This window comes from Cucumis melo, chromosome 6, assembly GCF_025177605.1.
Source record: "Cucumis melo cultivar AY chromosome 6, USDA_Cmelo_AY_1.0, whole genome shotgun sequence".
In the NCBI taxonomy this organism is placed as follows: domain Eukaryota; kingdom Viridiplantae; phylum Streptophyta; class Magnoliopsida; order Cucurbitales; family Cucurbitaceae; genus Cucumis; species Cucumis melo.
The window spans coordinates 28659618-28791803 of record NC_066862.1 but is presented as its reverse complement, the minus strand read 5'-3'; the positions used below and the strand labels follow the sequence as shown (position 1 = coordinate 28791803).

The following is a 132186-nucleotide window of genomic DNA, read 5'->3' as shown; positions in this document are numbered from 1 at the left end:
TACGAACAAAGAGTTTAGAAGTTCAAATATGATATTTGCATACAAGCTAAAAAGTGAGACTAAATTTCAATATATTACGAGACAATAATATAAAAACTGAAAATACAAATTTATGACATAGGATATAAGAATTTGAACATCTGATTTTTAAGTTAAAAAGACATAGTATTGTTATTTATAAGCTTAATTAAAAGTATTATCTTAATTAGGTTTAGCTAAATATTCTCGTAGTACAACTAATTAGGTGAGAAATTGATCCATATTTTTGTTTTCTATTAGTGCTTTCTTGTTGGCTATATTTGTTTGTGGCCATGTTCCTCTCATCTTGTCCTATGTGATGTTACACAAGATGTGTCTCGCCCATCACTTGATGTTATTTATGTTTGGAGAAATACTTTTATATAGTTTTGTTCCTTACCTCTACGTGTTTCATGAACACATAGAGATACGTTCTCGGAGTTATTTAACTTTTACGTGTGTCTTGGTGTAAGAAAGAGTTTGTCACTCGATATGAGCGTATATTAAAAGAAACTATATTTTTATTTATGTGTATTCATATGGAGAATTATTAAATATGGTAACTTTTTTTTAATTTTGTTTTGGTTATTAAATGCTCAATGTCATTTTGAGATAAATGCTAATGTTAGTATTATTTTCAAATTCGTAAAAATTAGCAATTTCGAATTTTTAGCCACTTGAAAAAACTTTTCATAGGAGGCACAATGCCAAAACCACAAAAAAAAAAAAAAAAGAAGAAATTTTTACGACCTTCACATTCCCTCTTCTTCGTCCAAAAGTCTAACTTCCATAGTCACTATTTCTTTTAGTCTTTATCTCTTCTTAAAAAAAAAAAAAAGAAAAGCAAAAAACAAAACATCCACAACATTCATTTTCTTTTCTCTTCTAAAAAACTCCTAATATCTTCACCGTTCTTTAAAAAACTATCTACAATGCCAAAAGTCCAACACATAAGAAAAACTCTAACTTAGTTAGAGGTATATGGTCTAACTTAGGTCCCAATGATCCACACTTCAAATAACAAAAGAGTTGGATGTTTTGGATTTAGACATTTTTTATTTTTCCCTTTTTAGTTATTGTTTTTCTTATTTTCTTTGTTTTACATTTATTTTCTTTATTATCTCTTGAGCTTCCATTTTATATATAACGTTTTTCAATCATACATATTTGTTTGTTATTTATATTTTTTTGTTATTATTTCTTTTCTTTTGTTAATTTATTCTTAAATTTTATTCTTTATATATTTATCTTTAATTTTTTTATAATTAGCATTTTATGTTTAATTTTTTTTCCTTCTTCATAACATAACATTGATTATTGTTTATTTAGTATTTTCTCATTTTTATATGTTATTTAATATTATATTTTTTTTCTCCATATTTAGTTATTTTTCTTGTTCTTATTTCTCCATTTTTCTTCTCTTATAATTATTTCTTTATTGTTTTATTTCTATATTTTCATTTCCCTTGTAATATATTTATTTGTTTACGTATATTGTTTCGTATCTTGTTTATCCTGGTTTATTCTTTATTTGTTCTTACCTTCTTTTTTCTTTTTCTAGTAATTTTGTTTCCTATTTTATTTTACTTATAGATTATTATTATTTTTTATTTTTATTCTTGTACATACGCTTATTTAAACGCTGTAGGTTTGCTTTATGGTTCACTTAATATATTCTTGCTAATGATTGTCTAATTTTTTTTAACATTTTTAATTAATTTTCTTTAAAAGAACGTTACGAAGAAATCTAGAAAAATTGGAAGTCCAATTTTCTAGAATTCTTATGATGAGGAAATCGATTATTTCGAAATCTGAGATCGATCTCCAATATATTTTAATTAAAATCTTAATATGTTAATTTATGTTTGTTTAATTTGTTATGATGCTTCTTACTCTTGTTTTACTTATCTAATTTTTCTATTAAGTCTCATTTTCTGTTCTATTTAAAATTTAGAACTCTTTCTATTTAAAAATTTTCGATGTTTTGAAATCTTTACAATTTAGTTTTAAAATAAAACTCCTTTTTTAATTCTTTAGAAAATTTGTCCCTAATGTTATAAATTAATTTTTTTATGCTTTTCAAACTTTCAAAATTTAATCTATGATTTTATAATTAGATTTCCTAATCAATCTCTTCTAATAATTTATAATGTTTTTCTTAAACAAAATCCTACCATAGAATCTAGAAAATTTGAGAGTTTGATTTCTTAGAATTCTTGAGGTGATGAATCACATTTTTTAGAGTCCAATATTTGATATAAAAAAAAAGTTTTTGATTAATGTTTTTTTGAGAAATAGCTAGTACCAATTTCTCACTTTCTTGAGGTGAGAATTTTTTTTCCAATATAGTCTAATTGATGAAATATTCTTTACTTATTTTGTGAGAGACCATTGCTTCAAATATTGGGGTAATGAGGGGTAAAATAATACATTAGTTTTAAAAGAAAAATTAAAGAATATTTTTACTTCAAGATTTAAAATTTGGTCACCGTTTTTTACACGGGTGTTTTGTGGGGTGCTAAGACCTTTTTCATATATAAATGACTCTCAAACTCAATTTTAGGTTTTTCTATTTTTTTATAATTTTATTTAAAAATTATTTACTTTATTTTGGTATCCAATCACATTGTAAAAAAAAAATTGATGGCATCTTTTTTATTTTATTTTAAAACTAAACCAATTAAAGTCGTCGGTTGCTCCATGTCGTCTCAAATACGCGGCGACCATATATCTTAACTTAAAATCTTTCCCATCCACATTCTAAAAAAGAATATATATTTTTTTTATAAAAAATCCACATGATATTGTTAAACTTTAAAAGACCATAAATGTGGTGAGTTTTTAATACGAGGCATCTTAATCCTTGAAATGGCTTATTCTCTATCACTATATATTAATAATACTCTATGTATAGGATTTCAATTGTAATTATAAACTTAAAAATGTCTCAAACAAGAAAATAAATAAGGTTGACAAGTTGACTAAAACTCTACGCTTTATTGAACCACAAAGAGACCCACACGAAATCTAAGGAAAAATAAAAACAAAATGTTTAAAATTACCAATTCTAGTCCTTATAGTTTATACTAATTTGTACTTAGGCCTTTGCACTTTCAAAATTTCTAATTTAGCCATATTTATTAGTTGGTTTTAGTTCCATTTCTTCTAGAAAAGATCATTTAGAGTGCCAATTTAAACTTGAGATCTCTTATCATCTAGAACGTATAGACGTCGAGATGCCAGTTAGCTAAACTCATGTTTGCGCCTGTTCTAATTTTATGATCTCTATCTTTTGAAACTTTTCATTTCCTCTTATATTAATTTTTGGTTTAAATTTTAATAGTATTGTTTTAATTTAAAATTTTTGTTTACCCTATTATTAAAATGTTATTTCAAATAGATCTTTAGTTAGTAATCCAAAATATTGAGGGCAAGGTTTGAATGATTTTGGAAGGTATAAAAATGTATTTTTAAATGAATATTTTTAAATAATCATATATTTTTTAATAAAAAGTCATTGTTTTTTTTTTTTTTTAACTCTATTTGAAGTATACTTATTATATATCCCAAGAAAAAAAAATTAAACATTTGGTAGTACATTTATTATAAAACAAAGTTGAATTATTAGATACAAATTAAAGTTAGAAGTGCAATGAAACATATAGCAAACATTAAAATATCGAGAATGATAATATTCAAGACACAAACTCTTAAAGTTTAGAGATATATTTAGATCATTTATTTATTTTTAAATACTTAAGAAAGAATTAAGATTATTAGACACCATCAAATAATTAGGGACCAAATTAACCATTAATTGAGACAAAAATTATTAAAATTTCGAGGAGATAATTTTTTGAAATAAAATGTGATGCAACCGTAAGGACATCCATATATGTTTGTTTTAACTCGTCGAGTATTTAAGTTTGAAAAAAATTTGATATAATTGAAAGTACTCAAAATAGCTTTTGATGAAACACTCTTAAAGGTTTTTTTTTTTAATTAAAAATAACTTCTATTTAGATTTGATAGAATCGTGAAACTTAGTGACAAAAAAAAAAAAAGAGAAAATAAAGGGAAAAAAATATGGCATGAAGGAACAAATAGATTTAAAGAATTAAGGGTAATGACATGTTTGATAATTAAATAAAGTTAAAAGGGAAATAATCTATTTCTTTTTTTTTTTTTTTGGTATAATTAATAGCACCCTTTATTACTTTAAATAACATATTTATATGAAGAAATAAATAAATTAATTAACACAATAAATGTGGAAAGGTAAGACCTAATGAAACTGTAGTTTGGTAATTAGAAAAAATGACCCAAAATTGATTGGAAACTAATTTTGATTTTCTTTTTCCTATAAAGATAAAATATTTTTGACATGTGTACTTAGAAATGACCTAAGATTATAATATCAATCTATATGAAGATTTCAATTTTATGGATAAAATAATAAAATATATCGATATCAACCATTTTTTTTCTGTCAACAAAGAAATTTATGAAGATTATTTGAATTAATGATTAAGTTACTCTTCATTCCTTTGTCTAAATTTTATTAATATTCTTATTCCATATAAAAAATAGCAGAAATTAATATGTTATATTTTCTTGAATTAAGAGATACGAACGGAGTTAGTAGATGCATTTGAGAATATCTCTATCAGGTGGGTACCATTTTAAGATTAAGAGAAAGCATTAACATTAAGAGGTATATAAGCTGGAGTGTAATCGTCGAATCGTTTTAAGACCAACAATCAATGAGCTCGATAACGATGTCCTCCCAAATGTTGATGACACTGGTATGTCTATTGTTCAAAATTCGGTTGTTTCGCTCGAGCCAAACAGACAAAAGTGTTGCTGTAGAAGCATTAAACAAAATCAACGCTCATTTTTATTAGACAAATTTATGGAGCAAATTTTGTAACAAAGTGAATCAATATCTTATTGTATATTTATAGAAGTCCATAAAGTTGTTATATTTTATATGCATTATATTTATAAAAGATATCATACATGCTAACTATTTTTTTAACATCAATATCAAACCTTCTTATTTAAAGATATAATCACACATCGAAATTTTAATCCTACAAATAATATAAATTAAACACCACACATTAATTTTATTAGTATGGAAAAATAATAGTTTGAGTGGTTGTCGATTTGGTATGATTATGATAAAAGTGTATATTAAAAAATAACACCCATTAAGAATTTCAATTCAATTACATTCAATATTTATGATATGTTACCAATAATTGATGTGTATTTTCTTCTTCCAATCACTTTTTTTTAAGTAAGAAGTTTTAAATTTTCTTAGTTCCAATCACTTCTCACTTATTAACCAAAAGATTAACATCTTAAAAATGAATTTATCTTCTACATAATAATAATTATTGTTCTAAAAAAATTAATAAAATACATACACCAATAGTTGAAAACTAAAATAAAATTACTATCAAATAGATCGATCATTAATAAACTAAAAATCTAGAAAATAAAAAATAAATAAAAACATGACTTAAATTAATTAGATCAACTAGGCCAAATTGACAAATATTAAAAAATTAATGAATTGCTCAGAGATCTAGCTATGTGATCTATGGAAAAATAAGCCACATATCTTTTATTTCAAAAAAAAAAATAAAAAATAAAAAATAAGTCACATGAAAAATAATGAAAACTAAACTAAGTCAAATGGTTTTATAAGTCATTAAATATACTCTAAAACTTAGGTCAAGAATTAATGAACAATTAACCAGAAAAATGACTACTCATTTTATTTCTATTTATTCATTATTCGTCATACAAAAATATTATTATTATTCTACATGTATAATTTCATTTTTTTTTTACTTTGGATAAGGTAAAATGTTTCCTTTTGATAATACATTTAACTTTTGGTTTTTAAAATTTGAAACTAATCCTATTTCTACTCATACAAAAATAATACAACAATACAAGAAATTATTTACAAAATTTTTGTTGTTGTTGTTGTTATTATTTATTATACAAGAAAATTTGAAAAATAAATGACAAAAAAAGTGATGGAAAAAAATATTTCATAAATTTTTTGATCGGTATCAAAATTTACGTAGAACTTAAATTTTTCAAAATTTAAAATTATACAACCTCGAACTCAAATAAGTGCATTCTAAAATTCATTTATAATTTTTATGAAAAAGAAATCTCATATGCTTTCAATGTATTATATATAAATTATTTTATATGCACAAACATATAAAATTGATAAAATTTCAGGTATAATAATTTTTGGAAAGGTTTGTGAGTTTTGGAAAAATTCTTAAAGGGTTAAATCGAAGGTTGATCATATTCGAATTTGTGCTTTTTTGGAAGAATTCATAAAACTTTATACCATTTGATTTTTTTTTACCCAAAATAAATAGAAATAAGTATCCAAACAGATGTTAACATGAGCATGAAATTCCTAGACCTAATTAAGGTCATATATTCGATCGATTCCCTACTTTACAAATGGTTAAAAAGGAAAAGAAAACAAAAGTGGATAGGTTATTATGGATTCTAATCCTAAGCTGTTATAATATATACCATATCTTTAAGTCAATTAAAGCTTAACTAACTCGATAAGATATATACTAGTTTATTATTTTAAATATTGATGGTTAATTCGATTATTTTGATATATAAAACATATAACATATGTAAATATAATTCAAAGTTTAAGGTTATAATAATGTCTAATTTTCTTTCTACATTTTCATTTGATATTTACTAAAATGATTAAAATTTTTTTAATATAAATTTTTTTTGAAAGGTCAAAATGTACCTTCGACGTTTATATCTATCTTGATCGAATGAAATATATAACTTTTTCATGTAATACCACTGGTAACATATATTTACAAAATCATACCATATAAATTATTTAATGGCTAATATATAATATTTAATTGTGCACTTAATGAGTTAAAAATCTTGGATTATTATAATAAGACAAGTTGTGTAATGTTGAGGCATTTTTGTGTGGAACAATAACAATCTTGTAAAGTGGTTGCATGTTATGATTTCTCCCCATCTTTTCCAAAAAGCATTTGAGATTTGTCTTACATATATATATATATTAGGTTTATAAACAAAAAAAATATTTATTTAATCTTAAAAAGTTGACAAAAACCTAACAAAAAATATGAACAATATTAAGATCATAATGTGCATGCTAATTGGTCTAATCCAATAGTGTGATAATGATTACTTCCACAAATATGTCTATATGATAAATTCAAAAAGCCAGTCAAAATTAGTTTACTTATTAATTTGCTACAATAAGATATGCTTTTTAGGTTTTTGAGTTTGACACTTTCAACTTCTATTCTTTCTTCCTCTTTCTAAATTATTTATTAGCCAATATATGTGTGTAGAATTAGGTTAAAATCCCATTTGTCTCAATATTATTAAGAATTTATTTTTAGTAATTATATTTTCAATAAATTTCAAATTTAATCTTGAACTGTTTCTTATTGTTTTCTAATATATAATTTTTTCTTTTTAATCTATTAGCATTTTTTGCTATCCACATATTATATATATCTCTTTTACAAAAAAATTATTATTATCTAATCAATTTTGTTAAAATATAGCTTTGAAGAATTAAATTTAAAATACAAGAAATAAATTAGACACTTCAAAGTATAAATATATATATAGTCTAAAATTGGACCAACTTAACTAATTTTGTAGTTTAATATTCATATAATTTTATTATTTAAGTTTTACTATATAACTATTTAGTCTTTGAAAACCATATATTTGTTTTATTATATTTTTTTATAAAAGAATTCATTTTTTAAAAAAATATTTGAATTCTTAACTAAATTTTGAAAAGGAAAATGGCACTATTATACTAGTTGAGTATAAAAAAAATCATCAAAGACTTTTAACTTTAAAAATTACTTCCCTCAAATGTAGATAACAAAAACAAAAAATTTTAGACTAAAATTTAAGAAATTAGAAGGATGCATGGTTTGAAATCTTTAATTTTTTAAAAATTAAATACCAGAAGTTAAATGGTTATCCAAAGAAACGACAAAGATATTTTTAAAATTGATTCTATCATAGGTTAAATTTTAGAATTTCTAAAGAAGAAATAATAATGAAGAAGACAAAAAAAATAAAATATTTTTTTCAATTTTGAGAATAGAAGTCATAGCTATAATAATAGTGTGCATTAAACTATATATTAAATAGAAAAACTTGAAACTAATTATTTTATTTTATTTTTCATCCAAAGCTAAACCACTTTTAGCACCAAATTGCTATTGTATTTTACATTGATTTGGAGATTTTTTTTTGAGTTTTTGTACTTCGTTCCATCTTTCTTTTTTTTTTCTCGTGATTCGTCTTGCTCCTGTTATTTCTTTTCTTGTCTTCCTCGTGCGATTTCGTCTTTTTTTTTTTTTCTGCAATTTCTTTCCATCATCTTTCTTATTTTTCAATTCTTTATTTACGTCGTTTAATCTTTCCATCGTTTTTCTTCTTTTCCTATTTTTTTTTCGTTTTTCCATCATCTTTCTACTTTTCCTCTTCTTCTTTTTTTTTTTTTCCACTGCGATTTCTTTCCATCGTCTTCCTTCTTTTTCTTTTTTTTACATCGTATAAAAAATAGCAAAATCTAAAAGATTGTGTATAAAGAATTTTGGAAAGAATTCATTTAGATTGGAGTAGCCAAATTTAAACTATCGTGTAAAAACGTACACAATCGTGTAAAAAAATATCGTGTACAAAAGAATCTTAAAAAAAATCATTTAGATTAGAATAGTGAAATGTAAACGATTGTGTAAAAAAGTAAATAAAAAAAATAAAAGATTGTGTATAAAGAATCTTGAAAAAAAATCATTTAGATTGGAGTAGCTAATGTAAACAATCGTTTAAAAAAGTAAACGATCGTGTAAAAAAATAAAGGTCGTGTATAAAGAATCTTGAAAAAAAATCATTTGGATTGGAGTAGCTAATTGTAAACGATAGTGTAAAAAAAAGTAAACGATCGTGTAAAAAAGTAAACAATCGTATAAAGAAATCTAAACGATGTGTAGCAAAAGAATTAAAGAAATTGTATACCAAATTTTGAAAAAAAATCATATCTAAACGATTGCATATCAAATAATAACCAAATCTAAACGATCGCAAATATATTATGCGCGTTGTTGACGAGGCATTTTTTGTATTTTACGTGGTGAGTCTATGAATTTTTTTTCTATTTTTAGAATTATTTTATAGAGTGTAAATATTTTGCCGCTTTTTTATATTATTGAAGAGACTACTATGTTTAATTAGTTTTTAGTTTTACATTGTTTATATATCTCCTCCTCGTTTAGGTTTTTTAAAAAATATTTTTTAAAATATATAAATATATAAATGTACAGATTGATTTTTGCGACAAATTTTTATAAAGTTTAAAAATTCAAGAAAAGACATTTATATATATATATATATATATATATATATATATATATATATATATATATTCTTGTTTGAGTTTATGTTTTTCTTTTTTAAAATCAAATTTTGAATGAGTGAGATTAATCTTTTTTATATTAAAGAAAATTTTATTTTCAATAAATTTTTATGACATCGAAAAGTTTAATTGTAATATTTTTTTAATAATATTTTTAATTGAAGTATGTTTTTTCATAAGTATTAAAGAACTCATTCTCCTGCGGAAAATTCTCATTATCGTCTTTACCTTAAACTTTTGAGGAATGAGAATAGAGATGGAGACAAATTTCCCTTAGGAGGAGAACATGAAATTTTCCCGAGTCAACCTGACTCGATCTCATCCAATTGCCAATTTGGTAGAAAACTAGTAATTATATTCAATATTCTAAATAAAAAACTTGATAATGAGAAAATGAGAGAGATGAAAATTAAAATCTAAAGAATTAAACGATATTTATTTTCTTAAAGCTAAGAAAACCTAAAGTAAATTTGCAATTGCTTTTCTTTCTTTTTTTTTTGGTTATTCGTAACATACTTTGTTTTCCTCTAAAATATAAATTTTAAAATTATTTCCACTCACCCATACATTGGTAAACATATAAAGAAAAATTCATAGAAAATTATATTTTTATTAAAATAATTGCAACATATTTTCAAAAATATATACCAATTATTGAGCATACTAAAAAAAAAAAGCTTACTAGTTGCATTAAATACGTTGTTAACTCTAAAGTGTAACTTAGAATGAGAACGATGATAAAAGGCTTAAAGAAACGAATATAGATCTTTTAAAAAATAAAATTTTTAAAAACAAATCATTATCGAGCTAGACTTTAGTTAGTTTCTTTTTTGAAAAAGAAAAGATTAAAAAAGTAAATAGGAATATTAAAAGGGTTAGTGAATAATGGGGATGAAGTTTATATATATATATAATTGTGGGTTGGTAAGAAAACAAAAACCTAACATTTTATGATGGGTGAAAAGTGATTGCACGTATTTCTTGTCCAAACACTGCCTTATCAAACCCCAATATCATTACACCCAACAAATTGGTTTTGTGGATTTTGTTACGTATGCATGCACCCAACAAACCCTATTTTTCTCCCACAAAATCTTTTCTAAACAAATATAATATAACTATATTAATATTTAATATCTTTGAACATTTTAATACTTTTTCTTTTTATAACTTAAGACAGAAAGCTAAAAGAGGAACAAATTTCCCTCCTTTTTTGCACTATTGGCCCTATTTCACTAGTGGTGAATTTACGAGTTGAATTTTGAGGGTTTCTTTTATCTTAATCGTAAAAATTTAGATTCGATGATTTTTCAATTTGATTAGTTTTGCTTAAGAGGGTCGGAACGTTACTAAATTTATAAACTTTTTGGTCACGTTCATAGATCTTTTATTGAGAAAATGCAAATTTGAAATGAGAACGATGATGACAACATGCAAAGGACCTGGATGAAGGAGATGCTTTCCTAGCAAGTATGAATAACATTGTTGTTTGTGTTGTCAAAGGACACGTTGTTATTGCAATACATGCGGTGTGAAGAGATGACACTCTAAAAAAATATGCACGTCATTTGAACTTAAAAAGAATTGAATCAAACAAATATTTATTGTAATCCAACTTGGGATCAGATTTTTTAAAATAATTAGGTTTGAACAAATACCCCTTATCCTATCTACATTATTTTTTCATTAACCAAATCTAGAAAAAAATCAATCCTAATTGAAAAGTGGGTTAAGAGACTTGTTCATAATATTATATCCATTTGATCAAGTTTTTTATATATATATTTTTATTTTAAAAGGGTTTATTTTCCTTGCATTTTTAAATATGCTTATTTTGGATTAATTATCACTTTACTTTTCTCTCCTATCCTATATACCTATTATTGCATATGTTTGCATATACGAGTCAGATTCCATTAAGTTAATTCTTTTCGATCCAAAGAAAAAGAAATTAAAGAAAGAAAAATGTCAGTGTCCTGACCAAACTTAATGGAAGCATCATGAATAATAAGAAATGTACATTATTAGAAAAAAAATGAATTGACATATTTTTTAATTTTTTGGTTCAACCTTTCAAGTAGTATACACACACTTGCTAAACTTCAATTGGTTTTTGATTGATCATTGTGAAAAAAGAAGACAAAAAAGAGAAGTTAAAAAGAGGATATGTAACAAAAGATGCTGTTTTCCATATTCTATCTCACTTATCACTTCTGTGAAAGGTTGTTCTGAAAACCAATCAGAAAAATTTAACCTTTCTTTTTTTTCCTCAACCCATTATTTGAATGAGAGGTGGATATCATGGAACAAGAAAAAAAGTCAAGAAAATAGATCACTTTATGATAAAATGTTAAAAAGAAAATTATGATGCTGCATGATGGATTATTGTCCTACAAGTTTTTGGGCTTTATATTCTAAGTTTACGGTGGGAGAAAAATTTAAGTTTGTTGTGACTAATTAAAGTTGAGAGGTTGAGCTAGTTAGTGCTATTAGGTTTAACTAGTTCGATAGTTTCTTTCGGTTCATCTCTGGAAAACTATGTCATTTGTGAAGTGAAAAAATCTTAAGTTTATTCTGGTAGATGAGAAAGGTTGAGCCACAGGTCTAAAATCGATGTCAAATATAACTTTTCTTAAGACTCAATTTTTAAAATTAACGAGGAACATTTAAAACGTGAGAAACTTATAAATTTATTATTATTGCACGTAAATGGAAAGATCAAATTTAATAGACTAATTCTAATTAAAAACGTTTTCCGTGTTTTGAATTTCTTTGTTCTCTATAATTGTAATCTTGATATGCATTTCTTCACCACTACTAGTGGCTTTTTTGAAATAATTTTTCATAGATAATTTGATTTTTCTGCTTGACGTAATTTTTTCAGTTTAAATACTATTTAAATAAAATATCCATTCTTGGTTCTCCTAGTTTTAAAATATTCATTTGGTTTTTGTACTTTTGAGATTTGTTTTTTTTTAATCTTTGTATTTTCAAAACATCTATTAACAAAATTCCTAAATTTGTGAAAGAATAACCATTTAATTTCTTTTGTTTCAATCTTTCTCATTTCTTTCAATCAAAATTTTAGCATGACTTGCTTACATAGTATATAACCATAAATTTGTAATAAAGTCGAGAATTTTTCCTTTTTATATAAAACTAGTGCTAAATTTTTGGTGAGAGAGATCAAAATGGTCATTTTTTAAGAACTAAACCGAACGTTTTGAAAGTATAAAAACTAGAATAAACAAAAGTTAAAATTATAACAGACGTAAATGGTATTTAAACGCGTTTGTTTTTTCTTTTTATTGATTTTTGCCTTATTTTGATTTTTTTCCCATAAGATACAAAGGATTAAGAAAATTCTTTTAAGTAAGAAATCAATTACAAGGTAGGTGAGTTTTATCTCCTACAATCCTTAAATAGCCACACCACTAGCATTTGACCCTATAAAAGATCTCTTTCAAATTGCATCATATGAACTTTTTCATATATCAAATTTCTATAATGAATTTGAGTCACCATATTTTATTACATATCAATCTTTTTAATGGTCAAAAGAAGGTCTCAACCATGCCTTGCACGTAACAAATAACACTTTAGCAAGATTCAAAATTTAAAAGAAATCTTTGAGTACATTTCTAAACTTTTAAAAATGTATGTCTAACAAATCTATGAATATTTTGGTATTCATGTAATGTTTAAACTCTAAAAAGTATTTAATATGTTTCTACACTCTTTCTTTTCACGTGTCTAATAAATTTACAAATTTTCAATTTTGTATTGAATAAGATATAAATCCAACAAATTAGAAAAAAAACAAATTCCACCAATACGAGAAGATATATGTTATGTTCTTTGGCCGCTCTTTGGTGTACAAAATCTTTAGAATATTCTTATTTGCATTGAACTTTGAGCTTAGCCAAAGCGTAATGATAATGCAGAAGGATGTGTTAACTTAATTGAGATGCTTTGATATACCTCTATATCTTTCAAACCCCTCGATACCAACAGATTTTTTTAATAGTTCAAAATTAATGAATAATCAAAGATTTGTTATATACAAAATTGAAAGTTTAATAACTATAAAAACACAAACCTAGAAGTTTAAATGAGACTAAAGGTATAATTTTACTATAAAAGATAATAATATAAAAAGAAGTACAATAATGAGTGATGAAAGCTTTTGTTATGGTAGACATAGACCTTTCTATTCCTCCTCTAGTTGGAGGAAACAAACATCATACATGCTTGTCCCCATTGGGGTATATATATATATATATATTTCTTTTCACATTTAGGTCATTCCACAAATTAATAAGCCTACTTTGGCAACTATATATATATTATCTCTAGAAAGGTATGATTGGTATACTCTTGGCCATATCACTTTGGCTCATCTTCATATGTCTTTTTTCCATAATATATGCTTCACCATGTATTTTTAAGATTAGCCTTATATAGAACCGACAAAAATATATGTTTATTAAAGGCCCTTTTTTTTTTTATTTTCTCAATCAATGCAATACTGTTTTGAGATTATTGGTTTTGAGTTATAATTCACATCTTTATTTTTAAACCAATGAAAAAAAAAATACAATGATTCAAACTTTGAGTACTTAGATGAAATAGATCATGTAAGGTTAGTCTATTTTTAAGTACTTAAACTTCTGAAAATATCGATAAGAATCGATCTCTTGACGTTAATACATTCATAAAGTTATAAAGAAAAATAACAATACTATAGTATATATTTATAATTATATATGTTGTTGATAATCTCTAACACACTATTATTATTATTATATGAAATTTCGAGAAGAAATATTACGTATTATACACATATATCAATATCAAATCTTTTATCGAAAGAAATATTTTTGTTCGATGATTGCGACAAAAGGAGTCGATGCAATAATAATATAAATAGCTATATATTTTAAATTGTGGTTACAAATTCCTTACCATAGGATTAAAACACACATTGAAAAAGACAGTTGCTTCTTGTTAATTATGCTAAATTATATGAACGATGCATCCAAATTAGTAGTGGAAGGAACTACTTTTCTCTATTTTATTTTATTTATTCATAATATATTCTTTATTCAAAATTGTCAAACATTTGTTGAGGTAAGAGGAAGAAGCTGTTCATCTCTCTTCAAAGGAGCTTTCTTTTCATATAGATATCAGTTAGGTCATCCCACAAAAGATCATATTCAATTTCTTTCTAAAGTTGTAAAATCACATGTGTATGTGTTTGATATTGTGTGTCTGTCCTAGCTATACACTCCTATATCATCATTAGTCTTTTCAAAAGTCACATTAAGAGAGAAATCATATGTGAACGCAATGGGATCAACTTTATTTGTGTATGTATTACAGATGCTAAACAATTTTTTTCCCTTAGGGATATTGCATATTGCACGTTTAGGGAGGTAGATTTTGACTATTGATCTTTTAAATAAAACAAAATAGAGATGCATGCCTTTAATTACCATACACCTATGGGAGAAAAATTTCTAGATTTTAATGTCCTTGGCCTCAAAACTTCAAATATCGTTACGTGACAGTTGCAAGTATATATATAACAATTAGATTAAAAATATTAGTATATATAGTAAAAATTTTAAAAAATTATAAATATAGTAAAATCTGTCAAAGTCTATCGTTGATAGATCAAATTGTAAATATTAGTCTATCATCAATAGATTATAAGAGTATATCAACGATAAAAATCTATCAATGTCGATAGAATTTGCTATGTTTTGAATTTTTTTTTAAATGATTTGCGGATGTTGTTGGACGGAGATGTAACGAGATTAAAGAAAAAGGGAGAAAAAATTCACATCCAAAATTTACCATAAACAAAATATTCACAAAAATTTCGAATTTAGTTGGTCTCCCATATCAAAATATTTATAATTAAAAAGAAGTGAAAAAGTGAGTATTTAGTATGTATAGTGTTCATATCTTTACTTTTGTAATTTAAATCTTTTTAGTCTTCGAGTCTTGATTGATCTACTAATTTCATCAAAATTAACATAGTATATTTAATTTTTAAATTTTGAATTTAGTTTCAATTTAGTCCAAAATGATATCTTTTATCTTTGAAATTTAAGTATTTTGTTTATTTGTAAAATTTATATTTTCCACCTCAAATTTTGACTAACTTCCAATTTTTCATCATTATTGTCTAAACCTATTAATTAATTTAAATAAATTAAGTTTCAATGCTAATTTTCATCACTTTTAAAATTAAATTAAAAGTTTCATTTCATAGTCCATTTTAAATCAATTAACAAGCATTAATTCATTGGTAGAAAGTCATTATTTAATTAAAAAACCGATTCTAGCTTGAAACCTAAGGACCCAATTGCAGCTAAATTAAAAATTTCAATGGTAAAATTGTCACATTTTCAAATTTAAAAAAGGAGTTATTTTAATCTAATACATACATACATATATATACATACATACATACATATATATACATACATACATACATATATATATATATATATATATATATATATATATATATATATATATATATATATATATAGACACTTTTGGTTGTATTAAGTGGATGGTTTATAAGTAGTGTTGCTTGTGGGCTGAAGAATTATGAAATGGACCATACAAAAATTAACGGGCTACACCATCCTCCTTAGAGGAATTTGGAGTATGTGCCAAACTTTTAAATGGTTGCATTTGAAAATCTAAGATACGTAGTTTAGTTTAGTGACAATTTTAGGAATAATTATGTTGTGTATAATATTTTATTTAAACATTTTCTTTAAGAGGAGTTAGCTTAATTGACATGCAAACATTCAATTTAATTATATAGAAAGTTCAATATGCCCATGTAATTGGTGTATCAAACCTTCTCTTTTTAGCTATTAGTCAAACAAAAAATTTAAAGCACATTAATTGAAGATCATCCATCATTCTCATCCCAAACTAAAATAAAGAAATATAATTTAATATTGTTTCTCAAATTTCAACCTTATAGAATTTAAAATTAATTAATGAACTTTCATTTCCTTCCAAACGCATAAAATAGCATTCGTGATTCGCAATATAACCCAAACTTTAAATACGATTAAAATAATTTTGAAACATACCTTTTGTTAAACTAGCAAACAACGCGTGCGATGTACGTGAAAATCACACACGAAAAAATTATAGTTTTAACTTAACTTTATAAAATTAGAACAGTCATTTCAATATTTTCATCATTTTTATATTCACATCGTAATACATGGAAAATGAATAATAGATTTAGAAATATCATAATATACTATCTCAAAATTTATAATAGCTTTAATAAAAAAAAATTAAACGAAGAAAAAAACATAAGCAAGATTCCCAAGGTTACATTAAAAAAGATTCTCAATATTACATAATTTAAATATAAAAAGCATATATATATATATATATATCTACATATCAATTAGTACAAAGTTGGTAGTTCAAGTTTCCCCAACTTCTGTTGAGTACTAAAAAGAAACCTATAAATGAAAGAATATATACAAGCATACTTCTATATAAAAAATAGACAAAATAGAAAAAAAAATATATAGAAGAGAATAGAAAAGCATAATTTGATTTGCTTTTCTTCTTCACTCCTAGCATTTTGTTGTGACTTGTGAACTTGTGAACATAAGTGAAAATGAAAACAAATAATGAGATATTTATACCTAAAGATTTGAGAAGGAAGAATTTGAGAAGTTGAAAGAGATAAGAAAGAGTTAATATGAGATAAGAGAGTGTGAATAGTTGAGAGATAGATGATAAAAGGATAGAAAGGAATATGAATGGATTTGGATAAATTTAAATGACATAATTAATTGGAGAGAAAATTTTAAATTGTCGAGAAAAGTTATAATAAGAAGATGAAAAGTTTAGGAAATGTAACTTCTATTCTTGTTGACGTGAAAATGACCATAAATATTAAAACTATGCGAATGACAAAATTACCACTAAAACAAAACAAAAAGAAAGTTATAATGAAAGGGTAAAATGAGACTAAAAAATCCCTACTTTCATCATTTTATATATAGTATAGATAATACTGAAACCATTCATAAATTTAGCTAAAAAAATTGTCGGTTAGCTTTTCATTATCAACAACAATAATAATAACATACATGTGGACAATAGAAAGTTGTATTGAGTTAAGTATTATCAAAAGCAAAGGTGGTTTCAAGTGGAGAAATATATATATATAAAAGTGGAGTCGATGATAAATTGGTTGTTGATTGTTTGTTTGTGTGGGTTTTGTTTTAGGGGTTGAAAAAAAGGATAAATAATAAATAATAGGATAAATTGTGAAACATAGCTAAAGCAGGGTTTCGATTAGAGTTACATGATCTCAAACTTATCCAAATGTTAAAATTAAAACTTTCAAAATTTACATAATTATATAAATTGTATTGATATTATATATATGAGTTTGAAGATTCGATTTTTATCACTTGTGGATCTAATTTTTATAATTAATTATAAATTCGAGGATCCAATTTCAACACTTTTAAAAGTTTAGAGACTAAAATAGAAAGCATGAATGTGTAATTGGAGCTACCACTTAAAAGAATCTTTACAATTTGTATGTAATCAACTCAACTGTTTTTTTTTTCTTTGTTTAGAAAAACTATTTACAAATTAAAATTTAATTGTTACCAATAAAAAAATATTGCTGATTAACATTTCTCTCAATTTGGAAACATGTGATGACCTTTAATTTAATAATGCAATCATATGACGAGAGAATCTAACACAAAAGACAATATATACATATATATATATAATTTTCTCTTTTAAAAATATACACAGATTAATAGAACATTAGACATCTCTATTTAGATCGACATCATTCGTTGGTATCTTTATCATATCCTAAGACCAACAATGATTCATTTATCGATGAGATGGTACAAAGCGGATGTATAAATTCAAACTTTTCAACTAAAAATTGTTTAAAATAAAATTCAAAAGTTGTTTTAAAATGGTTACAGAACATTCTAATTATTTATTTCAAAATGACTTATTTTTAAATTAAACACGTGAATATGAATCCTCCATTTCTATTTTTCTTTTTTGTTTCATACATCTTTATTTTTATTTTTTTATTTTTTTTTTGTCAAAATTGAAGAATAAAAATAAAGACTTTACAATGTCTTAGCTCAAACATGGTTGAAACCATTAATATATTACCTAATGACGTCATACCGGTGAATGTATATATAATTGATGTAATCCTTATCTAGCCGGCCAATAAGGTGCTTTGGACACCTTTCTAATATAAATATTATAATTTCCCTAAAGAAGAAAGATTGATTGGCTAGTTTTTCTTTTTTTAATCAAAGACAAGACTAAATTATACAAAATACTTCTCAACTTTACATTTTATATCAAAAATATTTATAAACATTTTAAGGTTTCAAAAATACTCTCAAACTTTAAAAAATGGGTCAAAACTAGCCTTACCGTGAGTTTTAGATGAAATCGTTAAAGTTTTGTCTCAAAAAATACCCTTGAACTTAAAGAAAATTTAAAAAATTACTCTCACAATTAGTATATGAACTGAACATGCATCTCATTGCAAAACTAATTCTAAATTAAAAATTTTTATATTGTTAGTATATTGATAAATTTATTTAAAGTTGTTAGGTTCTATCAGAGATTGACAATATTTGTTTTATGGCTTTAGAAATTGGAAATGTCATTGCATTGTTGTTGTTTAGAAAATGGATGGTTTACGTACGTAAATGCTAATTTGTAAGATACTTTCCTTACTTTACTGTGGTATTGTACATCTTTCTTTATTCATTGCTCAATTGTTATGGAAGTTGGGGACGCTCATTTGATTCCATTGTGCATATTTAAAGGATTGGTCCTTTAGTTAGATTTGATTGTTCAGTTTGTTTTAAGAGCAACATTTGTTATCTTGATATAGTTTTTTCGACTTGTGTTAGAAGAAGGAAACATTATATGTATTGGAGACATATACTCCATTCTTCTTACTACGGTGCATTGTGATTCATTGAGAAAAAAATTATCTAAGCTTATGAGGAGCCCAAGTCATTTAAATGAAGAGGTTTTTGTTCAACGGAAAGATACGATACTGTAAGAGGGAGTCTCACAAACATGAGGGAAGCCCAGGTTCTTTAGAAAGGGAATGTCTGTCTTAGAGGGAGCTAAGACCATCTTCACTTAAAAATAGATAACAAATAAAAAAAAATTGGAGATAAAAAAGTAGCTTCAATAGGCTTTTTTTTTTTAAAAAAAAAAAACTTAAAACCAAATCGTTAACAAATAATTAAGGCCAATATAATTTATTATTAAATTGATTCTTTTCGGACAAAGACAACTTCAAAAAAATTTATCACTGTACTAATGATATAGATATTTTTGATATAAAGTTATTTTCGCAGTGAGATATTAATAATTTCATTTCATATACAAATTGTGAGAGCAGTTTTTTAAATATTTTTTATGTTTAATGGTATTTTTGAAACTTTTCAATAGTCAATTGTGTATTTTTTTTTACTTTTTTTTTTTAAATTAAGGGCATTTTTGAAACTTTTTGAAAGTTTAAAAGTATTTTTGGAATAGAAAGTCAACGGATATTTCTTATAATTTAACCGAAAAAAATAACAATAAAAGGAGTAACATGGCAGGTAGGAAAATGAGAGATTCAACACCAAGGATAATTACTTATAATATACTTATGAAAATATAAGAGAGATGAGCAATAAAAAATAATAGAATTGTGAATAAAGCCAAAAGATTACTTATGAAAAAAATATAATAAAAGGAATACGTAACATGGCAAGTAGCTAGGAGTGAAAGATTCAACACCAAGAGATAATTACATTATAATATACTAATTAGGAAAATATAAGAGAGATGAGCAATAAAAAAATGTAGAATTATGAATAAAGCCAAAAAAATATGTTGATATAAAAAGCAAAGGTGTGTTGAAGTGGGGAAATATCAAAAAGATGGAGTTGGTGATAAATTGGTTGTTGTTGATTGTTCCTTTTGTGGGTTTTGTTTTAGGGTTTGGGGTTTTGAAGAGATTGAATAATTTGTATTATGCATTGAAATTAGGGAAGAAATGGGATGAACTTCCTCCTGGTGATCTTTCTTGGCCACTTGTTGGTTCTACTCTATCCTTTCTCAAATATTTCACTTTTGGTCCTCCGGAAAGTTTCATTGCTGACTTCTCAAGAAGGTATATCTCACTGATCTTTTGCATCCATCCAAATTCTAAGCATATATCTTAGAGACAAGTAATGATTTTCAAATAAATTTTCCCAATTCTAGTTGATTTGAAAACTTTCTTTTAAATTAGTTCTCTTCTTTAAATTCACGAATTCATGCATGTGTGTGTATTATACTTTGGTGTGACATCAAGTATGTGTAATAACCTAGTTTTGGAATATGATAAGGGTGCTACGTACGAAGGTGTCAATTTAGTTGAATGCACCTCTTGATTTCGTTCTATTTCGTTTAAAAAATATTTTAAAGTTAAAGATTCAATTCTTCACTGTCAAAATTATATATATATATAAGAAATCTACTCAATTACTGCTGCAAAACACTTTGGGTTGCCAACCCAACCAACAAAAAATATAGGTTAGTTGGGTTGGGAATACTATTTGGGTTGCCAACCCAACCAACAAAAAATATAGGTTAGTTGGGTTGGAATGTCCCCTAATCCAACCCAACCCAACCGGTTTACACCCCTAGCTAAAAGTTAAGCCAAAATTTGAGATGTCTCGATGTCAACCTTTAACTTATATCAATGCATTTTTGAACTAAGGTACCATGAGGGGACTTAGAAGGTGTGTCAATTGTCACCTATAGCTGAAATGTCGAATACATCCATTGATCCTTCGATCTTAATACTTTCTAAAAATATAAAGTTAAGTCAAAATTCGAAAACTTAAATTCAAGTCAGTAAATATAACCAAAGTTTTTCAAAATCAAATAATTATCTAAGAGAACATTGAGTAGAAGAGATCGTGGAATCTAGCGTCAAAAGAAAAAAATTGTAATAGTTAGTCAACCCTTTAGCAACATTGTTATTTGGTTTTGGAGATTTGAAAATTTTGTTTATGTTTTCTCACAATTCTTCTTTTGTCATCATAATTTTTCATCTTTCTCAAGCATATTCTTTATCATATTCTAACAGCCAAATCCCCAACTAATAGTTTATTTCTTTTCATAGTAATTTTTAGTTCTCGAAACATATGATTTTGATTTTGGAAACATCTGCAAAACAAATACATCAAAAAGCAACTCATAGCCAAATTGATGTAATTGACATGATATTAAATAATAAAATTCTTTTTGAGGGACTATTTTACAAAATAAATAAATTAATTAATTAATTAAACTAGCAAACAAACTCTCTTTTTCTTTCTCTATTTTTTAAGCAATTAATAGTAGATTCATTTTAAGTAATAATTTACTAATGATGCTTGAATATGGAAAGAAAAAAAAAAACATTGAAATTAAACTTTCAAGATTTTAAAAAACAATTATATACATAAAGGTATCAATATCTATCATTTATAGAAATTATTCTAATATTTTTAAGAGTTTTGTCATTTGCAATAACTTTGTTTACATTTTTCTAAATATAATTTTCAAACACTCCAACACATAATGGAAAAAAAATAGTTATCTTCTTATATTGAACTTAATTTTTTTTTATAAACGTTTGAAAACATTAAAATAAAAAAGTTGTTACACTATAAAATAAAATTATAGAATATTGATTAGATGTTAAAAATATTGTATGTTTTGGTTCTTTTAAATTAAAACCAGGAGATTTGAAAGTATTTCAAGTAGTTACTTACCAAAGTTACTAATTTTCATTTTCCTTTTCTTCTTCCTTGGTTAGATATGGGAAACTTGATATGTACAAGACTCACATATTTGGAAAACCAACTATAATTGTCTGCAAACCTGAAATATGTCGTCAAGTATTATTAACGGAAGAAGCCAAGTTCATTCCAGGTTATCCCATAACCATGACAACCATATTTGGTAGAAAATCACTACATCAAGTCCCGAAGGAGGAGCATAGGAAGCTTCGACGGCTGACAACAGCACCGATCAGCGGCCACGCAGCGCTCGAGATGTACATTGATCATATTGAACACACTGTGATTAGTGGGTTGGAGGAATGGTCAAGAACGGAGAAGCCATTGGAGTTATTAACAACGATAAAGCATCTTACCCTCAAAGTTATTTGGAACATTTTTATGGGTTCAACTCCAATAAAAAGCACTTCTATAAGAGAAATGGAGAATTTGAATGAGGATATTGCACTTGCGTTCTTCACTCTGCCAATCAACTTTCCTGGCTTTCCCTTCCATAAAGCACTCATGGAAAGAACAAAAATAATTTCTAATACAAATGCGACAAAAGTCTCGACAACTTTTATTATATATATGACACATGTTTTCAATTAATCTACTTTACAATAATCATGATAACGAAAAGAAATGTATAAATAATATGTAGAGTAGAAAAAGATTGAATGAAATACTTCAATCAATTTTGGATGAGAAGAGAATGGTGAAGAAAAGCAAAGGGGAAAATTGGAAAGCAAAAGATATGATGGATTTGTTGATGGAAGTGAGAGATGAAGATGGTGAAGGATTTGATGATGAGACCATCACAGAGATGATTTTTAGTATGCTATTCGGAGGCCAAGAGACTTCAGCTTTCACTACAATGTGGGCAGTTTTGTTTCTTACAGACAATCCACATATATTCCAAAAGGCCAAGGTTAGACTCTTCTTTAATTTCCTAACTCATTGTTTAAATTGCGTAATAATGCATATGAGATATAAATGAAACTTAATTAAGATATATATGATCAAGGTTTTGACTACAGATATCAACGTTTAAGGTATGCTATTTTGATTTCGAGATACATTGATAAGAATGTTATAGATGTGTTAACCTAGTTGAGATATCCTGGTGTATCTACTTATTCTCATTCTGGTGTTTTTTCGAAAAAAAAAAGGAAAGGGATAGTTGTATTGGTTGTTTGAAAAAAAATATCAATATCAACGAAAATATCGAAACGTTACTTTTGTAAAAAATATGAATGAAAGCGTATCGTAAAATGTCGATGTTGATGGACATTTTAAAAAAAATTATAAAAGCAAAAAATAAAAAATAAATTTAAATTAGTAAATAAACGTACTCTGATTTTTAAACCAGATCAGTAACCATGTTTATTATTATTTGTATTATATTGAACGAAAGTTGTGACATGTTATTATTTATTTTCTTACCTTCTATCATTCTACAATATATAATGAAAATATTAATTTACCTCTCATGTCGATGTCGAACTCATTGAAATGTAAAAATATCAACATGTCGACAGAACGATCGAAAATTTAATTCTATATATGGACATACATATGATCACATCATGAATAACATAGTAATCTCTAGTTTTTTTTAAAAAAAATATAATATTAATTTTATTATCATGAAAAAATTTATTATTTTGATGGTTAAGTTTAAGATTGGTTTTAGGAAGAACAAGAAGATATCGTTAGAAGAAGAGCCTCAACACAAAAGGGTGTAAGCCTTTCCGAGATTAAACAAATGAAATATCTTTCTCAGGTATTTTTATTTTAATTAATCATCTTTGCATATTCCTTTGATTTGATCTTTTTTAGACACAAAATCATATATTAGCTTTAGTATGTTCTAGATCACAATGCTGGTTATATTGTTGTTTCTTTTAATTTTGAATAAACACCATCAACAAGTATCTAAATATAGTAACTAGCATGCATTGCTACTGTATCACTCAACTAGGAAAGATTTTTTTTGTAATCTCTTATATAGCTCTGTGAGCTTCTCTCTAGTATGTTTTGTTCCTTTTCATCGATCAATGATATCACTTTTGGTATTGAGACGTGATGAGGGGTGCTATAGAGACGTCAATTTAGGTGAGATGTCTAAATGCACCCCTTATCACATCTTGCCTTGTATATATTTTCAAATATATAGTAATATTGAATTAGAACTTATAATTCTATATATTTTGTATAATATCCAGGTTATAGATGAGACACTTCGCCTAGGTAGTATTGCATTTGCTACTTTTCGTGAGGCAACAACTGATGTTGAAATTAACGGTTAGTCGACAAATAAGAGAATTGATCTCGACCACTATATTTTTCTTATTCATTCCAAATTATAGGTCTCAAACCCTAACTCTACAAAGGGTTTGTGTAATATCCTTCTACCTAAAGAAGGTAAGATTAATATTTTCCCTATATATATATTGAATGATCGTAATAACTTCGTATTATTTTGATTTTTTTTAGGTAAAATAATACCAAAGGGATGGAAAGTCATACTTTGGCTTCGAGAGCTTTACATGGACGAAAAACTACATCCCTCCCCTCAACAGTTCAATCCTTCAAGATGGGATGTATGCATTTATTAAATACTCTTCTTATTTATATGCATATTCTTCTATTTTCTATTTATGTTTTCAATTTTTTCAACCTCTAATCTTTAATTAGATGCAAAATATAAATGGACTAATTTTAGCATGTCTCCTAAAAAGAAATATATATATATATATATATATTAGTCCTAAGTTTTGAATATAATTTTAGTGGAGTTAGTTTACATTTATTTACTGTGATATAGATTGATAGATTAAATTTGAACTCGAGATTTTTTGTTCTCGAAAATATACATATGTCAATTAACTTAAGCTCATGTTGGTAATTACTGTCAATTTCTATCAGTGATAGAAGATAGTACTTTATTAGGGGTTTATCACTGATAAATAATAACATTTTGTTATATTTATAAATATTTTGATTTATTTTGTTATATTTAAAAACAATGTTTTTCTTACTTTTTTTAAACAGAATTTTACGGGAAGTTCAGGTGCTTTCACTCCCTTTGGACTAGGAGTTAGGATGTGCCCAGGACGTGATCTTGCCAGAATCGAGATCTCAATTTTCCTTCACTATTTTGTCCTCAATTATAAGTGAGTTTCATCTAACTTTTTATCTTCTTTAAACTTTTGACACAAAATAAACATAAATTTGTCAGGTTCAAGATGTGTTTGTTTTCTTAAATAAATAGAAATGTATTTCTAAAAAATGAAAACGCGATCAATCACGTCGAGTAACTAAATTTATTTAATAGAGAATTTGATAACAAGAGATTCAATAAAAAAAATAGAATTATTATATTTAATGTTTTGATTGATAAATATACGTGTCGGGTAAATGCAGGGTAGAGCGACTTAATGCTGAATGCGAGTTGAATTACTTGCCCATTGCTTATCCTAAAGACAAATGCTTGGCAAGAGTGATAAAAGCTCCATCAAAAATTCACTAAAAAGTCATCCCTCGTAACCTTTTCTTTGGTCCAACAAGTGTGTGAACTTTATGGTTATTGTATTAAGCTTCTAAATATATATGACATGTACTTGTGTGTGTATATATATGTATGAATTTTAATTCACCCATCAAATAAAATAAATACTTTATTATCGTTATGATAACCATTTTATTTTTCTATGACGTTCTTGAATCATATTTTAATTTAATTTTCAAAAATCAATTCAATTATTATGTCAAGAAAAAAGTTTTCAATTAAATAGTTATTAATTCACTATGAATCCTCATTTAGGTCAATTTTATTTTTTCTAGAGGAATTTGACTTAATCGGTTACAATTTTATGAATAATAATTAAAAATTTTTTTAGAGAAGACCTAATCTAACTACAATTTTACACAAATGTTTTAAATTCTCGATTAATTTCAATAATAATAAGATTGGACTAATTTTATGGACAAATTTAACCTTATCGTTAAATTTAAATATTACATATAAACGAAAGTTGATATAATTTTTTTTCATAAATATTTTATACTACTACATTTATTAAGTTGGTTCACTTTTTTAAATTTGGATTTTTTCCTTCAAAGCTGGCTAATTCCCGGAATTGGTCTCAACCTCAACTTTACTTTAGATAAGTTAATTGGAGATTTTGAAGCTAGCTATTATTGCGTATTAATTAAGCTATTTGAAATTTCTTCGTCTATTGGAAAATTTTGACGGAAAATTTTGAAATTTGTTCTCCTATATAGGCTTTGTCTATTAGAAAACACAGATAGGATTTAACGTAAGAGATTCTACTACTCCCTTCAAACTATTTACGGTTATACATTTATGGTAGCTAAGATGCGCAATGCGATGCTATATAGATATTATGTTCATGATATGACTGATATACTTATGATGTTTATGATACATGATATTGTAACGACCCAACTCCTTATACTGAGTCGAAGCCATTACTAAATGTAAATAACGTAGACAAAGTTATAAAGTTTGGCTAAAACGAACAAAACCTCAAAATCTTATTTACTTTAAAAAAACCAAATTAGGGTAATGCGCGAAATGTAAACAAATATTAAAATCCTACTCGGGCCCTATCTACTTTTAAAGAAACGAAACAATAAATAAAGAATAATAAAAATTCAAATACTAAAAGTTTAAACTAGGGTGTAAAGCGGAAGCAGGGATCCCTATGGCTCGCCACGGTCACTTCTGATCGCCCGCCAGCTTGCCCTTGCCCTTACTTCTGCCTCTACCTGAAAAATATGACATGGAAAGAGTGAGTATAAAATACTCAGTAAGGGACCCACTACTAGTCCCACTAGGTGCCTGTTAACTTCCTATTAGAGTCCTGAAAATAGTACCCAATAACTGGCACGATCCCGAACACGTGCAACATGCGCTCCCGTAGGAACAGAATCTGGTCTTCGATGTCCCGAGGGAACACCTAGGACATACTAGTCTGTAGCGTACCCGGAGGAAACACTAAGATAATTGGGTTGCGAGGATCCCGTCGAATCACTCGAATCATATCTATATCTATGTCAAACTGGCAGTTCCATCGAACTACGCAGTCCTAAATAGGTGGTGGTCCCGAAAGACACCCATGCAGGTACGACTCTAATAGGCTAAGCTAACAGGTACCCTAACCATAGCATACATATAACATAGCATCATCACGTAATCATATCAGTCTAGTCATCATGTCGCATCTCATCATAATGTCAAAACATAATGTCATTACGAGCCACGTCATCACATTAATACCATGTCATCGTATCAAATCACACCATCAGCCACATCATACCCTCATTAATTAACATGTCGTTAACTAAGGATGTATGCGATCTCGTAATTCTAGTCGTAGAGCTAGTAGTAGAAATCTCTTACCTGGAGATTTGCTCAATCGAATTCTAACAGCAAGAAAATGCGTTTTCCAAGCAGCGAGGCCCTAAATGATTAATAACGCCAATTTTCATAACTTGAACATTAAACGACCAAGGACTCAAGGATTTAGTTGGAATAACTTACTCGTGGTCGGGTTACAAGGAGGTGGTCCTTAACTGAAGAAGTCTTTCACTCTACAATTCAATTGGTCCAAGCTACCTTTTTAAGAGAGATAAATCAGTTTAATCCAAATAAATTATTTAGGTTTAAAAATCTTAAGTCCTTGCTGGGTGTGCCAAAAACCCAATTAACTTACCAAAATAGGTGCAAAGGACCAGAGCAGGCTGACGGCTCAAGGACAGGCAAATTGGCTCTACTAGAAAAGCAGGAATCAGCTCGGCTTGAAGGCTGGAGTCGGCTCGGCTTACGGCAGAAGGCGCGGCTCACGCGGGCGTGCGGGCGCGGCGCGCCTGCGAGTTGCAATTGTAGGCGCAGTGGCGTTCGGCTCATAGAGAGGGGCGCGGGTCGAATCGATCATCATGCGGCTGTTCGGGTCGACTGCGGTCGCGAGTGGCGTTCGACTCGCTCGGGACTACTCGGCTGGGGATAGACGATGTTGCTCGGCTGTGCGACGGAAGCAGCGACGAGCGGCTGGCGGCGCGGGCTTCGCAAACCTCAACTCGAACACGGCGGAAAAGCTCGGGCGGACGTCGGATCGGTGCAGACGATGTGTCGGGGCTGAGCGGGCAGCTTGGAGACTCGGCTGCGATCCGCGCGTGACGGCTGGAGCTCGGCGGCGTGGTGGTCGACGGTAAAGGTGGCGGCGGCTAGGGTTCCCTCTTTTGGGTTTGGTTGAAGAGGAAGATGAATAGTGCAATGTATTTAATGCCACAATAATAATTCTTTATCATTATTATTATCTTTTCTTTTCCCCAAAAATCTCATACTCTCTTTCTTCAATTAAATCCATCAAAATCTCCCTCCTTAAAAATTCAAATTCAACCAATCACACCAATCCCTTCTCTTTCTTTTTCTTTTTCCAAATAATATCACCATTACCTTTAACTAAAAAAAATTCAATTCTCTCTCTCCTCAACCCAAATATCTTTATCTTCAACATATAACTCTACCAATTTTATTATCCAAATCAAAATAATTATATAACTCTAAATCTTAATTAATTTCACAATCAAAAATATAAGTAACCAAGTTTCCTCAAATACATCCAAAATTTCAATAACCACACTTAAGGAAAAAAAATGAAAATCTAAATTGTTGGGGCGTTACAGATATATTAATCATATGCTTGAGAACATTATGCTTAATATTCATGTCATGTTTATGACGTTTATAATGATATTACATGCTTCTGGGTTCTGGGTTGTGGTGTGTCTGTTAACTTTGACTTGAATTACCTACTACATTACAGTGTACACATGTACACAACTAGGGGTGTTCCCACAAGATCACCTACACGATTTAGGGGTGTTCATACGATCACTCACCCAAGTGTGCTCCACGAGATCACCCACACGATTTCATGGTGTTCATACGATCACTCACCCAGATGTACTCCATTAGAAACACGACACTCTTTTCTATGTTTTAATATTTCAGGCTAAGGTAGAGAATTTGGAAAAAGGCGGCAAGCAAGAATCCGTAACATGCCATATGGGAAACAATTCAGCTCCGGAGTCTGTTAATATGTTTTTTTTTTTCTCCGTATTTTAAATTTTAGACATTTTTTAAGATTTTGTCTTATTTATTTATTTATTTTTCTTTAAAATTGTTAGAACCAGACTCATGCTTTTAAATTTGCAAATTTTATCTTTTACAAAGAATTATTGATATTAATTTTATAAAGATTTTAGTTATTCTCTTATGAAAAAAGTATCTTTTCATTTTTATCTTTTGAGTAATGATCTTAGCTCAGTTTAAAAGTTTGGATCGTTCAGTCCGCTATTTTAAACTCCCCTACATTTAACTAAAAGAAATTGTCATTTAGCTTTATCTTATCAACATATTCAACACCAAGGACAATTATATATAATACATATTAACAATAGAAAATTGTATTGAGTAATTTAAGTATTATCAAAAGCAAAGGTGTGATCCAGATATTTGCTCAACTTGCGACATGGACGGCCTGTTCTGATTGATGACATGAGAGAACTGATGGATATATTTTTGGAACTTTCTTCTGTTTTCTTTCCAATTACAGAGCAAAATATCTACAAACCGACATCAAAGTGAGTGGCAGAGCTAATCTGCTCGACTAAACGACAGGATGGACGAAATCGATTATCCAGAAACTCGATTCGTCGTTTCGTTTTCAAACAAAAATTCACAATCATGCAATGATTAACATAGCATAGTTCTTTGTATTTCTTACTGATTACAGTCCTCCAAAACTTTGCCTTCCATTTTTCACTTTTCACATAGAATTGGTATCTTTTTATATATACTAGTTGATAACCCATAAATAGCACGTTAACTTTTTATAATATTTTATTTTGTTCGATTGGAAATTTTTTTTACTCAAAACTTGTTATACGCGTATGAAACCAAATAAGCTAAAAAAATATAAAGAATTTAATAATATGACTATGAAACAACCTATCAATCAAACTTATAATTATACATGTGCAAATGCAAGAGAGAGATGAGCAATAAAAAATTAGATTTGTAAATAAAGCCAAAAAAATATGTTGATATAAAAAGCAAAGGTGCGTTGAAGTGGAGAAATATAAAAAAGATGGAGTTGGTGATAAATTGGTTGCTGTTGATTGTTCCTTTTGTGGGTTTTGTTTTAGGGTTTGGGGTTTTGAAGAGATTGAATAATTTGTATTATGCATTGAAATTAGGGAAGAAATGGGATGAACTTCCTCCTGGTGATCTATCTTGGCCATTTATTGGTTCTACTCTATCCTTTCTCAAATATTTTACTTTTGGTCCTCCAGAAAGTTTCATTGCTGACTTCTCAAGAAGGTATATCTCATTGATCTTTTGCATCCATCCAAATTATATACATACATCTTACATACTATTACAAAACACTTTGGGATGTTTAGAGCACTAAATTGACTATTATAGTAAGTAAGTTTAGCGAGAAGATGTAAATGTGGTTGAGTTGATAGGAACGATAATCAACTTGAAAATCTGCTTTTGTTAAACATGTCAGTTAAACAATTTTGTTTTTTTAATTTTTGATTCTTGAAATATATGTGTTTTCGCACTAGTTCAATTCATTGCTAAATTCTAAAAAAACAATTTTACTATTTATTTTTAATTTTTAACTTAATTTAAAATCATAAAAAAATGGGTAATAAAATAAATAAACTTATTATTTATAGTTAAAAGTTAAACCAAAATTTGAGATGTGTTTGGCTATCAACCTTTTTCTCATATCAATACCTTTTCTTGACCAAAGTATGGAGGAGGGGCTTAAGAGATATGTCTCAACTATCAACCTAGTTGAAATGTCTAAGTATATTAATTAATCATTCGATCTAGTATTCTTTTAATAATAAAGTTAAGTCAAATTTTGAAAACTTAAATTCAAATTAGTAAATGTAAACTTAATTTTTCAAAATCAAATGATTATTTAAGAGAACATTGACGAAAAAAGATCATATAGATACATATCAACGTTAAAAAATTGTAATAGTTAGTCTAACCCTTTGGAAACATTTGGTTTTGGAGATTTGAAACTTTTGTTTATGTTTTCTCACAATTCTCTTATTGTCATGATAGTTTCTTTGTCATATTCTAAGAGCCAAATCCCCAACTAATAGTTTGGCTTTTTCTTTCTTCTTAATTTAGTAATTTTTAGTTCTCGAGAAACATGATTTTGATTCTGAAAATTACATCTGCAATACAGATAGATCAAAAAGCAACTCGTTGCCAAATTGATTTGATTGACGTGATATTAGATAATAAAAAATGTATTTTTTGATGGACTATTTTATAAATAAAATAAATAAATTAAATTAAATTAAACTAGCAAACAAACTCTCTTTTTCTTTCTCTATTTTTTAAGCAATTAATATGAGATTCGTTTTAAGTAATAGTTTACTAATAATGATGGTTATGTTCGAATATAAAAAAAAATTAACATTGAAATTAAAATGGCTAAGGTTTTAGAAAAATTTATAGAGATGGATAGAAGTGTATTAATGTTTGTTACCATTAGATTCTAACATATTTTTAAGATTTTGTCATTTATAATTATGTTTTCTATTTTTATTTAAATATAATTTTCAAACACTCTCCAATAAAAAAAATATTCTATCTTTTTGTATGGACATCAATTGTTTTTATAAAATTTATTATTTTTTTATATATGAGAGCAACTTCAATGGTAGACGTGTGAAAGCATTAAAATAAAAAGTTAAAATATATCTATAGAGAATATTGATTAGATGCTAAAAATATTGTATGTTTTAGTTCTTTTAAATTAAAACTACAAGATTTGACGAGTTTTCAAGTAGTCATTAGGTACCGAAGTTACTAATTTTCTTTTGCCTTTTCTTCTTCTTTGATTAGATATGGGAAAGTTGGCATGTACAAGACTCACATATTTGGGAATCTAACTATAATTGTCTGCAAACCTGAAATATGTCGTCAAGTATTAACTGATGAATCCAAGTTCATTCCTGCTTATCACACAACAATGAAAACCTTATTTGGTAAAAGATCACTACATCAAGTCTCAAAGGAAGAGCATCAAAAGCTTCGACGGCTGATAACAATACCGATCAGCGGCCATGCATCGCTCGAGATGTACATTGATCATATAGAACAGACAGCCATTAGTGGGTTCGAGGAATGGTCAAGCATGGAGAAGCCATTGGAGTTGCTAACATCGATAAAGCAACTTACCTTCAAAGTTATTTGGAACATTTTTATGGGTTCAACTCCAACAAAAAGCACTACTATAAGAGAAATGGAGTCTTTGAATGACGATATTGTACTTGCGTTCTTCACTATGCCAATCAACTTTCCTGGCTTCTCCTTCCATAAAGCACTCAAGGTAAGAACAGAAATAATTTCTAATACAAATTAATGTGACAAAGTCTCGATAACTTTATTATATATGATATTGTACTATATCATATGATATAACGAAAAGGAATGTATATATGAATTATATGTAGGCTAGAAAAAGATTGCATGAAATACTTCAATCAATTTTGGATGAGAAGAAAATGGTGAAGAAAAGAAAAGGGGAAAGTTGGGAAGCAAAAGATATGATGGATTTGTTGATGGAAGTGAGAGATGAAGATGGAGAAGGATTTGATGATGAGACCATTACAGAGATGATTTTTGGTATGCTATTTGGAGGCCAAGAGACTTCAGCTTTCACTACGATGTGGGCAATTTTGTTTCTTACAGATAATCCACATATATTCCAAAAGGCCAAGGTTAGACCATGAATTAATTTCCTAACTCATGTTTAAATTGCATAATAATGTATATGAGATATAAATGAAACTTAATTATTAAGATCTATATGATCAAGGTTAATTTAGACTATAGATATCTGACACCTAAGGTTTGTTATTTTGATTTCGAGATACATTATAAGGATCTTATGGATATGTCAACCTAGTTGACATATCTTAGTGTATCTACTGATTCTTGTTCTTTTGGTGTTTTTTTTCTTTTAAAAAAAAACATAGTTGTATTGGTTGTAATTTGAAGAAAATATTCACTATTGACGAAATATCAAAAATTACTTTTGTAAAAATATGAATGAAAGTGTATCGTTAAAATATTGACGTTGATGGACATTTCTTAAAAAATTATAAAAACAAAAAAGTAAAAAATAATTTTAAATTAGTAAATAAACATATTATGGTATTTAAATTAGAGTAAGCATGTCTTTGTCTATTATTATTTATATTATAGTACATAAGTGACATGTTTATATATATAATCAGCGTTATGGAAACGCTGATTTACCTCTTATGTCAATGTCGAACTCACTGAAATGGGGGAATATCAACATGTCAATGAGACGATAGGAAATTTTAATGTTATGGACACAGGATCACAACATGGATAACACAGTAATCTCGTTTTTTTTTTTATTTAATTTTATCATTATGAAAAAAAATTATTATTTTGATGGTTAATTTTAAGATTGGTTTTAGGAAGAACAAGAAGATATCATTAGAAGAAGAGTCTCAACACAAAAGGGTATAAGCCTCTCAGAGATTAAACAAATGAAATTTCTTTCTCAGGTATTTTTATTTTAAATAATTTCGTTTGCATATTGCTTTGATTTGATCTTTATTTAGGCACCAAATCATATATTAGGTTTCGAGATTGAATATAGTATATATGTTCTAGATTATATTGTTGCTTCTTTAAATTTATTATTATTATTTATTTAGAACGAGAAACGTACCAGCAAACTAGGGCAGTCCAGTTGATGTTCATTATATTAAGTAGCCAAAAGTTACGAGGCATATGAAGGGCTAAAGCACAGCCCAAGCAACCTAATCTAACAGAGCTTTATAATTTAAAGAAATTATGCCCGGTTCATATTGTTTACGAGTTGGATGTCTATTTGACCACATGCCTAGCTATCAGATTACCCATCTGTTTTCCTTGAAAATTATGTTGTTTCTCTCGTTCCACAAAGACCATAGAATGAAAGGCTGCAATCGCGTTGAATCTGATTATGTTCCTTTTGTTCTTTTGTTTGAATCTGCAAAGAGATGTACAAAGAGTATCAATGTTGTCTTTAGTGATAGTTCTCCCAATATTGGCCAAGAGTTTGTCCCGAAGGATCTTTGCTGCTTTGCAATCCAAAAGGATATGATTTATATCTTCATTGTTGGAACAGCAGAGAACACATATGTTTGGATTCAAACAAGTATTTGGGAGCTTCTCTTTTGCATGAAGTCCATTGTATTGATTTTTTTTTGAATGACTGTCCAAAGGAAGAACTTACACTTTTTTGGGATCGATGATTTCCAGAGGATTTCGAAGATTTGGTGATTTCCTTGGTGGGTTAAGTTCTATGAGTCTTCGAATATTGCCCTTTTGATAGAGGCAATAATGAAGCTTTTGTCCTCATTTAAGTTCCACACTCGTGTACCTCTTCCTTTGTTAGGTTGAGGGATTGGGAGAAAGGCTTTGATTTCCTTTTCTTTATCATTCAGAGGCCTTTTTGGTTGGATATTCCAATCCTATACGTTGTTATCTCAAACTTCTTTGATATAGGCATTTTTTGTTTGAGATACAGCCAAACAGTCTTTGGAAAGATGATGAGAGAGGACTTTTGTCATTCCACTTGTCATGCCGAAAAGAGAGATTTTTCCCGTTATTAATATTCCAACCACAATTTGCTTCAAACCACTGTAAACCTTTAACGATTGACATCTAGGGGGCCTTCAAACCGGAATGCTTCCCTTTTACTGGGACACTGCCAAAATGGCTCCCTTCATATTTAGCATGTATAACCTGTCTCCATAGAGCTTTTGATTCACTGTGGTAACGCCATATCCATTTGCAAAGAAGGACGAAGTTGGTGCTTTTCAGCCTTACAATACCCAAACCTCCTTTGCTTTTCGGTCTAGTAATAATGTCCCAACTTATGAGGTGAGATCTACTCACTACAAAAAAATGGAGGTCTCCCGACGCACAAAAGCGTCGGGTGTTATATGAAAAGCGGATTTTCCGACGCATTAATCCGCGTCGGGAGAAATAAGTCGGGAGAGGCTCTCCCAACCCACCAAAATATAGCATCGGGAGAGCCCTTGACATCTCCCAACGCACAAATATAGCGTCGGATGATGTCAAGGGATCTCCCGACGCTATATTTGTGGGTCGGGAGATCCACAATTTTTTTTTTAAAAAAAATACCTTCCATTATTAAATGGAAGGTTTTTTTTTTTTTTTTGCACTACCGAGAATGAGATCTAAACAAACCAATGAAAAATTTAGCAATCAACATTATTGATACATAGTTTAAACATAAAGAATAATAAAGAACATAAAGAACAATAAAAACAATAACAAAAAATTTACGCAATAAGAACAAAATTTACACAATTCACAACAAAATGAACATAGTTTAAACATTATTGATACAAATCCACAAGACAATCACAAGTTTAATTATATTTCTAATACCTAAACCAAAATAAAGAAAAAAAAAAGAATTGACTTATGGACGGCGAGGGGCGGCGGGCAAATGTGAAGACCGGACGACGAACATTGACGGCGAAGACCGGATGACTTCTTCTTCTTTTGGAACTTTGGATTCTCTCTCTCTCTCTCTCTCTCTCTCTCTCTCTCTCTCTCTCTCTCTCTCTCTCTCTCTCTCTCTCTCTCTCTCTCTCTCTCTCTCTCTCTCTCTCTCTCTCTCTCTCTCTCATTTTCAGTTTTCTTTCAGATCTGTTTGTTTTAAAGGGGAACTCCCGACGCTGTTATGCATGGCGTCGGGAGAAATTAAATATATTTAAAAAATTCTAAACTTTTTCCGACACCGTTATGTATGGCGTCGGGAGAAGTTAAATATATTGAAAAAATTATAAACTTCTCCCAACGCCGTTATGTATGGCGTCGGGAGAAATGAAATATATTTAAAAAAATTATAAACTTTTCCCGACGCCGTTATGTACGGCGTCGGGAAAAGTCAAATATATTTAAAAATTATAAACTTTTTCGACTGACAGTTCCCGACGCGTGCAGGGGGCGTCGGGATAAGTTATTATTCCTGATGCTATTCACTCAAACGTCGGAAATGTTGTCATCTTTTCCGACGACTCTATCACGACGTCAGAAAAAGTTCCTTTACCTGACGTGCAAAAAGTGTCGTCGGGATAAGACGTATTTCCCGACGTCATTTCTTCCGACGCGTTTTGTGCGTCGGAAAAACCTCGATTTTCTTGTAGTGACTACTTTCTGAGTTTGAATTCCAAAGAAAATCTCTCCAAAATCTTCTCAATTTGCTTGTATAAGGTCATAGGAGCTTTCAAAACAGAGAGTTGGTAAGTTGAGAGACTAGAGAGACTTGCTTGTAGGATAGTTAATTTTCCTCCTTTGAAGAGCTGTGAGTATTTCCAATTGCATAGCTTTTTTTGGATTTTTTCTTTTATATTATCCCAAAAGCTTAAGGAGCTTGGTTTGCCACCCAAGGTAGCTAATTAGAAGTCTTATACCTCTTTTTGGCTTTATACAACATGTTGGATGTCCATTTATGATGATTGAGTACTGGACATTTCAGATGCATGCTTTGATCTAGTCTCTCCATTTTTTAGGATAATTCTTTGTTAGAAGCATTTAATCTATGAAGTTCCAGTTGATCTTGTCAAAGGCCTTTTCTATATCAGTCTTGACCATAAAACCTCTAGTTTCTCTAACTCTCTAGAAATCCACAGCTTCGTAGGTCGTTAGAATTGCGTCTTCTAATTTTGAACATTAAGTTTGGTTGTTAATCAATTTTGATTTCATAAATGTTTTTAAATTCTTAACATAAAAAGTTTTACGTGATTAATTGTTGTTATTTTACGGGTGATCCGTTCATGATTATTAAAGACTAGTCCTTCACAATTTATAAAATATAACTTTTTGATTATGTAAGAGTACAGTAACACATTTTTTAAGGATAACTATATCTATGTGTATCGTAATCATGATTAATTAGTTTGCGATGACTGTCTATTGCAATTATACACTATAATTTAAGATCGTGATTTTTCCACCCTATATTCACGTAGCCATACCCTTAATGCAATAAAGATATTGCGATTTTCATGAATGTCTTACCCTATATTTATGGAATATTCTAACAAATTATGATAAAAATAAATGTCAAAGAGATGGTCATCCCTAACATGATAGGAAAAAAGTTAGAATACTTTAGAAAGTTTGTGAGAAGACGGGTCATTAATCATAAAGGCTCTTATGAAAATTGCCATTTGAACAAAAATCTCTTAATTATGCTACTCTTGAGTTTAACAACTAGTTCTAACCAATATGATTATCATAGAATAACAAATAAATTTTCAATAAACACCATCGTCAACAAATATCTAATATAGTCGTAACTAGCATTAGTACTATATCGCCGATACTCTAGCTAGAAAGCATTATTGTAATCTCTTATATTGCTCTTTGAGTTTCTCTCTAGTTTGTTTTGTACCTTTCCATCAATCAATGATATCACTTTTGGTCTTGGGATGTGATGAGAATGCTATAGAGAGATGTCAACTTAGTTGATATGTCTTGGTGTACCTCTGATCTGCTCTTGCCTTATATATATTTTCAAAATCTAATGATATTGAATTATAACTATCAATTCTCTACATATATTTTGTATAATATCCAGGTCATAGATGAGACGCTTCGCCTAAGCAGTATTGCATTTGTTACTTTTCGTGAGGCAACAGTTGATGTTGAAATTAACGGTTAGTCCATCGCTATATTTTTCTCATTCATCCCAAATTAGATCTCAAACCCTTCTATTTAAAGGATTTGTGCAATGTCCTTCTAGCTAAAGAAGATAAAATATTTTCCCTATATAATATATATTGAGTAATTGTAATAACTTTGTATTATATATTTTGATTGTTTTTAGGTAAAACAATACCAAAGGGATGGAAAGTCATACTTTGGCTTCGAGAGCTTAACATGGACGAAAAACTACATCCTTCCCCTCAACACTTCAATCCTTCAAGATGGGATGTATGCATTTATTAAATACTCTTCTTATTTATATGCATATTCTTTTATTCTCTATTTATGTTTTTAATTTATTAATTCAACCACTAATCTTTTACATCCAAAATATAAATGGACTAAATTTATCATGTCTCTCCTAAGAATGAGTCAATATAGTTTGGTTGGACTCTTTTGATAATTACTTGATTTTTGTATTTCAAAATATAAGCTTTTCATTTTTTAGTTTAGTTTTCATTGGGTCCGTAGATTTTTTGGTTTTACATTTTTACATCAAAGTTAACTATAGTTGATCACTTTTGATCTTTTCGTGTGTTAATTTTAATTAATTTATTTAAAATAGTTATGATGTGGAATTTTCATTTAATTTTCAAGTGGAAAAAAATTCATGAAAAAAATTTAATTATAGTTAATTAATTGTTTTTAATTGGTTGATAAAAAATAATAAAATTGATAAAAAGTGGGAATTAGTCAACATTCTAGGTAAAAATGAAACTTAACAAATTTACAAAATATCACTACATGTTAGCCATAAAAATTGTGATAGATACTTATAGATTACAATCAGTTTCTACCATGATAGATACTTATAGATGACAATCAGTTTCTACCAGCGATAGATTATACTACTTTATTAGAATCTATCACTGATAAATAATAACATTTTGTTATATTTAAAAATATTTTGATTCATTTGTTATATTTGAAAACTATCATTTTTTTTAAACAGAATTTTATAGGAAGTCCAGGTGCTTTTACTCCCTTTGGATTAGGAGTTAGGATGTGTCCGGGACGTGATCTTGCCAGAATCGAGATCTCAATTTTCCTTCATCATTTTGTCCTCAACTACAAGTGAGTTGTTTCTTCTAACTTTGTACCTTCTATACACTTTTTACACAAAATAAATATAAATTTGCCAAGCTCGGGATGTATTTGTTTATTTTAAATAAATGGAAATGTTTCTAAAAGTGAAAAATGTGAGGATCACGCAAGTAACTAAGTTTATTTGGTAGAAATTTTGAAAAGAAGAGATTCAATATGAAAAAATGAAGTAGAGTTATTGGATTTAATGTTTTCACAAACACATATATACAAATCAAAACAAGAGATTTAGAGATAGAAAAAATATTTATAGGTTTAGTTTTCAAAAACTAAAACCTAAAACCTAAAAATAAAATAGTTATCAATCATGGTTGAACTTATATCGAAATAGAAATATTATTAAATTGCCTTTTAACTTTTTTTCTTTAATGTATCATCGATAAATATATACGTATCGGGTAAATGCAGGATTGAGCGACTTAATCCTCAGTGTCAATTAAAGTACTTGCCTATTTCTCATCCTAAAGACAAATGCTTGGCAAGAGTGATAAAAGCCCCATCAAAAAATGACTAAAAAGTCATCCCTCATAACCTTTTATTTCTTTGTTCCAATAAGTGTGTGAACTTTATGGTTATTGTATTAAGCTTCTAAATATATATGACATGTACTTGTGTGTGTGTGTATATATGTGTGTGAATTTTAATTCACTCATCATATAAAATAAATACTTTAGTATTGTTATGATAAACATTTTTATTTTTCTATAACATTCTTGAATCATATTTTAATTTTATTTTAAAAAATCAATTCAATTATTATGTCAAGAAAGAGTTTTCAATTAAATAGTTATTACTTCACTGTGAATCCTCATTTAGTTCAATTTAATTTCTCATTAAAGAAGAATCTAATTCACTCCTTTATATAAAACAAAAAGGAAAGTTTTCGTAAATGTAACAAAATACCAAACTATTTACGGTCCGTATAATAAAGTTCATAAAGTTAGCCATTTTTTAAATATAACAGGTTTGTCCTTCCATCTTTCTTCTCTTCCTCGCGATAAAATCGTCTTCCTCTTGCGATTTCTTTCATCTTCCTCTTGCGATTTCTTTCATCTTCCTCCTGCGAATTCTTTCATCGTTTTTCTTCTTTCCTCTCTTTTTTTCTGCCATTTCTTTCCATCGTCATTCTTATTTTTTAATTCTTTATTTATGTCGTTTAATCTGTCTTTCTTATTTTTCTCTTCTTTTTTCAATTTCTTTCCATCGTCTTTCTACTTTTCCTTTCTTTTTTTTTTCGCTACGATTTCTTTCCATCATCTTTCTTCTTTTTCTTTTTTTTTACGTCGTTTACATTTGGTTAACCAAATCTAAATGACTGTATACAAAAAAAATAGCAAAATCTAAAAGATCGTATATAAAAAATCTTGAAAAAAAATCATTTAGATTGGAGTAGCCAATAAACGATCGTTTAAAAAAAAGTAAACGATTGTGTAAAAAAAAATAAAAGATCGTGTATAAATAATTTTTAAAAAAATCATTTGGATTGGAGTAGCCAAATATAAACGATCGTGTAAAAAAAATAAGTCATAGTTTAGAGAAATCTAAATGATTGTATACCAAAAGAATTAAAAAAATCGTGTACCAAATTTTGAAAAAAATCATTTAGATTTGGGTCCCTAAATCTAAACAATCGTGTAACCAAATTAAACGATCGTGTAAAAAAAATAAAATATTGTGTATAAAGAATATTGAAAAAAATCATTTGGATTGGAATAGCCAAATGTAAACGATCGTGTGTAAAAAAAGTAAACGATTGTATAAAAAAAATAAATCATCGTTTAGAGAAATCTAAACGATTGTGTACCAAAAAAAATTTTAAAAATCGTGTACCAAATTTTTTAAAAAAATTATTTAGATTTTGGTCCCCAAATCTAAACCATCGTGTAACCAAATTAAACGATCATGTAAAAATATTAAGCGATGAAATTGAAAAAATAAATTGTAGTCATATCTAAACGGTCGCGTACCAAACAATAACCAAATCTAAATGATCACAAATATATTACGTGCATTTTTTATGACGCGGTTGATGAGGCATTTTTGATATTTTACATGATGGGCCTCTAGACTTTTTCTATTTTTTAAATTATTCTATAGATCGTAAATATTTTGCCTCTTTTTTATATCTTTAAAAAGACTTCAAACAAAAATAAAAATTAATCTAGTTATTCTTTTTCAAAAACTATTTATGAACTATCTTTTTTTCACTATAATTTTTCAAAATGTATTCGCATGTTGTATTTTATTGCATTAAAATTATTTTATCTAAAAAATTGAAAAAATATAATATTTATGGAATATACAGGCATTAAAATTGAACACGAAAAAGAAATAAAATGATAATTTACTATTTTTTTTACTTTACCAAACATTTTCACCTTACTGAGGTGAGAAGACAATAGATATGGTTGTTCTTTGGACAATACAGTTGGAGAGAAACAACCAAATCTTTAACAACAAACAGATTAGCAACACCAACTCTCGGAAGAATATCTGCAATTTGATTAGGTTATGGTCTAGTAGACACACTCTCTTCAAAGACTACAATTCTTGCACAATTTCTCTTAACTTTAATCTATGTAACGGGCTTAGCTCTAGCCCCCTTTGAATATTAACATGTAATCATTTCATATTGAATCTTTTGGGGAAGGTATGTTGTTAAAGAAATACCCACTCATAGTGGAGATGTCCAAATTCACTTTATGTCTCATGATCTGTTTCCTTCGTAAAAGAAAAGACAATATATAGATATAGAAAGTTAGGCGAGCCATAAATCTACTAAATGCTAAATTAATTCTTAATAGAAGCAAACAATTTAATTAATAAAGCACTTTAAATGAATCTTAACACAAACATTTTAAGGAAAACCAATTTAATAAGTTTTGTTTGAGTGTAACAAATTAGGGAAGAGATTGAATAATTTGTATTATGCATTGAAATTAGGGAAGAAATGGTATGAACTTCCTCGTGGTGATTTAGGTTGGCGAATTCTTGGTTCTACTTTAACCTTTCTCAAATATTTCACTTTTTTTTTTTTTTGTCCACCTCAAAATTTCATTCTTGACTTTAACCTTTCTCAAATATTTCACATTTTGGTTCTAAATATTACATTTTTGTTAAGTTTTAAGTTTAAGTTTTCATTTGCCTTCTAAATATTTTTTTTAGTGTGCACTTCTACCATATTTTTGCTAAGTGTGATGTACTAAAGTTCAACATGTTAAAACCTAAAGATTATCAAATTAAGAAAACTCAACTCAAAGTCCAAAGATAAAATTATAACATTTTTAAATTCATCCACAAAAGTAACTAATAATTTCTTCTTCTCATGAAAAATACATAGAGATATTATGTTTTCCTAAAATAATTTTTTTAATATCATTTGTTTATATAAATTCAAATTGTTTTTTCACTTGTAAATAATATTGAATTTCAATTGTACCTCTAAAAAAAGAGATTAAAGTACTAATATTGTGAATTTGGAGGAAATTTAATTAGAGTTGCATGTCTTTTATTTCTTAAAGGATGACATTTTTTTAGTGCAGTTGAAATTGGGAAATTTGATCTACTAAGGTACTCATTATAACACAATCTTATGTCAATTATTGAGCTATGTTCTATTTGTTACTTAAAGTTTATTTTTTAACTTTATTTCTTTTAACATAATTTTATAAGCAAGCCTGGCACTTTTATTCTGTTTGGATTAGGAGTCGGAATGTGTCCCGGACGTGATCTTGTCAAACTCAAGATATCAATTTTCCTCATTTACAAGTGAGTTCTTTGAGCACCTTGTTTGGTAATGTCTTTTGTTTTCTTGTTTTTCAATTTTTCTTATCTTTTGTTTTTTTGTTTTTTGTTTTTAATGAATAAAATATAAAAGCGATAACGTTTCTTAAAATAAAATATATATATATATATATAATAACCAAACCATTTCTATTTCTTAAAAACTAAAAACAACAAAAAAAAAAAACTAAAAAAAATAAGAACCTATAACTCAAACATGAACCGATTAATTTTTTTTCATTAGTGTTGAATATCTTAAATCTATTATTTTATGTTCCGATCTTAATAACCAGACAGGTCAGTGTCCAGCTACACATTATATATAATTTCGTTTTGGCCTTGATCATTTTGAGCTTTGTGTTTATGGTTTAACATAGGTGCATGATATAAAACTTTTATATCCTAATCTAGATGTATTTGTTGTTTGCAATTATCGACCTGCTATCCCTCAAAATAAGAAAATTGTATTTGTGTCATTCTCTATTCCTTTGCTTGTCAATTTGTTTATGTCAAAACAAATCTATCATCAACGCATGCAGGGTGGAGCGACTTAATCCTCAATGTCAATTGAAATGCATACCATCTCCTCAACCCATAGACAAATGCTTGGCAATTAAGAGTGTTTAAAGTTGCATGAGAATATGTAGTGCTTCTCGATAATCTTCTTTGGCCAAATAAATAAACTTTATGATTATATAATTAAGACTTCATTGTTGTCTCGTGTATATGTGTATTCGTTGCACACATCAAATTAACAAATCCTTTACTCTTACTATTGTTATTATGGAAAATTTTACCCTTTTTCATACAAATTCTTGAATCATATAGAATCATATATATTTTTTTCATAGTTCTCCTAGATAAGGAAAACAAATATAGGTACGTATATACAAGTGAATCACAACTATCACAACTATCTCCGATAGTAGTTAAGAGACCTTTTTAGGTAGTATATAATTACAAGACTTTATGCCAAAATAAACAATATCTCATACCACATGGATTGAATAATTAACTTGCACCTTCTTACTCTTAGTCATTTATTGAGCTATGAACTCATAGTAATACATACAATTATTTATTTGGCTATAATGAATATGAGATCTGTTAGGTGTAATTTTAAATCTTTGAAATATAACTTTACCGAGTAAAATATAAACGATTGAGTTAGATATAAACTAAATCGAGGTGCATTATTCATTAGACATTTTAGTATAGAAGTTGAGACGTCGGGGACACCTATTAACATATTTTTTGTGCAATATGATCTTGTTCATCCAAAGAAAATAATCATCGAGGTAAAATGAAGTTAGATCACAAGAAATTTAATGTATATAGATAAAATGTTTGAATAATAACACTATTTAAATTTTTATAGGAAAAGAGAGAATTTTATTCTCCCCTTAGCCCCTAACTATATATTCAATGACATACTCAACTTTGCTCATAAACCATTAAAAAGAAACATATTCTTTTTTAGAAATTTCAAATCAAATCATATCAACTATTACTCTAATATATTAAACCTTCTACTAACCATCGAAGTTTTTAGATATTTATGGATAAAATTATTAACTGTGTAAGGATATAAGTGAGTTAATTAGTTATTATTATTATATGGTTCAAACATAATTTTAAATTTAATTTTTTGAAAATGAACAAAATCTCTTGTCATTCTTAAAATTCTTTTTGTAATCAAAGTTTCAATATTGTATTATATTTAAACTTATAAAATTTATACTTCATTTATAATTGAAAATTGCACCTTTCTTAGTTCTAAGTTTAACATTTATATCTTCATTTTTTTTGAAAAAATTATATTGTTTTCTAAAATGACGTGTTTTCAAAAAATTGTAGTAAAATTATAACATTTAAAACTATATAAAGATAGTAAAATTATAGAATTATTTAAGAAAACGAAAAAAGAGTTCAATTAATGTTATATTGTATTATTAGTTCAGCTGTATACCCTAAATTTATTATGCCCAAAAATAATTCAAATTTCACAAAGAAAGTTGGCAATCAATCTTCCTTCTAATGCAAAAACCTTCACTCTTGGTTAAGGAAATAATAAAGAAAAATGAAACTTGTATATCAAATATTTGAGGTTAATTGGTGATAGGGTGTATAATCAATTAGCTTGAGCTTCTCTCTAGTTCATTTTGTTCTTCTATTTGATTTAAGAAGCGCTTTCAGATCTAGGATGTAAGGGAGGTACTAATTAAAAGTATGTCAACTTAGTTGAGATGTTTGGATACGTCTACCCTCCCTCCTTTAATATATCTTGTTCAAAGACACAATTGCTCAGAGTGTGATTTGTCTATTATGAAGATTAGCTTGGGGTTGGATTATCATACATATACATGTTTCTTAAAAAAACTAAAATTAAAAACCAGAAACATGCAAAAAAATCAATGAATTATCAAACATCCCTTTGAATGTTGATGTAATACTCCAAGTTTAGGATGGGAACTGAATGAACTCATATTACATTTTAATAAAAGAGATTTCGAGGATACATAAAAGTATGGTTAAAAAAACCTATATGAATTGAAAGTTACTGTGTCTATACTAGCATCGTGTATCTTCTCTTTTGATAACTCAACCGTAAAATTTTTGACTAACTTGAAGTAATCAAGATGAAGTTAATATGAAAATGTCAAAATTATCGGGTATTGAATTCGAATTCCAATTCCTAGACTTGGAGGGTTAGAAAGATATATAGAGATGGTGTAAGAAAAAAGAAGAGTATTGATATCATTTATTTAGCAACAGATCGTAGATATAAATTATAAAAAATTGAAAAAGTTATAATTGATTTTTTTATTCCTCGTGAGGGGAAAAGGTTCAAATTTATTATTAATTATATACAAACACATATACCTACAAAACATAATGCAAGATATTTAATTTGTGGGTCAGTTTCTTCAGCAACTTCTCTTTCATTCACATTCTTACTTTACTTTATAAGGTGAGAGAAAAAAAGTTCAAATTCTCTTCATTATTTCAATGTCTCCGTCTGGATCTGGATGAAATTAACCAAAAGTCTTACACCAAATTCAACAAATTTCAAGTGTTCTTTTGCTTTAAGTGTGTTGATCGCGATCTCTTGCCCACTGCACTAAGGACCTAAGGTAATTTTTTCCATCTTTTTCTTTTCTTTTTTCTAATCTTCTCATCTCGATCTCCATCTCTATCTCATAGTTGGAGTTATTCGTGTTCGATAATGTTTCATAACTTCTCTTTTTTTTTTTTTTTTGTAAGGATGTATGTGAGAGAATCTGAGGTCTTCTGTCTGTAATATTAATATGCTATTGTGTAATCCCCTACTTTTTAAAATTAAAAAAGCATTAAATAGGACTGTCATTTTTCAAAAAATATAGCATATTTTACTACTGATATTATTAATGAACTTCTGAGCTCTTCTCCAATCTCCAGCATCCTTTCTAAATTATATATATATATATACACATACATATAGTTCTTAGGGTATGATGAGATGTTTGTGTTCATGTCAACTTAGGTAGTTGATATATATTTGGATGTATCGTGATTCCATTTATTTTTTGTTATTATTTTTCAGAAAAAACTTAATTTTGTTACCCAACGAGACAAGAGTTATTATTATTACGGTTAATTTTGGCATTATATTGTAAATTATGTTTTCAATGTTTTTTTTTCTTTTAATGTTCTCCATGTCTTGGATTGTTGGACCAAATTATTTGATTATAGGTGTGAAGAGTGAAAAAATGGAGTTGAAGGAGTGGTTGGTGTTGATTATTGGAAGCTTAGCTTTAATTTTTGGAGTTATGAAGAGATTGAATGGTTGGTATTATGAAGCCAAATTGGGGAAATTATGGCCTAAACTTCCTCCAGGTGATATGGGTTGGCCTATTCTTGGTTCTACTCTATCTTTCCTCAAGAACTTCAACTCTGGTCAACCAAGAATTCTCCTTCACAACCTTTCCATTAGGTAATAATTATTCCCCTTTTAAATTTCTTCATCAAATTTTGTTGATATTCAAGTTTGTGATTAATATAATGTTTGAATATCATATGTTTCTACACATTTCTATTCGTCCGACGCGTGTCATAGTTGAGATTGCAGCGTTTTGGGATGGGGTTATGATGAGGATGATAACAATGTGTCAACCATAGTTGAGATTCTTGGGTGTGTCTACTTATCCGATCCTCTTCCTTTGTTACTTGTTCAAAAAATAAAAAAAAACATTTATATATATATTCGTTAGACATATCGTAGGTTTTGTTTTGTTGCGTTATAACTATTTTACACGTACCCACAAAATTTATAAACCCTTTTAACTCTAGGGACACATATTACACAAATCTATATTATTTCATATATATTATATTTTCTCTAATAAAACATGATCATCATTTCCTCTGCATGGGGACATAGGTAACATAATGTTAGTAAATCGCTTAATTCTCTATATTGATTTATCTAGTGTTGTTTACTTTGTAAGTCTCCTTTGATTTATCGATTTCATAACACCCTTAAATGAGTATGTTGAATGGAATCATCTCCTTTTGATGAAGGATACTAAAGGAAAAATGTCAACTTAGTTTGAAATTTCCGACTGCATGCGCCTACCTACTCGTACTGATTCTTCATCCTCTAATATGTCGTTGTTCAAGAAAAATATCAACTCTTAGATGAAAAGATTACATGTTCAAATCCGGATGAACCTGAACTAATTAATTGTCTACATTAATACATATATATATAACACCAGTTATTTCAACTCTAGCTATTTCCTAAGATTGATTATTTTGGTTTTGGTTTTTTGAGCAGATATGGGAAAAGTGATATGTACAAAACTCACCTACTTGGTAGAGCAAGTATAATTGTTTGTACATCTGAAGTTTGTCGTCAAGTTTTATGTGATGAAGAAAAGTTCAAACCTAGTTTACCAAGAAGCATCACCCTTTTATCTGGTAGAAAGTCATTGATGCAAGTGTTTAAGGCCGAGCACAGGCGGCTACGGCGGCTAACGATGGCACCGATCAGCGGCCATTCAGCTCTAGAGATGTACATCAACCATATTGAACAAACAGTGGTAAGTGGTTTAGAGGAATGGGCAAGCATGAAGAAGCCAATTGAGTTATTGACAGAGATAAAGAAGCTTACATTCAAAATTATATGGAATATTTTCATGGGGTCTTCTTCTATAGATTCTTCCATTGGAGAAATTGAGGCTTTGTTTGCTCAAATTGCATTAGGCTTTATATCTTTGCCCATCAACTTTCCTGGCTTCAGCTTCCATAAATCACTCAAGGTAACCTTCTTTTTTCTATATATTCTTTCCTAACATTTCAAAGTATAACAAATCTATTGGTCTCTATTATTAATTAATTAATAATATATAATATTCAATAAATTAATAATATACTTTATATTTGGAGAAACAACTATATTTTATGAATAATATTATTTCCATAATGGTAAATTTGCAAAAGAAAATGACAATTTTCCCATCCATCTTAAATTATAAATTTCTCAAAGGAGAATGACATTTATTGTGTTTCTCTCTCACTATCTAGCCATTATTTTCAAACTTTTTCAAATTTATCTGATCAAAATTAGAGAAGAGAGATTCAAATTATAATATTTTAAATTAATTCAACTTTATGTTAGAGGTTGAACTTATATTATATTATTATGTTAGATTCCATATCTTTCAAATCCTGTCTTCAACTTAATACACTCTTTGTATATCTGCATTGGGTTTGTTGATAATTAAGCCATATTCAAGCATCGGAAATTTCAAAGTTGACCATTTATTTATGCTTCTACATCTCTCTCATGTCACCACCACAAGAATAAATATTTAGTTATAATATAGGCAAGAAAAGAGTTGCTGAGCTTACTTCAATCCATCATAAACCAAAAGAGAATGGAGAAGAAAAAAGAAGGGGAAAATTGGGAAGCAAAAGATATGATGGATTTGCTAATAGAATTGAAAGACGAAGATGGTGAAGAGTTGGATGATGAGACCATTAGAGATTTGATTTTTGGTAAGCTATTTGCTGGCCATGAAACTTCAGCTTACACTGCTATGTGGGCTGTTTTGTTTCTTACAAATCATCCACATATACTTCAAAGAACCAAGGTTAGTTTTCTCTCTTTTTCGAATCTCATGTTTATCTAATATATAATGCATTAAAACTGTACAAAATATTTTCTTTAATCATAGACACTACTTTTATTTCTAAGTTTCTCTTTTGTTTTATTATCCTACTTTCTATTCGTATTTTCTAAAATGAAGCCAAATTAGTATTCATGAATGCACATGGATATAATATTTTGTACAATTACATTTTAAAATTCATTTTTGACAGGAAGAACAAGAGGATATCATTAAAAGAAGACCCACCACTCAAAAGGGTCTAAGTCTCTCAGAAGTTAAACAAATGAAATTTCTTTATCAGGTACATATTTTTTAATCTTTTTTTATCATTAGTAGCAGTGAGTAGTAAGGCTAGCTACTTTTAATTTAATCCATAGTTGTCGATTAAAAAGAGAATATATGTAATTAACTACTTTTCATATATAGGTCATAGATGAGACACTTCGAGTTGGTAGTATCACATTTATGGTTTTCCGTGAAGCAGTAGTCGACGTCGAAATCAATGGTTAGATTGTATATTTTTTATGTAGTCCGTATCCTAATTGGGCTTATTATTAAGTATCACACACATACTTATGGTCTTATTTGTATTCAATTAGGTAAAATTATACCAAAGGGATGGAAAGTTATTCCTTGGTTTGGGGAGCTTTACATGGATGAAAAACAATTTCCTTCTCCACATGAGTTCAACCCTTCAAGATGGGATGTATGTAAATTATCTTTTATATATATATAAGGTTATTTGATTAACCACTTTTTTATGCAATATATATGAGACAACATGACCAAAGTCTCTGTTCTGTAAAGAATTTTGTAGCTACACCAGGAGCTTTCACTCCATTTGGATTAGGAAGTAGATACTGCCCTGGAAGTGATCTTGCCAAGCTTGAAATCTCTATTTTTCTTCATTATTTTCTCCTCAATTACAAGTAAGTTTGCTTTAATTTTACACTTCAATACAAAGTTTAATTAAGATTAAAACATTTTTCTTAATTAACTTATAAGCATATAATAATCATTTTCCAAATAATTTAATGCAGGGTGGAACAACTTGACCCAAAATGTCAAAAGACTTGCTTGCCATTTCCTCATCCTAAAGACAAAGGCTTGGCAAGAGTGCATAAACTTGAATAATGATCAACAATAACATCTATCCATATATATTATATGTATACACATTTTTTTTCCTTTTGCCCTAGGATCATTTAACTTTATATGTTGTTATAACTCATCCGCTCAAGAGCTTTTAAGTTGAATGCTAATTTTGATATGGTATCAAAGTAAAAGCTTCTGTGGAAGTTCTCGAACAACGATATATATATCGTCTTTGATTTTAGATAAGGGATGTTAAAAAGGTGTCAACCTAATTAAGATATCTAAGTACATCCACGTTAATTCTCTTATCTTTGTGATTAATTTTCTAAAAAATTATGAGATAATTTAGAAGGATAAATAATCATTCAAAAAATTTGCTTTCTTGTCATGATAATTAACCATTAATAATAATAATAATGTGTGTGTGTGTGTGAAAATTCTATTAATTAACCTCACAACAATTTCTTGCTATCACACACCAAGAATTTAATGGCACACAATCACAGTTTGAGCCACTGCACACACAAACCCAAATAATGAAGCTTCAAAGGTCTTCACATTATTTTCCTCAAAGGAAAAGTCTTTGATTTTGATTGACTTCACCTATGTTTATATAGTCCAACCAATTACTTGATTTAAAAGTTGTCATGTGACAAATACCTTTTTTATAAAAATGAATTTATCATTTAAAACTAACGATGCATCATATTGTATATTAGATACAGCCTAAATTGTCGTTAATCAAAAAGTAGGCATCTATCTATATATATAAAAAAAAGTTAGTTAAAAAAGAAAACTCAGGCACAAGTGGCTAATGACTCCAAATTCTTTAATTAAACAAAGAAACATGAAATGCTAACAAATAAACAAAAAAAAATGTACACTAATTGGGTCCAAAAGACTAATTAAATAAAGAAATATATGAAAGTCTAATAAATATTAAATAATAAATAAATTTAAAAATTAAAAATTAAAACACTATTTTAATTCTAATTTCGTATTCTAAGAGAACAATTTTAATCCTTAATTATACTCCCAAACTTTTAATTATAATATGTATATTTTTAGTGAATATATAATAAATTTTGTCTTCATTGCCTTTTTGTAATGATATACTCCAGAAAAAAAAAATTCTATGCATGCAATAAAAGAGTTTTGTCTATGAAAATTTATATAATTTTACAACAGTTGAGTTATCATATTCACATTGGAAACAAAGCCTACTATATGCATAAGAATAATCTTGAAAATTTCACATTGGAAAGATTAAAGACTTGACGGTTTTTATAAAATACACGAATTACTCTTCTCATAAACCCACAATCGGCCGGCCGAACATGAGATGAACGAAAGTTAAATCTGATGACTTTTTATTATACATCATTACTTTAGAAACTTGTTTGGTTGACATTGAATTATAAACATGGATAGTATTAATTAATTTGGGATGACATCTCCTCAACCAGAAAATTAGGAGCTATATATTTTAGTTTAATGCATATGTGTGTGTTTATATATATAATTAAGGTGGTTAAGAGGTTTTTTTCAACCCCCAAAGCAAATGTTTCAAAAGATTATTATTATAAAAATACATAAATAGATTAAAGAATTAAAAGGTCAACTATAGATGATGGACAAAAGATGAACATATATAAAAAGCATTACTGATAAGGCAAAGAGATCAATATGGAAATTAAACGCATAATATAATTAATGGAGTTGAAGATGATGATGAATTGGTTAGTACTGTTGATATTTGGAGGTTTAGTTTTAGTTTTTGGAGTTTTGAAGAGATTGAATGATTGGTATTATGAAGCTAAGCTTGGGAAATTATGGCCTAAGCTTCCTCCTGGCCATATGGGTTGGCCTTTTCTTGGTTCTTCTCTATCTTTCATCAAAGATTACACTGCTGGTCGACCTCGAAGTTTCCTTAAAACCCTTAAGATCAGGTACATTTGATCACCCTTTTTGTTTGTTTTTTAGTTGAATGTGATATGTGTTGGGTGAGATATTCAACCATCCCGTCTTTTCATCGACATCAATATATATATTACATTTTTTTAAAAAAGGATTTATAGAGAGACAAATGAGAAAATTAAATTTTTCACACAAATAAGAGATGAATGACTAAGAAAATCAAAATTTATCTCGAACACACGACATATCTTTACCATAGGATCAATAGATATACAAAAGATACTCTCAACTAGGTTGACTTTATTCATAGCAATCTCATGATCATGTTTCAAGGTCAAAATCCATACCGTGTTGTTGGTTATCATATACAAAGCGAGTTAGAGAAGAGCAAAAAGAAAATAAAACAAAAAGTTGTGTTTCTTTTTTTTCTTTTTTTGATAGTTTCATATATTTATAATAAAATGTTTTTTTTTTCTCTATAGACATGGGAAAGCTGATATGTACAAAACTCACTTACTTGGGAGGGCATGTGTAATTGTTTACACACCTGAAATCTGTCGTCAAGTCTTGACAAATGAAGAAATATTCATTCCTAGTTTACCCAAAAACATAGTAATTTTATCTGGTAGAAAATCACTTATGCAAGTCACCAAGGCCGAGCACCGGCGCCTACGGCGGCTCACGACAGCCCCGGTCAGCAGCCACACCGCGCTCGAGATGTATATCAATGATATTGAGCAAACAGTGATGAATGGGTTAGAGGAATGGGCAAGCATGAAGTCCCCAATTGAGCTGTTGACTGAGATGAAGAAGTTGACTTTCAAAGTTATTTGGAACATTTTTATGGGTTCAACCTCTTCCATGGGAGAAAATGAGAGTTCTTTGTTTTATGAAGTTGCTGCCGGATTTTTGTCTTTGCCCATCAACTTTCCTGGCTTTGGCTTCCATAAGTCCTTCAAGGTAAATCAAGCTTTCCTTTTATATAGGTTAGATTGCATGGTTAGTTCTTCTATTAACTTAAAAAAGACTTACGAGGCAGGGCACTGTGAGGATGTATTGAGGCCGATAGCTTCTTTTCGTTCATGTTCTTGTTCCAACTAGCGCTTTAAACTTATTTGATTCTTCGTTCTTAATTACCAAATATTCCTTGTTATATATATAGGCACGAGAAAAGTTGATGGAAAGACTTCAATGTATCATCGATGAGAAGAGATCGATGAAAACGAGGAAAGGGGAAAATTGGGAAGCAAAAGATACGATGGATTTGCTCATAGATGTGAAAGATGAAGATGGTGAAGAGTTGGATGATGAGACCATTAGAGATTTGATATTTGGTAAGTTATTTGCTGGCCATGAAACTTCAGCTTACACTGCTATGTGGGCTGTTTTGTTTCTTACCGATCATCCACATACATTTCAAAAGGCCAAGGTAAAGTAATTTAATACTGTTCCTAATTTTTCCTAACTTTATTTGTAAAATCATCCATATAGATAGCATTGTTTATCGTTTTCGTCTAAATCCCAAGTCCTCAATCCAAATTTAATCACATCGTTTTTTGTTTTGAGACATGATGAAGATGCTAGAAAGATGTCAACCTAGTTTAGATGTCTCAGTGCACCTTCTAATCTAATCCCTCCGAATGTGTTGGAAATATTTTCAAAAAAAATAAGTAGATGATGACTAAAAGTGATATTTAATTGAATACTTTTAAATGTAAAATTACTCCTAAATAATTAAGTTCATCAATGTTTAGTTATTGGTAATATATTATTGATCGAATATAAAATTTTGGTATATATTTTGTAAATATTTTAGTCATGTTGTTCTATTTGAATATGTAAAATAAATAACTATATATGTTTAATTTAATAAATAATTATTTTAACAATGATTTTGAGGTTCGATATTTTAGGAAGAACAAGAAGAGCTTATTAGACGAAGACCCTCGACTCAAAAGGGTATAAATCTCTCCGAATTTAAACAAATGAAATATCTTTCCCAGGTATATACATTTTATTTTTATTTTCTTTTAATTTTTGGAAATTGTCAAAAATAGGACATTTGACGAAATATTTATACCTCAACAAAATAAAGTGTAATAAATTTTATTTTCTATTCGTGGTTTTGTCTACAAGTAGTTTGTCAACTTTTTATATTTTTTGAAAAATATTTCTTTAATTTTTCCTATTTACTTTATAAAGTTTTAGAGAGAGAAACAAATAAAACTATTTCAAATTATTAAAATGGTCATTTGTGTAGGTTAGATTAAATTGTTTTAATTAGCTTTCTAAATTAAAACATTTTTTGAATTTTTTATTAACTTCTAATTAAGATTGAAAAATTTTGTCTCCTTTTTATAATTTGGCTAATATTTAAAAACATGTGATAAAGAAAAATGGTTAGGAAACTATAATAATCCTTTTAGAAAATATAGATCAAAATATTATAAGATTTTATTGCATAAGGGAGGTTTCTTTTATTAACTTCCAGGTGATAGATGAGACACTTCGTGTTGGTAGTATCACATCTTTGCTTTATCGTGAGACAACGATCGATGTCGAAATTAACGGTTAGTTATCAAAGTACTTAATATATTTTAGTTATATATTTATCACGTGTATTATCATAATCTAGCATTGTAATTATCTTTTAATTATAGTACAATTTGCACTTTAATTTTTATTCTTTTAGGTAAAATTATACCAAAAGGATGGAGAGTACTACCTTGGCTATCTGAGCTTTATATGAATGAAACATCATTTTCTTCCCCACAAGATTTTAATCCTTCAAGATGGGATGTAAGTATTTATCCAATATTAATACATTTTCATACCTTTTCATTCCCTAAATATATATATTTTTCCATTTCTAATGTGACATAGGTGTGACACTTTCATATTAGCCTAAATTTTAACTTCAACTTCAAGAGTATGTGTGTATATATATATATATAACTTAAAAGTAGTGTATCTCTCCATGTCAATATTCATGTGTTAGAGTATTTTGTGAATGTGAAATAAAAACTTTTATCAATATACATAAGAGAATTATAAGATATCATCAAATTATAAATTCGAGTCCAAACTCTAAGCTAGCTTATAAAGTTTTCTTTTTAATTCTATCTAAATATCATACACCAACAAAGTTGTTAAACAAGTTTTTACTTTGAGTCGTCTTTAAGTGATTAGTGTAGTGTTGTTCGGTTGGAGGTTCTTACTTTTGTTCTAAGTAGCTTGAAGTTTTCTTTACGAAGACCCAGTTGGTGACTTTATCTCTCGAATGGAACCTTGAGTTAATTGTGTGCTTTTTTTTCTTTCTGGTGTAGGTTTTTGTTTTTTGTTTTTTTTTTCTCTCTCTTGTTTTTGTTGTGTTTTGTTTGTGCATCTCGAGCTGCAAGGTCACATTCTTTTTACGATCTAATACCTTTGCAAAAAAATAAAAAATAATCACATTGAACAACAGTTTTAGAAATATAGTAATTAAGTATGTATATATAACAAGTATTTTTTAAGAAATTACAAGTATAACAAAATCTACCGTTGATAAATTTCTATTAGCGATGTGGTCTATCACTAATAGACAATAAAAGTTGGACCAAATTTTGTCATAGACAAATTCTTTTAATTTGCATGGGTACTATATCCTTTTGATCTGATTGATTACTAGCAATATCGTCTACGAATACTTTAGATTTGTGAATGTTATTTAATATGCATTGTGTTTACATGTGATATTTTATGTTCCTTTGATCTAATGATTATTTTATGGCATTTTGGTTTGATTTTTTGTCTACACACAGAATGTTAGAGTGAAACCAGGAGCTTTTGTTCCTTTTGGATTAGGAAACAGGTTGTGCCCTGGCAGTGATCTGGCCAAGCTTGAGATCTCAATTTTTCTTCATTATTTTCTCCTCAATTACAAGTGAGTTTATTTGTTTTATGAATTTTCATTATGGATGTTTTAACGAACCAAAATATTCAGCAACATTTTAGAATCTCTATCGATAATAAACATAATCAAAACTTGCCTATGAGTCTCTTTTAAAGGAGGGTTTCTTCTTTTCTTTTTTTTCCTTTTCTATTTTTGTATATTTTCCTTTTATAAAAATAGGAGAGATTAAATTAACTATGATCATATATAAATTGCGTAATTGTTATTTTTATCTACTAAGCAAATTTTTGGAATGCAGGGTGGAACGACTTAATCCAAAATCTAAATTGACTTATGCACCATTCCCTCATCCTGAGGACAAATGTTTGGCAAGAGTGTTCAAAGTTTGAGTAACGAGATGTCTATATATATAAGATTATGAATGCTAGCTTTGTTCATCTTTTGGCTCAACAAAAATAAAACCTTTATAGATGAAGCCTTTTCTTAATTCTTCTTTGGAAAGGGAAGAAGATTAGAGCTTTTAGGCTTCTTGGTATTTGTGTGTACTTGTGCATGCATGCAAATGCATTAAACTAACCCTTCATTAGTATATTATAAATACTTTATCGTTATTAGAAAATATATATCTTTAATGGGTTTGAGTATTAGTTTAAAAGTTCTAAATTTTCTTTTTACATTGGAGAATGCATCGGTAAGAAGAGCTAAGAAAGTTTATAATTTTATCATGAGTATAGTTCAACTAACATTTTTATTGTCTATCAATTTTGAAGTTAAAAGTTCGATTCACCTACGCTGCATAAAAATCAATATCTTTGTAAAAAGAAATTAAAAATCATAACTTATGTAATTTATAATTTTACTAAGAGAAGGGTAATTTGGATTCGGAGTCAAAATCTTATTTTTAAAAAAAGTTTTTAAAAGACTACAATTTTTCTAGTTTTTGAAAACATGAAATAAAAGTGAACAACAAAAAAAAGATATCGATGAAAATAATATTTATAAATTTGACTTTTTTAAAATTAAAGAAACCAAAAAACAAACCTACGGTATGAGAGAAGAAAGGTTGTAATAGAACGATGGACAGAGGGCGAGAAGCGAGAATTTTTTTGTTAATCTCAACTAAATTTGTCGTCAAGTCAATCAAAAACGTTGTTTTCAAAAATTGAGTAAATCTTATTATTCCTCCAAATTTTAGGTCGTCCATCAAGTGAAATAACATAATTCAATTTCATTCCATTGCTATCACCAGCAGATTGTTATACAAATTTAATCGTAGAAACAGTGTCAAAAATTAGAAAAATTTACTGAGAATGAAGGAATAAAAAATATTATCGCTATCCCTAAGTTTATACCTAGTTTTTGATTGGGTTCTCACGTTTCAAGAAGTAACATTTTTACTTCTAATATTTGAGTTTAATTTTTCTTTTGTTCTTTAAATTTCAAAATATTACATTTTTATCGGTATACTCTTCACTTAATCTTCGAACTTCAATATTTTATACATTTTTACTAAATTTTTCACATTAGTATTCGACTTTTAGTTGATTAATTTAAAATAATTGTGATTAATTAATTTTAATAGGGGAAGGAAAATGAGTTGAAAATTAACTAACTTAATTACAATTAGTAGAGATTAATATCATAAAGTAAAAAATAAAAAAAGTGAAAACGTGAATGAAAAAAGTGTAAATATTGAAATTCAATATATAGGGGCAAAAAGGTATTTATGTTCGGTTAATTTTCAAAAATAAAGAACTTCCGGGTCAAAAATTGGAATTTCCATAGATCAGCTTCGAAGGGTCCCTCTCAGATTCTGATGAGAGAAGAAGAAAGTTCCCCTCTCGGTGAAGACGAAGACGAAGACGAAGACGTGGCGAAATCTTTGGCTGTGTCATGGCGGAGATCGTTGAGGATTCCAATTTCAATCGGAACATCAGTAATCGCAATCCTCCACAAGACACAGTCGAAGTCATTGTTCGAACCATCGGCCCAACGCGCCCCTCTCGCCTTCTCACCCCTTCCACGATCAAGGTTCAGAAACCTTTCTTCTTCATCGTCTTTCAAATTAATCGCCTGAAGGTTTTTTTATGCGGAATCGTCAATGCATGTGATGATTACCCATTTTCTAGCATTTACGTCTCTGTTGATTTTGTTCATCAGGTGTGCGATTTGCGAAAGCTGGTTGCAGAGAGTAGCCGATTACCGATTGGGAATTTGAAGCTTATTTTACGGGGAAAAATTTTGGATGACTGTAAAAATGAAGATGATGTATATGTGCGGCTCAATCATGGCGGTATATTTGCGGTATTCTGCTGATTGCGTGATTTTGCGTTCTGTTGTATCATTTGTGTTTGAATTACTTTTTTGTCTTTTGGGATTACAAAGGTACTTGAAGTTTTGTGTTCTGATTCTTTGAATAGAAAAAAATGAAGTCTTTTTGGGGTTCGGGATGCCTAAAACCAAATCCCGCAACTTAGACTTAGAAGTCTTTTTTTGTTTTCTGTTTTCAAAATTTTTTCTTGTCTCTTTTCAATTTCTTTACCATGGTTTTCACTTCTTTTAAGGATAAAAGATTTGAATTGTAAGTCAAAATCTAAAAGCAAATACTACTTCTCAGTTTTCAAAACTTAGCTTAGTTTTTTAAAATTTCGGTAGAAAGTGAACAACATAACAAAAAAAGAAAAAGAACTTAGATGAAAGTAGGCTTAATTTTCAAATACTAGATGGTTAATATGATCCTAGTTTTACGATTTTTGGGACTTCTTGTGGTGGTAGTTGTTTGAATGGTTATATGTGCGTAAGGTTCAAAAATGCCTTTGTGATACAAGTTTCTCGATATTATATATTATTCGCTCCCAATCGTCCAGGATTTTGGACTTACATTTTTCAAATGCTTTTGTAATTGTTTTTTTGTAATTCAACTCTGTCGTTATTCTTGAGTATCGTCGGTTAGTCCTTGACTTTTCAAATCAAGTTTCTTTTTTATAGTTGAAACACTAGAGTTCTTGGATAACAATCAGTGGTATTAGTTTCTGACTCTCTGGTATCAACTAAGGCTTTTGTTACGGATAAAACTATAAAAGAGAGCAAATTTCCCCACTGCTAAACGTTGTTATTTATTTCTATTACCAAGTGAAATTTTGGCTCTGTTGTTGAGTACTATTCCGCTAATCGTAGTTCTAGCTTACTGGGCCATGTTTGCTGTCTTATGGATCTGTTTCGTGATGGTGGTGGTAACTCTGGGTGCTTGTTGCATGGCATCTGTTTCTTTATTGTTTCATACATGTTTTTCTGCAGTATTCTAAATGCTTTGACTTTCAGTGGCCTTCTCATTTCTCAAGTCAGTTTGAAATCAGTAATTGAACACCTCTTTTCGTTCTGTAGATTCATTGACTGTTGCTGTGAAGCCAAAGCCTCCAGCAGAACATCTTCGTGATGAATTTGATGAAGATGAGGATGACCTGGTATGAACCACTGAAACTCAATTGTTGATTTTGGACAGGCAGCTCAGTTCGAAGTCTTTCTAAATTGTTTTTTCACATGGATGCTTGCATTTTCAGAAGTTTAGGCTTCCAGAGTCTTCAAGTCGTTTGAAGAAGAAAGTCTACACTTTTCTACGTGAGAAGTTGAAGTTTCCTGGTAATAATCATATCAAATTATGCAAAGAAGTTCAACGTATGAATTGGCTAATTGCATTTTGGGTTCTCTGTTCTGTGAATAGATATCCTTTTGATGGTGGTTTTCTCTCTCAGTCTGAAGGGTTGGGCTGCTATTCTCCTCTGGTTTATCATGGCACCTGTTGCCCATAGCTGGGACCTTGGACCTTTATATGTAAGTAATGATGTTCTGTTGGTTTGATTTTTAATCTTGGTGTTGCTATTTTAATTTTTCAGTAGTTGATATTTTGATGGCAACCTTAGGAGTTGTTTCATAAACTGTTCTGCAACTTTGTTTTTCAAAGAGTTCTGTAACATAATTAACAAGTGCCTCCTAGAATATGGTTTACTATGCATTGCATTCATTGTTGTCCAATTGTGTTGTCGGAAAAACTAGTTTCAATTGTTCTAAAAAAAACTCGTCTCAAAGAATAAATCAAGAGGAATCAAATTTGGAAAATAGTTGCTTGATATTTCAACTTAGGGTTTTGATGTGAAACACCTTTGTTTTTATATCAATTCTTAGAAGGCCTCTCTCTTTCTCTTTTTCTCCTTTTTTTTTCTTTAAAATTTTTGGGAAATAGATACTACTGTAACTTTGAGTAGGATCTTCTTTCAGCAAGTGTGAAAATCTCTGTTCTCCATATCCTTTATTAAGCTGATATAACTTGTCTGGTATATTGTGAAAAATGTATGCATTGGATGGAAAACTAGTTTGTTTTTCTTAAATTCACATGCCACAACATTAAAATATGTGCTTCTTTTAGATTAATAAAAAATTTATGGTCAACTATTTAGCAAGATTTACCATGTTCGAATCCTATTTGCAGATACTTGGAACTGGTTTTTGCATCATTCTACTAAATCTTGGACATCGACGATCTGGGGAAATGAGGTACTTGTTGTACTTGATAAAAACTCTCATTCCATTCATTAGACCTCATCTGTAGAGCAGCAATTTTGATTGCACTTGATAAACTAAGAGAATGCATGATTGCATGTCTTTATATTTTCCTGTCTCATTTAAGGTATTTTGCTTTTCTTTTTTGGTAAGAAACAATGCTGAATATACAAGGGCATAAAAAAATACAAAGTCCGAAAAAGAAAAAGGAGTTTGTTGCTATGGAAATAGACCTAGTCCAAAAGCACGATACCAAGCTCATAATTACCAAAAGTCCTCATAACTGAAACCCATAAGGTTCCCAAACTTCCTCACCTGATCTCTCAACCACTCTAAAAGTTCTATTATTCTTCCCACTCCTTATACCCCACAAAATTAAGAAGGAACTATCCAGCCACAAAACTTTGCCCGTTCTCTAAACAAAGAATGTAAAGCACCTCCTCCACTTGAGCCCTGTGGTGGCTATGCCAATCCCAACAAATACCAAACCATCTCATCCTGCATCTCCTAAGGTAGTCTAGTGAGCAAACTGAGTTCTAAAATAGATGATATACATCCTCCTCATTCCTCCTGCAGAGAGTGCACCATTCCGAGAATAAGACAAGGGAATAGTGTCTTTGAACTTAATCCATGATGTGACTCTCCCATGTACAATCAACGGTGGATCCAAAAATTTTATTGACGGAGGCTTTATAGATTAGTAAAAAATATCTGGAAAAAATGTGAGTGGGGTTTGAATCTGGGTTTAGACGGGGGGGCTGGGAGACTGTTTTACCATTGAGCTAACTTCTAAAATTGGTATTATTTTAGTTTTTTATATACATGTAAAATAAAAAGCATAAAGTTGAGGTATCTTTAAAAAATAAAAGAAGGAAGAAGAAAACCCTAATCCCTTAATCTGCCACACAAACACAAACTTCTTCGGGATTTTAATATTCCATAGTAAATCAAATACATGGAGAAAGGGAAGACAAAAACAAGTTAACTTTCTTTGGAATTGTTCTTAAATGTATTAGACCCCTGAATCAGTACATGTGTGGAAAAAGAAAAGGAATGGGATTAAAGGGTCAAAATAAGAATGGGTGATGATGTAAATTAATTGAAAGTCAGAATTAAGAACCTAGGAAGTGGGTGTGAACTATCAGTATAAAGAAGTATAACTAGGGAGTCAAAAGAGAAAATGGTCTATAGAGTATAATATTCTGTAGGAGGGGCTGGGAGCTTTCAATTTCTCTGCCCAACTTTCAATTAGTTTTTAATTTCATATCCTTAACTAGTGGTGCTAGAACAGTTGAGTTGAGTCCAAGGGGTTGATGGTAGCGAATAGGAAAATACAGAATCACTTGAAACCAAATGAGGAGAAGATAATGTTTAAACAGACACATCGGGATATAGAGTGCAGGGTATGGAATTCACCAAATGCAAAAGGAGACTAGGCATTTGATGGAGCACTATGTGGAAAATATAGTAAATCCTTAGGATGGAGCTAATCTCATGTGAAGCTGAGTTAGATAAGTCGAAGGTGCCAGTCATACAAGCTGAGGTGACAACACTGTTATGGAGAGGAATTGAGATGGTTTTAGCAGGAGGAAGGAAGTCTCTTTCTAAAATTCAATTGTGTAGCAAAAAAGAGGACTAGGGCTACTTTTGTCAATGCAAGAGGGACATCTCTGATAGATTTCTAGCTTTTTAATCAGAGACTACCGCAAGGGAGTATGAAGGAAATTCATATTAATGGTAGGCATTGTTGATTGGCTTTCCGTTTTGGGTGTTGAAAGCAGATTTTGTCAATGGCCTCAAGGTATATGTTTATACGGAGGAAGAATTATACAGCAGGTCATTGTAGAAGTTTTAGCTGCAAGTGATGCTTGAGAAAGGAGAATATCTAACAGAAATGTGGTGGTATGGTACAGACAATATATCTAATTGAAGATATGCATTTTGAGGGAGGTGTTGACAAGGGGAGAACGGAGAAGTAAGTTGTGATGGAAAATTGTTGATGGAATCGTTGTTGAGTTCAGTGATGGGCTTTGGTATCTTCTCTAGGATACGACTATGAAGATGAATGGATGAGTACGAGGAGAGTAGATTCTATTAATTGTCTGTGTGCAACACAACTTTTTTTGGGGGAGAAATTGTACAAGATTTAACACTGATAACGACCAAAAATAAAGGTCGAGTAGTCGTGGACATCAGAGTATTTGTTTGAACAAGGGGGTGTCTTTCTGTCGCCTCACATGCTGAGACAATTATGGAACTTGTCGTCTTAAGGTGCTTGCATCTTGAAAACGCTGGATAACATTTGTTAAAATAAAATAAATGTTTTGCCATTAATTGATCTTTTGATAATAACTATCTAAATAAAGGGTTTCTTCTAAAAAGAAACAATACCTGTTTTATTCTAAATTTGACAACAATGTTTTGAAGTAAAAATTGTTGTCCCTTTTCAAACAATTTTTTAAAATAAGAAATCCCGATTTTAAAATTCTGTTTCTGATAGCAAAGTGTCGAGATAAAAATTGTTGTCCTTCTTAAAACAAATTTCTAAAATAAGAAGTCACTGATTGAAAATCCCATGTTTCACAACTAAGTTTTAAAATTCAATTTTCCACAAGTGTTGAAATAAAAACTGGTGTCCCTTTTAAATTAGATTTTGAATTAAGAAATTCTGGTTTTGAAATTCAATCTTAAATGTTTTGGAATAAAAATTGGAGCGAGAGCGACATATGTCCTGCCCTAGGGATCTCTTTTGAGAAGAGCTTTGGAGTGATCACCATCGATCATGGATTTGGTCATATTTCTTTATTTTTAAATTATCATATTATCTTTTTGGCCTGAAAAAGATAATGTTTTTTGTATTTAAGTTTCCAATATTTTGATTATGTTTATTTACATTTAGTATTTATGAGCCTCTATGGCTATTAGAGGTTGGCTTCCCAACTTCTTTGACGAGTTTTTGTATTGCTGTAAGGATTGTTGGATTGGAACTTTTCGGTTACAGTAAGCAATTGACCACAGTCACCTGATTGCACCATCAGGGGTGCATCACATTTGTGATGGGCGTGCGGACCACCTAAGTACTGATTCAGTGGAAAGGGATGTGTGCTGATGAGATGCCATATAGGATCCAGCCATCACATAGTATCCAGCCATCACATAGTATCCAGCCATCACATAGTATCCAGTTGTAACTTCTCTTACCTTGAGGGCAAGGTTTCTTTGTTGTTTGCATTGGTAGGCCCCTGATCTAACCAATACATAATTCAAGGATAGGGAAATTGATGGCATAAAGGGCAAAAATGAGATCGAGCAGTGATGTAGACTGATTTGGGGCTGGAGTTGGAAGAAATCTAGATGGTTGGTTAGGACTATTAAAATGCAAACACGTGTAGTTTACTAATGGGATCGCATATTCTTGGACGATTGAACTCTCGTGCATTCTCCTTAACTTCCGACTAGTTAGCATTGACTTTTCCACTTTGAGCCTGCCCAAAAAGTTGTTAGGATGTGTCTCTATATGGACTCATTAATCATTGCCTTTATGTACAATGTAGCTTATATTGTTTTCCCCTCTTGAATTTTTCCAGCATCAATAATTTATTACTTATTGAGTTATGACTTATCATGGTAGCTTGTACATTGAGTTCTCTTTATTTATACATTGTAGCTTGGAAGTTGTATTGTATATTCCATCTTGTTATTGTCCGGTATAGTAGTATCGTACTTATTGAGCTATGATTGAGGATCATGCCATATTTTGAATATCGTGGTAGCTTCCACGTTGAGTTCTGTCTTGTAGTTGTCCAGCATTGGTAGCGTCTTACCTATTGAATTACAATTGAGGCCATGTCATCTGTCTTACCTATTGAATTACAATTGAGGCCATGTCATCTTTCTAACCTCTGAATCCCCAAATTTTCCAGTGCATATTCCATCTTCAATGAAGGTTTCAGAGAGCTTCCAGGGACACTGAATGCCGATCGTCTCGATAGAGATGTTCGGCTGGGTCAGTTCTGATCACCTTAATATTTTAATGTACTTGAAACAGACAAAAGATTCCTGAGAAAGTTGTTGTGTTTTCTTCATTCATGTGTATAAAAACCTCCGTATATCTTCAGTAGTAATAGATGACTCTCTCTCTCTTTGTTCTCTTTCTAACATGATTGATTGGACGTAATGTGAGACTGATAGATATCAAGAAATCGTGGAAGGCAAGTTGGCGTTTGTGTTGTGTTATATTTTTCTTGAAAAACCATTTTTGTTATTATTATTATTATTCTGGCCGTCGTTTTCAGTTGTATTTGTTTGTTTTGTGAAGCAAAGAGAATGGTAGATTTAGAACTGGAGAAAACAAAATGATGGGGTTTTCTTTTGCATTTTGTTTTGGAAATATCCCAACAGGAGGATATGGCTATTCATTTTCTGATATCTAATGAGTTATGATTATTTATGACAAAGCTCTGTTGCAGAATATGGCAGATGGCAGACCAAAGTGCTTCCCTTGACAGCAGGTAACCCTTCACCTCTTTGCATGATGAATTATTAGTCCGTGCTTGTTTGGTAACATTCTCGTTTTGGAGAAGAATTACTTTATTTGGGGCGGAAAGAATCACTAAATAAATGTCTCTCTTATGCAGTTATTCAATTCTTTTATGTACTTTATAGATTTTTAAAATTGTTTACTTCTTTAACCAAATGTCTAAAAGAATAAAGTAAGAATGCTTAGTACTTTTACTGTTACAAACAACTCATCTAAACTCCTGGTAGACAATTGTAGGTATGGAAGAATGAACTGCATACTTTAAAAGGGGAGAATGTATGTTAGTTACGATCGAGTTTAGTTAGACTCATCTGAAAGTGTGTATATTTGTCAAAATATGCAAATTTGTATTTGGTAACATCTGCTTATTTTTTATACTTAAAAGTTACATAGGGGCATATTAAAAGTATTAAAAATAAGGTTATGATACATTTGATGATTTGAAAGAATAAAAAGTTACAAAACAAAAAAAAAAATTAGAATATACATTTAATGATGCTATCTAGTGAGATTTCTCTCTAAAAAGTTATGACTATGAATTTGTTAATCATCCATTTGAACTTTGGAAAGTGGAAAATCAAAGTGAAATCATGATCAAATTAAATGTTCATTATTTTAAGATATGGAGGACTTTTTTTTTATTATTTTTAATAGTAATCTTATTATTAATTTTACAACATTGTTTCTTCTTAACCTTTTCCAAAAAAAAAAAACAAAACAAAACAAAAGAAGATTAAAAAAAGGGGTTGTGGATGGTTTTAAAATATTTCATGTGATGTAAATGTAATTCTAAAATGAGGGGTGAAAACTCCTTTTTCTTAATCTTGATTTGAGTATAAATTAATGATAATTAGGAACTATATGAATTGGCACAATTCATGATGATCCCACGAAAAACAAATTGAAGATTCAATTTCCTAATCATAATTATATAAGAACATAAATCTCCAAGTTGATAGCCACACAAACACAAAATCATAAAATTTAGATATCATCGCTAATCTAGGATTTTGAATCTAAAGTCAAATTAATAAAACTCTAAACCATAATGATTAAGAAGGAAAAAAAAAAAAAAAAGAAAAAGAAAGTGAGAACCACTCTTTTTGTATAATGAGATTATGGTTTCTATTGGTTTTAGTATGGATTTTAAGATTAGATATGAACATAAAGAAAAGATATGAGATCAAGTGGGGTTTCATATATGCTTTCTTCAAGTTTTATATTTGATATATTATATATTTCTCATCTCTTTTTGCTTTTCCTCATATTTAAACTTGTTTTATTTAAATTGTCAATTAGTTTTTCAAAAGTGGATCCAACATTTTTCCTTCGTTTAAGTTCGGTGTCATGTTTACACATGTGTGACTTATTCAAAAATCGATCTGTTTATGAAAGAGTGTATTTGATAAGATCGAAAAACCTATATGATGTTCATCCTAACGATGTGGTAAAAGGTATAAATCGATACATTGATATAACTTTGTAGAGATATAAAAAGACTTTTTTTTTTTCTTTTTTTGTTAGAATATCAATCGGTCCTTATACCTTTTAATAATCTTTGTTCAAATTTAGCTCATTTTACTTTCAACGAACACTTAATCTTTTAAAATAAATCTTTATCGAAATCAATTAAATAACAATAATTTTTATACAATAAAATCTAATACGTAATAAATCAACATCAGAAATTAAATTTAAGGTTTATCGAAGGATGCATATTAAAATAAGACAATTAAAAATGTAGATATAAATGGATTGTTTTGTTAAGAAAGAAAGAAAGGAAAGGAAAGTGGGAAGTGCATTTATTATTAGTGGATTTAGTGGTGGTTGCAATGCTAATCCATGAGAGCACGTAATGTTGTTCCTTTTTTACAAAAAATAAAAAGTCAACCATATACCATTTTTATTAATTGTGTGACAAATCAATTAATAATAACAATACTATACTCTTTCTTCTTCTTCTTCTTCTTCTTCTTCTTCTTCTTCTTCTTCTTCTTCTTTCTTTCTTAATTACAAATTTTGTGTTTATATATACAACAAAATCTCTTCACCTACTCTCTCTCTACCTTTCTTTTCTTTTCTAACTTCTCTTCCACTCACCATTTAATTCCTTTTTTTTTTTTTATATCCAAGAACTTAATTCATTCATTTCCTTCTAATTAATTCAATACTTCTTTTTGTACTTTGATTCTATAATTTCACCTTTAATCTTCCATTTGGTTTTCTTTTGTAACTTTACAAGTTTATATTTTTGTTTCCTAGTTTAGATTTTTGTTTTAGTTTGGTGTCTATAGTTTTATTTAAAAGTTTAGGTATTATGTAACTTTTTTTTTTTTTATCTTCAACTTTTAAATTTTGGGTCAAATTTAATTTATATAGGAAGATTCAAACCACGGGTCTTATGGTTTAATAGCACACTCGTATGTAAAAATTGAGCTACGCTTGGTTGGATAATTTTAGGTCTAGGTTTTATCAAGATGTTTTCCGTTTAATATATCCTAAAATATTCGTTAAAAGAATGCATAAAGAAAAAGAAATACTATTACAAATAGAGATTATTTTAAATGATAGAACTTCTAAGAGTATTTACAAAATATAATAAAATATCACAGACTATCTATAATTGATCGCGGTAGACCAAGATAGACACAAATAGTAGTCTATCTTGATTGATTAAATAGTAATCTATCGTGATTCATTACAGCCAGATAGACGGTGATATTTTACTATATTTTGATTCATTTTACTATAATTAAAAATAACCCATAAAAATATATATGATAACGATGTAGAAACTAGGTTAAATATCTTGGTTTTTTTTTTTTTTTTTGAAGTTTTAATATACTTCAAAGTTTCTTAAAATCTCATATATCATTGAAAAATAATATATATAAGATAGTCAACACCTAGTTGGGAGATAAAACTAAATATAGAAATATGAAAAATACTCTCTTTTTTTTTCTTTTTATGAAAGATCAATATTCAAATCTTAATAAATATAGTCAAAGAGAAAACTCTGATTTTTCTACATCAAATTTCACTAAAGAAAATGTTTCAATCAAAGGAACCAAAGTCCTTTTTTTTTTAGCCTCTTTACAAATTTGAATTTAAATTAATATTCATATTAATATTTTTACAATAAAAAATTAAATTATATATATATATATGCTACAAAGTTTTGTTGAGAGTTTCCTTAATTTCACTAGAAAACTTGTTAAATAATTAAGAGCATCTCAATTTTAAATGATATCAATTTGAAAAAAAACTACATATCTTTTGACTTGAAAAAATAAAAAAGATTGATTTAAAAATTTCAACAAAAGAAATGTTTAAATAATGTCAATTATTCAAATTTAGCATCTCAAGTCAAGTTAGTGTAGTGTAGTTGTTGAAGAAGACTTGAATTGTAAAAGAATAAGTCAAATACTTTATTATTTAGGTTAAGTAATACTTTTTAAGTTTTTTAATTAAAAAAAACTATATGTCTTAGAAAGATATTTTTTATTTTAAAAACTTGATTTGAGTTAAAGTGAGAAATTATTGCAAAATTTTTAAAAACCATATGGAGTTAAAAGCTAATTGGCTTAGGTTCAAATTGTAGTTACTTAGTTATAGAAATTGTCGTAAATATAACAATTAGATTTAAAATAATTAAGTACGTAACAAATTTTTAAAAAAATTATAAATATAGCAAAATCTGTCAATGATGAGATCCATCGATAGACAATGTTGCAAATATTGGTCTATTAATGATAAATCATGAGAGTCAATCAGCGACAAAAGTTTATCATTGATAGACTTTATTGTATTTACAATTTTTTAAAATCGTTATTATATACTTAATTATTATTGTTCATAAAATTACTACTTATTATAATTATTTGATTATATGAGATTCTTAATCATGGAGGTTGATATTTGGCTATAAACTAGAAAATTTATAATTCATTTGATTACAAAATTCACATTTTACGTTTGATGATTTTTTTTTTCATGATATGATTTAGATTTTAAGTTAAAGGATTAGGGATGTACAAATAATTGAACATAAGAATTTTGAAAGATATAGTTGACAATGTTATAATTAATTAAGGATAAACTATATTTTTTGGTTTCTTAAATTTGAGGTAAGTATCATTATGTTTGTATTGTTCTTAAGTTTTACAAAATTAATAAAATAATTTTAAATGGTCTTTGAAGTTAAATTGATATTAGTATCACAAACAGAATGCTAGCGTGGGAGCTTAAGAGACTATGTCATATGTTGATCGATGTATGTTAAAATTTCATCCTTTGGACTCAGCAACGTCATCTTTGCTTATCTTATACTTATTCTAAGTGTGAAGATTGTTTATGCTTTACCAACATGTTGAATATTTCAACGATTAAATATTGAATATATATATATATATATATATATATAGGAGAGATCACCTAACATATAAAATATTTTGACAGTTTTTGTCGACGTACACATTGTACATCTGCAAAAGTTTTTCTTTTTTAGTGAATTGCTCTAAGCTAAACACGTGTAACTTTGGAATTCTTACGATTGACCCATTAGAAATGAAGGTTGACATTGATGGTATAGATATCTACTGTTGATTCTTCTAAGCATTTATTCAACACATTCTTTCGTATTTTCAAGATCTATCTCATTTAATCAAGTGATATATATATTATTCCTCTTCGACTAGCTTTCATACTCCTCTTCTACTTGGTGTTACATATAATCTTTTTAGATTATGTGGTTTAGTCACATCATACTTAGAAAGGTTCCGCTCAGATACCATCATTAATGCCCCAAGCTAAGATTTGATTGATATTCTTGACACTCTTGATTTCTATATCCTAGAATTTGTATTATTGAAATGTTGATTCTTCGAAACCAATTAATAAGAAAGTTGGAACAAAAAAAACACACACAAAAGAAAAGATGTTTTCAAACAAAAAGAACAAAAAAGACAAAGAAAATAGACTAGAATTTGAAGGTAAGCCAATTAGGCAAACCCCCATGTGAAATTTGAAGAAAACAAATCTAAAGAGGAAGAGTGATTGGTGAAAAGTTATTGTCATACTTTGTTTTGTTCACTTTGCTTTCTTAAAATTCAAATTCTGTCACCAATATTCTATATATCTTCTTATCTCATCAATGTTATTGCAATTCACAACTTTAATTCATTTTACTCATTTAAATAATAATAATAATAATAATAATAATAATTCTTTGTATTATTATTTTACAAATCACTTCAACTTTGGTTTCAATATGACTTTTACTTTTCTCTCTGACATTGCAAAATTTACATCTACATTTAAAGTGGTGAATACCCTTTTTAAATGTGTTTTCACTTTTTTATTAGTTTTTAGCCAAAGAAAAAAAAAATTGAAACTTTTTTTTTTTTGTTTAATGGGATGTTAGAGAAGGGTGTTTGTGTTAAATGGGCTCTTTCTTCGGAAAAAATTTTTCGTTTTAGTTTTTGAATTTTCATCGTTTGGTGCGTTTAGTCATTGAGTTTTAAAAATAGATCATTTTAGTTCCTGGGTTTTGGAGAATAGGTTTATTAAGTCGTTCAACATTAACAATTTGTTAACGTAGAGACAAAAATCTGACTGGACTTAAAAATTATCTATGTGAGTGCTAATTTGTCCACGTTAATTTTTGTTTTAAACTAAATCAAATTTAATAAAATAAAATCATAAAAACATTAAACCCATCATAATCTTTTCTAAGTAGCAAAGCCGCTCCAGGAACTCACGATCTATTTTATTAGCTTCAAAACTTAGGAACTTAAAAGATCAATTTATAAAAATTCAAGGACTAAACACACCTGAGTGACTAAAAGGGTATTTTTCCTATCTTTTTCAACATACGAAATAAAAAATTGAATTAAATTTATATAAAGTGAGCAATGTTCATATTGATCGACCATAATTGACTCTTACCGAAATGATAATTAATTAATCAATTCTTAACCACTTAAATGCACATCATTCCACATGATCAATTGTCATATCTTTTCACTTTAAAGATATAATTCTCATTATATATATAACATTCTTCATTAAGGACAGTTTTCTTGATCTCAATTAATAAATTACATTGCAAATTATTTGCAGCTTTTTTAAAAAGAGAAAGGATATATAATTTACTATTAAAAGAAAAAGTCCATATCAAATCATTTATTTATTATCATTATTTAATATAACTTCTTTTTAAGATAAAAAAAAATTGTGAAGTTGTGAAATTTAATAATTTTAGCATAGCTATATACTATATGAGTGAAGTAGGCTTTTTCTTTTTCTTTTTCTTTTTCTTTTCTTTTTTTCTTTTTTTTTTTTTTTTTTTTTTTGGAAGAATTGATGTAGGTTTTGAGTTATTAAATTCATAAAGTGATTTCACTTTCTCTATTTTCTAGTTTATACTAAAATTTAATTAAAGGAATATAAAATTATATATTACATGTTTCATCAAAAGTGGAAAAATCATTACATGTAGCATAGTTATTGTTAAATCTTTTTAGTACATTTATTTTGAAGTAGAGGATTGAACATCTGACCTTTAGACCTTTAGAGATCGTGTCAATATCAACTTATTTTAGCTCCTCACTATGTTTATGTAGGTTGTTACATTTGTTAAAGTGAGCAAATAACTTATCGAAAAGTTATATGCTCACTCTAGCAAATGTAATAACGTACATGAAGATAGTTATATATTCCTATGTAATGAAACCTTATACATTTATATAAACAAATTTATAAATATTGATAACTTTCAAATTGAGTATTAAAATATATATATATATATATATATAAAAAGAAAACAATATTACTTTTGTACAATGTGAAAGTTTGAAGGATCAATTTTAATTTGTAATGATGTTTTAATATTTACGTAATTAACCTATCTCCCATGTCTTTTTTAATGTTCTAATTAATTACGTAGTATTCAAATATGCTTTAAAATAAAGTAGTTTAATTTGACTAAATTACTTTGTTAGTAATACAAAAACCAAAATACCAACAACTGGTTTGATAATTAATTGGTTTTTTATTTTTAAATCATAAATATATTTAGATTTTTTTTTCAATTAAAAAACATTTAGTTAAGAAATTCAAAACAAAAATTAAGATAGTTTTTCGTACGTTCTTGTATTTTTCTTATAAAATTATGGTCAAAAGTTAATAAAATCTTTTATAAAAAAATAAAATTTACGTATAATTGTGTTCGGTAACCAAGAGATTTGTGATTCATGGCACTTTGTGCACAATGGGTAGAACAAAATTGCCTACAAAAATTACGTTAATTAGTTCAGTTTAAATTAGTTGCTTTCATCATTTTTCTTCTGTCGATGTGTTTATTTTTGCTATTTTCTCAATTGATTTGTGATATTTATATTTTTTTTTATCTCTATAGATGTTTTAAAAAAATTAAATTCAAGATACAATAATTTGAATCTATTTTATAAAGAAATATAAAATTAAAAATGGATGTTTGCAAAAATAGCAAAAAAAATTATGATAATATATGATCCACGTCACTACATTTTTTAAATTACAAAATTAGCAAATTTGAAAGCGGAGAGCCTTCTGATGGCCTTTTATTAACCGTCTATATATTTAATTACCTGTGGTATTTGTCATATTTGCAATATGCAAAAAGAGGGTGCTATGAGTTGCTTTTTTCTAATTTTTTTGTCATCTGATGCAATTTTCTAATTAAAAACATGGTCAAAACGTTATTGTTAAAAAAAAACAGAGAACAAAAAAACACAATTATCAAAAAAAAGAAAATCAAAGTTTAAAAATGTAAAAACCAAATGTCGTTACCGACCATAGCCTAAATGGTTTTTATTATTATTTTTTATTTTATCAATGAACCAATATTTTATCCGTTACATGGATTTTTGTGTGAAACTCAAATTTATCAACTAATAGAATTAGAAAACAAAAAACAGTAACAAACACATTTATAGTTCGAAAACAAAATGAAATAAAAAACAAAAAAACAAAAATTCAAGTGCTATCAAAAGGGGCCTAAATGATTTTTTTTTCATTTGTTTTATCAATGAACTAGTATTCTATCTGTTAAATGACTTTCCATGTGAAACTCAAACTTATCGACTATACAACTAATGTATTCAAATTTGAAACTTTCCCGAATGAATGTATTCCAGGTGTATTCATTTCACATAAATCGTTTCAATAGTCTAATAGGTAATTAATTACTTTCCCTTGAAATGTAACTTACAACAATAATTTGAATCTATTTTATAAAGAAATATAAAATTAAAAAGGTTAACTTACATAACAAAACCAAAAAATATTTACGGTCCGTGTAACAAAAAAACAAAAGCCCATGAATTTGGTAAAATATTTTCATAATTTCTAAATTTGTTTTTAAATATTGCAGGTGATTCGTTACTTCTCTTTCTTATTTTTTTTTTCAAATTTCTTTATCTCCTCTTCCATATTTTTTTTATATTTTTAAACGATTTATTCTTCTATTTAAATCTCCTATTTCATTTTCACAATTTTCGATAAAATTCTTTTAAGCTACTTCATCCTCCTCACATTCAAGAATATCAAGATCGTTTAAATATCATTTTGACATGATCTAAACGATTTATTCTTCTATTTAAATCTCCTATTTCATTTTCACAATTTTCGATAAAATTCTTTTAAGCTACTTCATCCTCCTCACATTCAAGAATATCAAGATCGTTTAAATATCATTTTGACATGATCTAAACGATTTATTCTTCTATTTAAATCTCCTATTTCATTTTCACAATTTTCGATAAAATTCTTTTAAGCTACTTCATCCTCCTCACATTCAAGAATATCAAGATCGTTTAAATATCATTTTGACATGATCTAAACGATTGTTTACAATTGCCAACATGACCGTTCAAATTTGAAATCATTTTTATATTGTTTAAAAAGAACTACATGGTTGTGTTCATATGATCTAAATTAACGATCGCATTGATATAATCTAAACGATCGCTTACCATAGTTAACACAATCGTTTAACACGATCAACACGATCGTTAGATTTGAAGCTTTTAACGATCATTTACATTAGATTACACAATTGCTTACCATGATCAACACAATCGTTTTCCATAATCAACACGATCGTTTAACATCATCAACAAGATTATTAAACTTGAAGCAATTTTCCCCATCTTTAAAAAGAAAATACATGATCGTGTATCATGACTGTAGCACACAATCGTTCAAAAAAAGATTACTCGCGCATGTGGTCGATTAATCGCGAGTTGCAACTAGGGCATTTTTTGTATTTTCTATTGTGTGTCTGTGGATTTTTTTTTTCTGTTTTCATAATTGTTCTATACCACGTCAATATTTTACCCATTTGTTATATTTTTGAAAAGACTCCTTTTTGTTTTCTTTTATCTAACAATAAAATTTTGCCCACATTAACACTTATCAAACATTTTTTTTTCAAAATTTTAAAATTTAAAAATCAACTATTGCCAAACGCAACCTAAATGGTTTGTTTTTTCATTTTATAAACGAATCGATATTCTATCTATTGGTGTGAAACTCAAATTTATCGACTAATAAAATTAGAAAACAAAAAACAGTAACAAACACATTTATAGTTTAAAAACAAATAGAAGTAAAAAACAAAAGAAAAACCAAGTGCACTATCAACTGGTACATAAATGAATTATTTTATTTCATTCGTGTTACCAATGAACAAATATTCTATCCGTTAAATGATTTTCTGTGTGAAACTCAAACTTATCAACTATACAACTAATATATTCAAATTTGAAATTTTACCGAATGAATGTATTCCAGGTGTATTCACTCGCATAAAATCATTTGAATAGTCTAATAGGTAATTAATAACTTTCCCTATAAAACGTAACTTACAACAAACAGAAAAAAGGATGGTGAACCGTAAATTGAGCGAGCAAAAAGTGAAATAATTACAAAAATCTTTTAACTTTTTTCGATATACGACTTAGGTATAAACGGTTAAAGAAGCCTTCCATGCATGAGATATACGTTACGTTACGTTAGTGACTCAAATTTTGAAATTTGAAAATATAAAATTTAAACCACTCAACAAAAAGGGGAAAAAAACGTAATTGTATTAAATATCTTTAGTTTGCTCAAATTCAGTATCAAATTTATTATATCGTTGATAGACTTTATTATACTTGTATTTCCTAAAAGCCGTTCCTATACTTCTAATTATTATTTTTAAAATTGCTTTCCACTATAATTATCTCGTAAATAAAATAGTTATAAAATGATAGCATTTAGTGTTGCGGATGAATCTTTTTACGTGAAAAAGAATCCAAATAAGTTAATATACATACATACATACATACATACATACATACATACATATATATATATATATATATATATATATATATATATATATATATATATATATATATATATACATACTGTTTAATTAAAAATGGGGGAAAAAGTGAATATTATTTAAAATTTATTTACAATGTACTTTGTCAGAAGTAGCGATAGAAAATATAGAATTTAAAATGAGAGTAGGTAAATTAAAATCAAATTTTATAAATAAAACTATATAGTGGAAGAAGAAAATTCCTTCAAACATTTAGACTTTTGCCTTACTTTTATTTTATCTTATTATTATTATTATTATTATTATTATTATTATTATTATTATTATTATTATTTATAAAAGAAAAACATTACTTTTAACTTCTAAAGTTTAGCATTGAAATTTTTATAATAAGAAAATATTACAAAGGTATAGATAAGAAGCTTATTGTTAATTAATAAACCAATTAGTAGGGTGAGTTTTCAAATTTAAACATTTTTAGATTAACTTTTTCTTTTTTAATTCTCCATGCCATAAAATACTAATTCTAAGATTTATTAAAAAAAAATGCACACTAAAATTAAACAATTAATTTTTTTAAATATTATAAAATAAATATAAATATTTAAAAGTAAAACAAAATTTTAGAATATAGGATGGATAAGAAATTTTGTTAAATTTATAAATATTTTCAACAATCTCATCATTTAAATTAATTTGTCGAGGTTAGAATTAAAAATAAAATAGAGTTTAAACTCTATTAAATATATTTTATAAAAAAATAGTGATGCACTTATTATACAAAATTAGAAACGAAATAGTACTTGTGGATATTTATTTTTATTTGCATGTAAAGATTGATTTTGGAAATGGGCAAAAAATGTATAATAATAAAAATAATATAATTATGTAACTGCCAAAAAAAAAAAAATAAATGGATAGAAAAATGAGAAATCCGACAAGGTGACGTCAGTTGAGTGGCCCACTTTCGAAAAAGAGTGGGCCCCACCTGGAGGAGCTTTTGTCATCGGTCGTTGACCAACTGAGGTGTCATGGTCCCCACAGCCCACCAAAGCATTTGAAACGTTTGAATGTTTTCCTTTTAATTTATATCTTTCTTTCTTTCTTTCTTTTCCTTTTTTTCTTTTTACTTACTTATTCAAAAAAAAAAAAAATCTACTTAATTAAATAAAAAAGAAGAAAGTACTTTTAAACTAATTCAACTTAATAACATTTTAATTAATTTTTTCTCTCTCTCTCTCTTTTTAAAATTTTAAATTTTTTATTTTGTTTAACATAAAATTGTAAATTTTTCTCTTAAAATAAAATTAATTAATTAATTAAAAAAAGACGTACGTGTATAGTTATAATTACACTACTAAACTTTTAAAATTTTCAAATTTTCAAATTTAATCCCTCAACTTTATCTAAATTTAAAATTGAACCTCCAAATATAACGGTATAAAATTCTAGTTTTTACAATCATCCATAAATTTGAGGGTCTAATTTTAATAATTTAAGAAGTTAAATAATCTAGTTATTTAAAATTTGAGTGTGCATTTATCTTTAGAATAATTATTGCAATTTACTCTAAAAAAAATTAGTACACCAAATTGAGTTTATATTCATAAAATCTTTATTATTTTGACCACTTCATATTAATTTATTATTTTATATTATTAAAATGCTATTTTAAATTACTTTCATTTTAAAATTCAGTAAAAAAAATGATAATGGGGTATAAACAAATTAAGATGGTTAATCCAAGTAAGTGTTTCAACAAAAACCACAACAATAAAGAAAAATTTTACGAAATGTGAAAGATATATTATATGTAAAAAAAATATATATATATATATATATATATATATATATTTTATTTATTAAACCGAAAAGAAAAAAGAAAGAAAGAAAGAGAGAAAATTGTATTAAATAGATGTAGGAGTGAGAAGAAGGAGGCGAATTCAGATTCACACGAGTCGCGTGAGTTAAAATACTATTTTGTCCTTTACATTTCTGTCAAATTCCCCTAAACCAACCAACACTTTGACTTAACAGAATTTTCCCCATTTTTCTCTTTTTCTCTTTTTCTTTTTTACCTATTTTTTTTTTTAAAATAATAATAATAATAATAATAATAATAATAATAAAACAAAAAGAACCTTCCCGCCTTCACATATCAAAATTCCATCTATACCCTTTCTTCATCAATAAAATATTAATTAAAGCGAATCCTTTTTTCTTCCCCCTATTTGTTGACTGTGTGGGCACAAAAGACTTTATGTACGACCCCCCAAAATAAATATTATTTAATTCTCTATTAATTTAATTTCAATAATGACCTTTTCTCTCTCTCTCTCTATTTATTTGCGAGAAACGAAAATATGTATAAAATTATAAATTGAAATTCGAGCAAGGGGGGTTTGACTAATCAGATACGGTCTAGAGGGAGGGATTCTCGTCCGTTGAATTGTTTCGTCAGAGATTGATCGTGCGGTCGTTTTTGTAGGAAATGTCCGACCAGGATCCGTGAGTGGCAGTGATAGGGATATGTGAAGGATAAACTTTTGGGCTTGGGCTTTTTATAAGTCAACCCCCCTTAATTTTTCTCTTTGGATCTTTTGGCCCATTTGACTATCTAATATTTAAAATAAAATAAAATGGTATCTTCTCTAACTTACTATTTTGCCCTTTTTTTGTATTGTGATGGAGCTTTAGGTACAAACAAAAGAATTAGAGACAAAATTTTATTGAATTTTTAAGTATAGGCTTTTAAACTTAGTGTCTATTTTATTTAATGTTATCTTACACACGTCTCAACTAGTTTTGATATTCAACTTGTAGGTTGTTAAATCTTAAATAGATGATTGTCGTAGATTTATTATATTCCTTTGAAGTATTTTATTAAACTCGTGATCATTGTTGTTCGACGTTCGTTAAAGACAACTTATAATGTGTTCGAGCTTGTGTTTATAGGTCTCTAAACTTGTAATATATTTTTCATAGGCAGGGGTGCACATTGGTCGATTGAAGTCAGTTTTTTCATCAAAACGCCACTGAACCAACTATGGTCGGGTTATTTAATATTCAGATCAACTCCAATCGTTGGTTGGTTTGGGTCATTTAAGTCACTAATTTTTATATTAATGATATTGTCGATTTGGATTTTTTTTCCAAACAACACCGACCTATCGCATCCTTATATATAATCGATTCTATTCAATTTAGTCGGTATTAGTTAGTCGACTTAGTTTTTCGATCTACTATGCTCACCCTACTTCTAGGGTTGTGTGTATCTAATATGTCCCTGGACTTTCAATGTTATTTTAAATTCTTTTAAAAGTTGCGATATAAGGTTAAACCATTGAGTTTTAAAATGAAGGTAAGAGGGAAAAAATAGTAGAAATTGATGAAGGTTAAAGTTGTCAAATACATTTAGAAAATGGGCCTTGGGCTAGGGTATAATTAGAAAACCATAAAAATAGGAAGGAAAAAAGAAAAAAGAAGTCGGACACACACAAACAACGAAAAAGACAAATGCAATCCCACAAAACCCCTTCCTTTCGCCTCGGTTTTCCACATTGACCCTACCCCTACTTTCAAGGACTCCCTCGTCATTTCACAATTTCTTCAGCCCCATATTCGTCATTTTACCTATTGTCTTCCTCCTGGACCCATACGTTTGACAACCTGTCATCCTACGTGGCATATATATTACCCTTTGTCATTCACTTATTGCCAGGTGTGCACTCCCAACAAATGCAAAACCGATACCAAACCCAAAACCAAAATTCATTACCATTTTCTTCAAACCTTTTTTTTTTTTTTTTTAGCTTTTAAACAAATAAATTAAATAACAATAATATTAATAATAATATTCACATAGAGTTTATCAATAATTATAATATTAATAATAATCAGAGAGAGAGAGAATCCAACAAATTGATAGAAATAGAAGTGAGAGAAAATTTGACTCATTCCATTATCTCTCCCTCTAAATAATAATAATAATCAACTAATTAATTTTCTCAACCAACCCAATATCGGGATATAACTCAATCGCAATTGACATTACATTTTTATAATACTCATAATATAAATCTTGACATTAAAGGTTTTATCTCTCCCCACGAGTTGAGGTTAACGATAATTGACATGATCTTTCTCTTTAAAAGTTGAATTTTGTACTTAAAAAATTTGTCTAACAAAATTTTGATATTTAATTAATCTTTAATAATTTTTAAAAAGTTATATTATTATAAGTTGAAAATGTTAAATTAAATATATATAGATAAAAAATAGAATCGATGAGCTATACTTAAATTGACATCGACAAGTTTTAGTTGGATAATAACAGAAAACTTCATTAAAAATAGTGTTTTTATATTTATGGAAATAAATATAATAGATGATTATTATTTGGAAGAGAAAGATTGAAATATTTGAGCAATTAAATATAGGAGGTTAATTAATAACAATAAAAGGTAAAAGAAATTATAGTTTTTTTTTTTATATATTTATTTGATTTGAAAAAAATGTGTATATATATAATAATAAAGAAGAAGATTTCTCTCTCCGTTCTCTCTCTCTCTCTCTCTCACTCTCTTGCTGTGTCTCTGTTCACTTCATTTGTTTATTTGTTTTGTTGTTTTTGCTGAGAGAGGGAGAGGGAAAGAAAGAAAGAAAGTCTGCCGGAAAAGAAATTTTTGGTTGCCATTTTCTCCGCTCTTCACAGCTCAAAGAAGTTCGAATCAAATGTGATGGGAAGCGGAGTCTCCAGCCTCTTCTCGTGCCTCAAGCCGGAGACTCGCCCCGCCGCCCTTCCCGCCGACAATTCCGACGTCCTCTTCTCCGCCTCCGACCCACTTGACGAAACCCTAGGCCATTCCTTTTGTTACGTCCGTTCTTCTAACCGTTTCCTTTCTCCTTCTCATTCCGATCGCTTTCTTTCCCCTTCTCAGTCCCTTCGTTTTTCCCCTCCTCACGACCCTTCCTCACTTCCTACTACTACTAGGACTAGAACTGGCCCCCCGGAGACTGCTTTCAAAGCCATCTCTGGTGCTTCTGTCAGTGCTAATAGTTCTATTCCCAGATCTGTTCTTATGCTTGATGCTGTTTATGACGATGCCACTGACACTGCTCTTGGTGCTTCTGCCGGAGGTTGTGGTGTTAGAGGGAGTATTTTGAATGGTTTTGAGAGTACTTCTTCTTTTACTGCTCTCCCGCTTCAGCCTGTTCCTAGAGGTGGCACTGAACCTTTGGAACGAGGTGGATTTTTTCTCTCTGGTCCAATTGAGCGTGGGGCGTTGTCTGGTCCACTTGATGCTAATGTCGATGCTGCTGCTGCCGCTGCTGCTGCCGGTGGTGGTAGTGGTGGCGGGAGAGTTCATTTCTCTGCTCCACTTGGTGGGATGTACGTGAAGAAGAAGAGGAAGAAGGGCATTTCGGGGTTTAGGAAGGCGTTTACGAGGAATTTTTCGGATAAGCGTCCGTGGGTGGTGCCGGTGTTGAATTTTGTTGGTCGGAAGGAGAGTTCGACGGCGGGAGATGAGCCGGAGGTGAGGAATGAGAGTGATGTTCAATGGGCGCTCGGGAAGGCTGGAGAGGATCGGGTACATGTGGTTGTATCGGAAGAGCAAGGGTGGTTGTTCGTTGGGATTTATGATGGCTTCAATGGCCCCGATGCGCCGGAATTCTTGATGGGTAATCTTTACAGAGCTGTATTCAATGAGCTTCAGGGATTGTTTTGGGAAATTGACGATAATGAGGAGGCTGCTGCTAATTCCAACCCTCCGAATCTGGCGGGAGAGAGCACGGTCGGCGTGCGTGTGAATGAAACTAATGCCGACCCATCCTCGAGAGCCTCTGGTCAAACCATTCAAACTAATGGGAATATTTCAGTAGTTGGAAATGAAGTAGAAGTGGAACAACCGGCTGCTGATCGAGGATCAGCTAAGCGGGTTACGTTTCAATCCGAGGATGTACCGGAGAACAGGCGGAGGCGGCGCCTGTGGGAGTATTTAGCGGAGGACGATACACAGGACGGACTTGATCTTTCAGGTTCAGATAGATTTGCATTTTCTGTTGATGACGCGCTTAGTGTAAATAGTGCAGGTTCAGTAGCTGGTAGAAGGTGGTTGTTATTGTCCAAGTTAAAACAAGGGTTGTCAAAGCATAAGGAGGGTCATGTTAAGACTTTGTTCCCATGGAAGTATGGTTTAGGAGATAAAGAAAAGGCTGATGAGACTGAGAATAGGGTGGAGGAGACATCATATCGAAGTGGTAAAAGGAGAAAGGAAGGTTTAATTGATCATGAGTTGGTGTTGGGGGCATTGTCACGAGCTCTTGAGATAACTGAATTAGCATATTTGGACATGACAGATAAGTTGCTTGATACGAATCCAGAGCTTGCTTTGATGGGTTCTTGCTTGCTGGTTGTGTTAATGAGGGATGAAGATGTGTATGTAATGAATTTGGGTGACAGCCGTGCCATTGTTGCACAGTATGAGCAACAAGAAGTTGGCCCTAGTGACGACATGAAGGAGGAGGGCCACAAAAAAACGGGCATGGAGGGTATAATTGAGGAGTCTACAACGAGTGAAGGGAAAATAACTCTAACGAACCGACCTTCGGCTCAGACGACGAGATTGACTGCATTGCAGCTATCCACCGATCATAGTACGAGCATTGAAGAAGTAAGATTGATTCTTTTCGGCTTATGCTATTTCACTGCCAACATTCTTGTTAATGTACTTGCTTTGCTATTCTGTCCTTCTACTCATCTAGATTCATTCTATGAAATTCCATTTTTTGTCCATCTTTCTTCAAATTCCTGCATGAAAAGTTTGTTCAGTTCGTCTTTTGTTAAGGACTTTCTGAATCCCAAAATGCAAAAATTGGCAACTCTTTTTGCATGTAGATATATCATGTTATACAAGTATTTTTTGGTGGCTAGATTTTTTTTTTTTTTTTTTTTTTTTTTTTTTTTTTTTGTGACAAATCATTCTTATTAGTGGAAGTAGTCTTTTCATTAAAAAGAAGATATATCATATGTTGAAAAGTGGGAACTCAAAAACTAGCTTTGGGACAGTACGATGGGAACTCTTTTGGATTTAGATATAGCATATGTCAGAAAAGGAGGAACTCAGAAAATTAGCATCGGTGTTGTTATTATAAAAAAAATATTAATATTTTCCAAATTTCCAAGACATTGGTCTATTTTCCTTCTTCCCTCTCTTGCCAGTGGATGATGCACCAGAGATCGAATAGTTTCTAATCAATTGTCTAGTAGCCATTTGAAACCTCTAGCAACCTTGCCTGGATTTCTTGTGCTCCGATTAATCAAAACAAACGAGCTTCTATTTTATGTTCTAATTGTCTGGCATAGTCTTTAGTAAAGTCATTTTAATTTTTCCTTTTCAACCACTTTTTGCTGATGGCTGGAAATGAAACTTCTTTCTCAAATTACGTTTTTTTGGTCATCGGAAGTGCCTGATGGTCCTGGATATTTGAGAAGACCTGTTTCTTTTCTTGTGTAAAGGTTTCTTTCAAATTCATTTTGCTTACAGTTGGCGTTTCATAGGCACTGATAGTAGTTCATTGTGTGTTTGTTTGCATTTATTCTTATGATCTTTTGCTGTCTGATTTGTCTTAATTTGGATTTCCTAGTAAAAAAGCCATACAAGAACAGAATAGTTTGTCTTGCAGGCATAAGTAGATGTTGTTTCTACTTATAAACAAATCTTTCGATCATAAAATGTCACGCTTATTAGTTGATTTATTTTTTCTTTGCACTCAAATAATTTTGATCTTGCCATGTCAGGAAGTAAGAAGAATAAAGAATGAGCACCCTGATGACAAACAGTGCATTGTCAATGATAGAGTGAAGGGCCGTCTAAAGGTTACAAGGGCATTTGGTGCCGGATTTTTGAAACAGGTTTGTAGTTGGTAAACTTGCTCATTTTCGTTTTCTAGAACTTTCTTTGCTGCTTGATTTAATTACTTCAAATTGAATCAACGATCAACCTTACTGCTGTTATTTCTTTCTTCTGCATGTTGTGTATAAACTTCAAGAAATAATCCTCTGTTTCTCTTTACATATTTTATTTACACTGTCATGTAACCTAATTTCTAAAATGGGAACTATTTTGGTCATTTGCTGACATAGATAAGAATTTCTTAATTTATAAAGTTAATTTGTTCAAAGCTGTGGGAACAAGTATTAATATAGCTATGCATTTTATGTGTATAGAAAGTATATTTGGTAGTGTGGATGATTGGAAGTAATTCACATGGCTGGTCGGATTCTAAGTTAGTAAGGACGGTGGGTATATTTGTGTTATTGATGTTATTGATCTATAAAGACTTGGGGAGATGGAGGGACATGATAGATCAACTAGCGTTTGCCACTTCAACTAGGAGTACCTATATTTATTATAGGACTTCTATTTTTAGAAAAGAAATATATACTTTTGGTCCTTGAGTTTTAGGTTTGCTAGTTTCAAACTTGAAAATAATAATTCCTTCGTCCATGCAGTCACTTTTTCGTTACTATAGCTATTGGAAGATGATGCGACACTTCTTTATTAAAAACAAAATTGTTATTTTTTTAAAAATAAAAAATCTCCTTTTTGCCTCTCTTCTATCTCCCACTATTCTCTTCTATCTTCCTCCCCTCATCCGTAGTTTCTCCTCCCCATGTTTACACAAATAATAATAAATAAATAAATTATTAACCAAGGGATTTAGGAGAGAAAGGAGGAGAAAGATGAAAGGAAAGAAGAAGAAAGGAAGGAAGGAAAGGAAAGAAGAAAATGGGGTAATGGGCATGGATGAGAGGGAGAAAAAATTGTATTTTCTTTAGTGAAAATAGTAACTCATCAGATTTCGTCAACCATAGGGACGAAAATTGACGGTTGAGAACAAATAAACCCCAAACCTCGAGTGTAAAAATTTGGGTTTGAGACTTGATTAAAATGCTACTAAATTCATACTTCAGGCACCAAATATGTATTTTTTTTTCCCTTTAATTTATCATTGATATAGAGAAATTAAAGACTGTAAGTAAAAGAAGTGATCCTTGCGATCTCTTTTCTATGTCACTATGTGGTGTATTAGTTATAGTTTATAGTTATACTAAGTTGTTTTTCTTGTACCTGGTATACACCTTATAGTATATTATTCTCACTCAAAACTCTCTAAAGTTTGAAGGTTTAAACTATAATGAGTTAATTTTTTTATTTTTCATTTCATGTACCACCACTATTATTGTTTACTTTGATGCATTTCTCCTCTTCAATTTGTTCAGTCCGGATTTTGGCTTGGACAAAATCCACATGACTAGAATGGTCAACTTATGCTTTTGCACTTCTCTTCATATTTTTATATTGGTCTCTATCATGTGTGACGGTATCAAAGTCCTTTTGTAATTGTCAGTCCAACATTATTCTATTATTCCTTTGGATTTGAAATCCTTTTTTTAGGTTCGAGCTCCTTTCATATGCCTTCTGTATTCTTTCAGATGTCTCTATGAAAAAGAAAGCATGTCTTTGAGTGGCAGTCCTCACATAATTTTGTGTTTCATGATGGGATTGGTTTCGTTTTTTTTTTTTTCCTTTGTAATTTTGCTCCATTATTGTTAAGCGTCATATCCAATTGTTGTGAACTTACAATGTGGTGCTGCTTTCCTTTTTTCTGCAGCCAAAGCTGAATGATGCATTACTGGAAATGTTTCGGAACGAGTATATTGGTACTGCACCATATTTATCATGCTTGCCATCGCTTCGTCACCATAGACTCTGCCCTACGGATCAATTCATAGTGCTCTCATCTGATGGATTGTATCAATATCTAACCAATCAAGAAGTGGTTTCTTATGTTGAGAACTTTATGGAGAAGTTTCCAGATGGAGACCCTGCACAGCACTTGATAGAGGAGCTTCTTTGCCGTGCAGCTAGAAAAGCAGGTAGTTGCTATATCTTATGCCATTTCATTAATAACTCGGAGCATGTTATTTTCTTTCTTCTATATGTGATCTGGATCCCCTGTTCTATAATAGATGTACCAAAAGGATACAAATCAAAGCGTAACCTATAATTTATTGGTTTCCCTTGGAGCATCTTCAATCTAATTGTAGGCTGAAACTCTAATTTACCTTCCAAGAATCGCTTCTTGAGGATACACATTCTAGAAAATTGATCAATACTAGTTTTACCAGCTATGATTATGACGAGACTACTTAATGCTTCGAATGTATGATGATTTTATAATTTATCATTGAGGATTTGAACCAAGTCTCTGAAGCTTGGCTTAATTCTGAAATAAATACCCTTTGCAGCTAGTCCTCTTCAGTCTTCTAGTGCTGGATCTAGAATACCTTGGCATGGTTGGGAATGTTTAGAGAGATTTTTTTAAAGAAACTTTTCCTAGCGGAATGAAAACAAAATCAGGACCAAAAGCTTCATTGCTAAACAGTGTATTTGGAGTATTTAACTTTCGTTTCAGAAACACTTTTACTATCTTGTTAAATGCCTCAACTAAATGAATTGTCCACTGCTGGGTATAAAAACACGATCTTCATAATGTACGCTCCTGAGACGTTCTAAACGAACTCATCCTTTCTGAAACTATTTCTTCCCAGGTGGATTATATCTTTATTTAACTTTAAAGCTATGTCGTGAATTGTGATGATGGTTCATTAATTGCATTCTTGATGATTATGTTCTTTTACAATGATTTCTTTTCTAAGGCCAGTTCTCTTCTCATTCAGGGTCAAGTCTCAATGTTTATGCTTTTTTGCAGGAATGGATTTTCATGAATTGTTGGACATCCCACAGGGGGATCGAAGAAAGTATCATGATGATGTTACTGTTATGGTCATTTCACTTGAAGGAAGAATCTGGAAATCCTCAGGAAAATATCTTTGAAAAACTACTGTAAATCAATGGTCAAAGTGAAACGACGACATTCATGCATTCGACCCAGATGGCGCTCTGCGAGTGGTATAAATTTTCAACCGACCCATATTTCATGGATTGCCTTAGGTTTTTAACATCTCAAGGAGCAAGCCAGCCTGAAGAAATCGAGTGAAGTCAGACAATACGAAATCAACACAGGGCTACTGTTGGATGCAAGTTCCCAAAGGTGCAAGTAGATGGCACAATTTGGTTGGAGGATGAAAGCAAGCAATTGGAAAATGGGGGGGCTTTTGGTACAAGAATCATTTTAAAAAAGAAGAAAAAAGGAAAAATTTTAACTTCTCTTTCATTTTCTATTTGTTATCTGTTGTTTCCTTCCTGTTTTAGACACATTCTCTAAGGAAGAGGACGGCATTTTTGCATAGGGTACAGGCACTTGTCATTCCTTGGTGCCTTTTTTTTTCTTCTTCTCATTTTAGGGCCAAAAAAAAAGAAAAGAACAAAAAAAGAAAAAAAAAGGAAAAAGAACAAAAAGAAAGAAAGAAATGCGCTTGTAAATTGGTGGGGGTATAATTTTACTTGCTGAAATTGAGCAGTCCCTTGTACGGTGGATTCCACCACTGCGGATTATAGAGTTGGAAATTTTATCCTTCTACAAGTTTTCTCTGTTTGTATGCCTATTGAAGGCTTTGTGTCTCTCTAAAATTATATCATTTTACAAGCAAAATTCAAGCAGAAGAAAGTCTAACAATGAAGTAAAACAACTCTATTCTATACTTTTGGGAAGTACAATATTTTGCATGAACGAACTCGTACATTGTAGTGAATAGTGATGAAAGGTGACTAAAAGAAGCCAATTCCATCATCCATGGCTGGTTAAGCTGTGGCAGGCACAGATGGTACTCTTGAATGCACCCATGTAACTAAGTCCTCCCTTGTGGCTACAAACCAACCAGCTCGATCTTCTCGCAGTTGAAATGGAGCAGCAAGTTTATCTACATGAGAAGCAAATGAATTGGCTAGTCCTTGGGAAAACCTGTGAGTTCCTGCTCCGGTTTGAGCTGATAACAATTCAGGTAATGCTTCTTTTCGTTGTACGATTTTTGATAGAGTTATCATCCATTCTTCAAGTGCAGTTTGAGCTGCACCTACTGATAGAGATCGAACATCCAGGCACCATTCGGTCTCAGTTTTGTTGTGTAGACCTGGGTACAATCCATATAAACTTCCCAAGTAGAGCAATTCATGAGCTCTCTCGCGAAGATTTTGGTTTCGACATATATCAATCAAGCAATTGCAGAATGGGCGTCGAGCTTCAGAGGCTGTCTCACTGAGAATGTTTCTGAATTCGTTTTTGATAACTTCGAAGGTAATGCTGTTCTGTTGTAGAAGATTTACGAAGGAAACTAACTTAGGGTTAGCTTGTTGTAGACAAGTGAATACCTTGTTAATATCTTCACTATTGTCACACAAGGACACAACAGACAACAAGCAACCACAAAGCCTATCGTCTGGCTTAATTCCTTTTTGTACCGAAACATTGAAAACTCGAACTAGATCATCGATTCTCCCGGATTTCCCCAAGCATTGAATCAAACAAGTGCAACACATCACATTAATCTCAACACCCAACTTGAGCATTTCTTCGAACAACTCCATGGATCTTTTCACATTACCTCCACTACCATATATATTCAACATTGCTGTGTAGCTCCAACTATCTGGCCTAGAATGCTTTGACTTCTTCATCTCTTCAAAGAGCTTCTCAGCTTCCTCCTCCAAACCAAGATCAGCACACATATTCAACAATGTATTATACAAAATAAAATCCATTGGCCACCCATTCGATCTCATCCGCTCCCACAAGTCTAAAGCATCTCTTGCCCACCTCGCCTTTCCATAAATCTTAACCAGAGCAGTCAACGTCTTCTCATTTGGCGTTATCCCTGATTCAACCATTTCATCGAACAAACTTCTTGCAAAACCAGGTTTCCCAGCCTTCCCCATTGCATCCAACAAAGTGTTATACACAACAAGATTAGGCTGCATCTCAATAGACTTCATTTCTTGCAAAACATACATAATCCCATCATAATCCCCTGCCTCTCCAAACATCTTTCCCAACACAGAAAATGTATAAGGATCAGGCTTCCAACCACTAGCTCTCCCTCTTTCATACAAACTAAGAACCTCCTCAACTTTCCCTAAATTAGCATAAACATCTAAAATGGCAGAGTAAGTAACCTCATCAGGCATCAAACCAGTTTTATACATTCTCTCAAACCACTCCATTGCCTTATCAAACCTACTACACTTTTTAGCACAAGTAATAATAGTAGAATAAGTAATGTTATCAAGCTCAATCCCAGTACTAACCATCTCATTAGCAAGATCTTCAATAAGTTGAAACTGCCTACCATACCTCAAAGACTTCATAGCCACATTGTAGAAGATAGTCTCCATAGGAAACAAATTCTGGGTCTTAATCCAATTGAAGAACAAATGGGTTTTCTGCCACGGCCTCAAGCTATTGAGAATGAGAAGCGCATTTTCTTTAGTGGGTGGATGAGGGATTTCCTCAAGAGCCGCAATGAAAGAAGCTTCATCAGAGGAATCACAGGCATTGAGCTTATGGGCAAAGGATTTAAGGTCTCGCATCTTGGGGTTATAAGAGTAAGAAGAACGCTTTTGTCTCTGGAGAGATAGAACAGAGCGTTTAGGTTTGGTAGGGTTAACCCAAGTGGATTTAGGCTTAGATAAGAGACGGGTTTCGTCGTTGGGTGCATTGGAAAGTGTGGTTGTGGAGAGATTCTTGAGCTGGTCGGATAGAGATGGGTTTTTGTTGTCAATTGATTCTGATGAAATTGAAGAAGGCTTTCGTGGGGATTTGGAAGAGGAACAGAGGAGTGTTAATCGTTTAGTAACATACTTCCGCCGGAGAAGGGAAGTGAAGAAGATGGGTGTTGGTTTGAGCTTGAGATCGAGAGAGGAAGAAAGAGGAGCCGCCATGGGAGAGAGAGAGAGAGAGGTTGGAGAAAGAAAAATCAGAAGGAGAAGCTGACCGCAGTGGTCTTATCCCCATTTCCCCAATACAAAATATCAAAGCCAAAAGGGATGGACCGTTGGCAGTGGCAACCGAAAAACTTTGAGAAATTGTTCTTCTAACTTCGCAACCTTCTCTTTGTTTTTTGAATAAACTTTGTATCAATTTAACTAATTAATTAATAATCATATAAATTTAGATTTTGATTCAAATATTTATCTAATAATATGTTAAGTTTTCTATCTAAAGAAACTCTATACACGGGTGAAAACTTTGAATTAACACACTTAGAAACGAAATCATGAAGAGAGTCTAAATTAATTCGCTCAATTTTACGACTCTCGTAATATTCTAAAATCTTTTCAACCTTAAAGGAAAAAAAAAATAGATACTTGAATTGTGTGTACGTGGACCTATCAACTAATGATATAATTTGTAGAGAGAGTTATTGATTTGACTTTAGGTTATATTAAAGATTTCTTTTGTTTAAAGAAGGGATCTAGGTTTTGTCTCGTTAGGTCGATGGACTTTGAAAAGTAGCGAATGTATTCTCAATTAAGTAGACATTAGTAAAAAGCTTTAAAGACTAAATTGTGTTTAATAGGTCTTTAATTTTATCCGTCTACCATTTTTTTTATTTCACTAATCCCAATATTTAATACGAGCAATTTAAAAAAAAAAGTCCTTTTCTATTTTTCTTTTCTTTTAGAATTTTAGAAAGAATTTTAGGAAGAAGATAATTTTATTCGAGTGATTTTATGAGGTAGAGTTTAAAATTTTTAAAATGATTCACTTATAGCTATTCCTTAGTTTAATTAAAACAATTATAAGATTCATAGAAGTTTAAATTGATATAGTTATCAGTGGAAGATTTAAATAGATACAATGAGTTTGAATTAATACTTTTCCATGGCTTATCTCTCGAAACAATCTTAAAAGTAACTAATACCGTGAATTTAAACACTGATATTCTATCGATCGCCACTAGTATCTATCGTTCGTAAGATCTAGAAGTGTGTTATATTTTATAAATATTTTCACCAATTTTTCCACGTACAATAATTTTCAATAAATAGTCTAAAATCTATTTTTTTTTTAGTTTTGGTTTTTAAATTAATAAATAAAATAATGAGGAATTAATTTATCAATTGGGTCTATAGCTCAGTGGTAGAGCATTTGACTGCAGATCAAGAGGTCACCGGTTCGAACCCGGTTGGGCCCTTTTTTTTTTTTTGTCTTTTTCTATTCACTAATTTTGTTTGAATTTTTTAAACCTTTAAAGAGAAAAAGAGCAGTTTGATACTTTGATTTTCCTTTTTGGTTCAATCGGTTTGAAATTCAAAAGAGAATCTCAAGAATGGTCTTTTCATAAGTTTGGACTTTCTTTTTCCCTTTTTCTCTTTTCTTCTTTAGTTAAAGACCTCAGTTGGACTTTCTTCATCATTATTTCATTTTAACTAATACCATAACAAAGGTAGGAACCAACTTTTTGTTATGTTTGCATTTCTTACATGGCTTCCTCAATTATTGAATCTTAACAAAACTAAGATAGATTATAAGTTTAGATCATTTTTTCCTATTTTGTTATTAAACTTTATAAGTATTTTTATGTGTTTGTAAACTTACAATTTTGTGTCCAAATAACTCCTTGAACTATTAAAAGCACCTAACGTGTCATTTGACTCATCTAACATTAATTTTGCATCTAATAAGTCCTTAACCTATTCAATGTTTTCTAAATTTAGAAAAAGACTTGATATAGTTTTGATAGTTGAGAATGTTAAAAGACAAAAACTTCAAATTTATATACAATGTAGAAAATAATTTTAATATTTTGTAATATGTTAGTACATAAATAGTCAAAACTTAGTAGACCTTTCAAACACACAATTATTAAGAGACCTATCAAATACCTGCCAAGTTTTTAGAATCAAATAAATACCTGCCAATATTATATTATCTTACTATGTTTACAAACTAGGGCATTGTCCTCATAATTTGAACAATTCACTATTATTTCTATAAGAACAAAGCTCCATGGCAATAGGAATATACATAACCATCGAATGCAAAAACACCTTTAGAGGCTGCTTTGATCATTCCACTTTCAATACAAGCTTGCTATTTGAGGGCTACAAAATACCTGCACTTCAGCAACAACAGCTCTATTTTCATCTCCAAAAATGGAGTCCTTCCCATCTTTTCTCTTGGCATAAGATAGTCCAAGCCGAGACCTCGCTTGCCTTAGGTTCCCGACGCCCGAGTTCGTGTCTGGCCCAGCGAAGCCACCCATTACAGGTGCCAAAGGAGGGCCAATGAGCAATCCATCAGCCCCAAACTGTGGCCCGCCCCTCGCGTAATCGAATAGAGCTGCACCACTACCCCCAACCTTGGGCAAGACGATGGGATCAGCGTTATCCTCATTGTCTTTCCAATAGAAGAGGAATGCATCAAAAGTGTCGTAGTAGTCATCTGTGCTTCTGTAGCCCTCAGGATTGAATGCACCAAACTTGAAGGATTTGTCTGTGTAGCCAATTATGACACATGGTCCTTTGAAATCGCAACACGCGTGGAAATCGGTAGCGCTGAATCCATCTGATGTGGCCTTATAGCAGCATTTGAGTTCTTTACCTGAAAAATATTTTTGACAAATACAAATGAGTTTATATTGATGTGATCCATATTTCGATGATTGTTTCTTACAACTAAAGAGAACTCTAAAAGTAGTGCAATGTTCAGATGTGTTCCGATGTGAGAAAGGATGAAGGAGAAAAGTAAAAAAGTCATCAGTATTGTAAGTAAGGGTATAGTTAGGGAGATTATTACGGTATTAGGCTCTAAATAGTGGGAGTGGAAAGGAGTAGGTAGATACTATTTTGGTGAATGAATTAGGACTTGAGAGATATTTCAAGAAGGCTGGATCCAGGTACCGAGAAACACTTCATTTATTTTGTGCGTAACAACAAAGTTTGATTCTGTTACGGTTTCCATCAAGTTACCCTATGCTTCAAAATCTAAAGTCATTTCCTAATTAAAGTTCCAAGAAAGTAGTTTTGAGAAGTAAAAAAAAGGTCCCTTGAACAAAACATGATCAGCGCTCAAGAGAAGACTGCGGCTTTGATTTTATCAGTCTCAGAAACCAAAAAACTTGATGGTTTTGATCAATAATGGCATTATAATAACTGCCAATTTGTTAAATTGTTTTTCTACTAAACCTGTACAAGAAAATTAATCAAAAAAGTAAGAAAATGCAACTTCAAACAAAAAAGTAAAAAATAACAAAGACAAATCACAGAACATTCAAACAAAAATTCCAACAACAATGGAGATAAAACCACCTTTCAAGAAATATGCATCAGTAAACCAACAAAGTGACTAAGGGCATGTTAAGTAGAGTGATTTTGAAATAGTACAAATCCCTGTAAAACACATCTTTATTCACTCAAAATTGGTTTAGTGTTCAATCAAAATTAATTTTGAATCCGAAAAAGTGAGTTCCAACATTTTCAAAATCACACCCAAACATGCCTTAAATATTTTCATAAAACTAGAGAATCTAAGGCATTATATAATAAAAATGGAACCTAATTTTGATGAAAATTTTCCCAGCAGAGACTACAGATTACACAACAGGAAGCCATACACTAACATTCAAGAACAATCAAACATAGGGAATGGAAGAACAATACGTTTCAAGAATGTTTTGTCAAGGAGAGAAACAGGGAATGGAAGAACAATATCATGGTATTTGATTTGGGGTTTGTCTTGTTTCTTGTTGCCATCGCCAAAGTTCCAATTCCATTTGCCAAATGAACAGCTGGGGGTCGTCTTCAACCTGTAAAATACACTGTTGAAGATGCAAGAAGCCATTGATTCACATTCATTTCAATTCCAAAGTGGGATTTTGAAGAAGAAAACATCACCTTATCCCTAAAATTTTTCTGACCCATTTTTTTTTCTCTCGGCGCCAATTCAATCCAATCAATTTGCCTTTCGTTTTGCATCGACCCCACTTAATCGTTTTGCATCGTTTTGAGAATCAAACTTTAGATTGTATTTATCAATTAAAAAGTCTAACTCTTAACCAAAATTGGGTCCATAGCTCAGTGGTAGAGCATTTGACTGCAGATCAAGAGGTCACCGGTTCGAACCCGGTTGGGCCCTTCTAAGTTTTTCATTTTCTTCCTAAGTGCAAATTGTTGTCTGAAATTTGCTTGACTTATACAAATACGATATTTATTTTGTATTTATAATGGTTTAGACTATATATATGGATTCAAACTTCAAATTTTTTGCCACAAACACTTAATGACACGAGTTCTTACAAGACAAGTCACTTTGCTTCTACAAAATTTTTCTTTCGTGTTCTCAACTTTCATTTCAAGGACTCTACCCGAGGTCCACTATAGAACTTTCATTAATATAAACAATTGATCATTACAGAAAAATAAGAAACCATTTAAAAAGAAATTATATAGTAAAGAAGGTCCACCTCATAACTCATACAATCTATTAGAAAAATTAGCTATTTAAACAAGTTTTCACTCTAATGAAAAAAGAGAATTCCAAAACAAACCCATAATACACAAAAATAAATAATGTAGGATAATCATGATAAGGTAGCTTAGTGATATTGGCATGAAAATATGCCATTTTCATTCGAGAAGGTCAAGGAGATTCAATCGTGCAGATAAACAAATGTGAGTTGGGCATAAACAAAAGAACATCAGACCCCATAAGCAAAGTTACTGCTTTTTATTTATATTATATACACTGTCAACCATTCTCATATATCATAAGCATATTCGATTTAGGTAAATTTTGTAAACTGTAAACATGTTCGAAGGTATATTACCAAGGCAATGGAGTTTCTTTTAACAAACAAATATTACAGTTCGAAACATGGTATTCTTTAACCTCTTCTTCATTACTATTCTTCTATGAACTTGCACCAAAAACTCGGATTCTTTGTTCTATTGTAACCCGACAACATGGGCATGTTGCTCTACCCTTTTTGCCATAGTTGTCACTGCAACTGGCACACAGAACTTGGTGAGCACAAGGCAAGAAAACAATAGAGACCTCACCCCTCTTACATATTATGCAGTCACGGTCTTGATTGAGGTCTTTCTCTGACGAATCCTCATAACTGTCTAATTCCCGAAGCATTTTCGCAATGGTTTCTCCCTGGGGTTTTACACTGTCAGAATTCCCTTTAGGTGTATTGTTATTGGAGGGGTGGTGTGACTCTGTGGATTGTGCAGATGCCTTTAGACGCAAAAGTTCTTGTTCAAGCCTTTGGAGATCATCCTTGTGGCGCTGAAAATCTATCTCTATCTTAAGGCGTAGTGCCTCGAGCTTTCGTTTACTACTAGCCTCTGCTGCTTCTTTACTACGTCTTTCGTCTTCCACTTGTGCCATGGCAGCCTCTTTAGCATTCACCTCCTGCCTCCACCTCACCTGTAATACATAGTCATTTGCACAATAAATGATAATGATTTGAAGGTTTTGTTTTAGATGATGACATCGATGGCAGCTGCATGTTAGTTCCAGACTTGAGAAAACAACCATTGATATATATATATAACAGGGTGGTATTTGTTAATTGTTAATGATAAAGGAAGAGCAATTTGTTTGATAGAACAAAGGAAAGCAGGGAAAATTGTCAAATCAACCAACGTAACTAGCCTGAAAACCCACATGGTTTTGGTGAAAGAGGGAGTCAGGGACTACTAATATCTAGAGCATGCTACAATCCAACTATCTTAAATAGCTTTCACAACTCCATCTTAGGCAATCGTTTGATTGAACATTTAAAAGAAGGGAAAAAAAGGGCGATTACAATCAAAATCAAGATATACTTTATGCCCATAATACAGGACAAACAAAGTGCAGATTTTTAGCAAATAACCAGAGCAAATGTATGACCATCACAGAAGTAGAGTCGTGCTCATGAGAGTCTGAGATTGGCAGAGAATGTAAAATTATACTAAAAAGTCCCACATGGAAGTTCCTACTTTTAATGCAAAGTCATTGGATGTGATATGAAAAACAAGCAGGAAAAAAGAGTAGCCCTGTAACTCTAATGACTTGGAATCATATCCTTCAATGATCTACCGTCAATCTCAGATGATTCAATCAGTAAGAAACTAAGACCTCTTGGTTTATATGAAAAATGCAAATCTAGGGACAGGTTATGCAACTATTTCAAGCCTAGTGTTCCCAATCCTGTTGAGTGGGGAGAGATATGTGAAAATGATGGTTATTATTATTAAAGTAGTGAATCATTAAGCTCAAAGAAGAAATTGGCCACCTATTGATATTCTAAACGAAGCTGACGCCTGATTAACTACTCCTTGCTGCTAGAGCTACTCGTGTCAATTCATTTCCCTTACTTGGCAGACTACCTCAGTAATTGCATGTAGATAGAACTATTTATAAGTTAGATTTGATTATTGAATATGCGGTGGTCAATGCATATCAAACAATGGGAATGGCCTAGAAATTAGGATTGTGTCCGAGAAACTAGAAAGATAATGACTGTTTACCTCAGCCTCTTTTTGACCTAACTTGATCATCTCCAATTGATCTTGCAACTTTGATATCTTATCCTTCTCCTCTGCAATCTGCTCCTGTAATTTTGTTTTTTGCTTTTCCCAGGCCAGTAATCTCTTTAGACTTTTTTTCTCCCTCTTTGCAACCTCCAAACAAGTTGTGACAGACTCGGAAGCACTTAACTTTAAAGCTTCCATCTCTGCTCTAATTTCTGCATTTTCTATCTCAAGTCGCCGCACTGCTGCATTTGCACGATCCACTTGACCACTGGCCTTTTTCAAAGCGTTCTCCATCTCAGATAGTCGTTTCATTGTCGTGTCCTCTAAAGACTGTTTACCTTTTTTCAGGCATTGGGTCTCTTCCCTTTCCATCCTCAACATTTTAAGCTCTGTGAGATCATTACTCAGTTTCCTTGCAGCTTGCATTGCCTTTTGATGCGCCCATTCTTTCCGCTCCTTTACTTGTCTCTCAAGCTCTTTAATCTGCTGCAAGAGATTTACAATCACTTCATCTTTTTGATCTTCTGCCACAAAATCCAGATTCTCATAGAGTTTCAAATCACGGAATTTACTCAACATTAAATTCACAGCGTCTTGGTTTTCCTCACTTTTCTCCACTGGAAATCCAGAACCACCTTGTACGACAGGGGGATTTTCACTTGGTAAGCCATTTGTACAAGCTTGAGACTGTACCTGAAGGTTCTTTGAGTTTGCTCGAAAACCAGCAGCAAATGCAGCCACATTTCTCTTCAACAACGACTTCATTGAAGGAGAAAGATTAAATCTCTTTGGACACTCAATATCTCTATGCAAATTCATATCAGGAGCATAAGACACAAACCTGTTTACAGAAAATTCTGAACCACCACCATTTCCAAAACCTGAACCACTATGAAATTTACAAAGGGATGGTGCCAAAAATCCCACTGGTTGATTACTAACATTCTCACCATTGGCACCAGATGCTGACCCATTAACATTACTTGGTGCCGAAGGAAGCACCGGAACTTCCATAGCACTAGCACGACCAACATGAAGATCACTCATAAGCAGACACCACATAGCATCTCCTTTAGTCAAATGAGGCCTAACTTGTTGCAACAAACACACCATACCAGCTAACGAGTACTCTTGCAATTGCCTTAAATCAGAGAACACAGGCTCAGGATCATCCACGACCAAATTAGCATTAGCATTCACATTAGGAATATCAATACCATAACCATAACCATTACAATTACCAATATCAATATCAATATCAATACCATCACCAGAAGCCGCGGCAACTGCAGCAGCTTCAACAGCTTCAACAGCTGCAACAACCTCACTATTGAGGTTATCGGAGTTATTATCACCATTCAAAAACGAAAGCGAATTATGCAGTACATTTGTTAACACATCCATACTACCATAGCAGTGCCCATTATGCAAAATCGCATTCATCGCAGTATCCTCATCATAACCCAATGCTACAAGCTTAGAAATGGCTTCGGTATAAACAAATTGTAAATTCTTCATCAAAATTTCCTCCAATTGATCCTCCGTACAGTAACCCCATCCACCATCATCCAAATTGGAGCTGGAATTAGAGTTTGAAGTCACCGCGTTGATCTGGTTTGAATCATCAAGCCCTATATGATAATCCAACGGCTTAGAACCCAATTCGAGTACAGATTTATGAAGTGAAGCTCGTTCTTGATGACAGCAAGGATCGAATTCGGATTTTACCGATCGAGGCCTCCGATTCGTACGAACATGCTTATCCCTCACCGAACAACCCATTTGAAATCGTTTGAAATTACGAATGAAAAACAAGAAAGAAACTAAAAAGAAAAAAGAGAGAGAGAGAGAGATTGAAGAGCTGTGTAAATTTAGAAGGGGATTGATAAACCGATAGAATTTGAATCAAAAATTGATGAATTACCAAAAGAAACTCACTGGGGTTTGAAGAAGATCGGCGATTGATATGTTTGTGAGCTCCTGAAATTGGAAAAGGGAGAGTGAAAGAGAGAGAGAGAGAGGGGTTATATATAAATGGCGATGATGAAGAGAGAAAGAGGAAGGGACATGCAGAAGAGCTTATTCCGGGTCGGGTTATCCACCATCTCTATGTCCAAACAGAAGGATTGAGCTCCGACTCGTGTGACCATCTCATTTAATAATTTTTATTTCTGATCGTTCGAGAAATGTTTCAATTTAATAAAGAACAATTAAGATTAAACCTTTAATTTCAATTAAAGTATATTGATAAAATTAGTGTAGATATCGATTGTATTGTTAGGTTTGAAAAGTAGTTTGGTGTGTTGTTATTTAGTAGCAGTGTAAATTTTGTATTCGTTGGCTACTTTACGACCTCTCTAGGTGGGTAGTCAAGTTGTGTGAACTTTACACTTTTGTTCTTAGTAGCTCGAGGATTCTACTCTCTTTCAAACCTATTTCATTGAGTTGTGTGTGAGAACTTCCTTCTTTTGGTTTGTGTGTTTGCTTTTACATTGATTTCAGATTATAAGATCTCTTAATCTTTATTACAGTTCAATCCATTTGTTTTGTATCTATTAGTTATGTTTCGATTGTTGCATATAGGTTTCAATCAATTTAGTCTGTTTGATTTTGAGCCTAGTAGTTAAACAACTACTGAGAGTGAGAATATGAGTTTCAAATATCTAATCTTTTAGTTGATAATATTTGTAGTAAAAGTAATACAACTATCAAATTTAAGCTAAAAAGATGTTTGAAACCAGTTTAGAAGTCTAAACACATTCTCTGCTTCAATTTTTATAAATAAACTCAAACAATTGATTAAATTTTTAGAATGCTCATTAATGTTTTCTTAAGATTTGTTATCGATTATATATGTTTTTAGGTATGCAAATCGATTTAATTAGTTAGGCATTTTTTGACAATGTATGAAAAGAGAAAATGTAACCTTTGATTTTAAAATCAATATTATAAATACTGTCACATTTTTATAATATAAATATTATGATAGTTGAGTTATACTCATCTTGACAATAATGAGTTACGTAACTAAGTTTGAATCTTTTTTACCGTCGACTGACAAAAATGTATGTTGAAAACTAAACTAAAAACTATTTATTTTAAAACTCTCACGCAGTTTGTACTAAAAAAAGAGTTTGATTTGTTAATCTATTCAAATCTAGTTGTAAAAGAGAGACTATCTCAATAAATGACTAAGATGTCAAAGATTTAAGATTCAATTTATGATAACGGCTTATATAGCAATGAATTTGTCAAGAATTGTCCCACATAATTAATTGAGGTGTTCGTAAACCACATCTAATGTTTATTGTTTTATTCACAAGTAACTTTTCAATTTTAACTTTAGTGCAAAACATATAAATGAAAGGGTTAAAAGCATATTGGGTAAGAAGTTAAGATTGAAATTAAAGGGCACTATTGCAAATTCCAAGGAATAGAAGGGTATATGTGAAAAGGTAGAGGATCAAAAGAGGCCCAAAAGATTCGAGGCCCAAATAAAATAAGCCTCATTCTTGAGCCCAAGTCCGTTTTCGAAACGACATCGTAGCAAGCAGTTTCAGCTGCCTCCGATTTGTTCCCTGTGCTCGTCGTTCTTTCCTTATTGGACGGAATCAGAGGTTTTTCAGAGCAGAAAGCTCCATTTCTTTACTCTGTTGACTTCCTGGCTACCGAAAGTAAGCATCTTTAACTTTCATACACCTTTTTATGCTTCCATTCTCCATTTTTCCTTTTGGGTAATGAATCTTGATCATGGTTACTGCTGAAAGTTTGATTGGATTGGATTTCTAATTCAGTGTCTTCTTGCACTTTAAAATTTAAATTGTCTTGTTTTTTTTGTTGTTGGTTTCTTTTCTTCAGCCATTTTATGTGGCCTTTGTCTTGTTTTTGGTTTTTAATTGAAGACTATGGTGGTTGCATTTTTGTTAGTTATATCAAGTTGTATTCAGTTTGGTGTTGTTGGGTTTATGCAATGAAGCAGTCTTTACAAACTGAATGGAAAAATTCCATTTAAATTACTATAGTTGCGTTCAATATGTCTTTGTTTGTTACTATGCTCAACTAAAAGCCATTTGTTATGATCACTTACGACCCAAACGATTTTGTTTTTGAAAATCGTATTGAAGAAGTTTGAAGGTAAAAAGAAAACAAGAAGTGTTCATAACCAAATGAATTTTTATTGTGTGTGTGTTTTGTTTTGTTTTTTACTTTGACATAACAGTATATGTTACTTTATGAGCTTAATTTTCTTACATAGGAAACCCAAAACAAAATTGTTTTCAAACAGAATCTTAGTTGTGTAATTTATTTTATTTTATTTTATTTTTATTTGAAGTATCATCAATCCTTTTTCTTGGTTTTCTTTCCAGAATAGACCAGCATTATGGAAGAAAGTAAAAACCATCTTTCAGAACAAAGTACGAAAGGGTTTGCTAAAAGCACCAAGGATCAAAAAGAAAAACTAAATGTGTATGTGTGGGACATGGATGAGACCATCATCCTGCTCAAGTCTTTGTTGGATGGGACATATGCTAAGGCTTTTGGTGGTTCAAAGGACGTTAAAAGGGGTGAAGAACTTGGAAAAATGTGGGAGAAGGAGATTCTCGATCTGTGTGATCATTTCTTCTTCTATGAACAAGTAAGGTCGAGATTTCACCCTATAATCATTTCAAACAACTCCATTCTTTAAGGTGTCAGAAGTTAATGTCATCATCGTATTTTTATGCAGATAGAAAACTATAATCAACCCTTTCTTGATGCATTGAATGAATATGACGATGGTCGCGATCTTTCTAATTATGATTTTGATCAAGATGGTTTTGGTCCACCATGTGATGATGTAAACAAAAGAAAATTGGCTTTTAGGCAACGCGCAATAACCAACAAGTACAGAGAGGTATTGGGAAATTTTTACGTTAACTTTTTCATGTGTGACATAATTACAGTGCTATGACTTTCTTCATCACGAGGACATTTTCCATACTAGAAAGTAGAAAGAGAATGAAGTCTAGGCTTTGCTCCTTCTTGTCGTCATGTCTCTTAAGCTATACCTATAACTTACTTTCGTTCCTTGGTGCTAGAAGCCTTTTGTATTTTCTGTAGTTTCCAGTGTTCAAATTCATTCTGGATAGGTGCTGTAAAAATTTCTTTTGCAAGTACATTAAGGGGGAAAACTAAAATTTTACCCTTATACTTGGTCCATTAAATCAGTTTAAACTTAAGCTTCCGACTTCTTTAGACCCTAAATTTGAATAAGCGGTAGTTAATTTCTCTCTTTTTTTAAAAGTTTGGTTAATTATGAGTATTCTTGTGGTTGGGAAAAAGTATTTTTTTGAGTATCGATTTCTCCTGTTATATTTGATGTTACTATATCATATATTTATGCGTTTAACTGAATGTTTGTGGGGATGAAAAGGTAGAGAGCTACTGCCAAAGGGATCTTTAACTTTTGGTTTTTCCTTCTGGAGATGTACATCATCTTTTTCTTATTTCAAAAGACACATTTTAAAAACCGTGTACACTCTTCCAGGGCCTGCGGAATATCTTTGATCAACAGAAGATGAAACACTGGGAAGAGTTGTATGAAATGACTGATGTCTATACAGATAGATGGTTCTCCTCAGGTATTCTAATTCTTATGTTGTAGCTTTGAGCCATATGATGCTCTCTTTTGATGATTCAATATCCTTAGATACTCGCACAATTCAAGTATTCCATTTCCTTTTATGAGGAGATGGACAATGTCATATAAAAGGATTATAATTTTATTAGATTTCTGTTAGACCTCCGATTCTGCACACATATAAAAGAAGGGATAGAAAGGGGAATGCACAGTACCAAGGAGAGAATAACACCTGAGGGCCCACTGTGAAGGGAGTATAAATAGGGAATGTTTTTGGGAATTGGGTTTTTTAGGTATTGATTTTGGTTAAAAGCTGCTGTTGGCTTTGGGAGAAGTTTCCAGCCTTCTCAAAGGAGCTGGGTCGTCTTTATTGAATTCCTGTTGCTTTTATTTATTGTATATGTGTTAATGGTTGGCTGTTGAACATTTTATTTTGGTATCAATATATTATTACAGAGTACTGTCTCTGTTTTGGCCCTTGTTGAGATTTTTCTAAGTTTCAGATTTAGAAATTTAGAATCTTAACAATTTCATTATCCAAAATGGTTAAAATTTGCGTTGGAATTAAGGATTCAAATTTCTTACTGCTCCTCTATGTTAATGCCATGATCATCGGGATCTAAAGTCCGAGTCTGATTGTTGAGGAAGTCTAGCATAGTTCTTGACATTTGAGCATCAGGGTGTGTGCTTAACTACATCTGATATATGTGCAGTACTTTTAATAGCCAACTACCTATCCTTTTAACTCTTATAACTGTCTTTTACAATATGTATGTGATAATGTACTTAACCCTCTGGCTAAAATTTTTGTTGCTTCTCTAAATACCTGCGAATGATCATACTTATTTTATGCTATTGAAGCACGAGCTTTCTTGGAGGAGTGTTCAATTTCAGATGAACCACCACATGCGTCTGCTGATCAGACATCCAACAGTAATTCTACAAGTTCTCAGCATGTTAATATCTTGGTGACTTCTGGAGCATTGATACCCAGCCTTGTGAAATGCTTACTATTTCGGCTCGATCATCTAATAACACCTGGAAATGGTGAGCACTCCCTTTTTACTTCCCTTTTTGATATTTTCTTCGGGTGTATTTTGAGACTCAATTTCCAGTCAAATACCTCTTGTTCTTGCAATTGCTTGCAATTGGTGAACTTATTGTCAAACTTGGCTTAATTATGAACTTCAAATTGGTTACTTTCCAGTCTACAGTTCGTGGGAAGTGGAAAAAGTGCAATGTTTCAAGTGGATCAAGGAGCGTTTTGACAAGCCAAATGTTCGTTTCTGTGCAATAGGCAATGGATGGGAAGAGTGTGAAGCTGCACAATCCTTGAAATGGCCATTTGTTAAGATTGATCTGCAACCTGGAAGTCTTCACAGGTTCCCTGGTCTGTCTTTGAAAACAATAGGCTTTTACTTCTCTGTTATTTATGGTAACTCTGATTCATCAAATGATGAAGAGTAGTTCACATAATCAGCAACTGATAAGCTGTAATTTTCCAGGCTTTAACTTTGTATTCTTGTGAGCTACAACAGTTCCATATTATGGCTGTCATTTATGTTAAATAATTGTATGTAATCAAAACCATTATCTGGCCATAATAAAGGCTGCATTTTCCCTCCAGACTGTACTGTGTCTTTAATCAAAACTCACTGTTTTTTTCTACTGCTTGTTTTGATCGATCGTCAATGGTTATATTGATTCTGAGAATACGAAACTTGGTTATCTTAAGCTGCCTTTTGCCTTTGAGATGAGCTAAGTTTAAGTTTCGAGGTTTTAGTTTTCTTCAAAACTTTGCTTGTATTTGAATGGTCTTATTGGAGTCAGATTTATATAATTGACGACTGTCTTATCTGCAACGTCACGAAGTCATTTTGTTCATCATTGTGGAGTTGCCCTCCCCCATGTTTTCTCTTAAAGATTAAAACATTTTAGTATTCAGATTAACTTACCCAGTAGGCAACACGTCACAGTCCTAACCACATTTCAACAAAGGAGTGGTGAGAAGTCCCATTTCATTAGCATACAATGCACCCACTGCAATCTGAGGGCGGAAAATCTGATATATGAAGGAGAGAAAATGATAATACGGTGACATTGGCAGTGGTACTGATTTATTTATTTAATTTTTGCAATCATTTTATTTAGGTCCTACTACTTACATTATGCCTAACCCACCTCCACTAATCTTTAGTGAGGCTTCACCCACCTCAAGATATGCCTTCAAGTAATTGTGCTCATTCTTTTGATCACTAGTTGATAATCAGTTCATATACAGGGTGATATTTAAACGTTACAAATTATAGGCAAATTTTAGATCCATTTGAAAAGCTGAAATATAAACATGTAGACTATCTTGTTAGTCTGTTAAGAAAGAAGAAGGCACATTATTATTATTATTTTTCTTTCTCCTTTTTCCTCCTACAATTGGCGTGTTTATCAGTGTCAACTTTTTTGGAGGGAGGGATTTTCCTTTCCAAAGTGGTTCTGAAGTCAACGTCTTTACTCCTAAAAACCTACATTTACTGCAACCTGCAAAGGTATGCCAAGGTCATTGGTATAATTTCGTCCAGTTTTCTTTTGATTTCCTTTCATATGTTAGTCACTTCATTGTTCTTTTTACTAAGCAGTTCTTCTAAATCCAGAGATGGTAGAAACGAAGACAAAGCACGGTGTAGTCTTTCCCTGAGAAACCGAGTGTTGAAGAAATTCAGCTGGAAAAGAAGTTTCTTCAACATCACAAAAATGCCGTTTCCATCAGTTACTTGTATGACTACTCAACCCCAAAGCTTCAAGTTTGGATATAATTTGAATTATTTTCCTGTTTAGATCTGAGAACAAGTAACAAATTTCTAGTGTAAGATGGCTATTATTGTTTGTATACAAGGCCAAGAAATTTTTAGTACTAAGGAGACAAGCTCTCAACCAACATGAACAAAGAAACTTATGGAGAGAATTTGATATCCATATAACTAGAGTTAGATCCTATTCGTACAAAAACGACTAATGAATTGATTTCACGTCATACATGCTTTTTTTTTTAAGAATTGAAACTTGTTTGGGGAATAGGTTGTCAAAACCAAATAATGTGCTCTGGATGTAAAAATATGTTGATCTATCCTGCTGGAGCAACCTCCATTTGCTGTGCTCTTTGCCATGCTGTTACTCCTGTTCCAACTTCTGGTTTGTTTCTATATCCTTCCAATTTTCTTTTTATCTTTTTTGAAAATTTGCTTTGATCATAATTCAAATATTCTTTTCTCGAATTTTAGTGAAATTAGAATAGTTAAAAAAGGGCTGTGATCTCGTTTGTTCCAACTTTAATTCCCAACCATCCGGTGACCATGTTTGTTCTGAAGACATCGAAAAATGAGTAATTTTCTCATGATAGTTTTTTTGTGCTAGTTACTGGCTACTGCCATTATGATTTCGCCTAAAATTTCATTCCATCGAAATTGTTTATTATTGAAAAAAAAAAAAACAAAACCATGATTTCATAAATCATCATTATGGGCAAAGAGATAAAGCTAAACACTCAAATTGATTTGAAGTGATAAGTTCTAATCAAATGGGAGGTTGAACTCCATTTACTATCTGTTAGGATACTACCTTAACCAGAATTAATATCTGAAATATACTGAGAATTAAAGAATGACTACAATATAACACAAATTTATGGTACTTTGAGAACCCCTCTTTTGAGTGTTCTCACCCAAGCCCTAGATTACTCCACAAAATAGCTAAGAAGCACAGACACTTTTACTTTGGCTAGCGTGTTCGTGTTTGATACATGTCGGACACTTGGACACTCGAACACTCGGTGGATACCTGTTGAACACTTGTTAACACAACAAATGCGTTCGACATACATAGAACACTCGTTAAGTAGACTAAAAAGACACATATATGACAATAATAATAACTTTTGAGTGTAGAATACATCAAGCTAAGTTTTTTAAGCATATAAATGCATCAATGCATTTACTATTATTTTTTTTTTACTGTAAAGATAGTATATATTTTTTAAAAACAATTTTTTTAATAAACGTGATCTTGCCGTATCGTGTCCTAGAGTTTTAAAAAATGGTGTCACCGTGTCCATGCTTCTTAGCAAAATAGTCGTCTCTCCTTCAATCACTCACCCTCATACTATTTATACACATTCAGTAACTAACTTTCCATATAATGACCAATATATCCCTTAATATTAGCATACTAATATTCCTATCTAGGTACGTAACACTATCTTTACGTCTATCGTCATTCTTGTTGGTCGCTCTCTGCTGACTACAGAGTAAAGAAAGGGTGGAAGTAGTGAGGTTGTTACTAAATGGAGAATAGGTGGTTGAGTTTGCCTAGATGTTCATAATTATTAACAAAGAAATAAATTAATGATGATGGTGACTTGGTTCCTTATATGCTCGCAATTGTTTATAGTTAGAATATGATTGGTTTCGAATATGACCCTTAAGCAGGCTTAACGATGGCTCGGCTGGTGTGCAGTGGCTGCTACACTCTGCTCATGTACAGTCGTGGGGCGACAAGTGTTCAATGTTCTTGTTGTCGCACCATAAATGCAGCTTCTAAAGGTAAATTGTTACAACTAAATGTTTTCATATGTATAGTCTTTTATTGTTTTCATTAAAACTTCTGTGAAGAGTGAATACTTATGTCATGTTTACCTGGGGATAGTTTTGATTTCTTGCCATCCAAATCGGCCATCATAGAGCTATAGTACCGCACCTTCAAAACCTTAGCTTTACCTTAAAACCACTCATCAAAAGGCCTATTTGTGATATCTTTTAACAAGGCACCTAGAAAAACTACGTCCTCACCTTTGTAGCATGAAGAATAAAGTTGTGGCAGATGACTAACCCGAATCTCGCTATGTTTATTGGCCTTTTCGTTAAGATTAAGTGTAGTATGAATAGATATAGCCAAAATAAATACAATTCAACTTGCATAAAATTTATACTATCGATCTTAAGATATGAGGTTCAATTCTTTTACCCCATGCATTGTTAAAAGTACTAAAGTAGAGAGTGTGAAAGAAAAAAAGGATAAATACTCCGTGTTAAAATGTTTTGAATCTGTTATCTAACTCTTCAAATGACCAAACATGGGATCTTTCGTACGTATCTTATACTTTCTTGCTTCTTCAGGATATAAAACAGTTTCTCTTCCTATCTGTAGATTTTACTAACACATCGTGAGTGAACTACATAAATCTATGTGTTAATTTCTTCTTGTTTGATTCTTTTTTTGTCGGTTATATGTCATGATATATGTCGAAATTATACTAGTTCAGTGTAAATTCAGGAAATTTGCATCTCCAATTATCATTATTGATGGTTTAATTTAATCCAACCTCCTCAGAGTCTTATCAGATTGATTTTGAATCGTGGTTACAAACAGCAAATCAGATGGCTCATACCAACTGTGGGAACTGTAGAGTGCTGCTGATGTACCAATGTGAAGCACATTCTGTTAAATGCACACTTTGCAATTTTGTCACCTCAGTTGGGATTTTGAGGTCTAATTAGTTCATAATTTCCCCCTTTTGTTTTTCCATCTCAAACTTCACAGCACTTGGATCTATAAAGATGAACCCTAAAAATCACAACCTTCTATAATGGTTTATAAAAAATGTTCTTTTTTAAGAAGAAAAGTTAAGATCAGAAGTGTTTTCTAGGTTGGGAGAGATAGAATCATGACTTCAAAAGAGAGAGTGCAGGCCAATTATCGAAAACCCGAACCAACTTATCGTAAAAGGAAATTTATTAAAAAGAAGATAATATATTCTCTTATGTAAGAGATCTTTATGTTATCTACGTTGTTTAACAATTTTATAATTTTCCTTTATGTTACGGTATTTATTATTTTTCACTCCTATCTTCCATTTTCTTCTTTACTATTGCTTTCTTTCGCTAACCTGAACAAAAAATTATTATAGCTAAGACTAAAATAGATATTTCAATCAAATTATTACTTTTAACTCGAAATAAATTTTTGAAGTATAGATAGAATATAAAACATTTAATATATTTTCAAGATATTATCATTAGTTTTAACCTTTATTATAATTTTTCCTACATTATATATATGTCTTAGAAAATATCCTAAACGTAAATTAGTTTCAAAATATTGCAGATTTGCTTATCACTTGATTGAATGATAATATTTAGACAGAAAACATATATATAATCAATTTTGGACTTTTTGTTTGGAAGAAAAAGGGAGAAAGGAAACGTGGCAAGTTAAGCAATGCATGAGCGACAAGTGGAATCCAACGTGTAATGGTTTAGAAGCCTATTATGATTTTCCTTTTTGATATATATTATATAATATGTTTTGTTTTTGAAATGATTTAAAATTTGTGGAAGAAATCAGATAGAAAGAGAGATAATTATGCAATCTGCCATGGAGAAGCTGAGTAATATGGGAAGTGTTGCTAAAGAAAAGCTCAAAATTTTTAGAGCCAAACTCGACGAGAAGGTCTGCCTATGATTTTTCTTATATCATTTCAATTATCACTAAGTTAAAAGTTTCAGAGATAGCCCCAAGATATAACTCAGTTGAGTTTTAGTACTGTTGTAGGATTGTTTTCTCTCTCGGTTAGTTATATCGAGATCATTTTAATATATAGTTGATGATTTCTTATTTGGTTAAAATCTACCATGCATGGGAGTTGTATTTGATTAAGATCACAAACTAATAATTTATTAGATTAAAACTTGAATTATTAGTTTGTGTGTAGGCTCATTTAAATGACGGTTTTTACAAATTTGTAACTCTTAAATTTGTATGTTCAATAGCTCATTTGTTCTATTTGACATTAAGGTGTCTAATGCAACCCTTAAATTTATGTTCAACCATTCTTTTGAGTTTTTTAGGTCTTGATCGGTCTAATGTAAACAGACTAAAATTTTCATGGTTTCTAATGGATGCACTGATCTTAAAAGATTTAAAAAGTGGAACACCTCCGATCCAAGGAGCTATCTAGTGATGAAGTAAGTTTTAATTCTTGGGGCTGCATGGTAAGAGATATAGTTGATAAGATATAAAATTCAAACTTGTACTCTCAAATAAGGAATAGAGTTCATATTTCTTACCTCCTTACCCTACTTCAGCTTCTTGGTCCAAACACCATAAAGTTAGAAATTTTTTAGACTCGGGTTAAGAAGAAATAATGAGTTTAGTCTCCTGAGTTTGATAGAGGGTTTGACAGGGGACGTGTTTGGTCCATGCATGGTGGCAAACACACTCAAAACACATGCATGGTGACCAACCCACTCAAATTTCTTGATGAAGAGTTAGGAAAAAAGGGAAAAGGATATTTGAAACTGAAACCTTTTTAATTCTAAAACTCTAAACATTATATATTACATACTCGCAATGTCGTATTTCTACTGGTATGTAAGATAGGCAGTTTATTGTGAGAATTCAAAATGAATGCAAACAACAGGTGGAGAAAGCTTCGGTGAAGACGGCGGAGGAGAGAAAGATTGTGGAGGAGAGAAGGAAGGCAGCAACAGCGGAGGCAAAGCGTGAGCTACACGAGGCGAAAGCAAGACATGCTGCTCAAAAGCTAAGGAATAGGAAATCACATGTACTTGGTGGTGGCCATCTACACCATCATTCACCGGTGGAGGGTGGTGCCGCCACACATCTTGGCGGAGAAACAAATGTTCCGGCTTATCCTATAGCCAGCCCGGAGGGGTACTATCCCGGACACAAAATTTAACCTTTCTACAAGATGTGTGTTTTATTATTTAGAAGTACTTATTGATGTAACTATTGCATTATTGTTATTGGGTTTTGTGTGTTGTGAAAACCTTAAACATAGGATGTTGTAAACAGAAATAAAATGTCTTTGTGACATGTTTTCTTGATGAAATACATCTTATGTGGGTTGTTAGGGAGGAATATATTGATTAGCCAAGTGGAAGTTTAAGGATTATGGTCTCTAGTGTTTTGTAATACTTATAACTCAAAAGGGGATTATATCTCAGTTTGAAAAATTTGTAGTTCTTAGTTACAATTAATCGTTGCCAACTTAAATCATTGAAGCAAAATTAGCATTCAATTATGATTTGGTATTATTAAGAGCAGATCATCGTTACATTGAACTCAAATATGATATTTAATTGCATGGTCGATACATCATTTTGACTTAAACATTTAAACAGTACTTGGGGGTAGCAGTAGCAGAGGTTGGCCGGCGGTGATAGTTGAACAACTTGGAGGTGGTCGGCATGGTTGGGAGTTTTTTTTTTTCAAATTAGAAAGAGTGACTTTAAAACATAGGAAAAATAATTAAATTTCATTTTTTACCAATATTAAATAATTTTTTTTTTTTGAAAAGTTAGGTTATGGGTTTTTATTCTATTTTATAGACTATTTTTTTTCTTCAAAATTTACTCTAGAACATTACATATTCTTTGAAGAAAAATAACTTGTTTTTCCATCTAGTGTAATTTGTTTTGCATTAATTTGTACAAACCATCCTTTACTACAAATGTGATAGTACTAATTTAACTAATTATATTGCAACCATCAACCATAATTCATAAAAATAATAATTAATTTATTAAGAGCATTTTTGTAGGACAATTAAGATGATCATGGTGTTCTCAAAGATTAATCTAAGTCGATATGAATGATACTTATGAATATTAAAAAAGGATCGGTTGTTTCTTAAGAATAATCTAAGTTGACATGGAGGTATTGAGATCATGGATACTGAAAGAATAATTAACTATTAATTGAAGTGGTTACTTTGGGCACTGACTGAGATAGTTTTTTAGTTATATATGTTCGTGTTTGACATAGCTCAATTCTTACATCAAGTATGCATTTTTTTCATTATTTTTATATCAAATTTAAAGTAATTTTTTCTATAAGATAATTGATTAATTAAGAAAAATTTCTTAAGACTAGGGTATTGTAGGAAACAATTTTACTAGATGACTTGCCTTGTTGAATCTAGTAGATAATCAACTTATTTTGTTAGCAATTTGTATTGTGTATATATATATTGTGATAATATACAAATATATATATATACTACCCACCAAGATAAAATATTCTAAATCAGCTTCAATTAAAAACATAACATCGTAATCAAGGACTTTCACTTTCGTAAAAATTGTTTCGTTGAAGTAATACTAATTGCTATTATTTACAATCTCCTTTTGTTTTAAGTCTACAAGTTAATTAACTCGACAATGTTAGAAAATTTTTAGAATTTTGCTACACCATTCGTCCTTCAAGGATATCAATAATGTTTACTACTTAATTCCCTCTTTTTTTTTTTTAAACTTGTTAGAGTAATTTGTATACTATAATTAATTAACATTTTCTTTTTTCTTAATTATACTAGCTTATATTACTAGAATTATTTTCCATTCTTGCAAAACTTTTCATCTAAGTAAGTTTGAGCTAATTATAACTTAATTTCTTTTAGTAGAAGTTTAGTTTGTCAATTACTTCAATTATCTTAGTTTGGATATATTGTTAAACCTTTTTGTTTAAGTATTGGAGGGAAGTTCTTAAATAACATTTATATTTTAAGTCATCATCATGACATAATGTTTACTTCTTTACAATCTCTTCTAAATAATTTACCTAGTTAATTCAAGGACATAAAACTATCTTACTTTTTTTTTCTTCTTTTTCATTCTTTTTCAATTTCAAACCCACATTCATAATTATTTATATATATATATAGTTGACAAACAATTTTTGTTTTTTATATAGTTTTTCCTTAAAATAGTCTATTCTTTTTGCCTTTTCTTTTTTGAAAATATTCATGAAAAAAGAGGATCAAAGGGTGTACCAAACATTTTAATTACAAGAAATGTATAAAGCGAGCTAGAAAGAAGATCAGATAGTCCCAATAGAATTAAATATAAAAACTCTACCGATGGAAAGAAATTAATAGTAGTAATTTTTATAACTAAAAAATAGAGAATTTTTAGAACACTAGAAAGCACCACCTTTTTAAAAAAATAGTCTTTCAAAAATAGAAAACATAAAACCAAAATAAAAATTAAAGATAGCATGAAAATTATCTAAAAGATTAAAGGCTATAGATTATGTTAGTCAATGGGAAACTTAAATTTTCAAAACATGTTTTTCATTCTTCTCAATACTATATATTTTCTTGATGCCCAAGTCTACCCAATTTCTTCCACAAAAAAATAAAAATAAAATAAAATAAAATAATAATAATAATAATAATAATAATAATAATAATAATAATAATAATAATAATAATAATAATAATAATAATAAACATAATAATAATAATAATAATAATAATAATAATAATAATAATAATAATAATAATAATAATAATAATAATAATAATAATAATAATAATAATAATAATAATAATAATAATAATAATAATAATAATAATAATAATAATAATAATAATAATAATAATAATAATAATAATAATAATAATAATAATAATAATAATAATAATAATAATAATAATAATAATAATAATAATAATAATAATAATAATAATAATAATAATAATAATAATAATAAGCCTTGTAAGGGTTTTTCCCTAATACTATTGTCTTTATGTCTACCTTACCCCATAGAAATTTGCCATTGGAATTACAAATCTAAACTACTCTTTTTTCTTGACATATTCTTTCACCCAAAATATCAAATAAACACTTCGTTTGATAACTATTTTAATGAAAATAATATACACTTCAAATACAAACAAACTATTATATAATATGTCGATTGACTATATAACCTACTTGCTAAGTACATATAGTTATTTCTAAAAAATGGCATAATCTAGAAGGTTCATCAATGATAGATAGTATATGGCCAATTGTCTAAGACAAAAATACAATGGTGTGGCAAGAATTGTCCTTTTCAAGCCCCATGGTCTCTTCTAAATAAGTATCTGGTTTTTTGTGATTGGAATAAATCAAAATTTAATAATTTCTCTCTTTTTTTTTTTTTTTTAAATCTTAAACTTGGATTATTATTGGAAAATTTTATATTATAAACATTTTCACAAATTATTTTCGTTTAAAGAATTGTGGAAAATAAAATATATTTTCAAATGGATTTAAATGTTTTAATTTTATTAGAGTTATTTTTCTTAATGGTTTTGTTGAGATTTTCCATTTTGAGAATGTTTCTTATATATCCTTTATCTTGGGTGTCTTCTCTAGCTAGTCCATTGATTTGTAATCCAATTTGTAGAAACCAAGTTGAAGTTGTTTTGTTTTTAAATGTTTCGCACCCACCAAAAATTACGTGGAAAAATATAGGATTTTTAGTTTTCACGGCCATTACTATTTGCCAAATCAATCACGACTCAAAGAAATGGAACAAAGAAATACTCTTTCTAGTACATGGTTTCTAAATAATAAATAGGTTACGAAACATTTTCGTTTTCTTAAACGAAAAAAAAAAAACATAAATTGTATCAAAATAAACAAGTTTAAAATTTTAAATTCGAGAATAAATCTATAAAAATACATTAAAAGTTTAACCAACAAATACACCTAAGTAGGTATAATTAGAAAGTTCAAATTAAACAACAAAATGTGTGAAACTCATTGAAAGATGAAATCATAGGAATTCTTCTAATTCAATCAAAATCGAAACTTTTATAATTGACTTTTTAAATTTTATTGGTATTTAGGTTGTACTTAAAAAATACGTTTTAAATTTATATAAAAAAAAAATCCTCACCTGACTTTGATATACAGTAAATGTTATTGAGTATGCACATTAATCGACGAATTCCATCTTATAACTTTATATCTAACCAAATAGTTCATAACGACAAGACATTAACTCCCGATCTCATAACTCAACTCACTGTTCTATAATTCAAATCTTCATAATCATATTACCTTTCCATAATATATAGACTTATAAAAAGTTTTTTTTTTCTAAAAGTAGACGATATAATTTCCACGTAATATCTTAAGGAGAACGTTATCTCCACATGGCAAGACGGGATTGGGTAATGTGGATTCGCCTCCGACATCCTCACCCTGTTGCAAAAAAATCCTGAGCTTTCTCAAAAAACCACTTTCATGGCGGGTCCAACACATCTTAATCTTGTCACCGTCCGATCTGCCACCAGGTCAATCGGACGGTCCAAAAAGCAATCCCGACAAATCATCTCTCTCGTTAATCCCCACTAGAAATTGCCATCAGTCAACAAAATTCTGAGGTTCGAAACAAGATTACCATTTTGAGTTCAATGAAGAAGACGAAGTTTTCTCCGTTCCGGTCCCCCGAAAGACCCGAAATCTCTGTTTGAAAAAAAACCCGATTTCCGACCCGTTTAGAAGTTAACCCAAAAGAAAAGATAGAAAGTAAGAAAGAATGGAGCTTTCGATTCTCTCTGTATCTTCAAACACTTCGACCATGTCGTTTGGTGCTAGAATCGGGATCTGTTCTACTTCAAGCTCGAGGTTTTCGTATTTTCCGATGAGGAAACGTGCCGGCGGGAGAGTTTTAGTGCCGGCTAGCGTTAGGGCGTCGGCGGAGCCGAGGAGTGAGAGATTGGATGAGGGGCAGACACGTAGCCGGTTCACTGCCCCGGCTATGGAGGTGACCACACTTGATACTAGTTTCAGAGAAACAGAGTTCCCTGTTTGGGAAAAGATTGGTGCTGTTGTCAGACTCAGCTATGGAGTTGGTGAGTCAAAATGTTTTCCTTTTCAGATTTAGCTTTGTGGGTTTTTTTCTCCTTCACTTTGTTTTAAATTTTTTTTGATGGGGATTTGAAATTAGAATTGAAACCTGTTTTTTGAGTTTGTTTGTTGTTTTGTTTTTGTTCTGTTCTTGTAGGGATTTATGGTGCAATGGCACTAGCTGGAAGGTTTATATGTTCAATATCTGGGACTGATTGGATGGGAGGTTTCCATCCATCTTTGGATGCTATTCTGGGAGGGCTTGGCTATGCTGTTCCTCCAATTATGGCTCTTCTCTTCATTCTTGATGTGAGTTGATTTTCAAGTTAATAAATGCTTTTGCTCGACTGGATTTGGATAAGATGTAGGTTTTGAGTGCTTTCATGAAATGAATTTTCGTTTTTGCAATAGTTGTTTGGTTGGTTTTTGACTTCGAGGTGAAAACTATGAACAGTGAACAATGTAGGGTATGTTTATTCTTTTAGAATTTGAAAAGTAATTTTCAAAACTGGAAAGAAGCTGTCGATTAGATTCTGTGTCTTGATGCACCTGCCGCCTAAGTTCAAGACTTTAGTTTCCGAATGATTAATCACATGAGGCTTGGGTTTGTTTGTAGGATGAAGTTGTGAAGTTATCGCCCCATGCTCGAGCGATCAGAGATGTCGAAGACGAGGAGCTCCGAAGCTTCTTTTACGGAATGTCTCCGTGGCAGGTAAATGCTTTACTCTCTCCTCTCCCACTTGCTAGCCTTTTGAACGAACTCCTAGTTATGTTGATCAATATCTGATACAAAACCTGTTAGTTCGGTGTTTGCACAAGAAGAGAGAAAGCTTTTGTTTATTGTGTTCCAACTCTTGCAGTTCATTCTTATCGTGGCTGCTAGCTCAGTGGGGGAGGAGCTCTTTTACCGGGCAGCCGTTCAGGTTTGTACTTTTGATATTTAGACATTTTGTCCCCTTGACTTCAACTCCGACCAAAGTTAATTTTTGCTTTGATTCATTAGTTTCTATATGTACGATTGTTGGATGTTGATTGAATTTCAGTCATAAGGAGTACTAAATATTAAATAACATTTCTATTCCCTTAACTCTCTAGGGAGCATTGGCTGATATATTCTTAAGGAGTCCTGATATTGGAGCTGACGTTCAAGGAATGGCATCTTTGGTATGCAAAATTACCCCTTTTGTGGATTATGACGAATTCTACCTGTTCACTTGTCTCATAGTCGTGGTTTTTCTCTTCATCTTATAAATTTGTACCGTGCTCTCTTGATTATAGACCGGGGTGCTACCTCCATTCGTACCATTTGCACAAGGATTTGCAGCTTTTATCACAGCTGCGCTTACCGGTTCACTCTATTACGTTGCTGCATCACCGAAAGGTTGATATTCCATCAAATCATTTGCACAACGTTCAGTTTTCAGTTTGGTTGACTGTCTCCAGTTTAATGAATACCTTGTTTTTTTTTCTCCAGATCCTACTTATGTAGTTGCTCCAGTTTTGCAATCTCGATCTGGTCGCAAAGATCTTAGAAAGCTTTTTGCAGGTTCGATTATAATCCTCATTTTTACTCTATTAGTTGCGCTTGTTAAGCAACGTCGGAATGTATCTGATTCTCCCTGACTGAATTCTTGCTTCACTTTTCTCAAATGAGATAGATAAGTGAAGCTTGAAAAATGAGAGGATGGTCAAAGTGAAAATAGAAAATCTATTGCATGCTGATCGATTATATTCTATTTTCACTTCATCGATAACGGCAGTCTCGCTCACTCTCAACATCTTTTGTGTAAACATTTGCAGCGTGGTACGAGAGACGACAAATGAAGAAGATCTACTCTCCCCTCCTCGAAGGACTCCTTGCTCTCTACCTCGGTTTCGAATGGATCCAGGTAAGACCTTCCCTTGCCAAGCAAGACCTAACCTTTCTAAGTAAATTACACAATGTACTAATTTCAAAAGACAGGAAACTCACATGTTACTATGTCTTTTGTCACGACATTTCCAGACCGATAACATTCTTGCTCCAATCATCACACACGGTATATATTCCGCCGTGATCCTAGGCCACGGACTTTGGAAGATCCACGACCACCGGAGAAGGCTACGGCAGAGAATTCAGCAGGTTAAGATGGAAGGTAAAAGCTCAGATAGTTTGTGAAAGGGAAGGAACAAAAAGTACTTTACATAGAGAGCAAGAAGAAGTTGTAAATTATATTTTTTTGGCAGAGCCAAAATTTTCCATCTTGATGATAAAATGTCCATACAAGAATGGAATAAGTATATATTATATAGATCAAGAAACTTATACGTGTGCATATGAAGAAAAATTGTAGTGATACTTTTAGATACTGAGAACATTTTTGGATATTTAGTTTTTTGAATCTTTGTTTGTGTTGACTTGGAACTAAAGTTTTCTACAAATTAAAGTTGAAGGGTTTATAACTCAATATAAATCATCTTGAAATGTAGTAATTTGAATTCATTAATGTATGTAGAAAAACCATAAACTGTCCAATAGAATAGTAGTTATCTATTACTACTTTTTGAGCATAGGAAGAAGAAGAATAATAGCAGTAAATTACTAGTTATATCCTTATTTATGGAATGAGGTCTATAGCTTTTAATGTGGATATACACCCAAATATAAGAAAGTGGCCCAAACTACTCATCCTATGTCATTTACCCATTTGTTGAAAACATGTTCCTTTTTCTTAACCTTTTTAAGATAAGAAATGCCCATTTTGCCCTCAGTTTTAAATGAATTTTTCTAACCTTTTCTCTCTGTCCTTTTGTCTTCTTATTACCAAAACATCACATACCATAAGAATCAAAGTTTCACAAATCCACTTTATAACAGTAAAAGATGTTTTTAACATTTTTCTAAATTTATAAGTATGGTTGGAAAGAACACGAAAGAACGTATGAAAGTAAGTGATTATTTAGTTAAAATAGAGTTGTATTGATGGAGATATTACCAAAGCGAAGCTATCATTCATACAACAGAAAATGCATGATTATTGACATCATAAGTGCGATCGTTAATCTTATGTGTGCCATCACACAACTCTCAATTTGTAATTTTGCTTTTGTTATATCTCTGTGAATATAATTTCATTTTTGCCTAAACTACTACTAATTACATTTTTTCGTGTCCTTTTCAACCGTGTTAAAAAAGAACATTTTTTTTAAATATTGGATATAAATAAATGGCCTTACAACTTTTTAACTTAGAAAAATTTTAATTTTGGGTTTTTAAAGTCAAAGTTTTTTTAATGTACTAAAGTCAACCTTTTAAATTAGAAAAATTTGTTTTTGGAGTTTTAAAGTCAATGAATGGTTATTTAACTTGACGAAGATATGACCAAAACAAAATGATGTTCATATATCAAAAGGTGGATGATTGCTAGTCTCGCCTTATGTACGACCCAAATTGGTTGGGATATTTTAGATGTACTCAACCACAAAAGTTTCGATATCTGTAAAACGAAAACACCGTAGACACAATTTTTCCGTGCTTGCTACCAAAGTGAGATGGATTTTGTCAAAGATTACAAGACATTGACTCATCTCCTTGCTTGAGTTGCAAATCATTTTCTTTTCGTTCCGTCTTTTTCTATTAAACTATTTTCTAAATTGTAACTAACATGAGCAGTCCATCACCAAAAACATTTCTAATATTACTTGAACATTAAACTCTCTTTATTTACACTATAAATTTTGCTTTTACTTATGTTAGTAGACCATTAACATCAATGAATTCCATTTTATTTTTAAAAAGCATACTCATGTGACACATAATAAACGAAGAGAAAGTAGTTTAAAGAAAAAATTGAACACATCACTATGTTTAATGAAGGGTATTACTATACCTAATTGTTTTGGTCTTTGAATGAAATTTGGTTTTGAGAAAAAAGTGCTCACCATTTTTGTTTGTTTGTTTTTCTTTTTTTGGGTAACATATCAAATTGAAGATCTTATCAAATAGAAAGATTGATTGGCTAAAGGAAAACCAAAATTGGAAATGATGAATCTTAAAAAAAATTAGGTATAAAGGGAAAAGAAGAAAAGTTTTGGAAGAAGAGGAAGGATAATGATGAAAAAAATTAAGGGGAGGAAATAGGAAAAAGAAAAGAAAAAAAAATGATTAATGATTTGGACACTTGGAAGTTGAAGTGAGTGTGAGACCCATACATTTGATCTTGACCTAAGCCTTCCCACTAGTGATTTGCCTTTTTCCAACTATCTCATTCACCCACCCTATCTCCCCTCTTCTTGCTTTGTCTTTTCATTGCCTTTCATTTATTCAAAACATATTCAATTTGTATTTTCTCATTTTTTAACTATGCCAAAACCAGTTTAGTTCTACTGGTATAGGGTTTATAATATCGGTTTTAAGGTTAGATATTCGATTTTTCTACTTTTTATACGTTGTAAAAGAAAATATATATTAAAGTAAGTTGTTCTCGGTGGTATTGACATCCTTTCTATTTCTAGAGATCAGAGGTTCAATCTCTCACACTGTAATTATATTGTACTCATATTTAAAATTTCATCTTTAATATTGTCGGTCTTTTTGTCTAAATCATCTTTGAAAACCCAAACCAAAATTTACAAACTTAGAAATCTAAGTTCTAGACGTTATTGGATGATCATTTTAGTTTTTGGTTTTTCATTCTTTTGTTGTGTTTGTACCAATAAAAATTCATATTCGTTGGGGAACTATTATATATATTTTTTTACTTTTTTAAAAAGAAAAAAATAGATTTGTTTTTCTATTTTATGTCCTCAATTTTTTTCTTTTGTTTTTTTTAAAGATTAGGAAATATTAGAGGAACAAATTGGAAAAGCAGACCCTCCTCTCTTTACTAGAGAGAGATGCACTAATGAAAGTTGGGCGCGGTTATTTTGCATCAATCAAATGGACAGTTGGTATATTTTTCATTAGTTGAAGGAGAAATTTTTGTCCAATCACAAATTACCATGTAATTTACCAAATTAAGACGAAAAATACAAATAATTGAATTTAGGACTAATTAAAAGTTGAAATGTGTCTCAAATTGAAATTGAAGACTTAAACTAGCCAATTCTAATGATGCCATGCATTTTACTGTTGGATTAAGTTAATTATTTTAGTTCAATTAAATATTATTTATTTGGACTAAAGTTCAATTGAGCAAAAAATAAAAATAAAGTTAATTTAACTCGAATGTTAAATATGACCCAAATTCATATGGTTGAGTCAATGGATCAACAAAGCCCAATCCTATAAAGCCCACTAGAGGTGATAAAAACTTTACCCCAAAAGATCTAGAAAGAATTTTTCCAAGAACCAGAAAACTTCCTAGCTAACTCTTAAAGCCGACAACCCTTGAACATTGAAGTTCCTTTGAACATACAAGTTTTCTTCCAAGACTCCAACTTCAAGAACATCACGTGTTTCGCTTTCTCAAATCAAGTGTAGACATTCAACCGTAAAAGAATAATAGGATCAAATACTAGAGAACTAACCATATCACATCATAATCAACATCAACACAAGTTCAACTCTACGAATCACGTTTATCCGAAAATTTTGTGCACATGGATGTATAACATATATAGATATAAATAAAATTATTAGATCAGATTCCTCGAAGGTATGTTGATAAACTATTGATATACAATAAATAAGTAATTGTAGTTTTTTTTTAAAAAAATTATCACATGACAGATATTTCTCACATACTGGTTATTAATAATATATATTCTCTTTTATGAAATAAAGCAGAACAAATGTAAAAATCGAACCACAAAATACATATATATCAAGTATTTTTTTTCTTTTGAAAGCTACTCTTCATAATGATCATACCAAACAAAATAATTTGAATTTGTAAAACAATATACTTCCAAAGGAACATAGAAACTATCTTGAAATGAAGATAAGTTGAATGTTATTTCTGTTAGGGGATGAGAGTTTTTAGGGTTTTTGTAAATTCATGGTTGTTGGGATCCTTAAAGTCACAATCATATCATCACAAGAGATTGAATAAAGGATGCAGAGATTATGCAGATCAATAGGGGACCAACAAAACAACTCTCTCTTTTGTCAATTCACACACACACACACACACACACTATATATATATATATATATATATATATATATATATATATATATATATAAATATAATCTCATGTGATTGTGTGTAGAATAGCTAAACGAATATTAATGATCAAAACATTTATTTTTGTTTTGTTTTGTCTTTTTCTTTTCATTTTCAAGTGTTTAGTTAACTTTGTCAAATCCAAGGATGTTTTGATGTCTAATTGTAATCAATGTTTTATGTGTTGTCTTTGTAACTCTCTCTGTTACAAACTTACCAAAAACAGAAGTGTTTGAATATATTCCAACCTAAACTAAAATCTAATTAAGATCTCGTTTGGTGTGATAATTTCAATTTTTTTTTTTTTAAACTTTGAATTTCTTTTAGCAATAGAAAATAGAGAAAAATATATAAAAGACCACAATAAATGTATCCAAATATCTCAACTAAGTTTGTTCTCTATCATATACCTAAAACTCAACAATCGATTTCATAAACGAAAAGAAGTCTATAGTACAAAACTAAGTTTGTTCTCTATCATATACCTGAAATTCAACGATCGATTTCATAAACGAAAAGAAGTCCAAAGTACAAAAGTAATACAAAGGGAGTACTAAAAGAAAGCTCGCCAATTTAGAGCAATAGTAGAGATGTCGTAATCACGAAATGACTAGATTTAGAACACCAATTTGTAGAATTACAACGATGTTTTTCTTGTTTTTTCTTTCTAAACTTAACTAAATCCCCCGTTCTCCCTTATTTTCTTACAAAGATTTGCAATTTTTTGAAATACACGATCAAACTCTTAGTCGAATTTTAAATACCAAAACAATTTGTTTTTTTGAAAAAATTACTAATTTGGTATTTTCAGACAAAATTGAAATCCACTAGAGATAGTTACGAAATTGACAGATAAAGAATATAGAAATGTAAAATAACATATACAATATTGTTGATTTACATGGTTCACTGATTACATTATGTTAGCTCTGTTTACGAAGCAAATGTTGAACAATTTTATAGGAGAGAATGTTACAGAATGCAGAATTATGAACCTCTAAAGCTTCGTATACGTGCGCATTGTATTACTGATAAAAAAGTTTTTGTACTCGGTTCTTTAAAGCACAATACAACAGATGCATTCAAGGCATTATAACAAATATCATTCCATGCAATTGATATGTGCATCGTGTCTATGATGCCCATGGCTGGAACGCAACGATTGAACATTTCATGAAGGTGGCAAGTCTCGAATTGCAACCGTTGGGAGATCTTTATATTTAGATGCCCTTAAATCACCCTTATTTATATTTTTCTTGAACTATGATATTATTTCTATCGCACTTAATTGGAAGGTTTTTCTCTAGACTATCGCTGTATGTGAATCTGAACTTTTAAACTTCTCTCAAACTCTTCATTTTGTACTATTCCATTACTATCCATACAAGTACTTTTGGTTTCTAGGGTTTGATCATGAGGGTGCTAAAGGTATGTTAACCTATTTTGAGATACCTAGGTATGCCTATTGATTTCATATTTTTTAAACAAAAAATTACCATGTTTTAGTTTTCAAAATTTGACTTGATTTTTTGAAACATTGATAACAAATAGATAACAAAACAATAAATTTAAAGATGAAAGGAGTGTTCTATAACCTTAAGTTAAAAAATAAAAATTAAAATGGTTACTAAACTGCTCCTAAAGCTATGAAGTTTTTTAAGTTGAGTTGATCGGATTTTTCGACCACATCATTATTTACGGTAATTGGTTGTCTTAATTTTATTTTCTTAGTAGGAAAAAAAGAAACAAATATTTCACTAATAGGGCAAAACAAAACAGTAGGTCATTTAATAAGTAATGTTTTGATGGTAGTTTTGTAGTTTGTACAAAGAAGAGGGACAGAAAAATGGTTTGTTTGTCATGTAGAAAAATCCCCATGGAGATAAATAATGCCCAGAGAAATTAAAGCCTTTCATTTACTCAGAAATCTATGCAAGATGAAAATGACATTTCACTGATTTGCTAGCTTTTGCCTTGTCTTTCTTTAAAACCCTAATTTTACACTTTCCCTCCTCTCACATGCATCTCTCTTCTAAGTAGTTCTTACCATTACTTCTTCATGATAAAACTTTTATGGGGCTAGTTTTTACTATTTCCACTTCATGATCAATCTCTCTCTTCCTTTGATTTTCAAGTTGGAGATGCCCTATGACCAAGTCTTAACTCGAGATCAATCTTCTCGTTTCCATCATTAATTGATATTAATGAGTCATCTCCTTTACTAGACATGTGGCTGCAGTGAGACGAGGAGCTCGACGTTCCTCCTCGAAGCTCTCCTGGAGACTTCAGGGATTGCAAGGACGATGCAGTTCGACTGCTCGAAGGATGTTGTGCAGTGGAGGGTGACTGGAGACATGCACCTGATGAAGTGATGGAGTTGAGGAAATCAATGTTGTCGTTTGGTAGTTGGTATAAGAAACAAACCTCATCGATTTCATTATTGTAGATGAGTTTAGGGGTAGGGATGGTGAAAGATGGTGAGACGTGTTGAATTGAGTTGAGTTGGGTTTGGTGGTGGAAACGTACACGGTCGCGGCGGTGGACATTCATGTGGCCACCTAGAGCTTGGGCAGATCTAAATTCTCGTCCGCAAAATGTGCAATTATAAAACCTAGGGGGCCAAGTTGTGCCCATAATGTTTCCGGTGTCTTCTGCAAAAGCCCTAATCTCCCATGAATCACCGTCCTCGTCTTGATGAGCTTGGTTAGGATTCAACATTCGGTAGCTCCAATAGCTGTCGAGGGAGAATAATTGGAAGCTGATACGTAGTTGAGATGAGTTGAGTTTAGCAGGAAGATAGCATTTAAGATAGGAGGTGAGAGTTCGAAAGGGATGGGAAATGGAGGAATAATAGGTTAAAAGGGAAGGGAATGGGCTTTTGGCATAATTGGAGGAAGAGTGGAGACAAAGTGCCAACCACAAAAACATCTGCTCTCTATTATTTACAATTGATATTGAACAATGGAAGGGGGTTTTAATTAAAAGAAAAAAAGGGTTTTGACATGAGATAGCCAGGTAACTTCTTCTTAGATTGATTAACTTGATACCTTTTGGCGTAAGATTCTTTCTAGGATTGGAAAAAGAGATATCGTCGTATACATTCATTATCATCTTAAAAGACTGCAAAGTTGAACTTTACTAAAATTCGAATTAGACGATAAAATTTAGAGGTCGGAAAGTTTTATGAGTTCAAAAGACTCGACTTGAAAATATAGTAATAATTCTTTTTTATAGTTACGTTATCCAAAAAAAAAAGTTTTCATTTTTAATCGTTCCTAAACTTTTGTAAGTTTGTTCTATTTAGTTGGTAAACTTTTTAATGGTTTGTCTTCAAGTTATTTAAGCATGCAAGTTTATCATCATACATATTTTGCTCCGAATATTTTCAAATGTATATACTCTATGTTATTCATTAATTAACTTAAAGACAACAACCACTTTGGTTATTTATTGCTACGTTACTTTTCTACCCTAAGATATATGTTAAAGCTAATCCACACCATAAATAATTTTTTAAAAGTTCAAGACTAAAATAAATACTTTAAAGTTTTAAAAGTTTTTTTTGTTTCCGCGTGATTCTGAAGCCCTTGATTTAGATGCTAATCTTAATTCAATGGAATCCTTGCTAAATCCTCTTCGGCATTCTGCAAACTACACAAAGGTCAGCTAGAAGACTCATCAGCAACAACCTCATTGGTGCCTCTCTCTAGTGTTTGAGCAATCTTTTATAATTTGAGGGATGACATATTAAACTTAATGGCCTCTTGGTGATTAAAATCTCTCATATTTTCTGATCATGATGTTAATTACTTCAATTACTCTTAATTGTAAGGCTTTTCGTAGCCTTTCCTTTCTTGTATTACTTGAATGATCCCATTAAATACACTTTGTATCTCTTATATGTTAGAATGAAATCATGTACTCTTCGTTTAGGGCCGTTCAGGCATGATCGGGGTGTTAAAGCATGTGTCAATTCGGCTAGTTGCGATGTTAAGGAGCTCCAACTAATCCCTCTTCCTCTAGTATCTTGTTGAAAAAAAAGTTGAATATCATACCTGCATTGAGAAGATAGAAAAGAAATTTCTCGATCTTTATAAGCAACAAAAATTACTAGATTCATTACTAATTGATTTTGAGACGAGAGACTGTTATTAAATATGCCATCAAAATATATGAAATTCAAATAGAGTAAGAAAATGATGAAATATAGAATAAATTTGAAAAAAATTAGTGACCCTATCAACGTTTGTCATATTATGTTCCTTAAATCTTTAAAAGCAGAAAAAGATAAATGATTTATTCATAGCAATTTTTCTCCGTTTCATGAAAGTAGTTGACAGATTATTGTTAGTGAACCACGTATATTTTTGTGTCGATTTTTATATTTTTTCTATTGCTTGATTGTTTGATTTCGTACCATGAACTAAAGAAAATCTAATTGGATATTAAATATTTTCTCTAATAAAAATAATTTAATTTCTAATAACCCTTCATCTCCTCAATATTTTTTTTTGGGCTCACAAGTCCTTTTCTCTCTCTCTCTCTCTTTCTCTCTCTCCTAAATGATGATGGGTTGATTTTGACTTAGTTTTAGAGACCCCAAAGTCCAAAATGTTGAGGCCCAAAACCCCACTTGAGGACTACTTAGCAAATTTATGCTTTTCTCCAATGGGTACATTACTAAAATATTTAAACTTCAAACAAGGATGGTTTCAAAGGTTTCAAAAATATAGAAAAATATAATAAACTAAATTATTTACTAATATAAAAGATTTGAGACGATAGATCTAATAAAAGTGTATTCTATTGATATCTATCGCGAATAGATTTTATGAAATTTTGCGATATTTTTTATTAGTTTTGCTGTTTGAATTTTTTTTTTTTTGAACACTCTGAGAAGGAATTATTAATGTGGAAAGTGGAAAAATTTATTATATTATGGATAGATGAAATGATCAAAGTTTTTAGATATTAATGATTAAATATGGTGAATTTTGTGTATTAGCATAGGTGTAATTCAATGCCTAAAATTCTTAGGTGTAGTCAATTGAAATGGAAAAAGATGGAATATTATGTATTAAGCTAGAGTTTGATACTGTCTCATTATTTTAGCTTTTTGTTTTTTTTTTCTTTCAAAATATTTGTTTTTAAGAACTATATTTGGAATAATGGTTTGTAAATTTTTTTTAAATATATATATTAATGCATTTTGTGTCTAAACAATTTTCAATGAAACTCAAAAGAACATTAAAAACCTCACTCATTTGAAAGGAACAATACAACTCTCCTTTCTGTATTTCTTACCAACTAAGAAAGATTAGAAATTATTTATAAAAAGGAAAGGTTTTAGATGGTCATCATTACCCCAAATGACTATCTTAAGAAAGGAATAATCTCTAGCCTTTTTGTAACCCTAGAAGGAGAAATGCAATAGTTTATTGAAAAGGTCATTCAATGGAAAAATGTTGGGAAAAGCAAAAGACAAGACAGAGGGTGTGTATATATATATATATATATATATAAATTTGGGTCTACGGTCAATCATTCATTTTGGTTCATGAACACTTTAAAATGTTCGTATTATAAAGGTTACCTTATTGTGTTAGAAATGCGACCAAAGTCTCACATCGGTTAGAAAAAATGATGATCATGACTATCTTAGTAAAGCAAAAAATAAAGGCATGAGAGTTTATATGCCCTAGCTAAAATGGACATTACCGTGTACTATTATGGAGAGATATTTGTAGGGTAATTTTCACTGACATATTGTACTCTCAATAAATTCATTAGAGTTCTCGTACCTTTAAAATATGACCATTTGAATCTTTATTTATACAAATTCTAACACAAATAATTTTATACACGATGGAAATACTATAATACAAATTAATGGTTGCATTTTAAGAAGTTTAGTGAATGAAGAAGTAAAGATATGAAAATGAAGTATCGTTGGTTTAAAAGTACACATATACTAATATAGATGTTTTCAATTTCGTTTTCTTAAACAAATATCTTTGAAATTTTGCAATGAATAAAATGAACCAAAGTTAAAAGACGAAAATAAATCAAAATCGAGAATATAGACGAACAAAATAATATTTAAACCAAAGAAATAATAATGTGCATGCATGAGAGGAGGAGGGTGATATCAAGGGAACAGCCATGTGATGCCCAAAAAGAAATTTTTGTTATATACATTTGGTTTCTCATTTTGCTTTGTTGTGTGTCTCTTTGTTGGAAGCCACTTTTACAACTATGCATTGTCTCCTTAGCAATATGACAATCAATTAACTTCTATCCCATACTTCATTGCTTTTTTTTTTCCCTTCCTAAATTCTTAATCTTCAAATTTTGGTGCAAAATTCTATAATTCTTGATGATGTGGACAAAAAATTTGATATGGTATGTTAAATTGTGTCTCAATATGTTCTATCAAATTTGGGAAGAATAAAATATGACCAATAAGAAAAATGATGTTTTATTCTTGATCTTTATAATGTAATATTTAGTTTTTGAATGCATTTCTAATAACTTACGTGAACGTGTGAGAACGATTTAAATATGATATATGATGTTATTTCAAACTGTCAAGTACAAAAGTGTTGTTGATAAGGGTTTGAAGCAACGTAATTCAACACATTATTATTAATTGTGTGGATCACATAAAACTGATTTGTGTTGATTTTCTTTTGCTTTTATCGTCGGTTCTTAATATGTTGCTTTACCCTCCTATGGAATGCATAAACTTTGGCAATAGTTCATAGAGATTCTTAATTTTCAAGAAATTTTCTTGAGGAGTTTGAACTTAGGTTTTGCTATGAATGTCATACCCAATTGTAATTGGTTATATTTTCAAAAGGAAAGTACTTAATTGAGTTCATCGTAGCATATATCTATTTTTGTGTATCTGATCATCATACAGTGTCCAAATATAAGTTGTCATCCATCGACAATCGAAATATCAATCTCTTTCAAAAAATATACGATTTTTTTTTCTACTCAAAATTTTAAGTAAAAAGGAAAAAAAAAAAGAGATGTTTATGGTAGGAAGGTAATTAAATTTAGAATTTTAAAATGAAATCTTAAAATTTTCATGTTATGACCTAATAAAAATAAATTACAAACACATTCACAAGAAAATTATGTGATTAGTAACACTTGAAGCCATTGAATGTTAACAAGTTAAAAGAAAATTTTATCCATTAGTCATTCCCCTCTACTTGATTAAATGATTTCATCATGATTATGTACTAAAATGTTAATAATTGAAAAAGAAAAGTTTTGAAAACATACAAATTCTTTGGCATTAAAAGCTTACCCTCTCCAATTTCTTTTAATTTTTCCTATACCGAGCTTTATCTTTAGCTAACTCTAGCTCGTTTACAAGAGAGTATAAATGAAAGTACTAAATGACACGTAAAGTTAATTGAGATGTCAAAGTACACACTATTTAAGAGAAAATTACTTTTCTTTTCGAAGGTAAAATTAATTGGTAAAAAGTACCAAAAAAAAATGTTAGCAAATCCTACTTGCTTGTTTTACTACAATACTTCTTCCCATCCCATCAACCAATGTTTCTATGCACAAGGAAGGGTTAAAATGACAACGTCAATGAAACTGTCATAAGTTTCAATTTTAATTCTCAACTCTTTTTAATGGTAAATAAAATTGTCGTTTTTCTTAATGTACAAAGAAAAAAAAAAGTAAAATAATGAACTTATTAAAGAGATATTATGTAAAACGAGTTGATAATTATGAGAGTTTGTTTCTCTCTATTATTTGTAATTCTCCTATCAACAATAACTTACAAACAAGATTCAAAATTCCTCTTCAACTCAGTAGTGTTTTGTATCATGCATCCAAAATCAAATCAAATGTTATACAATCAATAAACTTAACCTTGTGGAGATTTAGTATTGGAAAAATGTTGCTATTGGGTGGATGAAATTACCTAATGGGGAATTATATATTCAACAAGTTTGACTTTGGAAATAATCAAAATATCAAGAAGTTGAAAGAAAAAAGAAATTTGAGAGAGAGGAAACACAGAAAAACAAAAACACACACACATATATATTATATAAAAATGTTCCTCGTTTCATTCAAAGCTGGTGGGTTCCAAAAAAAGACAAAACAATAAAAACCCATCATGGTGGGGCATTAGATTCCTATGGTGTTTAAAATCTTAATTAATTAAAAATTATTATTGTTATTATTAATTGATATAAGTTGGAAATTATATATATATATATAAATGAAAGAAAGAAAGTGGAATATAAAAGCAACCCACGTGGATGATAACGATGGAGTTGTCGTTTTTATGGATTTCATGTGGGAACAGCCTGTAGTTTCCTCCATTAATGGTGGTGTTCCAACTTGCAGAGAAGACGATGTGTTCCTTCGTACAATTTTTTATTTCTATTTCTCATTTATCTCTCTATCTACTATTGGTCCTATCGAGGAACTCTTTTCTTTTCATTGTTATTATTATTATTTTTCTCTTTACACTAAGAAATTTTTTTCGACTTTCAACAGTTTTCATCTATATACTAACAATAGTATGAATGTTATTTTGTTTTTGTTCTTTTAAGATTAAGACTCATAGTACTCAGTAATAATATAACTTTTCAGAGTGATATAACTAAATTCTCTTTTACTCCTAAGCTTAAATTTCTTTTTGTTTGATCATTTCAAGAGAAAGAGATTATAAAAATTGTTATATTAGATAATGTCATTAGATTTATCTTCGATTACTAATTTAATTTTTTTTGATCTGTCAATCGGTGATTTAAAAGTTGTATTATATGTATTTTTTGAAGTTGTATACTGAGGGTTTATATTATTCACCCAAAACTAATGATAAATGATAATTTATCGACTTTTGAACGTTTTAAAGGTGTTAATTCAATCTTTTATTTTCAATCATCTAATGGCTTTTTCTCTAACCCTAATTTTTTTCACTCATACATAACGTATTCAATTTTAATTGCGAATTGACATTTTCATGTTTCAATATATTCATAAGTTTGACAACAACATAAAAGAAATAAAATTAAATGACACTGTCAACGACAATCTCTAAATATCTAATGACAACATTTAATAAGTTTTTCATGGACGAGACATGCTAACGACATTTTCATTTCATCACTATATTAATTTAAATTACTACCAGTGACAATTTATGTGGTTTACTAATAATATGTTAACAACATTATGAACAAAGGGGATGACCTCATAGTGGGGATACCCGGGTGCATTAATTGACCTAATTGTTTCCTTTTTTAAAAAGAATATTATGAACAAAGTGAGTGATCAATTTGTTATTAGAAAGATAAATATCATATCTATAATACAAATTGAGACATCGATAAAGTTAGAGGGTTTATACATACATATAACACCTATCTAAAATCTTAGGCTCATGATCGTATATCCATGCGTAAACAAATACAAATTAAGTTTCCAAAGCATTGTCCCCAAGCTCTCTTTGGGTCATGTCAACCCTAGCTAGACGACATATATTTTGGTATTTAATCGAAGCATCAAATAACAAATTTAAGGTGTTTCAATGCTATATTCAATTAACAAGAACACATGTACACCTTTTACTAAATCTGCCATAACAAAACAACTCAAACTTATAAACTCTAAACAAGAAGAGTGATTACTAAGATGAACCAAACAATAATTTTTTTCTTGTATATATAAGTAGCATGGATATATAAAATAAGGATAGATAAGATTTGAATTTATATTTAACTTCGATTCATGCATGTAATTTTTGGAATTAGAAAAAATTATAACGAAGGAGCTAGACACAAAAACATATACCTTTTTAAATTATTATATTTTGTATGATTGAGTGAACCAAAGACGATTTTGTGTCAATGTTTATTATTATTATTTTTCATCTTTTAACTCTTTATCTTTAATATAGTTTCATGTTTTCTTATTAGTTTGGGTAATTAAAATTTTCTATATTGGTCCTAAATGGATTCAAAAAATAAAATACACATTATTATTAATTATCCAAGTTAGATAAATACTTCATGTTTTATAAAATCAATGATCAAGACATGTGTATCCATAAAATTGAGTTATTTATATCAACTTATTCTTTATTATGACTTTTAGACCCATAACTAACCTAACATAAAATAGATTGTGTTTAGAAAAAATAGACTCATTTTGAATATATTATTTAGTTGACAAACAACTAGCCACCACAATAACAAAATATTTTTTTCAAGGAAAACAAAAACTATATAATCTTTCTTGTTCATAATTAATCAAAGTTGATGGAAATATATATATAAATAATATCAAAACGTTAAAGAAATTCGACAAATTTTTTTTTGACAAATATACTAAGTATAAAATATAACATTTATTTTTTTAGTAAAGCATAAAATTTAAATGTTTATACTTTGTAATAATAATCGTTATAATATTGCTTAAGAGAAAAAGAATAAATTTTTGTCTCCTACTTGGTTGAATCCTACGATATAATATATAAACAAATGCTTGAAATAATATTTTCACACAAAAATTGTACGATCATTTTGTAGTTCTATCTATTAACATGGGTAGAAAATAATATGCATTTTTTGCCGTAGGTAAAAAGTTAGTGATAATTGATTATCATAAGGTAAAAAAGTTGTAATACTATTGTCTCGAGTTAAGTGTGTTTTTCTAAATGTAACATTTTTTTTAAAACCGAGTAGAAAGTTTCTAATAATGCAAGATAATGATTGAATAGAATTCAAGAGAGAATGTCTATTCTTTTCTATTTCGTATGGCCATCTTTAAACATTTGTTTTTGTATGTATTGTTTTAGAAGAGGTTTTGATTGGATTTGTTTTTCAAAATAATGGTTACGTTGAGGTTGCAAGTTGTTGGAGAAAGTAAATAGAAAAGTTGATAAGCCACCCAACTTGGCTTTAACTTGTTGCCTATTGCTTGAAGAAATCGTTTTTGCTTTTAGGTGAATTGAATAGAATGAACCAAAATGAAGACTAAGGGAGTCATTGTTTTCTTTGTAATACCAATCGGTTTAAGAAATGTCTTTTGGTCATTTGAATGCCATAATTATCCTCAATTTATTCAAAATTTTGTACTTTAGATCAATTCACTTTTATACTTAATTGTATAACAATGAAATATTTTTTCTTTTTAGAGATTTTTATGTAAGGTTGGTGTAGGTTTAATTTCAAGCTGATGCACACAAGTCTTCTGCCTTGAGTTAAATCAATTAGTACCTTTTTCCTTTCCGCGTTCGTGCGTTTTTAGATAACTATAGTAAAATTTACTATCAATATATTCTATATTTGTAGATTCTTCTAGTATTGTATTATATTTCGCTAACAATTTAGTTTCGATCGATATACTTATAGTTGACCCTATTTTTTTATTTGAATTTGTTGGGTCTAGATTTTAATTGTCTTCCCTTGTTGTTTTGGTAGTAAATTAATTCTATTTTCAAATTAAAAAAAATTGATGAAAAATGCAAAATATGTCAATTT

At 30.1% G+C, this 132186-nt stretch overlaps 13 protein-coding genes and 2 non-coding genes across 21 annotated transcripts; 11 read left to right on the top strand and 4 right to left on the bottom strand.

Annotated features, from left to right (window-relative positions):
- Window positions 1–20505: 20505 nt before the first annotated feature.
- Window positions 20506–43955, top strand: LOC103490805 (beta-amyrin 11-oxidase-like). Of its 5 annotated transcripts, none has more exons than XR_007821833.1 (10): window positions 30561–30811; window positions 32369–32855; window positions 32980–33246; window positions 33979–34068; window positions 38169–38247; window positions 38418–38524; window positions 39249–39370; window positions 42922–42970; window positions 43105–43168; window positions 43723–43955. XR_007821833.1 is itself a non-coding variant. In XM_051086429.1 (8 exons), the coding sequence occupies exons 1-8, from the start codon at window positions 20524–20526 to the stop codon at window positions 39912–39914; spliced, it is 1491 nt and encodes a 496-aa protein (XP_050942386.1). In that variant the 5' UTR covers window positions 20506–20523; the 3' UTR covers window positions 39915–40089. The 5 variants fall into 5 exon arrangements, 2 of the variants coding, with proteins under 2 accessions (XP_050942386.1, XP_008448720.1); XR_007821832.1 differs by having other exon boundaries at window positions 43077–43168; XR_007821831.1 differs by having other exon boundaries at window positions 43073–43168.
- A 2157-nt stretch (window positions 43956–46112) lies between these two features.
- LOC103490801 (beta-amyrin 11-oxidase-like) lies at window positions 46113–50645 on the top strand. 2 transcript variants are annotated; one of them, XM_008450490.3, is made up of 9 exons: window positions 46113–46317; window positions 46916–47156; window positions 48000–48483; window positions 49051–49317; window positions 49547–49636; window positions 49762–49840; window positions 49935–50041; window positions 50143–50264; window positions 50376–50645. In XM_008450490.3, the coding sequence occupies exons 2-9, from the start codon at window positions 46933–46935 to the stop codon at window positions 50467–50469; spliced, it is 1467 nt and encodes a 488-aa protein (XP_008448712.2). In that variant the 5' UTR covers window positions 46113–46317; window positions 46916–46932; the 3' UTR covers window positions 50470–50645. The 2 variants fall into 2 exon arrangements, with proteins under 2 accessions (XP_008448712.2, XP_050942387.1); XM_051086430.1 differs by lacking the exon at window positions 46113–46317 and adding an exon at window positions 47280–47354 and having other exon boundaries at window positions 47026–47156.
- Window positions 50646–52095: 1450 nt separating this feature from the next.
- LOC103490802 (beta-amyrin 11-oxidase-like) lies at window positions 52096–56708 on the top strand. Its single transcript, XM_008450492.3, has 8 exons — window positions 52096–52379; window positions 52830–53307; window positions 53510–53776; window positions 54261–54350; window positions 54839–54917; window positions 55040–55146; window positions 56148–56269; window positions 56538–56708. Exons 1-8 carry the CDS (start codon window positions 52144–52146, stop codon window positions 56626–56628), a joined length of 1470 nt encoding a protein of 489 aa, XP_008448714.2. The 5' UTR covers window positions 52096–52143; the 3' UTR covers window positions 56629–56708.
- Window positions 56709–58038: 1330 nt separating this feature from the next.
- Window positions 58039–65032, top strand: LOC103490803 (uncharacterized). The gene is made up of 7 exons (XM_017045196.2): window positions 58039–58270; window positions 58400–58532; window positions 59624–59703; window positions 59800–59878; window positions 59961–60070; window positions 60726–60790; window positions 64720–65032. The coding sequence occupies exons 1-7, from the start codon at window positions 58133–58135 to the stop codon at window positions 64811–64813; spliced, it is 699 nt and encodes a 232-aa protein (XP_016900685.2). The 5' UTR covers window positions 58039–58132; the 3' UTR covers window positions 64814–65032.
- Window positions 65033–80258: 15226 nt separating this feature from the next.
- LOC103490800 (protein phosphatase 2C 29) lies at window positions 80259–87273 on the top strand. The gene is made up of 4 exons (XM_008450489.3): window positions 80259–82382; window positions 83510–83623; window positions 85387–85651; window positions 86488–87273. Exons 1-4 carry the CDS (start codon window positions 80448–80450, stop codon window positions 86610–86612), a joined length of 2439 nt encoding a protein of 812 aa, XP_008448711.2. The 5' UTR covers window positions 80259–80447; the 3' UTR covers window positions 86613–87273.
- An 81-nt stretch (window positions 87274–87354) lies between these two features.
- LOC103490799 (pentatricopeptide repeat-containing protein At5g46580, chloroplastic) lies at window positions 87355–89753 on the bottom strand. The gene has a single exon (XM_008450488.3). It carries the CDS (start codon window positions 89610–89612, stop codon window positions 87480–87482), a length of 2133 nt encoding a protein of 710 aa, XP_008448710.2. The 5' UTR covers window positions 89613–89753; the 3' UTR covers window positions 87355–87479.
- A 1043-nt stretch (window positions 89754–90796) lies between these two features.
- Window positions 90797–90868, top strand: TRNAC-GCA (transfer RNA cysteine (anticodon GCA)). The gene has a single exon. It is a non-coding gene; the product is annotated as a tRNA-Cys (tRNA).
- A 699-nt stretch (window positions 90869–91567) lies between these two features.
- On the bottom strand, window positions 91568–93646 carry LOC103490798 (uncharacterized). The gene is made up of 2 exons (XM_008450487.3): window positions 93336–93646; window positions 91568–92277 (listed from the first exon to the last, which is right to left on the bottom strand). The coding sequence occupies exons 1-2, from the start codon at window positions 93514–93516 to the stop codon at window positions 91754–91756; spliced, it is 705 nt and encodes a 234-aa protein (XP_008448709.2). The 5' UTR covers window positions 93517–93646; the 3' UTR covers window positions 91568–91753.
- Window positions 93647–93738: 92 nt separating this feature from the next.
- TRNAC-GCA (transfer RNA cysteine (anticodon GCA)) lies at window positions 93739–93810 on the top strand. Its single transcript has one exon. It is a non-coding gene; the product is annotated as a tRNA-Cys (tRNA).
- A 572-nt stretch (window positions 93811–94382) lies between these two features.
- On the bottom strand, window positions 94383–98240 carry LOC103490797 (MND1-interacting protein 1). The gene is made up of 2 exons (XM_008450485.3): window positions 96195–98240; window positions 94383–95106 (listed from the first exon to the last, which is right to left on the bottom strand). The coding sequence occupies exons 1-2, from the start codon at window positions 97980–97982 to the stop codon at window positions 94585–94587; spliced, it is 2310 nt and encodes a 769-aa protein (XP_008448707.2). The 5' UTR covers window positions 97983–98240; the 3' UTR covers window positions 94383–94584.
- A 1500-nt stretch (window positions 98241–99740) lies between these two features.
- On the top strand, window positions 99741–103446 carry LOC103490796 (eyes absent homolog). Of its 2 annotated transcripts, none has more exons than XM_008450483.3 (6): window positions 99741–99874; window positions 100568–100836; window positions 100927–101094; window positions 101728–101821; window positions 102682–102867; window positions 103028–103446. In XM_008450483.3, exons 2-6 carry the CDS (start codon window positions 100582–100584, stop codon window positions 103285–103287), a joined length of 963 nt encoding a protein of 320 aa, XP_008448705.2. In that variant the 5' UTR covers window positions 99741–99874; window positions 100568–100581; the 3' UTR covers window positions 103288–103446. The 2 variants fall into 2 exon arrangements, with proteins under 2 accessions (XP_008448705.2, XP_008448706.2); XM_008450484.3 differs by having other exon boundaries at window positions 99752–99874; window positions 100573–100836.
- Window positions 103447–104134: 688 nt separating this feature from the next.
- LOC103490794 (protein LSD1) lies at window positions 104135–107709 on the top strand. Its single transcript, XM_017045170.2, has 5 exons — window positions 104135–104363; window positions 104469–104590; window positions 104893–105006; window positions 106299–106412; window positions 107200–107709. The coding sequence occupies exons 2-5, from the start codon at window positions 104569–104571 to the stop codon at window positions 107364–107366; spliced, it is 417 nt and encodes a 138-aa protein (XP_016900659.2). The 5' UTR covers window positions 104135–104363; window positions 104469–104568; the 3' UTR covers window positions 107367–107709.
- A 504-nt stretch (window positions 107710–108213) lies between these two features.
- LOC103490795 (late embryogenesis abundant protein 6) lies at window positions 108214–109720 on the top strand. Its single transcript, XM_008450482.3, has 2 exons — window positions 108214–108318; window positions 109289–109720. Exons 1-2 carry the CDS (start codon window positions 108232–108234, stop codon window positions 109565–109567), a joined length of 366 nt encoding a protein of 121 aa, XP_008448704.2. The 5' UTR covers window positions 108214–108231; the 3' UTR covers window positions 109568–109720.
- Window positions 109721–114030: 4310 nt separating this feature from the next.
- On the top strand, window positions 114031–116898 carry LOC103490793 (uncharacterized). Its single transcript, XM_008450479.3, has 9 exons — window positions 114031–114520; window positions 114673–114824; window positions 115132–115227; window positions 115376–115438; window positions 115611–115679; window positions 115794–115896; window positions 115990–116061; window positions 116316–116404; window positions 116521–116898. Exons 1-9 carry the CDS (start codon window positions 114205–114207, stop codon window positions 116671–116673), a joined length of 1113 nt encoding a protein of 370 aa, XP_008448701.1. The 5' UTR covers window positions 114031–114204; the 3' UTR covers window positions 116674–116898.
- A 5653-nt stretch (window positions 116899–122551) lies between these two features.
- Window positions 122552–124617, bottom strand: LOC103490792 (transcriptional regulator SUPERMAN-like). Its single transcript, XM_008450476.3, has one exon. It carries the CDS (start codon window positions 123770–123772, stop codon window positions 122792–122794), a length of 981 nt encoding a protein of 326 aa, XP_008448698.2. The 5' UTR covers window positions 123773–124617; the 3' UTR covers window positions 122552–122791.
- Between the last annotated feature and the right edge of the window lie 7569 nt (window positions 124618–132186).

Excerpts from the sequence above, each read along its gene's own strand:
- LOC103490805 (XM_051086429.1), top strand. The coding sequence starts at position 20,524 with ATGGAGTTGGTGATAAATTGGTTGTTGTTGATTGTTCCTTTTGTGGGT. Across the intron at positions 20,757-32,368 it reads ATTGCTGACTTCTCAAGAAG|ATATGGGAAAGTTGGCATGT; the intron begins GTATATCTCACT and ends TTCTTTGATTAG. Across the intron at positions 38,525-39,248 it reads TCAATCCTTCAAGATGGGAT|AATTTTATAGGAAGTCCAGG; the intron begins GTATGCATTTAT and ends TTTTTTAAACAG.
- LOC103490801 (XM_008450490.3), top strand. The coding sequence starts at position 46,933 with ATGGAGTTGAAGGAGTGGTTGGTGTTGATTATTGGAAGCTTAGCTTTA. Across the intron at positions 48,484-49,050 it reads GCTTCCATAAATCACTCAAG|GCAAGAAAAGAGTTGCTGAG; the intron begins GTAACCTTCTTT and ends GTTATAATATAG. Across the intron at positions 50,042-50,142 it reads TCAACCCTTCAAGATGGGAT|AATTTTGTAGCTACACCAGG; the intron begins GTATGTAAATTA and ends TGTTCTGTAAAG.
- LOC103490802 (XM_008450492.3), top strand. The coding sequence starts at position 52,144 with ATGGAGTTGAAGATGATGATGAATTGGTTAGTACTGTTGATATTTGGA. Across the intron at positions 54,351-54,838 it reads AAATGAAATATCTTTCCCAG|GTGATAGATGAGACACTTCG; the intron begins GTATATACATTT and ends ATTAACTTCCAG. Across the intron at positions 54,918-55,039 it reads GATCGATGTCGAAATTAACG|GTAAAATTATACCAAAAGGA; the intron begins GTTAGTTATCAA and ends TTATTCTTTTAG.
- LOC103490803 (XM_017045196.2), top strand. The coding sequence starts at position 58,133 with ATGGCGGAGATCGTTGAGGATTCCAATTTCAATCGGAACATCAGTAAT. Across the intron at positions 58,271-58,399 it reads TCACCCCTTCCACGATCAAG|GTGTGCGATTTGCGAAAGCT; the intron begins GTTCAGAAACCT and ends TTTGTTCATCAG. Across the intron at positions 60,791-64,719 it reads CGACGATCTGGGGAAATGAG|TGCATATTCCATCTTCAATG; the intron begins GTACTTGTTGTA and ends CAAATTTTCCAG.
- LOC103490800 (XM_008450489.3), top strand. The coding sequence starts at position 80,448 with ATGGGAAGCGGAGTCTCCAGCCTCTTCTCGTGCCTCAAGCCGGAGACT. Across the intron at positions 82,383-83,509 it reads ATAGTACGAGCATTGAAGAA|GAAGTAAGAAGAATAAAGAA; the intron begins GTAAGATTGATT and ends TTGCCATGTCAG. Across the intron at positions 83,624-85,386 it reads GTGCCGGATTTTTGAAACAG|CCAAAGCTGAATGATGCATT; the intron begins GTTTGTAGTTGG and ends TTTTTTCTGCAG.
- LOC103490799 (XM_008450488.3), bottom strand. The coding sequence starts at position 89,612 with ATGGCGGCTCCTCTTTCTTCCTCTCTCGATCTCAAGCTCAAACCAACA.
- LOC103490798 (XM_008450487.3), bottom strand. The coding sequence starts at position 93,516 with ATGGCTTCTTGCATCTTCAACAGTGTATTTTACAGGTTGAAGACGACC. Across the intron at positions 92,278-93,335 it reads TGACAAAACATTCTTGAAAC|GTAAAGAACTCAAATGCTGC; the intron begins GTATTGTTCTTC and ends AATATTTTTCAG.
- LOC103490797 (XM_008450485.3), bottom strand. The coding sequence starts at position 97,982 with ATGGGTTGTTCGGTGAGGGATAAGCATGTTCGTACGAATCGGAGGCCT. Across the intron at positions 95,107-96,194 it reads TAGGTCAAAAAGAGGCTGAG|GTGAGGTGGAGGCAGGAGGT; the intron begins GTAAACAGTCAT and ends TATGTATTACAG.
- LOC103490796 (XM_008450483.3), top strand. The coding sequence starts at position 100,582 with ATGGAAGAAAGTAAAAACCATCTTTCAGAACAAAGTACGAAAGGGTTT. Across the intron at positions 101,095-101,727 it reads TAACCAACAAGTACAGAGAG|GGCCTGCGGAATATCTTTGA; the intron begins GTATTGGGAAAT and ends ACACTCTTCCAG. Across the intron at positions 101,822-102,681 it reads AGATAGATGGTTCTCCTCAG|CACGAGCTTTCTTGGAGGAG; the intron begins GTATTCTAATTC and ends ATGCTATTGAAG.
- LOC103490794 (XM_017045170.2), top strand. The coding sequence starts at position 104,569 with ATGCCGTTTCCATCAGTTACTT. Across the intron at positions 105,007-106,298 it reads TACTCCTGTTCCAACTTCTG|GCTTAACGATGGCTCGGCTG; the intron begins GTTTGTTTCTAT and ends ACCCTTAAGCAG. Across the intron at positions 106,413-107,199 it reads CATAAATGCAGCTTCTAAAG|AGTCTTATCAGATTGATTTT; the intron begins GTAAATTGTTAC and ends CAACCTCCTCAG.
- LOC103490795 (XM_008450482.3), top strand. The coding sequence starts at position 108,232 with ATGCAATCTGCCATGGAGAAGCTGAGTAATATGGGAAGTGTTGCTAAA. Across the intron at positions 108,319-109,288 it reads GAGCCAAACTCGACGAGAAG|GTGGAGAAAGCTTCGGTGAA; the intron begins GTCTGCCTATGA and ends TGCAAACAACAG.
- LOC103490793 (XM_008450479.3), top strand. The coding sequence starts at position 114,205 with ATGGAGCTTTCGATTCTCTCTGTATCTTCAAACACTTCGACCATGTCG. Across the intron at positions 114,521-114,672 it reads CAGACTCAGCTATGGAGTTG|GGATTTATGGTGCAATGGCA; the intron begins GTGAGTCAAAAT and ends CTGTTCTTGTAG. Across the intron at positions 114,825-115,131 it reads CTCTTCTCTTCATTCTTGAT|GATGAAGTTGTGAAGTTATC; the intron begins GTGAGTTGATTT and ends GTTTGTTTGTAG.
- LOC103490792 (XM_008450476.3), bottom strand. The coding sequence starts at position 123,772 with ATGATAATGAATGTATACGACGATATCTCTTTTTCCAATCCTAGAAAG.